General features: G+C 45.4%; 1 pseudogene and 1 gene segment (V, D, J or C); both read right to left on the minus strand.

Moving 5' to 3' along the window:
* Positions 1 to 52,617: 52,617 nt before the first annotated feature.
* On the minus strand, positions 52,618 to 70,387 carry LOC140453855 (Ig heavy chain C region-like; annotated as a pseudogene).
* On the minus strand, positions 70,336 to 118,528 carry LOC140454091 (Ig heavy chain V region-like). The segment is given in 2 exon segments: positions 70,336 to 70,711; positions 118,425 to 118,528. Coding segments are annotated over 2 exon segments (480 nt in total).
* Between the last annotated feature and the right edge of the window lie 25,651 nt (positions 118,529 to 144,179).

A 144,179-nucleotide genomic window follows, 5' to 3' on the forward strand; every position in this document is an offset into this window, starting at 1 on the left:
TGAAACAGTGGGGGGCGAAAACGTACAGGGATGCGGCTGTGTGCTTCCTTTCCTTATGTCGAGACAGGAATCTGATGGAATTCAAATGAAACAAGTAGGAGGCCTGAAGAGCACAGCTAGCCAGGCTGCCTCAGAGGTGGAGAAGTCAACGTCTAACGGGTACCAATTATTCACGATTGTGGCAGTCCTTGAAGGACAGCCTCCTGCCTGGTTACCTAATAATAATGTAAACAGAATCGGCTTTTAAAGCTAGTACTGAAGTAAGAAGAGGCTAAACGGGACAATTTCTCATTTTATGGAAGTTGGGCTCTCCTGAGGCCTTTGTCACTTTCAAAAGATGTATCTGGATAGTTCCCCCTATTGGTCAAAATGATGTTCAGATCGCCGGCAGTTCATAAACAAATTTGACGGTGTCTGACTTCAGTCTCATTCACTGGTTCAGTTGAGATTAAAACCTTGCAGGGAAAGTCTCATTCAGATGAACACTTCAGACTTCAGGCTGTAGGCCAATTCGTGGAAACTGGAAATGAGAATATTTGGAAATTTGATGACTGGCACTGACATAATGTATTATTCTGTGCTGTAAAAGCACGGTTTCACGAACACTCTTTTTTGGAAGGAATTTCTCATCACAGGAAAAGAAAGTTATGCTGTTCAGAGAAGACACAATTGCACATGCCATCCTTCCTGGTCGAATAGTGGTTACGATGTAGCGCTTTCACCGCTGTGGTTTGGGTTAATTTCTTGCTCAGGGAATCAGGATTTATTGTTCCTGATAATGGCAACAACAAAAGTAGAGCATCTCTGACAGGAATCGCATTTCAAACGCGTCCGCATGTGCCTTGCATAATTGTACAGGGCCGCAAGGTAGCTCAGTTGTTATCACTGCTGCCTCACAGCGCCAGAGACATGATTTGCCTACAACTGGGTCGACTGTCAGTACGGTGCCTATTCAGGAGCAAATGAAGAGAAAAAGGGGAAGGAATTGTTCCGTGATGGTTAATCCCTGGAGAATTGGTGTGCATTTGTTGAATCGAATCGCCAGTTTCTGAACTGTAGGCATTCTATGTTCCCTTATTGTGTTGCTTTCGCACAGGGGAGAAAAGTGAGGAAAAACAGTCACGACCCAATCAGTGATTGATCCATTGTGCAACAACCAACGGATTTACTTTTGACTGAACTAGCTCCCATTTTCCCTACATTGATAATGGCCGTATATAACATGAGAGAGGGTTTTCATGTGTTGTTTTGGCCCCAGCATCCTTTCTCAACATGGATTATACTGGGACATAAAGAGATGATAAAAGACATGGATGGCGATGACTGGAATGAAAAGACGTCAGGAAGAATGGACAACGTTTACTTGGAAACAGAGAAATGGGAAGGAAGCCAACGATGCAGTGGGGGATAATGCGATTTGAAAAGACAAAGCGGGGTTTCATGGGATGGTGGAACAGAGAGTAAACAGGAGGGAAATTCCCTCATTCGGATGGATCTATATCTAGAGTATAGAACTTGAAAACCAGCGATGAATCATAAAGAGAAGTTTGGAGCACGCTTGTCTTTTCTTTCTACAGTATTAAACTCGAAAGTGATTACTTTTTCTCAGGAAAGATTATTCAGAAGCTGATTCTAAAATATTTGTAAAGACGTGTGCAGACACACAAGGAGTGAATTTCACCGGGACAGGGAGTCTGGGCGGCCAGGATGGGTAAGCGTTAGGTGCACACTCTCTAATTGGTTAACATTAATTGGAAAGAAACCTCATAACATCTGCAACTGAGCACGACTAAGAATGAGCTGATTGAGAAGAACGGTTCAGCAGCTTGTTCTCCGTAAACTTCTATAAATTGTAAAAGAACTGAACTCTTTGTGTTAGCTCAGCATTAATGGGAAGCCGGTTTTCTCAGTCCGCTGCAGAGATGGTTTATGATAAAAAGTGATGCCAACAGTGTGGCAATAATTTTCGCAATGTCTCAGTATACCGTCAGGATCCTGATCTGCCCACTCAGCTAGTACTTTTGAAGATGGCGACAATCAAAGTGAAACTATACTATCGTGTGTTGGAACTGACTTGCCGATGTAATGTACCTTTGTTCTTTCATCTGTTGCATTGGAGAATTTGGCTGCAATCACAGAGAAGGGAGTGAGTTCACTTGCTGCTCACTCAACTCCCCCAAACATACCTAGTGAAAAGACACGAAAAAATTCATGTCTGAATTCTGTATTCTTCATAGCAGTACTTAAACACATCTTTGTCATTTCTACTGCAGTTTTTCTGATAACAGACAAAATGTCCAATGAGACAAATCTAATAATTTTTGAATTTTTTTGATGGACTGTGCGAGTTTGCAGCAAAATCAGTAATATGAAACGAGCTAAACCTCCTTTCCAGAATTTGACACAGCGCAGGATCAACGACATGAGAAACGTCATCGACTTCAAAAATCACCTCCGTATCTGTACTGAGTGATTGATATTCACTCAGGGAGTCTTTATGGCTTGTCTTCAGTAACTGAGGTCTTTCACAAGGACAGAACACTCCAATACACCATATTTTTTTGAATACATGCTGTTTTACTCAATCTTCCTTTGCAACTTTTAAATATATATGCACACACACACAATTATATATCCTTTTTTGTGTACACATATGTACATACTTATAGTTCGCACATTCGACCGGAAGAACATTCAAATGGCCGACCATCCATTCCAAATATTCTGAATTCACACACACACACATTTTAGATTAGATTACATACAGTGTGGAAGCAGGCCCGTTGGCCCAAAAGTTCCACACCGACCCGCAACCCACCCATTCACGTACATTTACCCCTTTACCTAAAACTACGAGCAATTAAGCATGGCCAATTCACCTGACATGCACATCTTTGGACTGTGGGAGGTAACCGGAGCACCCGGAGGAAATCCACGCAGACACGGGGAGAACGTGCAAACTCCACACAGTCAGTCACCTGAGTGAGGAATTGAACCTGGGTCTCTGGCACTGTAAGGCAGCAGTGCTAACCGTTGTGTGTGTGGGTGTGTGGGTGTGTGTGTGTGTGTGTGTGTATTCAGAATGTTAGGAATGCATGGTCGGCCATTTGAATGTTCTTCCTGTCGAATATGCGAGCTAAGAGTTTTCAGTAATGTCGCTGACATTTGAATCTGGGGGAAGTGCACGCAACTCCATCTGATTGGCAACAGCTTTAGGGAACTGGAGCTGAACATTGGATCTTTCGGGAGTCTGTGGTGAATTGAGAGGAGTTATACAGAGGCAGTTATACTTCAGGTACAAGAAAAAGATCGATGGGTTACAGTCGGGAGACGAAAAGGGAACAGGCAGCCAGTGCATCCATCCGCTTTGGCTGTGCCCATTTGTAACAACCTTACCGTATTTGTAACCTTTTGGGGGGATGACCTACGAGTGGTAAGCCATGGGGTACAGGTCTCTGGCACAGTGTTTGTCTCTGTGACCAGAAAGGTTGGGGAGATGGGAGGAGAGCAATAGTTATTGGGGACTACATATTGAGGGAGACAGATTGCAGTTTCAGTGTGGACAGAAACTGATTGATGTGATACCTCCAAGTTACCAGTTGGAGGCATCAATTCCCTGGAACTCCAAGTTTGTGATGTGTCACAGCGTGTTTTAAGTATCCATAAGGGTGAGGGGGAGCTGCCCGAGGTCATGTTTCACATATGCACTAACAAGATATGTAATAAAAGTGATGTGGATATGTGGCAGAAATTCAGGGATCCAGGTTGACATCTTAGATCTAGATCAAACAGAGTTGCTCTCTCTGAATGGTTACACATGCCACGTTATAGTGAGGGAAAGAATAGGGAGAGAGTAGATGAACACGTGGTTGTAAGGATGGTGCTGCTAATTGTGACTTGGATACCTGGATAGTTGTGGCTCATTCTGGAGTCGGTTGGATATCTACAAACAGGATTGTCTTCACCTGCACTGGAAGAGTACCAATATCCTGAGTGGATAATTTTCTAACTCTCTTCAAGAGGGTTTTAACGAATTCAGCAGCGGAGTGCGAACCTGAATTTTAGCTGCAGTTTGCAGGACGTTGTGAGTGGTTAGGTTATAAATAGGTTTTCGTGTCTGCGAGTGAATGCTGGCAAGGACGAAGGTGGTTTGAAGTGCATCTACTTCACCGCTAGGAGCATCTGGGATAAAGCAGTTGTCATGGATTGTTAACTGGGACTTCAATATGGTAGCCATTTTGGAGACATGAAAGGAGCACTGAAAGGAATAGTTGTACCTGGCACCTCAGTTTCGATTTTTCAGTACGAACAGGAAAGTCGTTACAGAGGGGGAGATGTGGCATTTTCAGTCAAAGACAGTACTATGGTAGCAGAAAGGATACTTGGTGAGGACCCGACTCAATCTGCTGAACTAGAATGGGCTGAGATTAAAATCAGGGAAGTAGAGGTCACCACCAAAATGTTCTAGAGATATGGATGAAAAGATTGCAACGATGATTCCGGATAGGAACGGAAGTAACAGAGTAGTTGTAGTGGGTAAGTTTCACTTTCCAAATATTGATTGGAAATGTTATTGTTTGAGGAGCTCTGGTTGGTCAGTCTTTTTCCAATGTGTGCAGGAGGGTTTCGTCACGCAGCATCTAGACAGGCCAACAAGAACCAAAAACATATTGGATTTGGTACTGCGTAATGAAGCAAGTCAACTGTTCGATTTGGAGGCAAGCGAGCACTTTGGTGATCGTGACCACAATTCGGTATGTTTATTTAGTGATGGATAGGAATATATATATATATATATATCGCAGGACATGAGGTACCGCTGGGAGAAAGGCCAAGTATGATGCGATCAGGCAAGAGTTGGGATGCACCAGATGGGAAAGTAACCGCAGGGGTTTTGCACACCTGCAATAGGTGTCATGTAGGGAATATGAGGTCGAGACAAGGACCCGTCTTTACTCAAAAAGTTGAATTTCCTGTCAAGAGGGAGAAGGAGGTGCATGTAAACATGAGATATGAAGGCTGAGTTAGGGCACTTGAAAATGAAGAGCTAGCAAGGAAGGGCCAAAAGAGAGAGCTATTTAGAGCGAAGAGGGGACATGAGAAGTCTTTAGCTTTCAGGGTAATTGAAACCCTGAAGCTTTTTCTTGTCATTTCAAGATTAAAAGAATATCTAGGATATGATTCGGGCCTGTCAAGAACAGCAGTACGAAGTCGTCAATGGAGTCCAAGGATAGGAGAGGCGACGAATGTATATTTTTCATCATATCTTAAATGAAAAAGACAATGTTATGGAAGAGAATTTTGAGATGCAATCTGTTCGAATAAACGAAATTGATATTCATAAAGATGAGTTGTTAGCAATTCTTCAATGCCTGAAAATAGATTTCTCCCCTGGGCTTGATGGGATGTATCCTAGTATTCCCTGTGTATCGTGGGAGGAGATTGCAGAACTTTTGACTACCAACTTTATTTCGTCAGTGTCAATGTGATTAGTGAGAGAAGGATCGACTTCAGATAATATTGTCCCCTTCTTCACGAAGGGGAGTAGGGAGATCGCTGGTAATTATAGAACAGTCGTCATATTTCCTTGTAGGTGAAGTTTTGGAAAAGATTATGAGAGATATGATTTATGATCATCTAAGAAGGATGAAGTTGATTCGCTACAGTCAACACGATTTTGTGAATAGCAGGTTGTGCCTCACAAACTTTATTGAGTTATTTGAAAAGGTCAACAAACAGGTGGATGAGAGTAAAGTGGTTAACTTGGTAGATATGGTTTTCACGAAGGCACGGTCGGCTGTTGCCTACAATACAGAGACATGGGATTGACGGTGATTTAGCGGTTTAGATCAGTCATTGGCTCGCTGGAAGAACACAGAGTATGGTTGTTAATGGAAAATATTCATCCTGGAGTTCAGTTACCCATGGTGTGCCACAAATTTCCTTTTTGGTTCCACTGTTGTTTGTCACCTTTATAAATGACCTGGGTTCGGGCATGGGGTGATGGATGAATAAATTCGCAGAACCCACTCAGCTCGATGGAATTGTCAACAGTGCCAAAGTCTGCTGCAGGTTCCAGAGGGACATGAATAAACTGCAAATCGGGGCTCAGAGGTTGCATATGGAGGTTAATGTGGAAAAGTGTGAGTTGATTTACTTTGGAATGAGCAACAAGAATAAAAAGTTCTGGGCTAATTGTAATATTCTTGGAAGTTTAGATGAGCAGAGCGATCTCGGCGTCCATGTATATAAAACTCAGAAAGTTAACACACACGTTGATAGACTTGTTTGCAATGAGCACAGTGTGTGAGTTTTTATTGGGAGAGGGATTGAGTTTCAGGGTCAAACGTTCCTTTTGCCGCTCCAGAAATTTCTCTGGTGAGGCCAAACCTGTCGAGTTGCGTGCGGTTCTGGTCGCCATATTATAGGACGCATGTGAAAGCATTGGAAAGGGTGCAGACGAGATTTCCTCGGATGTTGACTTCTGCGACGGTTAGGTCTTACGAGGAAAGGCTGAGGGACTTGAGGCTGTTTTTGATAGAGATAAAAATTTTGAGTGGTGAATTAATAGAGACATAAAAGATGATCAGAGTTTGCCGTAAGGTGGACAGTGAAGGTCTTTTTCTTGAAATGGAAATGGTTGGCATAAGGGCACATCAATTTAACTTGATCGTGATAGATGCCGAGGTAGTTCCTTTCTCAGAGAGTAGTAAGGGTAAATAACGCCTTGCCTTCAACAGTCGTAGACTCACTAACCTTCAAGGCAATTAAATGATCGTTCGATAAACTTACAGCTTATAATGACAAAATGCTGGTCAGATGGACTTCAGATTGATATTACCTGTCGTTGCAACATTAGGGCCAAAAGCACTTTATTGTGGTATAATATTCCGTGTTTGAACTGTTCTTCAGCTTTAACTTGCAATCATCTCTGGTCACTATCAGTAAAACAAACACCTGACGAGAATCCAATGCGCAACTTTGGCAGTTCATGTACTGCCATTCTGTCATGCAAGTACAGCAAGCTAACTAATTGCACCATTGGATCTGCCGTCTATTGATGACGAACGGCTCCTGATCTTACAACTGGGCCGCTCAACCCAATTACTCAATTTTTTTCTGTGTATCTGAAATGAAACGCAGTGCAGAGGTGGGTATTCTGATAATGGATCATCGATTATGAAGCATCAGCTTCAGGAAAATGGCATAGAAAAATGTGGTGAAAATCAGTTTTATTGAGTCCCCCATACATTTACCGTGGCTTCCTGCGTTGATCACAGGCAATGTTATGTGGCCACTCTACTGGGATTTTCCCTGCTATTTGCTTCAATGCATCAGAGAATTCGATTCACTGATATTTCAACAACTTCCTTTAGCATGTTTATATGTCACATCGACCCACACTCCACACAACAACAATGTTCAGCATACTACGTGCACGAGCACGTAGCATGGTTTTTATGCACAGTGAACATTGAATAATGTTTTGCAAGGGCAAATTGAAATTCAGTTTAATTAGTAAAGTCTCAGGAATCCAGAGTAAGATTCAAAATATACGAAGTTCACGTTCACTACCTGGGCCAGAATTCCAGTCCAGCAAAGGGGAAATCAGCCCCTGAATCCCCAGCATCCATGCACTTGCTTGCTCCATGTGTCCACTTGGAAATTTATGTGAAGAAACGTTCAGCCTGAAGGAGAAATTGTGAGAATCCTGCACTGTCTGATCTAAAACTGAAACAAGAGCTCTGTATTCCAGCTGAGAGCGAAAAAAGGTGGAGGTGAGGCCAAAATATTACTTGGCGTTTAATTAATATTGTCCTCAATTGTGATTATTTAAAAACCTGGGCCAGAAAGGGCACAGACACAACGGAACAGAAGGAGGCCATTCTTAACACCGATCCTGCCCCGCCACGTAATTTGATATCATCATGGCTTTGGCTGACACAACAATTTTATGTCTTTTTCCAGCCCATCCACAACATCGTGTTGCCTACTGGCTAACAGATATTTATCGACCTTTATCATAAATAGTCATCGAGAATGCAAATCTGTGAGATGGAAATGTTCCGTTTCGAGATAGTTGGGTTTATGCACGAGTATTGCTGGTTTTGCAGATGAGCAGCCCAGGCTGGTCTGACCACCTTTCAAAACATAAATTAAAACTCCACTCAGATGGGATGTGATCCCACGACTTTCAAATAGCAACCTGAACAGTGAGGGAGAAGGCCAACTTGTTTTCCATTGTGCCAAAGAGCCACGCCAGCTGCCTGCTTTAAGCACACAAGTTTGCCTTTGATGCATTGCGTTCAGGATACCCATCTCGTGTCTCTCTGTCCTCGTCACACGTTCCGGTACCTGGTACTTATCCACGAGTGCTCTGGCTCATCATATGTTCGGCTACAGACTGTTGAAACGTTCTCATGACACTTAGCTTTACCACATGTTCAGATAATGATTTCCAGATAAACAGTACTCTATAGGTGAAAGTATTCTTCCTAAATCTCCTCATCGTCTCCTGTTTTGCATTTATGTCACACTGTTTCTTCCCGATAGAGGCTTATCCCTGTCACACATATCTATCCTCTTCATAACATGAGCATATTATTCGGTTTCTCATTCAGCGTTCTCTGCGCTTCGATAAACATCCCGAGCCGAGCTCGTGTACTTTCAAAATGGGAGTGGTCAAGCTCTTGCCATTCTTTTCATCTCCTATGAAATTCTCCTCCTGCAATCAGACGCTTCCAAAATCTGATGATTAGAATGGAAAAGCAAAGTTCTTAGAAGAAAATCTAAAAGGTTTGAACAAAATCAGCAGCTCCTGTCCATCTCTGGTGAGAAAGGAAAGTTAACGCTTCGAGTCCAATAACACATCTTCGGAACTGATGTGAAGGGCGGGTGGGTGAAGAATGTGTAAGAGGGCGGACGGTTTCTAAAGTGATGAACTCGATGTTGGGTCCTAATGTTTGCATGGTCTGTCGGTAGAAAATTATTTGCCGGTCTTCCAGCTTGTGTTGTGTCTTGAAGGAGCACTGCAGCAGACCAGAGACTGAAATTATGGCCTGGGAACACAGTGTCTCGATTAGAGTGGTGCTGGAAAAGCACAGCAGTTCAGGCCGCATCCGAGGAGCAGGAAAATCGCCGTTTCGGGCAACAGCCCTTCATCAGGAATATAGGCAGAGAGCCTGAAGGGTGGGAACACATTGTAATGTTGAAGTTACAGGAGACTGGAAGATCGGGATAGTTTTTGTTGATTCTGGACGGAATTGAAGTGATCTCAGCTTTGTCACCGACTCTGTTTTCCTCCCTCCATTGGAAAGAAGTCACATTCTGAGCAGGAAATACAGTTGCCTCGATTAAATGAAGTGCAGACAAATCTCTGGAAGCTGTGACTAGAAGCTTCCACAGTAAGGAGAGATATCGGAAACCAGCAGGAAATGTAACTTACAACATCGAACGTTACAATGCAGTACAGGCACTTCGGCCTGGGCTATTGCCGCGACCTGTAAAATAATGTTATGTCCATTTTAATGGAAAATTAACATTTATTTTGAAGCCAATAAACGCACAGGGAAACAAATAAGTAAGTACCTGACTTTGCAGAGGCAAGTGTTGGAGACAGGTAAAAAATATAAAGTTATACCGAAATAATAGCAGACTTACAAGGCCAGTAAACTAGCATATCAACAGTCAAGGAATAAGAAAAAAAACAACTCCGTATTTGGAATGTAACTCGAATGTTTCAGGTCCCTGAACTTGAGGTGTTGATAAGAAGAAGCGAATTCGAGTTTCAAGGGAAAATGTGTTATTTCTGGAAAGTGAGACAGTTACCTTTTTGGTAGTTACAGGAGCAACATATTCAGTCCTTAAATCAAGGCCGTTGAGAGAGTCGATGCATCAGGAGACGTGATACGAGACAGCTTAACCCGCACCCCTATTGTGTGGAAACAGAAATGGTGAAATATTCCAATTCTCGTTACTATTGTTGGAAATCTGTCTTTAAATCAGATGTCTCGCGATCACATTGTGAGATTGGGGTCAGGTTGTGCAGTACCCTGGACAGGCGAGCAGGAAATACAAAAAGAAGATTTATCAGTGCAAGCTGTAATTTACGACTCACGACCCCGATGCATGTCTATGAGTGGCGATTAAGCCAGAGAGCCATAAGTTCCGTGAGCGATTCGCTCGCCCAGCACCGATTTTCTTGCTGGGATATGCTGCACTGCACAGCACACATACACCGTGATGGCCCTTACAAATCATATTAAAAGGATTGTTTGAGGAGATTGGTTAAACCAGAGCAGTTAGTATTGTGCGAAGTTTATTGGAATGATCACAGATGTGCAGTCAGTGTAAACTTATCCAAAGTATCTGTGACGGCAAGTAGACCCTATCCTTTTGAAGTAGAAGACACCTTTCCTCAAGTACTATTAGCGAAGGCATCCATTGACAGGTGGCAGGATTTGGGACCATGGGTACTACAGGCACAAAAACGAAAGATTGCGTCTTCAGTGACGATGTGCGTATCTGCTTCAATGCAGATATAAGGACAGATATGAAGAAACTAAAATGGCTAACTCTGGCAGATAGGGCAGTCCAGGTAACCCCCGCCAAAAGGGTAGCCTGACGTTTTCCTATGGTAGATGTCTCGGATCCAAGATGAAGACGGGTCCCTACTGAGTGCAGGGCAAAAGGGAAACGTGATGTGGGGCTCATACGAAGCTGGTAACCCATAAGAATAGCCCCGAAGTCTGAGTATCGTCCTTGCAGAACTCATGACCCGTTAAAACCCGAGGCTGTCAAATGAATTACTTTGCATCCCTCCTGAAGGCTTGAGTGATAATTTCCTGTGGATAATCACTGGTAAGAGCCCAATTTCTCCGGTCAAAAAGGCAAACATTCCAGTTGAATCAGGGAAACGGAGCTTTGCTAAAGACATGCAGGTAATCAATTACGCTGTTGTTCCGCCCGCCCCAAATATTCCTAATCCTTGTACTATATTAGCTCAAATACCACCTGACAGTAAATGGTTCTCTGCTATGGGTTTAGAAAATGTCTTATTTAGTGTACTGGTACACCCTGAAAGTTACTTCTGGTTCACTTTTCCACTCAAAGGCAAATCGTATATATTCAAGCGACTTTGTCAAGATTACTATGAGTCCCCCACCATAATTAATGAGGCTCGATGCTGGAGTCTGGAGATTCTTGTTTTAACCAAGGGGTCAGCGATTCTGCAGTATGTAGACGAATGCTTAACAGCAGCACCAACAGACGAAAAATGTGAGAAAGATACGCTTGCGTTGCTCTACCACCTAGCCAGGGATGGGCACAAAGCTCGTTTCGCAAAACTGCAATTTGTGCAACATCAGGTGAAGTTCTTAGGTAACTTCTTGTCTGAACAAGGGAAGGCCATTGGTCAAGACAGATTCAAGCAATCCAGCAAATTCCAAAGCCTCACATGAAGAAACAATTGCTATTTTTTTGGTCATGCGCTCCGACTGTAGAATGTTTATCCCACATTACACAACCTTTGAGGCCCCCCGAGTGAAATTTTCCATAGCTAAGAGTTGCAGAACCAGAGACCGTAACAGTTCAATTCAAAATGGCGCTCCAAATGACACCGACACTGGGGATTCCGAATCCAAACAAGCCTCTTGTAAAAACGGTAGATGAGAAGTGTGGCTGCATGACAACTGTGCTGATACAGGATAACCTGGGAAAATTGAGGCAGGTAGCTTACATTTCGTCTAAACTTAGTCCCCGTAGCGGCAGGATTGCATATCTGCCTATGAGTTGTGGCTGCAGTTGAAAAAGTTTGCTATAGCGTCCAGGGACACAGTCGGCCTTGGAGAATTAACCCTACTGTTCCCACATGCTTCCTTACTGTTTTCCGAGCAAGACACAGCACACATGTCGGCTCAGATACAATACTGTGCTATTGGAGATGCCCAGCATTACAATAACGGAATGTAACGTCCGGAATGCTGCTAGCCTTCTCGCCGCAACAGGAGACAGAGACCCACATGACTGTGTCGCTGTAACTAATGAAATTTGCAGCCCAAGACCAGATGTGCAGGATTCACAAACTCAGAATCAGGATATGGCGTTTTGTTGTGGATTGTTCAGCATTCAGGAGCAAACAGACCGGCCAGAATTGTGTTTGGTATGCTGTCGTAACTACCCACGAGGTGGTCAAAGCAGAATCACTCCCTTATCAGCTTAAGCAGCAGAGCTGATTGCCTTGACTGAGGCATGTAAATTGGCTGAGGGAAGGATAGTGAATATTTACACTGACAGCAGATATGCATTCGGGATTGTACATAATTTTGGCACCCTGTGGAAAAACAGGGGCTCCTGGACCGACACTGGAAAACCCAAAATACACCGTGACCTGATTTCTTACCTCCTGGAAGCGGTCCTACCGCCGAAATCATTCGCTGCCTGTAAATGTGAAGCCCACACGAAAATATATGATTCCCTTTCTCAAGGCAATGCGAATGCAAACTCGGTGGGAAGGATGGCAGCCCAGAAGCCGCCAAGTGATCAGCTGACATGTCTATGTGAATAATTTGTAATCCAAAGCAGATTTATGGGAGTTAGAGTCGCAGGCCACGCCGAAAGAGAAAAGTAAATGGACAATATTAGTGTACAGAATGAGGGAATAGGTGTGGTGTGGCCCCATTGGTAAACCCAGTCTACTGCGATCATTATTCCCATTCCATGCCAATTAACAGAAAGCGAGGACCATGTGTCAAAAGGGGGGCGGGGTGGGGTTGTACGACGGTATTTCGGCGCACTGGTGTACGAAAAGATCGACTCATTACTCCTGAAAATATTGTGATTGATGTGTTAGCTGTGCCACTAATAATATGGCGAAGGGAATACAGATGGGTCAGGTAGAACACTCCCAAACTCGAAGACCCTTTGAATATTTACAGATGTATTTTTTTTAACTAATGCCCAGCGAAGGGAAAAGGCATTGCCTGGTAATAGTTGATATGTTTTCCAAATGGGTTCAATCGCTCCCCACGTCTAAACATGATGCCATTGCACGAGCCAAGGCTTTGCTAGCTAAAATAATTCCGAGATGGGGAATTCCTGAATGGCTTAGCAGGAACAATGCGACACCATTTGTCACTATTGCCGTGGAATAGATCAGTGATTATTTGGGAATAAACGTGAGACAAAACTGTGCCTACCATCCAGAAAGCGGTGGCAGTGGAAAGAGAAATGCAACCGTAAAAAGTAAATTGACAAACGTTGTGAGGAACTCGGGGTGGCATGCACAAAGGCACTACTAATTGTGATAAAGTATATGAGATCTAGAAGTAGGGGAACATCCAATCTTTGCCCGTTTTCGATTTTGTTTTGTAGGCCGCCAAATACATGAATTAGCCAAAAGCCTAAGGTAAACCGTTAACAGATCACTGTGAGGATGAGATTACATGCAGTATGGAAACAGTCCCTTCAGCCAAAATGTCCACACCGACCCTCCCAAGAGCAGCCAACCCAGAACAACTCCCCTACATTTACTCCTACGTCACAACACTACGGACAATTTAGCATCGCCAATTCACCGAATCTGCACATTTTTGGGCTGTGGGAGGAAACGGGAGCTCGCGGAGGAAACCCAGGCAGACACGGGCAAAACGTGCAAACTCCAGAAAATGCAGTTGCCCGAGATGGGAACCGAATCTGGGTCTCTGGCAGTGTGAGGTAGCAGTGCGAGGCAGCAGTGCTGACTACCGTACCATCGTGCAACCGCCGGCATTTTCGTTTCAAATACCGAATCAAGTGAAGGCAGCACTACCCAAATCAGCAGAAGCAAAGACGCACGACCTAGAACCTGGAGACTGGATATTGTTGTAAGACTTCAGGAGGAAACGCTGCAAGGTTAAGAAATGGGTGGCACCGTTTGAAGTATTCCTTACAACACAGTCAGCTGTTAAGACCGCCCAGAGTATCACGTTAATACACGCCAGCCATTGCACCGGTGCAGCTGTACTTGAAGAGACATCGGACAACATCGGAACCAAATAAGTGCAAGTAAAGATTATAAGATTCATGCAAACACGGGGCTGCCATGGTCGGACAATTGGTGAAGGCAAGGGCGTCTGGGATACAGCCGCAGATGGTAGTCTTTACCGAGGCTGCTAAGTTGACCTTTACATATGAACCATGGCCGTTTCGTTAGCAGTACGACTATAAATGGGACAATATATATTTATGCAGAGATCCCTATGGCCCTAGTGACTTAGGAGTAGACATAACGGCTGCAGGGACACCTGACACAGGATATAGGTATTCTATTATCAAGGGAGGAGGTACCAATGGCACGGGTAATAATAACCAACACAAAGAAGAGGATTGAGGAAGCCTGGTGGTGTGGAATAGATAGACCGTTCTCCGATATATATGGTGAAAATAGTGGTACAGCCTCCTCCTTCCGCGAGATATATTACAGGAAATGGTAGCACCAGGACACGGCAACCATCCAAACCAAATAATGCACCAAACACCAAGCAGAGCAGAGCGTATTAATGTCACGCCAGAACCTGAAGGGAGTTGGTCAGGGTTCGCGAGCGAGTCTAACTTGGAAGTGGACTTGGCAATTCATAAGATAAATGGCGTACATGCAATGCCAGTAGGTTGGGAGGAGGGAAGGACTATCGCTACCTGTGAAGCGTGTCCATTGGCCCTGATACAACACCGGAGATTACAGGTTGGATACAATTGTTGGATATGTTTGCACACAGCCCGACGATTGACTGCCGAACAAATAACAGAGAGCTCGCAAGAAATGCGATCTGCCTGCTTCCAGGGGCAGTGATTACCCCTGACCCTGATAGGAGATCAGTTAGGGCAAATCCCGCACCACTACCAGACGTTAAGGCTAACTGCAGTCCCAATGCGGACACGCTACCAACCACAGCCTGCCATACAGTGGAAAGCAGGGGAGAAACGTGTATTTGCACACACCAGGGGAGACATTTGGGGATCTCACAGTGTTCTACAAGGCTGTAATTGAACAATGACTCTTGCTCCGCAACCTATGCAAGTCGTACGAGTTTACACATTACTTGATCCTTTATCAATAATCAGACCATAATGGCGGGTATAATATGGGCCTGTGCAGAGAAAGGATGCCACCACGGCCTGGGATTGAACCGGTGCTGCTACCCCACGGTACTGTCCACTAGCACGACAGTGTTCGTCCCAAATGCCAGGAACTGGCGAAACCGAAGTGATATCCCGCGGAATTGGAATGGGTACACACTCGAAGACCCCTGGACTACACCCTAAGCGGATATTGGGTGGTCTGTTCTCTTGTGAGCAGAGACAACGGTGGCAACAAACATGATGAATGGTCTCACATGCAGTGTATTTCTGTCAGCAAATGAGACGGATGAAGGTCTGACAATCATTAATACTGAGTTAACGCCAGTAAGGGACGCAGTGATACGAAATCGATTAGTACTAGACATACTGACGGCTGAGAGAGGGGGCGATTGCAAAATGTTCGGTACCTCAAACTGTTTTAAGATTCCTGATGCGTTCCAGAATATCACTAGTGTAATAGATCATTTGAAGGCGGCAATAAGACTACCTCCACAGCAAGTGACTCCTGGTTCCAAAGGCTTATCTCCCTTTGGGGCGGATGGGGATATTGAACCCTACACGCTCTACTATGTGTAGGACTGGTCTTACACATACTGCTTTGCGTAGGACCCTGCTTGTGTACCTGCCTCCGGCATTTGCTTATGAGTGCAACGGGATACCAGATGGTAAAACTATCAGAGGTCCTACAGCAGGAAGATCCCATTACATGGATTCCACCACACCGTAACATTGAAGTGAGTTACGTGTGAAGTTTGGGCTACGTACAGTGCACAACATAGCAAGTGTTGATAAAACCAGAAAACTGTTTTACAGGTAACTGGTGACCGAAGAAAGGTCTGCTGCTCCCTAAGCCTACTTCTGGATGCATTTGACAGAGACTATACTTTAGGATACCAGTGTTCGCTGTCACAGGAGCAAATGGATGTTCTCCTTGACACTGAACCAGAACACATTCACATGTAAAGCAAATGCCTTCGTCCAGGTCCAGAAAGGATCAATGTCTGGTAACTGTGCCCTTAAAGTGGACGCCTCTCGAGGTATACAAATGGAAGTATATTGTCAACCAGGGAGGAGAGAATTTTGCTTGAGAGTGTGGTGCTGGAAATGCACAGCAGTTCAGGCAGCATCCGAGCATCAGGAGAAACGGCATTTCTAGCAGGAGTGCTTCATCTCCAGTCCTCACTTTATTCGAGGACAGAAGATGAAAAACGTTTCACGCAACAATAACTTGGAATTGAAATTCTTTTCAGCGCAGCGGCAGACATGGGCGAGCAAATTCAAAGCGGGTTTGTTAATGAGATTAACAAGCACGAATGCTCCGTTGCCAACAATTCAAAAACTTCAGCATGTAACAAGGGGACAAACCAAACTCCTGCTTGATTTGAAACGATGACGTATAGTGTGTGACATGAACGGAAAAACGTCGTCACAACCTTGCAACCGTGCCTTCTAACATTCCTCCAGCACTGAAACTGGCAGCCGCTCAATGTACTACCTCGTTGTATCGAGTCGATCGATGTTGTCCGGGGCTTTTAGCATGATCGAAAATGTTTGGAGAGGAAGTAACAAAAGAAAAGCTGAGAATAACGTTGGAAGTCAGGATATATTTAATTAAAAAGTGTGCAGAAAGGCACAGGGAGATGAACATCGAACAAGAAGTGTCACTGGTACCGAGGTCTTAACCCTGTTTTGCTTTCCAATATATTCCCAGACCTGCTGAGATTTGACAGCAATTTCTTTTGTTGGTACAGAAAGAGAAGATGGGAGAGTGATCCTGGACCGATCCACTCTCTCTGCTCTGTGGATATTTGTCTTTCCTGTTCTACCAGATCACTTGTATCCCACAGTGAAACCCTACAATTCTGCCCACTCCCTTTCCTGACAATAAACTGTTAATTACTTAAATTGACATTGGCACACAACAAAATCATTTTCCTTGTGAATTGGAAAACTTCCAGGAAGAGTTCTCTTCGCTTTCCATCAGAAGATTCTGAATGAGATAATTTTGTTTCAGGACCATCTGACATGGAACAATCACTGTCAGTCCCCACAACAAGTGGCCATTCCCATTCATTGCCTCTGAGCACATTGGGTGTTGTACTGCTGGAGTAGAACATCACGTTCTGAAAGTGTCACTGATAGACTTGTCTCTGACACTTCCAGTAAAGTGGAGATGGTTTTCATTTAGAAAGCGACGTGTGATCAAAAACAGGGGAACCGACGTGGCAACATAAGTAGCACTTTCTTGTCATACTGTAAGTGGAATGGAGAGCAAAGATTGTATTAACGAGGAAAAGCGCCCACCGTGGGGAATGACTCCACGATCCTCTAGCCAACCCAGGGGCACAGTGTCTTCGTTTGTAATTTCATACTGATCAATATTCATGTGGCATTGCAATTTGCCAGGGTTCATTCATTCCTCCCAATCACAAATAACATCATTGACACCTTACACTTCTGACTGTTATTCTTTCGACAATTACAATCAACTACAATTTATTTAGCACTTGTAGCGGGATTTAATATTCAATGTTAACACTTTAATATTTTTGACCTTCATGTGTACATCGCCGATGTGATTCCCAGTCACTCTTGCAGATGGCAAATCAATTGGAAAATTACCTAAGGGTACGCAATCATTTCTGATTAGAATGTCGGATACTCAATCTGTCTGACGAGACACAGTCATCACAATCAACACTTCCTTTGTTTTTCCTGCTTCCAACTTGTACCATTTGTCATTACCGAGACAGAAGATTTTATTAAAAGCCTTTCCATGAACAGGAACAATCTTCCACTTTTCTGAAGCTGTTTGCAAACTAGAGTGGTTTTTTTTTACCCCTTTCACACGGGAAGAGGCGTTGTTGAGGAAAGGGTTTTTCTAAGGTGTGTCCCAGGGCTGAGCAGGAAGCCGCTGATTGAAGCTGTAGTGGCCGCTTTCAGCTGGCAGCGAAGGTCTGCAGAGAGTGCGGTCACATTCGACTGCGAGTCCCCGTCTCACTTCATGCGGATTTGGGATGAAGGTTTGCTGATGACAATGTTGGTACGTGATTGATCTCAAGGATATATCTGAAATAATTGAAGCTCTGTATATGGGTGAGCTCGAGCCAACATTTCAGCCAGATGCGCTGACCATTTCACACACAGAACGTGGCAGCAAAATCGGCCCTCTATGTATCCGAAAGCAGGCTTTTCGAATGGATTTGAGGAGGTTTCATACAGAAGGAACACTCACTCTTTTCACAGCCAGTCAATAATTTTCTCGCTTTTATCACCGAAAGGACGAGAGGCCTTCGGTGCTGCAAAAACTGAAATGAACAATATGAGTGCCTGTGTTTGCGGCTCCTATGGCCTCTGGTTATTTCGGTGATAAAAACGAGATAATTACTGATGTGTATGTCATGAACCGATCATACAAATGGCAGAGAGACAATTCCAAACAGTGGTTCCAAACATCCTTGACATTTATCGCATTGCCAAGTCCCAGAAATTGTTCAAGTAACAGAAAACAAAATAAAACAACAAGGAACCATGTAAAGTGAAGATTTTTTAATTCCATTCTTCATTAAATTCGGTCAACAATGGTGCATCCATCTGATCGAGACAGCCAATCACCAGCCTCCCACATCAAGACAGTAATGAAGGAAATTAGAGAAGTAAAACACCATTTTATAACACGATTGTCCGCCGTTTCGCCACAGCAACAAAAAAACAGCGAGCAGATTCAATGCAGGATCTGGCTTCACAGCAGCGGTGAAAGACCGATCTCCATTCACTTTCAAGGAAAACGGTGTCCAACACAAATAGTCTGGAATATGAAAACCCAGCACAGGCTGCTTCGGTCCCGTTAACTGGGGCTGCCGAGACTTCCATATGAAAAGAGTGTGTTTGTGGTTGTCCATATGATAGTGACAGGTGTTGCCCTCGCTCGAACTGCCATCCTTGATATCCTCACCTTGCACGCGGGAGTTGAGGGTTCAATTCTCTGCGGCAGAAAACCATAGAGTTTTGGAGAAGAACGATATGAAGCTCGTGTCCTCAAAGATGTTGTTGGAAATTTCAGTGGAGCTGGGAAAATGTCTTCAAGCCTTTTCCTCCACTTTATCGATGATATTCTCAGCGCTGCATTAGCTCCTGTGAAACGCTGCGGTCATGTGGTGTTATGAATTGAATTAGTTTCAATCCCGCTGCTTCCGATTGTTGGGATTTCAGAACACAAGACCCAATACCCATCAAGTGCAGAACAAACGTATTTGACGAGATTCCACAAAGGGACTACACGAAACAATATATAGGAGAAAGAGGCTGACAAAGTGCGAGCTGCATTCATAAAGTTCATCCAGCATGTAAAGGACACAGAGAGTTGTTCCTTCTATCGATATGCAGGACACTGATTATCTCTGATTCCGGGAGTTAGAACTGGGATTATATGACCGTCTGCAGCACTGGTTACTTCCTTGTGTAAGATAACTCCTGATGGAATACATGTTGCTCAATGAGAAATACATACAAAATATAGCCCAGAGCAGTATTTCTGTTATGTTTCTGGTGCTGCTCTTGACATGCCCTACAACACTGTACTTATTCTGTGCTTCCTGAAGGTTATATGAGTGCTTCTATGACCGTATTGTGGGGAGTAATCTGCGTTTTAACTTGAATAAAGTGCGTGTGAAGCACAGGTACACCAATGTCATTTTTATCTTCCTCTTATTATGTGCAATTGCAGCACAGTATAGAATCGATTAATATTGGAAGATGACATAGAGAGGCATGAAAAATGCCGAGATTTTAGTGATATTTATGCAATGATTAGAAATTGCCTTGATTCAGGAAATAACGTTCTAAAATGTGTTTTGTATCGAGATAAGGAACAGTGAGAAAAGAAGTCAGCAGCAGGTGTAGTTGACAAGCCCCTTCGCACTTACCAACGTGAGAAATATGACGTACAAGAAAAAATACTGTGTGTGAGTGCTAAAAGATGGCAAAAGTCATGCGTGATCTTAATTTCCCCTCTCCCACTCCCGGTTCTATTGTAAAGAATGTTTGGAGAATAATAATCAATGAACAATGTATAGCCCATAGAGCAATTTGTTATCTTCTGAGCGAGCAAAAAAACTCTGCCATTGATGCAGTGGTGTGGGGAGTCCAGCAGAGGGTAGTAATCACAAATCTGAAGAGTCTAGCACTGCTATCTCACAGCACCAGCCCCCCCGGGCTCGTGTCCACCCTCGGCCGATTATCTGTGTGAAGTTTCACATTCTCCCCGTGTCTGCGAGGGTTTCCACCAGATTCTCCTGTTTCCACCCGCAGTCCAGAGGTGCGGATGTTCGGTGAACTAGCCATGCTAAAGTCACAATAGTGCCCAGGGATGTGTAGGTTAGGGGAATTAGTCATGAGTAAACGTAAGATTGCATTTGAACTGGTGGTGGTAGGTTACTCTTCGAAGTGTCAGTGCGGATGTAGTGGGTCGAAGGGCCTGTTTCCACACTGTCGTGATTCTATGAACTCCATGAACAACAGGGACAGACAGAGAGAGAGGCGAGCGAGACTTCGATTCTAATTTCAATCTATTTATTTCAAAAACAATTTTGCACAGAGATGCAGACAGAGGTACACACAAACTGAGATACTGACGCGAACACATAACACATGGACACAGAGATACGCACACAGATTGGGACATTTATATACAAACACCTGAACATAACCCCACATACAGGCACACACTGTCTTTAATACAGAGATATATACGTTTTTATTGAGAAGTTATCAATGATCAGCCGGAGAAGGCAGGAGAATGGGGTAGAGCAATATTTTAGCAGCGATCAAATGTCATGGCAGACAAGATGGGCTGAATGGCCTCATTCTGTTCCAGGGTTCATTGCTCATGTGATCTTGTGGTTCCTGGAATTGTCTTTCGACTAGGTCAGTGGAGGCTGAATTTGGTATGTATTTGGTTTAGGCGAGTTAATGAGAAAGTGGACAGGCATTATGGGCTGAAAGGTCGATACATGTGGTAATAATAATGACGGCAGATGCTGGAAACCAGATTCTGGATTAGTGGTGCTGGAAGAACACAGCAGTTCAGACAGCATCCGAGGACCTTCGAAATCGACGTTTCAGGCAAAAGCCCTTCATCTGGATGAAGGGCTTTTGCCCGAAACGTCGATTTCAAAGCTCCTTGGATACTGCCTGAACTGCTGTGCTGGTCGATATATGTTCCTAATTGTCCACTCCTTATATATCAATGGAGTGGTGATTCATTTGAGGGGAACACATTTTGAGAATAGGTCTGTACGATCTGGGGTGTTCTCATGCCGAAGTAGCAAGGTTAAGTTCCATAGATCTCTGGTGAACAAGTGAATCCATGTTTATTGGGAACTGACAGGAAAGGGATGTTTAGTCACATTCACATCAACAATGCATATTCTGAATGATGCAGCAGGCGCGAGTGGCTGAGTGGCCAGCTGCTGGCCCTAACCCATATGTTGTTCTCTGAACCACTCAGTAATGCTACAGAGGTAAAGAAAGATCCCATTCAGCCAATCAGCATCGTTATACTGAGACAACGGGGGCCCTTCTGCCCTCTAAGGATTTACGCAAAAATAGATTGAAGTCATTCAGCTGGCTAAGTACATTACACAGTGTAGGATGAGGCCATCCTACCTTTCTAGCTTGCTGCCCAGCAACAGGGGAAATCTGGTAAACTATCAGGGAATAAACATTCAGGATAAATGTTTATATTCAGGTTGTAAAATTGTAACTTGGTGGAGTGCCTCAGGGATCAGTGCGACATTAGCAACAATTTATAATCTATACCAATGACTTAGATGAGAGGACTGATTGAATTGAAGCTCAATTCGTTCAATTCGTGAACCCTGAAGTTGAAAGAAAAAAAATGCAATTGTTTTGGAAGCTTTTCACAGATGCTTCACTTTAATCTTTTCTAGAATGAAGGCCTGATAGAATCATAGTATCATACAGCACGGAAACAGACACTTCAGTCCAGCTCATTTGCACCGACCAGATATTCCAATCTGATGTAAACTTATTTGCCAACATTGACCCATAACTCTCTAAACCTTTCTTATTTATATACCCATCCATTGCCTCTTAAATGTTGTAATTGTACCAGCCTCCACCACTTTCACTGCCAGCTCATCCCTTACACGCACTACCTTCTGTGTGAAAACTTTACCTGTCAGGTATCTTTTTAATTTTTCCCTCACTTTAAATCTTTGCCCTCTGGTTTGGGCTCCTCCAGCCTCGGAAAATAAACCGGCTTGGCCGATCCCGCATCCATGGCCCTCATGGTCTGTACAAGGTCAGAGTACTTCAGACCTGAGAATGAGAGCTGTTCATATTGAACCATATAAGACCCCGAGGAGAGTGTATTGGGGCGGAGCTGAGGGATGAGAGAATAAAACTAAGGATTTAATTTTAGAAAACAACATGCTCATTTTAACACAGGTACTATGAACACATGAATATATTGTACAAAAATTATGCAGACACATATAAATATACCTTCAAATAAAAAATTACAAATTATTCCTAAATGGAGCAGTTAACTGGGATGGAGTAATTCAATCAGGAGAATGTTCACCCAGACCTTACCTAGTCCAGGTTGGTGTTTGGGTCACATTATTGCATGTTTCAGATCAGAGAGGGAGCGAATGCAACCCGTTGTTGAAGCATCGGCCATTGCTCTGTCTCTACTTGTACTTCTCTACAGCAACATATGAGAGCTGAAAACCAATCAGACATCTTTAGCACTCTTTGAGGGTTCCTTTTGAGGAATCATTGGAATCTCTCCTCTGCCTGCAGCAAAGGGACTTCAGCCAAATCTAACTGTTCCAGGAAGAAACCCCAGTGCTAGCAGCCTCTGTGAGGCAGAATCACTTCAGAGGCAGAATAACAATTGAAACTCTCTCAATTTTACTTTTATTCTGAAATTAACTGTTATTTGGACAAAGCCCTTTCGCATTAATATTCTGCAGAGTTCCTTTTTTTTCGGTTTGCCTTCAGATGTGCGTGCGTGTGCGTGTGTCTACGTATGCATATTTTTGTGTCTCAGATTTATAGAAAAATAAATGTTGATGTACATATTGTTGATGTTCAAACTGTATATCATTTATGTATCCATCTTAATTCGACTAACTTTGCTTTGGTTTTAGATCAGTTATTTTTACAAATTTAAGAAACCTGTCCGACTTGTTCCTAACACCGAACCTGACCCAGTCTGAGACGGATATCATTTACCATATCACACATTTAGTTACACGGATAATTTGTCGTGACGTCTGGAGGAGTGGGACCAGAAAAAGAAGCAATGACTCTCTAAACTCGGTCGGGACAGGGATAAGGAGAATTTCTCAAAAAGCCACTTGAGTGGGAATTTCTCCTACCCACAGGTTTGTGGTACCTGTGTGTTTGCATTTATTCAAAGATGTATTAGTTAAATATTTAACGGGAAAGTGACACAAGGATAATGAACTGCAGAAAGGAACGTGGGGCTGAGACGACACTCTGATCAGCCACAACCTTAGGGCCTGGTAGGGCATGGACCCACACCTCTTCCTCAGTCCTACTTCGCCCCATTCCATTCGGCCCCTCAACATGCTACACAGGAGCAGTTGGAGACCACTAACTCCTACTACCTGGTGCACAGAAACCGAGGTGACCATTCAGCCCCTGAATACAGTCAAACATGATTTGGTGTTGATCAGAAAACGGACTTGGGAAAAAGAGTTGGTGTTAGTTTGAAACAGTCCCCTCCTGTCTCTTTACAGAAGCTCCCCCGTCTCAATTTATTTGTCACGTTGTTGAGCCAGATTCATAGTGAATAATGACCACATACTGTACCCAGATATTGCTCACAAAATCCTCTGATCTCTTTGACTATAACATTCCTTCACAGGACAGCCAGGAAAATAACAACGATGAACCTTTCAAGAACATGAGAAGCAGGAGGAGGCCATTCAGCTCCAATGGTCTGCCTTTCCCTTCAATAGGATCATGGCTGATCTGTTCTAAGCCCCAACTCCTGGAGTGTCTGCTGTGTCAAACAGCCATCCGTCCCTTCTTCCAATTACCTCAATGATCGATCTCCCCTTCCTCTGTGGAATAGTGACATCCCGACGGTCACACCCCTCTGTGAGAAGGAAACACACCGTGACCCATTGACATCAACAAAATATATAAAAACCAGAAGACTGGCTCTGACAACAAGGCAGTGTTTAACTGAGGATGGTATCAAGTAACTTGAAGAAAATTGAACATAATGGAAATGAAGCATTACCTCGCCACAGGTTGAAGTGAGTCAGTACAAGAAGATGCGTTACTGGAGTAAAGAGAGGTGCTCATTCAGTACCTCAAGCTCACTTCACAGGAATTTGAGGAGGTCATTCTGCCCATCAATGTTATTGGATAAGAATAGGGATAGCATATTCATTCTCTCCTGACTGTCACACAGGAAGGTAACGAGCCCTGTCAAACACATGAGCTGTTAAACAGGAAACACAGTTTGCCCAGTCAGGTTCTTGAGCGTCTCCCATGACATCAGGAGGTGGCCAGCCAGCCGCTCAAGCCCATTATACAGAAATGAGACGATGTTATCTATGACCAAGCAAGACAAAACAATGAAACAGAGACTGCACGGATAGACTGCTCTATGTTGTTCCTATGGCTCCATTGGTAATGGTACACAATAGATACATCAATATGGTTCGCTGACGGGGAGGAGGGTGGACATCTCTGAGAAGGCAGACCAGTATTCCCCGTGGAGGTCGGAAGCTGTTGGGCACAATAAACTATTAGGCATTGCAGCTACTGACAGATTTGTGAAAAATGTGCCTTTCAGTGCAGGGTCACACACCAACTGCACATCGAGGCAATGAGAGTTCATTCAGAGCCTGAAGCCCTCTCCTAATCAACATAGGAGCTTAACAGAGGTACATAAACTAAAAAGAAGCATGTATCATGGGCAAAAAGCAATTTTCCATGCAATCTGTGTCTTTCTTTGGACGTAATGTGTTTTCATCCATAATCTTCAAGGTTCAATGCAGTCAACTCTTATTCTTTCACGGTGCTGCAAATTAAACATCAATTTCCTTCACACGCTCTTCATGTTACCATCATCCCAGAGATTATTCTGATAAAACAGCTTTGCACTGCCTCTGTGACATAGTGATCATTGATTTATAAAGGTCAGAAAGTCTGCCCACAATAGCCCAAATACTGCCTCAACAACACCCCATAACTCCTACATATGACTCATTTTGTAATGAAGGCTGGCATTTCATTTCCTGACCTGATTAATGGATGTCCTGCATGAATTCTTTTTGTGACGCGTGGCCAAGGACATTCCTGTCCTTTTTGCCAAAAGCACTTCCCAACCTCGCACTTTCTAATAAATACAACATGAAAAGGAAAGTATATGTTAACAAAAAAGAACAAAGGAAATTTTCAGCCCAGGAACAGGCACTTCGGCCCTCCAAGCCTGAGCCGATCCAAATGTACCTGTCAGTCAATTCCGAAGCATTTATTACCTTCTGCTCCCCACCTACTCATGCATCTGTCCTGACGTATCTTAAATGAATCTACCATGACTGCCTCTACCACCTCTGGCAACACATTACTAACGCCCACCACCTTCTGTGTGAAGTACATGCCGCGTGTATCCCCCTTAAGCTTTCCACCTCTCACCTTGGAAGCGTGACCTCTCGTTACTGAATCCTTCACCCTGGGAAAAAGCTTGTCTCTATCCACTCTGTCTATACCCTTCATGATTTTGTAAATTTCATCCAGATTCCCCCTCAATCTCCTTTTTCAGAATGAAAATAAACCTAACCTACTCAAACCATCTTCATAGCTAGCACCTTCCATACCAGGCAACATCCTCGTAAACCTTCTCTGCACTCTCTAAAAAGTGCCCCTATCCTGTTGGTAATGTGAAGACCAGAATTGTACACAGTATTCTAAATGCGGCTAAACCAATGTCTTGTACAATGTTAACATGACTTGCCAGCTCTTATACTTAGTACCCCGTCCAATGAAGGCAAGCAAACCATATGCCTTCTTGACCACTCTACCCACCTGTGCAACAATCTTCAGCGTACAGTGGACCTACACTCCCACATCTCTCTGCCCAGCAACTTTTCCCAAGGCTCTTCCGTTCATTGTATAATTCGCTCTAGAATTAGACATGCATCACCTCACATTTGTCTGGATTAAAAACCATCTGCCAATTTTCCGCCCAAATCTCCAGTCTATCTATATCCTCCAGTATTTTCTGAGAGTCCATTATGCTTTCTACTACTCCATAATATTCGTGTCACCTGAAAACTTTCTGATCATACCAACAGTGCCCTCTTCTAGATCATTTATATATATTACAAACAACAGTGGCCCCAACACTGGCCCCTGTGGAACAACACTGGTCACCTTTTTCCATTTCGAGAAACTCCCTTCAATTACTATTCTCTGTCTCCTATTTCTCATACAGTTCTTTAGCTACCTCGCGAGAGCACACTACACACCATATGACTTCAATTTCTCCATTAGTCTACCATGGGGACCCTTATCAAACGCCTCACTCAAGTCCATGTGTATGATATCAACAGCCCTTCCTTCACTGATCAATTGCTCACTTCCTCGAAGAACTCAATTAGGTTGGTAAGGCACGATCTCCCCAGCACAAAACCATGTTGCCTATCACTGATAAACACATTCTTTTATAAATATAAGTAGATCCTATCCCTCAGTAACTTCTCCAGCAACTTTGCCACCACTGACGTCAGGCTCACTGGTCTTTGGTTACCCAGAATATTCCTACTACCCTTCCCTTACAAGGAGACAACATAAGCTACCCTCCAGTCCTCCGGCACCTCACCTGTATTTAAGAATTCCACAAAGATATCTGTCAGGGCCCCAGCTATTTCCTCTCTCGCCTCACTAAGCACCTTGGGATAGATCCCATCCGGTCCTGGGGATTTGTCCAACTTAATAATCTATAGCCTAACCAACACATCTTCGCTACTTATATCAACATGATCCAGTCGAATGAAACTTTTATCTCTAATCTTAACATTCATCATGTTCCAATCCTCAGTGAACACTGATGCAAAGTAATATTGAGAGTCTCACCCATTCGCTCAGGTTCGACACACAGCCTTCCCTAATTATTCTTTACTGGATCAATCCTTTCTCTAGTTCCTCTCTTGCTTCTTATATAAGAATAAAATGCTCTGGGATTCTACTTAATTCTCCTCTCTAAAGCTATTTCATAATCCGTGTAAGCCCGCTTGATTCCTTGTTTAAGACTTGTCTTACTCTTCTGATATTCTTCCAGGGACTGTTCTGTTCTTAGCTGCCTAGACCTTAAGTATGGTTCCCTTTTCCTCTTGGCTAGTCGTCCAATTTCTTCTGTCATCCACGGTTCACGAATGTTGCACTTCTTATCCTTTGCCTTTAACGGGTCATGCCTAACCTGCACTATCTTTAACCTATCTTTGAAAGCCTCCCACATCTCAAATGTGGACTTCCCTTCAAATAGCTGTGTCCATTCCACATTTCTGAGCTCCTGCCTAATTTTAATATAAATGGTCTTGGCTCAGTTTAGTACTCTTCCCTTAGGACCACTCTCTTCTTTAACCACGATAATTCTGAAACTTACAGAATTGTGGTCACTGTTCCCAAAGAAATCCGCCACCGCAACTTCTACCACTGTCCAGGCTTGTTCCCCAGTACCAGGTCCAATATGGCCCCTTCCCTCGTCGGACTATTGACATACTGCAGTAGAAAACTCTCCTGGACATTTATTACAAATTCTACCCCATTCAGACTCTGACGCTAAGCATATCCCAGTCAATGTTGGGAAAATTAAAATCTCCCATCACCACTTCCTATTGCCTCCACATCTTTCCATAATCTGTTTACCTATTTGTTCTTCGACCACATGCTCACAGTTGAGAGGCTTGTAATACAGCCCCAACAGTGTAACTTCATCCATCTAATTTCTCTGCTTCACCCATAATGCCTCACTACCCAAGACCTCCATAGTGTGCTCCTTTAGCACAGCCGTGACATTGTTCTTGACCAGCAATGCAACTCCACCCCTCCTTTTTTCTTCCCTCCTTGTCCTGTCTGAAGCATCTAGATCCTGGAAAGTTTGATTGCCAATCTTCATGCCCTTCCTTCAACCAAGTCTCTGTGTTGGCAATAACGTCATACTACTAGGTAGCAATACAGACCTACGTTTATTTGCCTTACACACTATATTCCTTGCATTCAAGTAGATGCATTTCAGGCTGCCAGTTTGTTTTTGCACTCATCTACTCTCTGCCTACTCTTCCCCTTATGAATGCTATCTTCATAATTCTTACAGTCTCCAATCTCCGCATCACTGCCTACTTATTTTCTCTTCTGGTTCCCAGTCTCCTGCCACATTAGTTTAAATATTGCCAACATGCAGTAGCAAAAACTTCCCCAAGGACATTGATTCCGGTCTGGTTCAGATGTAGACCCTCCATTTTGTAATAGCTCCACAATCCCCAGAACCTGTCCCAATGTCCATCAAATTGAGGCCCTCCCTCCTACACCATCTCTCAAGCCACGTGTTCATCCTGCCTAATTTTTCATTTCTACACTGGCTAGCACTGGTAGTAATCCCAAGCTCACTACATTTGAGGTCCTCCTCTTTAACTTCTCTCCTAGCTCCCCGAATTCTTCTTTGAGGACCTCATCTCGTTTTATACTTATATGATTGGTGCCTAACCAAGACAACTGGCTGTTCACCCTCCCCTTTTAGAACACTCTGAAGCCAATCAGTGACATCCCTGACCTGAGCATCTGGGAGGCAACATGCCATCCAGTAGTCCCGTTTACGGCCACAGAACCACTTATCTACTCCCCTCACAATAGAATCCTCTATGACTATGGCCCTATGAGTCTTATTCCTGCCCTTCTGAACAGCAGTGCCCATCGCCGTGCCATTATCCTGGCAACTGCTGCTCTCCCCTGGTGAGCCATCTCCCCCAACTGTATTCAAAACAGTATACCTGTTTTGGAGGGAGATGACCGCAGGGGACACCTGCACTGCCTTCCTACTCTTTTCCTGCCTTTTGGTCACCCATTCACCGTCACCCTCAGCAACTCTAACTGCGGTGCGACCAGTTCACTAAATCTGCTATGAACGACCTACTCAGAATCGCGGATGCTCCACATTAAGTCCATCTGCAGCTCCAGAGTCGTCATGCAGTTAAACAAGAGCTGCAGCTGGACACACTTCTGGCAAGTGTAAGAGTCAGGAACGTCACCACGTTCCTAAGCTCTCACATCAACAAGACGCACAGGTCACAGGTCTAAGTCAGCCATTGTAGTTTGGCTAAAAGGTTGTCATAGTACAGTGGAAGTTTATAGTATCCATTTGCCTTACAGACACCTTACATTTCAAGATTGTCCCTTATCCATGGTGTGTGTGTGTGTGTGTGTGCGTGTGTGTGTGTGTGTGTGTGTGTGTGTGTGTGTGTGTGTGTGTTTAGAGAGAGAGAGGATGACGAGCACGCTATTGCTGTTTTGGTATTCTCTAATTAGATTCAAGGGCTCAACCTTTTTTACATGAATGTTCGCGTTTACTTTGGTGTTTGTTTGGAATTGAGAATTAACTGGAGTTCTGAATGGTGAGGATAATATAACTTGAGCAGCCATTTGAATCAAATTTGTATCTCCTCAAATTTTCTAAGTATTGACTCACAGTCCATGACTTACGAAGGAATGAATATAAAGCTGACATGACAAAGAAAGGTTAAATAATAACCTCAGCGGACATTGGGGTGCTATAGAGAAATATAGGTAAAGTGAGTAGTCAAAGACCTGACAAATAGAACTTTACGTAGATAACTGTGAAGTTGTCCATTTTGACTGGAAGAAAAGCATTTTTTTAAATAGAGGGAGATTCCATAGTTCTGAGATGCAGTGGAATGAGACTGTAACATTACCTAAATCACAAAGTACATACAGATATAGTATGTAATTAGGAAAGTGAATAAATGTTTTCCTTTTATCGTGGGGGAATTTTAACACAAAAGTAGAGAGCACTTCCAGAAGAGACTAGAATGAAGTACTACTATCTAAATGTCAGTGGTTGTCCATTTAAAACAGATCGAGATTACTTATTCTATCTCAAAACGTCGAAACTCTGACACGTTATTAAAGCAGAGCTATGGAATATTTCAAAGGCCAAGATAAATAGTTTATTGTTGAGAGAGGGGTGGGGAAAGGTTTTCAGGGTAGGCAGGAATGTGGATTTAACATTACAATTAATGAGACATTCTCATGTTGAATATCTAACTCATCCCTGTTTGTATGGGATGTGGCAGGTTGATTAAATTACCAAATTGGAGTTTCAATGTAAAGATTCAACAAACAAGTTTATAATGCTGAAATCCTCCATCTTCAGAGCTTTTTCAATGGTTGAAATTTTCAAGTGTTTGTTTAAAATCACTTAATTTGTGCTGTAACACCAATTGCAGATATGGAAACTGCGACATTTCGAAGGCAGATGAGATTCCAGTAATGAATGCAGTGATCGCAAAGAAAGTTTTAGTCCAATGTGTGACTTAATTACGTTTCATCTAGAACACAACTTTGTGAAAGAAAATTAGTACCACTTCCTGTAAGTTCGATGGAGGGGCTTCTGTCTGAGTACATGCCACAGCAATGCAACAAACACCAGCCTACAGCAGTCACATTAACAAAATTGTTTTAATATGTCTATAATGTTTGCATTTCTCTGAGAGATTCGAGATTTTGTTTGCTTAAAAAATAGTTGCATCGTTGTGGTTCTGGTCGCCGAGCTGGGAATTTGTGTTGCAGACGTTTCGTCCCTTGTCTAGGTGACATCTTCAATGCTTGGTAGCCTCCTGTGAAGCGCTTCTGTGATCTTTTATCCGTCATTCGGAGGAAATGCCGGAGGAAACATCACAGAAGCGCTTCACAGGAGGCTCCCAAGCACTGAGAATGTCACCTAGACAGGCGACGAAACGTCTGCAACACAAATTCCCAGCTCGGCGACCAGAACCACAACAACGAGCACCCGAGCTACAAATCTTCTCCCAAACTTTGAATAGTTGCGTCAATACAAAAGCTTCAAAAGTGGTCAGTGGAAAATTGCTTGCCCATTCAATATTCAGACTCAATTTGTAGTCGAACATTTAGATAGCTGAACTCTGAAGAAAGGATAAAAACATTGAATGATTATGGTTCCTATCTTCTCTGCTTCCCTCATTCTGCCTGTGGTGTCTTTCAAATCCCCGATGAAAGTTTTAAAGACAATGTTTTCCATTGTCCCACTACCTCTGGAAGTTGATCTACTTAATAAATACAGTTGATCAAAGAATATAATACTGAATCCCTGAGCATCCAGCAATTTTATACCAAGCATCAGCCAATTGTTCGTACAAGACCTAGCTTAAAATATCTTCTTTCATGACTAATTTCAGCTGTGTATACTGTAAAGAACCGGAAAATCTAATTTCTCCAGGGACAGTTGCAGAAAATAAGTTTGCTCCATTTTGTTTATAAATGATCCTTGATTAACAATTCAAAGACCTGAAAGGATATTGCTGGAGAACTGTTGTTTAATTGTTCAGGGGCTGCCTCTTGAAAGCATGTGACAGCAGTGCAACAAAGACCTTTGTAAACCAGACCACAGCAATCGCACTGAATTTGCATCTCTCATGCTTGCTTTGTTCCTCCAGATTGAAGCTCTTATTTAACTAGAACAACAGAATCCATCCAAATAAAACCGGAAAGAACTGCGAATGCTGTAAATCAGAAAGAAAAACAGAGTTGCTGGAAATGCCATTCCTTTAAAATATCCAAATCTCTTCAGTGAAATGTTTCCCCTTCATCAGCCCGGTCCTGTACGTTTTACTTCCCATTGACCTCTCTGGTCTATACTGCATGGAAAAATTCCATCTCCCTGACATTCTCTGCCTCTCCCCTTACCTGTGCTCCGACTTCTTGCAAACCAGTTATGTAGATTTGCCAAACAAATCACCAACTCATGCAGTCATCCTTCTGCAGTGTGAGCAGTTTTTTAAAAAGCAGCTGAATAAGCGCTGCAATACTGAATCCAGATCCTTCAGCCATTCCAGCAGCAGTCACACAATTGCATATGCAGGCGAATGCTGATTTCAGTGACTAAACTTGCCTGTTCAATTGCAAGCCTGGTAAACCTGAGAGCCTAAATGGCGATGGAGATTGAAAACCGTGCCTTCCAAATCTAAGGCGGTCGCGAAAAAGTATGTGTGATATGATATGTGACCATGATTTTGCTTCATTCAGAGTACAAGAAAGTGAAAGTACGTTGCTGGTGGGCAGGCAGTTACGTAAGATAACGTACAGACCCATCATGAAAACACCACACAGCAATGCAGAGATTACCATTCCCGACCATAGCAATCACATACTGCCTCTCCATTATCTATTTTGTTCTTTGGGTCGGAGAGAAATTTTTTTTTCAAAACAGACAGCTTTAGGAGAGGACATCAAGGAAGCTTGAATTCATAATTGCTTGCAAATTTGGGTTACTTATCTCTGAAGATTTTAGTCTCTTAAAATGAATATATTCAAGAAATCCGTATCCCATCCCACTCTCACCCTGATCACCAGCTCTAGTGTCCATCAAACCTGTGAAAGGGGTTGAAGAATCAAATCAGTATTGATTGCAGTATCCGTCTGGATTGTAAGAAGTTTATCAAAAGCAGCTGAACTCAAGCTCCACTACTAAATCCAGAGTCTTCGGCCATTCCAGCAGCTGGCACTCAATGATAGCTGGAGGCAAATGCAAACTTAAGGACTTAATTTATCTTGCCTGACCAGTTACAGGCATGGCCAGGATGACAATCCAAACTGCATGGGATATGGAAAATATAGTTCTCCAGGATTGTTTGCAATAACTAGAAAATATGTTTGATATTTTGTGTAATTCGTACTTCATTTGATATTATATTCTCCAAGGCAATTACTGGAGAACAAGCAGTTCCTGTGAAGTAATGTAGATATTTCCTTCTGCATCCAGAAGCCATGCAGCAGGCTCTAGTTACCCAAACTCAGCTTAACCCACAAAATAGGTATTACATCCAGAAGTTGGAAGATGGTGTTCTTTCTTACTCAAGACTTTTGCAGTCATAATTTTATGAATTCTGGTGAAGCCCTGCTGGTTGAACTGAGAGTTGGATTATAACGCGATGGTTGGCAGTGCCAAGGGTGGCATGATACTGACAGTAGCTAATACAGAAGTTGCTGCCTGGTCACAAATCATTATTGAAATGACATGATCACAGGAGCTAACAGCAATAACAGAGTGAAGGCAGAGCAGTGACCTTTCCTTTACTGCCATTAGTGTTGAGTATTGCTGAGCCTGTACTAAATGGATTTGCTGGCCACGGCCCATTGTGGGAGTTGCGGAGCTCTATTGTTCACAACACAGACAGACAGGAGTAGCTCTCAATTTGTGCCTTCACTTGCTCACCACTGACAAGATAATATAGTGGTGCAGAAGGGAGTTGGGCTTTGCTCCTGAACTCCTCTCCACTTGGCCTCACTCATGCGAATCTTGGCAAGGGCTAGCTGACATGGAAAATGCAGCCCTGTATGTCGAGACTGTACCAAAGGTCTTCATTGGAGACATTGGAAAATTGCTCGCCTCGTCTCCATTTGGGCCTGGAGCTGTTGAGTTGAGATATTTTGAGATGTTGCAATAAGTATAAAGTATTGAAGAAATGAATTTGCTGCATCGTGTCTCCCTTTCTTTGCTACCACACTCCAGCCTCATTATCTTGTCTTGCAAACAGCCAATGAGGGTTTTGGGGTGATAAATCCCCATCTACTGTAGTTGTGTCTTGAACTAATTTTACAAAACTAGCAGTCAATGGCTTGAAATACTTACTGAATGTTTCAGGTTTATAATGATGATTTTATTGTGGATGAAGATGTATGCTTAAAATGACTGAATAACACTTTTCTGACTATTTGCAGATCACCTGACAGTCCAATGTACAAGATCAATGGAAAACTGTACACTGCAAAATCTATCGTGAAAAAAGTAAGTTTGAAAATAATATGTGATTAATGTTTTGCTTCATTCAGAGTACACAAAATAGAAAGGAAATTACTTTCTAGGAACTTTTCAGGAAACATCACACAGCAGCGCAGGGAACACCACTCCAGGCAAGAGCATTTGCATTACTGTCTCTCCGTTATCTGCATTAGAACTAGGGCTTTAGAATTTTGATTCAAAAATATTGTATTCGTAGAGGATATCAGTGTAAGTTTGCTTGCATTTTGTTATTTAAGTTTCTAAACTCCGAATACGAATACATTCAAGAACTTGCTATCCCATTTCTGTCTCTAAATGTTATCACCAGCAGCAAAGGATTTGAAGAACAAATACACCATCTATTGTAGTCACCCATCTGGACTGTGGCCAGTTTCACTCAAATGGCTGAATGCAGGATACAGTCCTGAATCCAGAATCTTCAGTCTTTCAAACAGCTGGCACACAATTGTGGGATGGAGGTAAATGCTCATTTAAATAACTTCATTTGTCTTTTATGACTAACTGCAGGCATAGTAAGTGTGACAATCCAAACTGCGATGGAAATGAAACCTATAGTCCATCAGGAACAACTGAAGAAATTAAAGTGTCAGTTTGACCCAAAGTGCAATTTAATTCCTGATTAATATTGTATTTGGAATAAAGGTTATTTCTGGAGAACCAGCAATTCCTGTGAAGTTATGTAGGTATTTCCTTTTGCATACATGCGCGAACAATGTCAAATATACTATTCCAGGCCTTAGTTAGCACATGACGGAAAATGCAGGGCTCTGCCTCCCAAGTCTGTATTTTTCCTGCAAGTTAGATTGTGGTGTTTTTTTTTAAAAAAACAAGCCATTTGCAATAATAATATTGTGAATTGTGGTGGAGCCCTGCTGCTTGGACTGAGAGCTGGAGCCAGCGCTGCTGTGAATGACGGCACCACGAATGTTGACATGCTGCTGATGCGGCCTGATCAAGAATCTGTTGCTTGGTCACTATCCCAAGAATGAAATGGCGCAATCTAAAGAGCTGATGGTTTAATTGGAACAATAGCAGAGTGGCAAACCTTTCTGTGCCACCATTAATGTTCGCAATTGTTGAGCCAATACCCATTGATGAGGAAAAGTCAATCCTGTATGAAGAGCCAATATCCAATTCTCTTAAATGGAGAAATTGGACAGTTAGTTGCCCTTCTATAATTGCCCTAAGCTCTTTATTTGAGACTTTTCTAGACTATGCAACACGTGTTGAAGAAATGGGTTTGTCACATCCTTTATTTCCATGTTCTAGCCTGACTGTCAGTGGCTCGAAAGCCTGACACTCATATTCAAGTTTCTAAAAACGTTTTTATTCTGAGCGTAAATGTTTGCTTAAATTGGCTTAATGGCACTTGACCATTTGCAGCTCTTAAAACATCAACTGCTGAAAGTGCAAGGGAGCTGGGGTTTCTGGTTCTCCAGAAACTAAGAAGGTAATTGAAAAATAAGCTGAATACAATGTGTGACTGTCTACTAACAGCGAGCAGATCTAGCTGCATCTGTGGAGTGAAAACAGAGTTAAATTTTTAGTTGAATGACTAATGTTCAGAACTTCAGATCTCTCTGAAAAAGGGTCACTTGAATCAAGGTGGACTCTGCTTTCTGTCCACAAATGCTGCAAAATATGTTGAGTTTCTCCAGCAAATTCTGCATTTCTTTTAGATTGTCAGATTCCACAGTTTGTTCTTTTACATTAAAGAAATTATTGACTGGCATATAATCTTTGCTCTGTCGTTAGTCTTGTGAAAAGACGTTTTAGGTGGAAGCTTGCAGTGAATGCTGCAAACCTAATGCTGGGACAGAAACCTGGAGTTTTGGCGTATGCTAAGGATGGTATATTGCCAGCAGTGACCAATGAAGAGATTCTTCATTAATGAAGGGCCTTTGCCCGAAACCGCGATTTTCCTGCTCCTCAGATACTGCCTGACCTGCTGTGCTTTTCCAGCTCCATTCTAAACTAAAATGAAGAGATTCTTGCAAGGGTTACTCATCAGTTGACGGTGCAGCTTACTTTCAAGAGCTGCTACTCCAGTAAGAGGGAGGACAGATCAACACATTTATGAGCCCTACTATTCATACTGATCATCGCTGAGACACCAAAAGTGGGCACAATTAGGGAAATGAGGGAGGCAGGCTTGAGAGATCATGGAGAGTCAAGATGTCAAAGAGAACTGGTCTATGTCAGCATGGCCTCGCAATGAAAAGGTGCCAGAGTCCCTACCTGCCATTTTCTAAGTCCTACCACCTCCCAGTTAAAAGCCAGTGAATAATTGAGCATGCATTAACACAAAGTCGTTCAATAATCATTTCCAACCGTTCAATGTTCAGGCCTTCAGTTGTTCACTTCAAAGCACTGGACTGTGCAATGAGGCTAAACGTATTGACAACCCTTTAACTACCTGACTCTCTGCTTCCCAATACTACTACATCGGCGACGTCCCCTCATCCCATCCCTTCAATGGAACAGACCATGGTGTCCTGCAAACCACTGTGAAAGTTGAAAAAAAGTCAACATATATTGCAGTCATAGCTTTTGAAAGTGGCCTTTTTAACAGAATGTAATGTGAACAGGAATTTCTGGACAGCAGGAATTTCTGTAAGATTTTTGCAGGAACTTCCTGTTGACAAAATCACCCAGTGCTACAGCAAACACCACCATTCCAGACTCCAGCCCCTCCCAATATTTGCATTTCCCCTGGTGAGTAAAGTGATTCCTCTTTTTTAAAAAAAAATGTATCAGCTCAATAGAGCCTTTTGATCTTCAGGGTTTCTTTCCAAATGTTTGCAAGTTGTTTTTAGGTGGAGACCTTTTGTTTAATTTGTGCTTCACGATGACTTGTGGCTGGGGACGTTTTGACAGACCAGATTGCCAGGAGGATGGGAATCAAAGTTTGCCAGACATGAGGAAGCAAGTTTGATTTGATCTGATTTTGATGTGATTTAATTATGCTTCATTTGGAATACAACAATGTGAAAAGGGCACGTTGAAGAACCTTTGATTCCTTCAAAATGTTTTGTGCAATGCGACGAATGCCAGTTCAGACAACAGCAGCTACATTAAGGAGACTGATAGACTGCCTCCCAAGGAATTTAACATAAGTGACAGGCTTGTCTTAATTAGTAGTACCACCACCCTAAATGCTGAGATGGGAAATTACTTGCTGATCAATATTGAGGTTCTGTTTCTGGCCATTGGAGCTATAGTGAAAATGCTGAAGAATTGGGTTCCTCTCCTACACCCCACCTCATCATTTCTCTTTGTTTCTCTTTCCTGCTCATCCTCACTTCCCCACCCACCATTCCACACTCCCTCCAAAATCATTGCTATGGTCTCCAGACTTTGGTGACACTTGATGAAATATGGCTATGGATTGGGACCAGCTCCTGGTCTCTTCGCCTTGTCTATCTCCCATGCAATGTCGCTATTGAATGCTTCACACTTTTTATAATTTAAGTTGACCAGAGGCCATGTGTATCCACGGAGTCAGGCACTTTCCCTAGTAATAGTTATTTGTTTGAATAAAGCTTATAAAGTGCTTTCATGGCGAATGCAATACAGACAGCATCACATCCACGCCATTTCACTGATGTCATCAATTAATAGAATCCTAAATGCTGAGGTCATTACACTGCTCTGGGTCAGATACCTGTAATTACTCCTGCGTTTATTATGGTCAGATCTTTCAGTTAACTCCAAATGAATGAAGGAGCAGGAAAGGAAAAGGAATAAAATTCTCTTTTCAACGATACAGTCAATACTGACTAATATGACATGAATCTTCAGTGAATTTGAAAAATGAGAAATTACTATATTCGGATTCTGAATCAAACATTGATTTACTAATTGTGCCTGTAAGGGTTAAATTAGCATTAGTATGTGAAGAGCTTGAGTTTCTTTTTCTAAGATCAGGAAGTTAAACTGAAATCCTTGCATTTGGGATGTTTTCCCTCTGTCTCAGTGCAGAAAGTCTTTATTTGACCTCTTTCCTCCCCAACCACCAGCTCCTGCCCTCACAGCCAAAAGTCTCAATGTTGATAAGAAGTGCCAACTATTAACTTGGTGATCATGCACATATTTAAAATGATCTAACTGGCACTTTATGATGAGTTTCAGCTGTGAAAATGTTGTCACCTCACACTGTGAATAAGCTGGAAACCAAAGTTTGTCAGAAACTAAAGGAAACAAATTGGCAAGTAAGTTTGGTCTAATGTCAGACTTAAATCTGCTATGTTATGGATCCAATAATATGAAAGGGAAGTGCTGGCTGCTGTTGCAAGATTATGTCAGGGTTGCCTCACGAAGACATCCCATGGCAGTGTAGTGAACACTAACAGCGATGAGGACAATCACAGAGAACAACTGCCTGACTGATTCAGAAATGCTTGGCTTTTTTAAAAAGACCAATCTTGAATCAGAATAAAACATCCAAAGTTTTTCAGTGGTCAGTTGAATTTTGCTTATCTTTGAACATGAAGGGTTGCATAGCCTAGAAATGGCTATAAACAATGGTGACACACTAAAGAAATGGTTTTCTCTTCTTTTCACCCTGTACTGTCTCTTCCACACTCCAACGCCAGCATTCCCTCATTGTGGTGTACTGTAGACATCCTGTGGAAGTCTAAAGAACCCCATACTAACACGACCACGATGGTTCTGATGCATCTTGAAAACAAATAACGTCCCAGCAACATTTTTTCGATCATAGGACAGCATTGTCAATATACTCCAGGGGGACGGGTGGTGAAGGCAGCAATAACTAGTTACATTAGCAAGATTACAAGACTGGGATACAAGGTATACTGTTTTGTCATTACCCCCTCATTAACTTCATCATTACAAGGCTAAATTCGGGAGCATTGGAATCTTCACTGCTCACCTGGTAATTGCAACAATAGTCAAGAAGCTCAATATGATCAAGGAGAGCGCAGTTTGATTCACTGGCAAAAGAACTAACGTACCTAATTTCCACTCCCTTCACCATCACTGAGCTAAGATGTTGGGCTACCTAGCACTTACACTCTACGGAATGAACTACAACAACTCATTAGACTTACACTGAAAGGACCTTTCCTGCCTATAATTACAATTTCTGAAGAGAACAACGATCAGCAAAATGTCTGTTACACCTGATTCTGACTTTGCATGGATATCGCTGTTCTTTTCTTATCAATATGGCAAAATAATGCGATTTATTAAAATTGTAGTCATTGACTAACTTAAGAAAACTAGTCGACCAGGCTTGGAATATTGAATATCAAGTCTGCGATTTTTTTTGTTAAATTACTTTGGACTTAATTCTGGATAGGTTTACTGATGTTAAATGACTTAATTAGTGTTCTTTGATGAATTGCAGTTCTGGAAACATTGTCACTGCAAACAGTGCGGAAAATGGGAATGCAGGTTCTCATGGATCAAGTGAAGTAATTGCAAAGTAAGTTTATTTGCAGGCATGACGAAGTTAGTCATTATTTCAGAATATGACAAACCATTAGGAAATGACTGGTGAGCTGCTAGTTTGTGCAATGTTATAGAACGATCGATGGTAACAACTCGGAGGCAATGATTTGATCAGCTCTCAAAAAGAAAATTGCCTATATTCACTCCCAAGTCCTTTTACTATGTGATACTGCAAAACATCTCCTTATGAAAATTGTAGATTCCTTTTGAATACCTCAGTTGAAGCTGTCTCCACCACTACACTATTAGGCAAAACATTCCAGTTTCAGAACTATGCTGCTTCTTTTTTTTAAAAAAGGATTCCTTGTAACCGTTGTTTTTTTTTGCTGATCGTGTTAAATCAGTGTCCTTTTCTTCTTAAGTCTTTTTAAAATATAATCCGTACAGAATGGAAACCGGCCACTTGGCCCAAGTCCACACCAACCCTTCACAGAGTAACCAATCCAGATGCATTCTCCTACCCTTTTACTCTACTCTATCCAAATCCCTCATGATTTTAAACACTTTTAAAATGTCTTCTGCATCTTCTGTTCTCCGTAAAGAGCAGCCCGAGCTTCTTCAAACTATCCACATAGTTGTCCACTTGCTCATCTCTGGTACCATTTTTGTGTACCATTTGTGCACCTTCTCTAATCTCTTCTTGAAGCGTGCTGTATAAATATTAGACATGAGGGAAAAGCAGGAATGTTTATAACTATTTGTCATAATTTCCTTATTTTGCACGCTACGGTCCTATTTATAATGTTCAGAATCCTAATGATATCTTCAATCTCCACTGCCAACTTCATAATTTGTCTGCATACACACAATATGTATAAAACGCATTAAATATTAGACTGGGATCATTTAAGGAAGCATTGATCATTGTATCGAAAGATTTTAGCTTGTGTATAAAATGAGCAAGGAACAATCAAGAATAATTCTGAGTTGGAGGAGGGCTGAGTTCAATGGGGCAAGAGGGCATTTGTGCAAGGTCATTTGAGCACAAATCTGGGCAATGTTCAGCTTCAGTTGTACAGTACAGCTTAACATTTCCACAAGCAGGAACTGGTGGTTAAAACAGTACTCTAATTCCCTGCATGATGTTGCAAAGGACATGGATTATTGTTAACCCCAGTGAGAACAGTGCTAAATATAGATAGTTCACAGGGGAAATAAAGAGAAAGGGAGACTAGCAGCTAACTTTAAAAGGGAATCCAAAAGTCGTCATTAGTCACAAACAGTGAAAGGGTAGCAAAGGAATGAGTGGGGCCAATTATCATAAATCCCCTGTTTAAACCTCATAGGGGCAGGGGCCTGGCTGAGATATTATGAAGAGGATGTTGATGTCCAGTTCATGGTGAAACAAAATGTAGTTGAGACTTGGATGAGATGAAGTTTGACAGAATTTTAGAAAGGCTAAAATAAAACAAAATTGTAGATGCTGGTAATCTGAAACAAAAATGAAACTGCTGGAGAATCCCAGCAGGTCTGGCAGCATCTGTGCCGGGAAAGCAGAGTTTTAGTTTTCGAGTCCTGTGACGCATTGAGCATATCCAGCTCTTTCTTTTTCAATTAGAAAGGCTGATCGTCATTGAATGTTGTAACTGATAACAACTAAATTGGAGACACCTGAGGATACACAGAAAAGTAACATTGAAGCTGCAGTGGGAATATCCTCAACAACGTAATCCTGTTCAAATAGACGCATGGAATCAGAGACAGGAGAATCATAACATTTAAAATAATTTTATTCAAAATTGTCTGGATAAATCCAGCAAACAGATTCATCCTAGTGGTGGGAAAGTTTCTAATGAACTGTAATCTTAGCCTCAAGCAACAATGTTGGGAGATCATATGGACTAACGTTATATGCTGACTAAAAATCTAATGTGTCACCTATTTACCTTAATGAACTGATGAAGGCTGATAATTCTGAATCTTCAGTTTTCTTGGGTATTTAATCCAGTTTAGAAACGTAGAAAATAGGGCAGGAGCAGGCCATGCAATCCTTCGAGCCTGCTCTGCCATTCATCACGATCATGCTGATTGGAGTATGATCTTGCTTCATTAAATTAGTTGATCAAGGCTTTAAATGCAGCATTGTGAAACTTCTGCATTTTTTAAATGTCTGGCAATAAATTATAGAAATTCTGCAAATTTGCCATCCATGTGTGACTAAAAACCAGGTCATCAATGTGTACCACGCAATTGGGGAACGAAGAAATTGCGTCATTGGTTAGTCTTTAAAATGTAGCTGGCACATTCTTCGTACCACATGACATGGCTGTAAACTGTACAGTGCATTTTGGTGTCACAAAAGCCGAAATTGTCTTCACCTTTTTGAATAGAAGTAGCTGAAGGGATCCTTTGAGTAAGTCGTACAGAGAAATATAAATTGCTAGTCCCATCTTCTCAATATGGTCTTCCAAACTTGATTTAGGACATGTATCAGATTTAGTAACTGCATGGATTATGCATAGGTCCACACATAATCATTGGATATTATCTGGCTTTGGTACCACTGATGTCGGTGAGCTCTATTCACTACGACAGATTTTGATTATATTGTCTTTCAGCATGTATTCAGTCTCTTTCTGAACCTGTGCCAACCTTCAAAGGTTAAATCTGTAGGATGTTATTTGATTGGAACAGCATTTCCTCAATCAATATTATGTGTAGTGGGAATGTAATTCCCGGGTTATTCCCACATATCTCCCCATGTGATTATACTATTTATTTTGGGTAATTTCGATTTTCATCTGGAAGGGAACTCAGCAGGTTATCCCAGTTTCCCGTAACTTCCTCATTGTTCAATTTAAGTTGAGGAGACCAATTCACAATAGTCTGAAATTGTTTCATCACTCTGTGTTGTAACCAGGAACACAGTCTCTTTTGTTTTCCTATCAAAATAGCTTTTGAACTAAACACATCTCTTCAAGCCACATAATGGTCACAGAAATAAGTGGACCAGTAAGCCATTCAGCCCCTATAGCATGCACTGCTGTTTAAAATGACGATGGCTGATTATCTAACTCAGTACCCTGTTCCATCATTCTTTCTGTAAGCTTTGATCCCTTTAACCCGAAAAAAACTATTACGTTTTGGACTCAATCAATTTCTATGACAGTGATTTCCAAAGAGTCACCACTATCAGGGTGAAGAAAGGTTTCCTCATCTCAGTCCAAATTGCCCGAGCCAGTATCCTTAGACCGTGAGCCCTGGTTCTGGACTCCCCAGCCGTGGAGAACATCCTTCCTGGTTATCTAATTCTGGACAAAAACGCTGACTTGTGCTGCATCTTGTGATCTTAGCCTGGGTCAATATGGGGAGGGTTGTTCTCAGTATTGCGACACTTTGACAGTGCAAGTTAACCTCTTGCTGATAGCAGGCTGGAAGCAAGGTAGCCATTTGTTGCTAAGGAAGAGATAGGACTGAGTGTTCACTGCCCATATTCAAATGGGAAGAATTACCTATTGAGGAGAGATATGAGAGGACTTTTTGCAGCTGTAACGGTGGGCAGTGATAGAAATTACTGACTCCTGTATAACACACAGGGAATCAGCAAACGTGACCCAAAGTGCTGATTCCTAATTACACATGTTGCACTTTCCAAATGACAACAGTCCATTGGTTAAAGAAGTTTTATTTTATTTAAAATTAAAATGCCCATCGATGTATGATACACTTCTGGAGTAGGTGGGACAGGTAGATAAGCCTACTCAGTCTAACCTGGGTCCTTAAGCTACTGATCTAGGGTAGGGAGATTACCATTCGACGATAAGAGGCCTGTTTGGCATCTCACACCGAATCGATGCAATTGCCCTTAATTGCTTCATTAATCCCTTGGGATGTAAGTAATAAGGCACTTGTCAGAGTGTTGTGTTTTGCTCAGGTGTCACTGAGCAGTGTGCTGATCTTTAAGGCGGAACGTTCAGTGTTCAAGATCTACCCTCGGGGTTAAAATAGACTAATTGATACTGCCACAGCAGTTCTGTCCTGAGATAATCCTACACATCAGACATATATGAGGCATTAAACCAAAGCCACTCTGCCCGCTAAAGGGACCCTTATTATTTTGAACTAACGTGAGGAGATTATACTTGGTGTCCCAGCCAATATTTATTGCTCAATCCCAGTGAGCAGATGATCCAGTCATCATCTCCTTCCTGGTTTTCTCATGGCACACAAATTAAATATCACTTTTCTGACATGTGACTCCATGATCAAGAGTACTTCGGTTGTTGCATAGAATATCTCTGATTGAAAATTGATTTGTCAGAACCTGGATGTATTGTTACTCAACTTTGCTCTTCATTTTTTATTCTCTTCACTCTATGCTGTAAGAAAAAACTCCTTTCCAATTTCCACCAAAGGAGAATGAGACAAAGCTCAGTGCTGCAATATTTCACTTTGTACTAAAAGTGGATGAAAGTAAAATACCATTCAATGCAAATATAAAACGAATTGAACCAGTTTTAAACGTTTAAAACAAATTATATATTTCACCAAAGGAGTGTATTGAAATATTTCAGTAGTTCTCATTGTGTCAAGTACCAGCAAACAGTGGAGTCTGTTCCAATCTATTTTATCTTGTCTCAAGAATAGGCTGAGGAAAAGAGCAGTGCATTATGGGCTCCTTCAATTTGAGAATGAGGAAAGGAGTACAGCGTGGATCAGTGATTAACAGCAAGAAAAGTACTCTCCAGGTTAGAATAGATGTGCAGTGGAATATACTAAAATGATAGAATGAGAGAAGCTGAAGTGGGATATTGTCAGCTGAATGTTTGATAAGCGTGTTCAAATCGGGTCAGTCAGGATCTTATTGAATGGCGGAGCAGGCTCGAAGGGCCAAGTGACCTATCCTCGTTCATTGTTCATACCTCGAAACACATTTTAAACTGTTACATGGGTACATGCAGATATTTCCATCTATGACTCCCTGGGTTTGATAGCATGTAGTTGACAGTGGCCCCAGGGGTTCTGTATTTGTTTCAGAGATCTGGAAATAGATGTATAGGATACTCTGAGATTGCATTAAGATGTTATATAAATACACAACTTTTCTACTTGTATTCCTGCGAGGGTAGAGAGGGTTTTGCTCTTCATCAAACCTGTGCATCATTTGACTTCAATCTGCTTTACTCTTTTGCATTATTGTGTGGAGTTTATTCTCTTAAGTCAAGAGCCTGGGTTTTGCCCAAAGTTTAAGAGGTTTTACTCATATTGGTGAGTTTCTGTATCCCATGAGGCAGATTCATTGCAATCAGTAATGGAAAATATAGCAGATCAAATATGATGTTGTTAACTGTTATTAGGTCATTTAACAGGGATAGCTATGTGCTGTTCGATGTCCCTCAGGATTTAAAAGCCTTTTCAATGGGGCCACTGCTGATTTACCCAATGCGCTATACTGGTGAACTCACTGTTACTGAAACCTCTATAATCTGGGACAATGATGAAATACACACTGACTGGAACCACAACTTATCAGAAAAACTAGGGAGCAGCGAGAGATTGGGGCCGAAGCTGAGAACACAGAGGCACTGTAAACCCAAACACCCATTGACACAGCTTCTCGAGATGAATTATGATGTAGTTCTGCACTATTCGGTTCTGATCTCTGATCAGAACCAATACTTCTCTGTCAAGCCTATGTGGTTTGTGGATAAAAATAATGTCTGCTAGGAGGCAACTACAAAGCTCTCTTGCGATAATGTGACACAGAATCAAGTGAAATTTGGAGTATCTCCTTTTGGGGCTTCTTGAATCCTTTCACGTGGCAGCTGAATTTGGTTATCAGGTATCAGTTACTATCGAATTGGATGAAATCATGTTAGTGTTTCATTTATTTACATTTCCCTATCTCTGAGGTTTGCCCAATTTCTTTATTAAAGAGCCAATGTGTGTGAGATCTCTTTAGTGATGTCCATAGGAGAGCCGTGCTCCTGCCACTGTGCAACTTCATATTGACAACTGCCTTTAAAAACAATCTGAATCTGTGGTCACATTCTGGTGTAGGAACTGAGCGGGGCTCATAATAGAATGAGCACCTCTTCCACTGCTGCAAACCAATGTGGGCTAGATTTTCCAACTGTCATTATCACAAGGGTGTTTTTAGTGCCACATTCACTATTCAGAATAACAATTAGTTTTTCTGCTCGTGCAGAATTTCTCTCTGTTACTTTAAATAATAGTGTGCTGTGCGTATGTGCATGTGGTTTGTTTCTATTTATTTCTGTTCCTCAATGGCTTTGAAATTGCTGCAGTATAGGATCAAAGGCAAAGTAATGTCTCCGTTAGGACATTGTTGCTGGGTTTCCTCTGAGACCAGTGCAGAACTTTACCAGTTCATTGTAGGCCTGATACATTATAGTGAAGTTTCACCTCTGCCAGCTGGTACAACATGAAAATTGGAGTATTGATGAAAATAAAGGTTTTCTTAAAATTTAAGTCTTTCGTATTGTACTTATCAGGATACTCTCAAGAATACCAATGGGAAGGGAGAAAGCATTTAATCTGTCTGGGTAATGAGTGCTGATTGGTAAAGGCATGGAGAATGGACCAGGGGATGGTTGGCAGTTAACTGCCAATGCTTGTTGTGATTCGACTAAATTGGTGATGGTCATTCTCTGATTCATTTGGCAAGGCAATACCTTGACCACTCAGGCAACCTGCCAAATGAAAACTGAACAACGTTTAGCTGTTAACTGTCCATTACCATCTGACCAGTCAATTTCCATTGGGGACATCTCGATCAATCATTGTGCACTTTCCAAAGCATCAGAACTCTTTTCTTGTCCAGTGTAAAATGTTGTTTCCCGTAATATCAAAATCTTTGCAGCTATCCTGCTGTATGCAAGACAAAAAAAATGTCCTATTTTATGGCAATATCCAATTTCTATATTTGCAAACAACCGTTTGAATATGGGTACCTTTTGTTAATGGAGTATCAGGCATCCAGCTAATATGATTAAAATGGAATCTAGGTTTCGAGTTTGTAATGATTTAACTCCCTGACAAGCCCACTTTGTACATGCAGCTCCTCTTTGAACATTGTATCAGTCTGGCTGTTGAAAGTCAGCTTTGGAAAGTTGTTTATTTCTGTTAACTTCTATTTAATGAATTCCTGAAACGGTGGAAAATACATTCTATTGCATTTACAAACTAAGATATCTTGTGAAATCAGGAGGTGTGCACAGTGCAAATAAAAATCCAATTTAATGCTGGCCTGGACAAGACTGGTAACCTTAAACTTGTGCTTCTCGAGAAAGGACTGAGATCAGTCAGAATCATTGGTGACCTTTAAGCGGCAATTGGATAGGTACATGGATAGGTGCTTAAACTAGGACAAATGATCGGCACAACATCGTGGGCCGAAGGGCCTGTTCTGTGCTGTATTGTGCTATGTGCTATGTTCTATCTTAACTGGCTCATTATCATCTAATATATTGAGTGTAAACTTATGTCTATCTCTAAATTCTTCAAGGCCTTGGTCCACGCTGTCTCTTGTACCCTTTATATACACACTCTGTTCTTTGGTTATCTGATTGCTTTATATCTTTTTGTCCAAGAGTTTGGTGAAGTCCTCTGAATTAGATGCACTTTATTGATAAACTCCCTTAGCTGCCCTCTGGTACTCATTCTAACTTTGAAAGCTTGCTTAAAAGCCGGTTTCATGTTTCTGGTCATTGGTCCAAACTCTTCTGATACATGCCAACAACCTTCTCCTGTTTGGCATTCGGTCCATCCTTTTCCAGTTTGAAAGGTCGATCTCGAATGCTGAATATAGGGTTAAAGGCAGGATTCTTGGCAGTGTGGAGGAACAGAGAGATCTGGGTGTGCAAGTACATAGATCCCTCAAAGTTGCCACCCAAGTGGATAGGGTTGTTAACAAAGCATATAGTGTTTAGACTTTCATTTACAGGGGAATCGAGTTTGAGAGCAGCGAGGTTTTGCTACAGCTCTTCACGTCCCTGGTGAGACCACAATTGAAATATTGTGTCCAGTTCTGTTCGCCCTGCTATAAAAATATTTTTCGAGGCTTTGGAGACGGTGCAAAGAAGGTTTACCAGGATTCTGCCTGGACTGGAGGTTTGCTTTATGAAAAAAAGTTTGAATAAGCTCAGACTTTTCTCGCTGGAGAGAAGGAGGAAAAGAGGAGACCTGATTGAGGTATACAAAATAATGAGAGGAATAGATAAAGTCAATAGCGAGAGAATTTTCTGCAGGGCAGAATTGACTGGTACGAGGGGGTCATAGTTTTAAGATATTCGGAGAAAGGTATAGAGAAGGTTCTTTACGCAGAGAGTTGTGAATGCATGGTGTGTCAGATAGATCTCAGACTCAGGGAGGTGTGACGTGCTTCTTTATTTAGTGATGAACTCAGGCGAACATACAATAGTAAGGGAGTAAACCCAAAGGGGTGAAGGAGCAGAGGATCCTCCGTGTGTACGTGCACAAATCAAGGCATGTACCATGACATGTGGACAGAAGAGCAAATAATCCCGACTTCAAGTTGTAGAGAACAAAAGCATAGCAATAATATTAAGCTGATATAAAAGAGTCGCTTGCCTCACTTGGAATATTTCATCCAATTTCAGGTGCCACATTTTTGAAAAAATGCAAAGTTATGAGATTGGGTGCGTGACTGATTCACAACACTATTCCCGGGTTGATACACCTCACCGACTCTAAGAAATTGAGAATGTTCTCCTCTGCTGACAGTTTCCAGACTCTGTGAACAGTTGCTATGATTGGTTCTCAATTCTGTCTTGCGTCATATAGATCCCAAAGGCTGAAAATTTCAAGCACTCATGAGCTCTGCCGTGCCTGATCAACATCGAACTCTGATTTATTATTTTTGAGGGTTGCTGTTCAGTAATATCCCTGTCTCAGATAGATTTCAGTCTCATTTCCTGGGATTTGACAGGTGTGGTGTGTCAAATAGATCCCAGGAATTGTGCTCCATGAGATTTAGGTGTGAGAAAAACTCCAATTCTGAGAATCCGCCCTTGGATTGTGCACGTGTTGTGTCTGAATACCTGACTTAACGTTGACATTTTTGGCTGATGAATATTTCGTTGGGCACTTTAGATGGCGATTTCTGCATTACTAACCTAGGCTGTCCCGACATTGGGAGTACTTTTAGTTTAGACAATATAGAGTAAACTTTCAAACTCCGTTGCCTGGCTTTTATTGGCTTCTGGTGGAGCCTATAAAATTATCATTACGTGACCCGAGGCCGTGACACTTTGTGCATAAGAGGAAATGTTCTCTCATCATTCTGCCTCTGGAGTGTTCCATCAGGCATATCGTGTGAAAGATGTATTTACATTAGTGGGCTGCATGGTAGCGCAGCATTAAACTAAATGACTGGATGAAACACAACCGAACAGAACAAGTGAAAGTATTTGGATGGGAAAGGAGTTGGATGTGGGAAAATGTATTATTACTGACTGGCCATGAAGAAAGAATTAAACAAACTCAAGGTTAGTGCATATCCATTCGAGATTTATTAACCATTTCACAAAGCATTTTTATCCAAAAGGTTGATGTAAAAGTTTGCAGAAGTGAATATAGTGGGTGAATGCCACATTGAGACGAGAACACATGCGCTGTGAGCTGGGAATTTTCTGTACATCAGTAACAGTCACAAGAAAGGGAATACAAAGGCTCACCAGAAAGGGTAGGCAACCATTCTGAGGAAGGAACAAATAAAAACAAAACAAATGAGACTTCAAACAACTGGGAAGCAACAAATTCTTCCAACCACAACCATCTCAAAGATATCAAAGTAAAAAGGAAAATCCATCAATAATTGTCTCAGTTACACGCTGATAAACTGAAGTAATCTCACAGTTAGAGTCAGCAACAGGACAGATTGTAGATTGGGAATTCAGAGACCTTGATAAGCAGATCAGGAAAATCAAAGAGGTCCACAACTCATTCACTTAACCTGGAAAAGAGAAATAAAACAATAATGCAGATATTTATGATCAGGGAATTTCAGACTTAATGTTTATTCAATGGCACACTTAGAGATTTCACACAACCTATTGGGCTGCTTGGCGTGAGAAAGATGTGATTATTCTCACCTTCACCAGAGTGACGGCAGCGCTGGAGAAAATACTCAGGAAGAACAAGGTGATGAACGTGGAAGCAGTTGCCCAGATGTTGCTGTTATCATCCTCATAGTCTTCAATCCAAGTGCGATCTATTGAATCTATGAATATAAAGCCGAGAGAACGCATTTAGATTGTTTATCGATCCAGATCGATCTATCTGCATCCAAGTCATGTAATTAGAGACCATTACATCTTCATAAAGCAGTCAGGTATTTCTCAAATGTGACTGTTATCTGTATCATTTAGTGCATTATTGACTCTTAGCAGGACATTACAAATACTAACTGCACATGTTCTTTGTTCATTGTTCACGTCAGAACGTTTTAAATTATTTTTCTTTTCATTTATTATTTAAGGATATTATTATTTGTGGAATGCTCATTATGAATTAAATCATTATATATTAAATATAGGCTGTGACAGCAAATTAGTTGAAAATTGTGGACATCACTGAATAAAAGTTCACATGTGATTCTCATCCTTATGTATTGGTGACCAATGGCTTGGCAAATCATGAATATAAGTGACATCACAGTCAGGTAATTGGTTCATATTTTTGTTTGTAGGATCTGTATATTTAGGAATAAGTTTTTGTACGTGTGTCCCTTGATTTATTTGATCTACTGCTTGGTGTGTTTGGTTTTCCTTTAATGTTTGTGTATGTCGTTATGAGAGTCTCTTACTTCACTCTTGCCCATGTTGGAGTCCGTGCATGAATAAACATATTCCTGTTCCTTTGCTGCTGGTGTGCTCATGTGTTTGTGCACCTAAATTTTGGTCTTTTCACATTGTGTAAGCATCATCATGCTAATAAGTCACTTCGTTGCTGCCTATGCTTATCTTGTAATGTCTTTGTGAGTGTTCACTTTTCATTAGTGCTATCTAAAATGTGTGTTTATGTGTCTGTTTCAGATCCTACCAACAACTAGGTTATTTTCATGTTTATGCTTAATAAATGTTAGCATGCAATGTAATGTTTTGATGGATGTTTATATTTATATGATTATGTTTGCTTGTGTGGCAATCTTTCCCAAACCATCTCCTGATAAGCTTGTTTGTGTTATTGTTTGTGGATGCTTGTGCCCATTATCCTTATTTAATAAACGCCCCTCTCTTTATGCACTTGTGTGTCTGCATGTGAGACTCTGAATTTGTGTGTACGTGTGATATTGTATGTATGCTAATCAATGTGGTGTAAAAATAACTAATTCAGCTGACCCTGTCATCGTTTATTTGTGATTCTGAAAATGGGAAAATAATGATATTAATAATTATCTCTGTGCACTTACTTGGCTATGTGGGAGGACATATTTCAAAATTTGTATCTGTGTGTTCACGCGTCTATGTCTGTACGCATTTTGCTGTATGAATGTATCTGTATTCATGCCCATTTGTGTGTTACCGTATGTCTATGTTTCTCATGGTTATGTGTGAGTACCCCTGTTCATTTGTGCAAATGATTTTCATTTGGTGTATGTAAGTTTTTGTATGAGCATGAGTGTTTAAGTACCACTTGCCATGTGTGGCTCTGTGCGAGTATGCGTGTGTGACTTAGTATCTATATGCACATTTGAGTGTGCACATAAATATTTGTCTTTAGGTGAGAGCCCGTATATGTGTCATTACGTGTGTATTTGCGATCATCTCTCTGTATCTGTTCTTATGCCAGACTGCAATTTTTGTTATTCTAATTTATTGTTCTTATTTTAATGGATTGTCCATAATTAGACTTGACCTTGCTGTTGTAGGAAACATTTCCCATCGTCGTGGCGAGAAAAGCATTTTATGAGCAACTCTTCTGTTGCAGTGATAGAATTTCTGTCTCTGAGAGAAAAGGCGTGAGTTCAAATCCCAACTGATAACATTTCTGAATATGTTTATTAGAAAATGTCTACTTGTGTTCCGCATGTGAAACAAAATGATATCAGGTATTCGAATACCAGAATTGATCCCATGTGCTCCAGAAAACTGAGACAAAACTATGGAATTCTAACCCGGACGATGCAAACACCAGTTTTGGATTATGGGAATCAATGTTAATCATTTGTTAACAGAGCCAAGCGTGTCCAACATGCTTCCAAGGTATTATTTTGCAAGGAAATGTTAAATCTTTGGACAGTAAGCAAGAAGCTGACTGTTCCTGTTAGTAACTGGGTAACATGACAGAGGACATCTACCATGAAATCTCTGCACAGGGAGCAGGAGGACAGATCATTCAACGTTCCCCTCCCCTCTGCTCCACGACAACTTATCTGTCGATTCTCTTTAGTATGGAAGTGAAGATACATTCTGTCAACTCATGCGCTGGTGCAAGATCCCTGGAAGTTCCCCAGAAACAAAGGTTACATTCAAACTGTTCTGCACTGTTTACGATTGGTATGTTCCAATCAAATTTAGTTTTAATGTGTCTTAAATTTACATTTCCAATTGCTGCAATGTGGCAGTTGAAAACTGACCTGAATTTTATAAGAATGTCCAATCGGGGGAATCAAGAACACCAAGTTCAAAACCCGTGCTATACCCTTGACATAAAATGGTCTTTGTCAGATTTTGTCACAGAGGGATTTAGGATGGATAAGGTACTTGGCGGAATCCTGCAATGAGTGAGCTTTACTCTGTCTCTGACCCAGGGTGTATCTGAGCAGAGAACATTAACTGCACAAGACACTCATCCTAGACCTGTTCATAATCCACTTTAACTACACAGATGCAATGTAAGTCAGAGTGAGAAACAACTAACTCAGTATTTAACTCACAACTGGAGGGAAAAAAAGTTTTATTACTTTTGTTGAATTATTAAATGCAACTTTGAGATTTTTATTGACATGAATTAACAGTGTCCATCAGTGCAAGTGAAATGTTTACGAAACTTGGTTTACCGCTGGATTTATCGACTGTTCTGTTGATGATCTTCAATGGAATCGCTTCATGTCCCACCACAAAGGAGTAAGAAGCACCGCTGGCCCACTCCTCCGTTGTAATGGATAACAGGCTGTACATGAAGAAGGAGGTGTTGTCGCTCTCGGCCATCACCTCAGTGTTCTTGTCGTTACTGGGATTCACCGGCTTGTCATTGTTTGTCCACGTGACGAAGATCTCTCGGGGGGAGAAACCTCTCACTAAACAGGTGAGGGAGAGAAACCTCTTAGCGCAGATTTCTTCTGTTGGTGGCAGGAGGACTGACACTGATGGCTCCAGCGGATTAATCACGGCAGAATATTTGAGACAAATATAAATCAACCAAAAAATCCTGAACCAATATCACAATTTCACTAAATATTAAAATACGCCATGTTTAATTTGGGATTTGGTCACTTCCGTTTACTAAAGGAGCAGAATGGTACACATTCTGTCCAGTTAAAAAAGTAAAGTTTAATGTGAAAGTTGCCTCCATGTTTCCAGCCCACAACAAGGACATTCTGTCCAACTGTCATTGCTGATGGTGACATCAAAACCCTGGCTTCTTCCCACCTTATCTGACTTAATCAGAATACAATATCCTTTTGTCCATCTTTTTCTTCATCAGCTACCTAGCTATCCTGCCTTCAGATGCATCATTAATACTCCCAACAGTGTTTTTTTCATTACCAATCAAAGCCTGCCATTGATGTAACTGGATCTGGATTACACATGGGATCCTTTGTGCATTAATTTCACCGCTCTCCTTTCTCCTTGTGGATGGAGTCTCTCAGTGGAGTCGGTAGATTCTGATGGTACACCACACATTCAAAAGTAAAGCCACTCAGCCAGGCTTCAGTACAAATGTCGAATTTGCTGATCACGCTGTCGGGATTCTGTCCAGGCTGGTCAGCAATCTCTGATCTCAGAGGCTTCTTTTCTTGTTTCCAGGTCACGTTGACTCCAGAAGGAAGATTGGACACAACGCAGGATAACGTTACCGTCGCCTCCAGTAAGACTTGTTCTACTGGCGGTGGGAGGATATTAATGGTGTTCGGCTGGCACTAGGTATCTTCTATGAAACAAATATCAAAGTCAATGAAAAATGCCCCTTTCTGATACAAACAGCCAATCTTCAGATTACTTCTTCACAGGGTGAATACACCACCTTCAAAATGGCAACTCCAACTATTGCTGGAACGATAAAAAGTAAAATCATCGAAGATACCATCATGTGACCCATGTAATGACCTTTCTTTCAGAGTTTGTCTCTCACTTAACACCATCTATTGATACTTGTGACAAGAGTAATCTGAATACAATCAGTTCATTTCCATGTTCATAACCCTTATGTGCAAATGCTGCTGGTCACGCTGACTGCCAAATCACATCCTAAATTTTGGACAAATTATAATAAATAATAATTATTCTCTTTGCAGAGTTCTAAAGTGATACAGGAGCGGTGAACAGCCATGGAAATTCTGTTCATTATATTTAATGATCAAAATTACTTTGCAATATTGGTGTGATGTCATTCTCTAATTTATGTCATTGTTCCTCGTGGGCTGTGTTTGGAGTAGATCTGAAAACAAGACATTGAGTACAGCATTGGATATCGAGAAGGACACCCATCTCCTTAAGTCTTTCCCTCCATTCAGTTAGTTCATGACTGGTCTGTACTTTCACTTTATTTACCAAGCTGCATTTTTTAATTTCTTCATAGAGCAGGGGAGAAAAAAACAAACAAAAGCGTATTAAATTAATCTACAAACGCGATGGAAATGTACACTAGTTTTATCGACATCCACTACTCACGATGTAAACATTGCCACCCCAAACCAGGCTAAATCAGCCTGTACTGGATTAGTGGTGCTGGAAGAGCACAGCAGTTCAGGCAGCATCCAACGAGCAGCCAAATCGACGTTTCGGGCAAAAGCCCTTCATCAGGAATAAAGGCAGTGAGCCTGAAGCATGGAGCCTGTCTCGAGTTCTTAGCTCATTCATCCCTATTGTAGCGTTCTTACCAGAATTTACTCTCCTGCCTCATCCAATAATTACAGAGAGCACCTGAAAGAAGCTCAGTGAGATCACGTTTATCCCAGTTCATCAAATGTGATCCCCACTTGTTCTGTGGCCTGATCCCATAAATGAAGTTAAAGAGCTCAGTACCAGATAAAAATCAATGTCGTACAGTGTCTAAGGCCAACAGGTCATTCCTGAGCAGGGAATAAAGCGTTGAACGCATTTTGATTTATTTTCAAGTAAGGGTCACTGCATATTTAACCACATCATTTTAAGACCACAACATCATAAGATGGAGGATCAGAATAAGGCTGTTCGACCAATCCAGAGTTGAGATCAGAATGATGCTGGAAAAGCACAGCAGGTCAGGCAGCATCCGACGAGCAGGAAAATCGAGGTTTCGGGCTAAAGCCATTCTACTGTCTTCTACCCATTCTAAACAAGAGCCGATCTATCTCTGGCTCGAATACACACAATGGCATGGCCTCCACAGCCCTCTGCAGCAACAAGTTCCACAGCCTCATCACCCTGTGGCTGAAGAGATTCCTCCCCATCTCAGTTCGAAAAGGTGCCCCTTTGACCCTGAGACTGTGCCCTTGGGTCCGAGTCTTGCCTACCAGTCAAAACAATTATTCCACATTCACTCGACCTCAGTCTCTTAGTATTTTCTATGTTTCGATCAGATATCTCTCCAATATCCCCACTCCACCCCCAAACTTATCCTTGAAGCGGCTATCAGGCAAGGATTCAGCACTCTGAATGCCTGTCCCAGCACGGTCAGGCAACAAACTATTTAACAAAGCTCACTGTCTATATATCTATCTTCAACAGAGAGGAAACATGCTTTTCTGACTTGCCAAAATGTTGAATTATGAGCAATGCTAATGTAACACTCAAACTGAAATGAGATACGTGGCATGTTGGGAAATAAGAAGCTGTACCATGCTGTTTATTATGCCTGATAAATTAGTGTGTTTGATTCACATCAGAGTTCAGAGTGATTTGTAGCTCTCTCAGTGTGTGTCTCTTACCCTGGAGTGCGGGTGATGTTTTTACTTTGAATGTTCCCTCCATGAGAGACTTGGAAGGTATAAACTGCGCTGTTGAACCATTCACCATAAGGGACCATTAGCCGACTCGTCACCGAGAAGTTCCCGTTCGCCTCAAACACGGGAGACGTGAAGAAGCCAGAATCCAAGGGTTGGCCATTCTTCAACCAACTCACGGAGATTGACTTCGGATGGAAATCGATGATTGAACAGACGACGGTTGCAAACTTGCTGCTTGCGATTTCTTCACTGGAGCTGACAGTTAGAAGGGTTGGTGGGAGAATACCTAGATCATTAAGAAACACATCGCATAAATTATCTGACGAATTTCAGAACAAATACAATCAGTTCTCATATATCAAGGTTTCTTGTGGTTAATGGATACAAGAATCATAATTGTGCAGAGTGCTGGAGAAGCTGGGATCCACACAGAAAGATCAGCAGGACAATGTGAAAGGCTAATATTATAGGACACAGCAAGGGAGTCAAGGAGGCATAGAAACTATAGGCCAGTAACACCAGAAGGGAGAGAGCAACGTTCGATGGTATTCATTTTAATGACAGAGTCTGATGAACAAGGCAGATGAATTGCCGGCATAAATGAGGAAATGATGCGGTTGCTATCACGGAGACATACTGAGAGCCGGGCAGGAGTGACTATTCAAAACTCTAGGATTTAGTGCCTTCAGGCGAGACAGGGAAAGATGGAAAAGGATGGGGGCGGGGGTGTGGGGTACAGAATGTTGCTTCTGTCCCAATTCTGACAAAAGTATTTTAAGCTGTAAAGAGAAATGAAATCATGGATACCCCTCAAACCAAGGTAAATGGATAGTACTTCTAAACCAAAATACGGCAAACATAACTACAGGGAGAGCACGATAGACCCTACTATAGGTCCAAAAGACCAAGTGCACATACATGGGCAAATTTCAGAGAAATGTAAGTTAAATAGGGGAATGAGAAAAGAGGTTTTGAACTTCCTCAGCACAGGGTTGGATATTCATTTTGTCAAACATTTAGAAGGAGCACAATTCTGAAAATGCCCCCAGGAGAATATTTTCGCAAAGTGTGTGTTTAATACAGAGAATTTCAATCCAGACCTTGCAAGAAAGGGGTGAATCTGAACTTAACTTTAGGGAATGAAGTCGACCCAGTGGGTAAAACCTCAATGGTGGAGCACTTTGAGACAGTGATCGTAAATCAGTTGGATTTCAGATTGTACTGCAAAGGAATAGAAATTGGCCCAAAGTTCTGAAAAGGGGAAGGACAATTTTAGTAAGATCAGGTAATGACTTGACCAGAGTGGACTGGACGCTGACATTTATTGGTAAATCTGAGTCAGAGCAGTGTGACACATTTAAGAAAGAGATAGGAAAATCACAGGGAGGACATTTCCCAGGAAGCCACTGCATGGGACCAAGAATGCAGCGGGCTCTCGACACCAAAGGGCATGGAGGGTGAGATAAAGAGAAAAAAAGGAGGCTTCCGGTCTATACTGAAATCTCAAAACAATTGAAATTATTATCGAGTACAGAACGTGCAAGGGGGAGTTTGAAAGACAAAGGAATGAGAAGAGCAAAAGGGACCATGAGAAAATAATAGCAGTCAAAACAAAGGAAAATATTTTTAAAAGTTACAGTCTCATTCATAATAAAAGAATTATTCGGGAACAGTAAAGCTCATTAAGTGTTATTATTGGAGTGGAGCTGGAGTATTAGGGTGTTGTCAAAACGAATGTGTTGTGTCAGTGTTCACTGGTATGAGGGACAATGTGGGGACAGAAATCATGGAGGGGTGTTGGGATGTACTTTCAGAAATTAGGACACATGACGTGATGTTCTGTGTTGTCTTGCTGAATGAAAAGTGGTTATATTTCCAGGGCAGATGAAAAGGTTTCCTTGGCTTTTCTCTTACATACCAACGATTAAGACTCAAATTTAGGAGGATTAACCAGTGAAATCACAGATAAAATGAAAACTGTCATGTTGGTAAGTCATGAGCATCATAGCTTTAGATTGCAGGAGGATTTAAAAGGGTTGGTTGTATGTAAAGAGAAGTTGCAAATGCAAATTATTCCGGATATATGTAAGGTGATGTAATTCGGCAGATGAATCTGTGAGGTATGACGTTTTGAATGGTGGAACCCTGGAAAGGCCTGAGGATCTTTGGTGCATGTACCCACCGATCCCCTGTAGTTCTGTGTCGTCTTAACAAAGAGGCTAAGAAGGTCAGAGGATATTTTCTTTTCTGAGCCGAGACATTGACAATGAAGAGTAGGGAGATGATACTGGAACTTAATAGAACACTGGTTCGGCCATACTGAAGCGTTGTGTGCATGTTATCGAAGGAATGAGATTACACTGAAGGCAGTATTGATGAGATTTGCCAGGATCTTGCCGGGGTTAGAGGGTTTTAGTTATGAAACTAGTTTAGATAGACAGGAGTTTACCTTGGAGCAGAGGAGAATTAGGGAGAAGATTATCATGATGTCTAGAATTATTTTAGGCATAGACAGGGTCAACTGGATGGAACCTTTCCCCTTGACGGATTGATCAATGCCTCAGGGGCACAGGATGAAGGTAAGGCCAGGAGGTTCCAAGTGGATCTCAGGGGAAAACAAAATCAAACCGAGGGTGGAGTTAGCCTGGAGCTCAGCACCTATAAGTCATGTAGAGACTGAGCCCCTCTAAATAAATATGAGGAATTGAGATGCATCCTTGCAAAGGCAAGTCACACAAAGCAATGGATCATGTGCTGGCACATGAGACTGGAATAGTTAGGTGGCTGTTATTGATAGGCGTGGACTGGATGGATCAAAGGGCCTTTTTCTTGTGCTCTTTCAGGTGATTCTGTGAAAACGGTTATAAATAATGCCTTCTTCATATTAATCCAGTTGCTCTGTTTATCTCAGTTCCCACAACACGTACCTGGACATGGCATTTCTTTGTTCTTGTGTGACCCGCTGTGTTGAACCTCACAGTAGATTTTGCTGGGGCAATCTGACGCTGACCCGGGCAGGGTTAACTGGTTGCTCAGGGTGGAGGTTCCTTTCTTGTTTCTCACTGATGGGTAAGTCTTAAATCCAGTCGTGATTAGCTCCCCACCGTTCTTCCTGGTTACCTTGGTGACGTCAGGGGAATAGTCCATCACCAAACAACCAAAGGTCGCAGAACCTGTGTCATGCTCCTGACAGGAGGAGACCAGGCCATAAAGCATGGGGGGGAGACGGTGTCTCTACAATAGAATGACCAATTGAGCAAGTTAGTTGCTGTTCATTTGACTTTATCAGTTACTCAAATGTATCCTCAGCTGTAAACGTTTGCCAGTATGCTCCCGCTGAAGTCTACAGCATAACTGGAGTTTATTTTTGTTTCCTACCAGTTGCTGATTATGATCATTGGTTTCCTCTTCTTGACAATTACGGTATAATTTAGGAAGAAAAACTTCCAGATCCCACCCCAGTAACTGTTTGAAGATCTCACCAACTGACACTTTCACTGGATTGCTGTGAAGAGCAGAGAGGTTTCACAAAATACAAACCAAGAAAATGCAGGTTCATCGAAATTCTACAGTGTGTGCAAACAGGCCATTTGGCCCAACAAGTCCACACCCACCCTCTGAAAAGTAACCCGTCCAGACCTATTCCCCAACCCTATTATGCGACAGTTAACCCTGACTAATGCACCTTACCTCCCAAATCACTGAACACAACATTTGCAATTCCCCCAGCTTGCGCAACTTTGGACTGTGGGAGGAAACGCACACAGACATGGGGAGAAATTGCCAACTCCACACAGATAGTCACCCGAGGCTGGAATGGAACCCGAGTCCCTCGCACTGTGAGGCAGCAGCGCTAACCATGGAACCAGTGTGCTGCCCCAACATGTACCATGCTGCTGGAAATACCCAACAGCTGGCAGTACCCCCGGAGAGAAATCAGAGTGAATCATAGAACATAGAACATTACAGCGCAGTACAGGCCCTTCGGCCCTCGATGTTGCGCTGCCCTGTCATTCTAATCTGAAGCCCATCCCACTACACTCTTCCATGTACGTCGATATGCCTCGGTGAAATCAATGACTACAGATGCTGGAAACCAGATTCTGGATTAGTGGTGCTGGAAGAGAATAGCAGTTCAGGCAGCATCCAAGCCTGTCCAATGATGACTTAAACTTGGCGAATCTACTACCGTGGCAGCAAAGCATTCCATACCCTTACTACTCAATGAGTGAAGAAACAGCCTATGATATCTGTCTTACACCTATCTCCCCTCACTTTAAAGTTGTGTCCCCTCGTGTTTGCCGTCCCCATACTTGGAAAAGGTCCAGTGATCCTTCCTCACTTATCAATGCAAGGCAGAATGTTCTCTCTGGGAGGAAGGTCACTGCAGCAGCAGCACAGGCAGGAGCTGAGCACTGGGACTGGGAGGAGGGCTGTCACGGCTGAACTCATGCCAATTGTCTGGAAGTTGAAACATCTAATTTACAATTATCTGAATTCTGGAGGCCTCTGAAAAATGGAGGGCCATTAAGGTTCAGAGACTTTGGAGTGTTACAGCTGAGTATTGACGTAAATATGATTTGAGAAATGATCTAGTAATCTTTAACTTTAATAACTATCAAATTGACACGCAGTTCACCACCAAATCTCATCTTTCAGACTAATCACTGCACTTACTCTGTCTAGACCTAAATTTCCACTCACATTGACAAACCCTACCCTGCTATACACCCATTCATGCCCAGAACACACAACACCTATCACACCCAACAAATCCAAGGCAATCCATATTGACAGAGTAGCTGAGCACAGAGATCTCGGTGTCCATGTACATAGATCCCTAAAAATTGCCAGCCAGTTTGATAGAGTTGTTTAGAAGGCATACTTTGTGTTGGCTTTCATCGATAGAGGGACTAAGTTTCAGAACCACGAGGTTAGGCTGCAGCTGTATAAAACTCTGGTGTGGCCGCACTTGGGAGTATTTTGTACTGTTCTGGTCACCACATTATAGAAAGAATGTGGAAGCTTTGGAAGAGTTCAAAGGAGGTTTACCAGGATGTTGTTTGATATGGAGGGAAGGTTTAATGAGGAAAGGATGAGGGTCTTGAGGCTGTTTTTGTTTGAGAGAAGAAGGTTGAGAGGTGACTTAATTGAGACATAAAAGATAAACAGAGGGTGGACAGTGAAAGTATTTTTCCTAGAATAGTGATGGCTGGCAGGAGAGGACATAGATGACCGATGTCAGAGGTTGTTTCTTTACTCAGAGAGTAGTAGGGCCATGGAACCCACTGCCTGCAACAATAGTACACTCGCCAAATTTAAAGGCATTTAAAAGGTCACTGGATAAATATATGGATGAAAATGGAATAGTGTAGTATAGACAGGCTTCAGATTGGTTCCACACGTCAGCGCAACATTGAGGGCTGAAGGGCCTGTACTGCACTGTAATGTTCTCGATTCTACCTTCCAGATGGACATATGATCTCAATTCCTTTCACTCATTTACACTCCTGCCGCCCTGTACCTGGCCCATGGTGAATCTGGCCCTGACTGGACCTGGCACCATCATTTTCACAACCTCTGACAAAAGCCCACTACCCAAGACATGACCTCAGCCCTTGATCACTGACCTCTCATCTTACCCAAGACAACCTGTGCACATTGCATCCTAGCTCCTTTCACATCTATGTTTTACAAACTACCAATTTGCCAGACTCCGAGCTTTGCATTTTGACAACAAGTCCACCTCTCACTTCATGACAGTGACCTTCCACCCCCGAAACATCCTGGCACTCTGCCCACCTCTCTACACTAACCAGCCTGGCATTCTGCCCACCTCTCCATAAACCTGCCTGGCAAAGACAGACCTCCTGCATTTCAGCTCAAACTACCCCTCACCTACCAAGCGCAATTCGAACAAATTATCCTGTGACCATTACCATTTACCTTGATGCCACCTTGCCAGACAGAGTGCATGCAAGCTTACCCAGCAGCCAGCCAGCACCTCACAGCCTACCAGACTAAATGCTCCCACCTGCCCAATCTAGCCCCTCACTTGCTCACCACCTTCCAACTTTGAGCCTACTCCAACATAAAGTCAGAGAGTCATAAAGTCGTACAGCACAGAAACAGTTCCTTTGGTCCAGTTCATCCATGCTGACCAGAGTTCCCAAATTAAACTAATTCCACTTGCCTGCCTTTGGCCCATATCCATCCAGACCTATCCAGTTCCTGTAGCAGTTCAAATGTCTTCTAAATATTGGACCTATCTCTGCATTTACCACTACCTCTGGCAGTTCATTCCAATGTTTTGGACAGTTATAACGTGAAGCCCTAACTCCTGCACTCAGTACTCTGACCAATGAAGGTCCACCTTCAACACACTAGGTACTTGAGACAACGCTTTCAAGAATCTATGAGTCTGAACCCTCAGGGCCCTGTGTTCAACCTCACTACCCAGTGCCCTACCATTAACTCTGTAAGTTGTGACTTGATTTATCTTCTCAAAAAGCAACATGTCGTATTCATTTAAATTAAACTCCATCGGCCACTTTTCAGTCCATTGGCCCAGCTGATCAAGATCTCATTGTACGTTTAGATAACTTTCACTGCCAATTATACCACCAATTTTGGCATTACATGAAAACTTACAAACCTACAAACCATGTCCCTTTCAATGTTTTCATGACTTTCAACCAATTTCAACCAAGCCTGTTTCCCTTTCTCCCACATATCTGGAGCATTTTTTTAAGGATTGAAGGAATCTATCTCCTTATTGAAATCATTTAATGTTTTGTCCTCAATCAATTTCTGTGGTGGAGAATTCCAAAGGTTCATCAGTCTTTTGCTGTAGAGTAAATAATCAGGTTCAATGTTATCGCTGTGTTGGGAAGATTGGTGAGCAGCAAGATTAATGATGATCCCATGAATGGAATAGCCTTCTCGAGGGGCCGAGGTGCCTTTTTCAGCTTCCATTTTGCATGCTGACATGTCCCTTCGGCAGCATGTTCCAAAAATGTGATCCTTGAGGATAAGGGCGCACATGCATGTAAATGCTTCTCCTGAAATCTTTCCTCCAAATTAGACTTCAACTTGACTCTCAACTATTTCTCTGCCCGTTTCCTCTTCCTCAATCACAGCCATGGGACTCACTTCCTAACAGCGCTGTGAATGTGCTAATACCACAAAAACTTCAGCAATTCAAATAAACTGATGATAACTGTTTTCTCAAGACAATGTAAAAAGTCTGACAATTCCACACGTGTCTGGAGATTCAAACAACCACTGGAAGAATTGTTAATTATTTGTGGTACTTGCGTGTCTACACAAGATGACATGGTTTCCTTTTGTGTGAGTTGACTGTGTTTTGTCTGAATGAACAGAGCTATTTCTTAATCATATAATAGGAATCAAGCATCCCTCATTTTTAGCAAGGCTATCACACATTATATTTCTTTATTCCAGGGAAGTATAGTGTTAAATTAATGAAATATGATGATTGGGATGTTTCAATTGGAAATTGTCAGAGATTTAAAGTTTACTTTCATGAACAATTAATTCCAGCCTCATTGTGTCACAGTACTCACAGGAATATCTTTCAGAAATGGTGTCTCCCTTTGTTATGGGCAGTCAAATCAGTAAATCTGGGATAGTTTTTGCTTGTTAATCAAAGGTGTTAAAGAGTTTTAGCCAAAGGTAGACCAGTGCATTTAGCTCACAAATCCTCCATGATCTAAGTAAGTGTTGGAACAGCTCGAGGGGCTTAGTGCCCTCCTCTTGCTCCTATCATTGTGTCGTTCATTAAGCTAGCACTGGCGGTGAACACTTTTTATTAAAATATTTCAACAAATTAATTGTTTCACACATGCTTTAAAAAAAAATTCTGTTGATTATTTGGAACGGGATCATTGACATTCTCTATTTGAGTGATCAAAATAACTTCAACACAATTACAGCAGCCACTGCACTCTCGAGTGTGTTGTCACTTCATAATAGTTTCTTGTGAAATTACAGCTCGAGATCAGGGCGCTCAAATTCAATGATTCTCTGATATTTAATATCTCTGAACATTCGCAATTTGTTCAAATGCATCTTTTCTCTGAAGAACGTGTTTCATCGAACAGAACTTGTCTCAATGAAACAACAAACTTTAAATGCGAGAAAACCAAAACAAAAGACAGAAATTTCTGAAGAAACTCAGAATGTCTAGCAGCTCCTGTGGAGAGAAGGCAAGGTTAACCTTTCCCACCCAGAGAACCCCCCCCCCCCCCCCACTTTACCAAATTGCTTTCATGTTTTTGACACAAGAGCTCAACCTGTTAAGATAAACAGTGATTTACGTTGGCTTGACTCCTGTTGGAAAAAGAATTCTTACCAGAGGTACTGGATGGTCTGAGATAGCAATTGAAGATCAACTGAAAAACTATGTCCATCTGCTGCAAGTGTTGGATTCAGCGGAACCCCCACCGTACTGAATAATCAAATTCAGCGACAGTACTGGTTTAATATAAAGTAAAACAGCCTAGGCATAATCTCATCAAATATGCTTCGAAAATGATTCATTCTGGTTTAGTTATAAATGATATTGTTAGAACAGCAAGTCAAAAGCTGGGATTTCTTTGAGCACTTACTCCATTAACCCCATCTAGTGATGACCAAAAGCTTGTGAACAAATATTGATCTGGAGAAAGCTGCAAAACACCAAATTTCTGTTTAATATCTAAGAGACACAAGTCAGGACAGCAATTGAATAGATTTCACTGGCCTCTGTGACTGGAATTCCAACAAACACCCAAACATCTCAATCTAATTTCTTGCACTGAAGTAACCTGATAAGAGATTGTGTTACATACCTCTCTAACAGGTTGTAAGTGAACACAGGCCACATGGCACAGAATCAGGGACCTTACGACAACATCACAACAGACCTGAACACAATGAGCTCGACACTATCACGGAGAACACAGCCCACCTGTTTTGACAGTACATAAACCATGTTAGTCATTAACACTTTCCAACAACCAGGGATTGTTCCAGAATGTTTGTACAATGAAAGTATCATTTCAACATTTATCCAAGAATTCTTTGACAGCAGCTCTGAATTGCTGAAACTCTATGGGAACGACAGAGGAAGATGCAAAAAATTTCTGATTCTACATTGTGCCACGAAACATGTCCTGCATAACTGAGGCACAAAGAAAATATGCAGCATATTTCCTTCTGCCTAGCTCAATTAAATATCTTTTGTTGCCAACAACCAATTTCAAAACTCTTGCTATCTGCCTTTTGTTCCTGAAACGTTCGTTCTGAATGGAACAACTTAGTCAGGGCTCTCAATTCTGAGGCACCTAATCGAATATTGTATTTCTGTCTGATAAAAGTGGTTTTGAAGCGCGAGACGAAATTGAACTATCTGAGATTCAGGCATCCGAACTGGACAATTTACAAAAAGTCATTTCCGTTAACAAGTTAGTCAGAGATAGCACTGAAACAAACTGTACAACAGACTTAATCCTAGAGACTAATCATTGCTCAACTCCTCATGTCAAATATATTCACTATAATTGAACAATCATCAGAAGAACTAACCAGTGGATTAATGTGAACGAGAATGTGTTCACAATGAACATAAATAACCACTGAGTTAATAAATTAATAAGTCATTGTATTTAACAAAATTATTGAGGTGGGAAATATCGCCAATTAAAGCACAGATCCAGAGGAAATGGATTATTCTCTAAATTATTTTTTCATATTCTTAAAACGTTCCTTGAACTGTAGAGATTTTGCATGCACTGCATAAAGTCAATACTGCATTCCAGTGTGGAAAGCATTTCAGTTGAAGGAAATAGGGCAAGGTCATTTTCTTGTTAACTGCTTTTAATGAACTAAAATGTTTAAAAAGGTATGAATTGAAAACATCCTTCTGTCTGGAGTTGCCCGCTTTAACAAATGTCTAAGTAAATATGGGCACTGCTGCCTCACAGATCCATGTACCCAGGCTCGGTTCCAGCCTTGGGTGACTGCCTATATGGAGTTTACACAATCTCCCCTGTATCTGTGTGGATTTCCTCCCACAATCCAAAGATGTGCATGTCAGGTGAACTGGTCATGCTATATTGTCCATAGTGTTAGGTATATTAGTCAGGGGTAAATATAGAGTAGAAGAATGGGTGTGGGTGGGTTACTCTTCAGAGGGTTGGTGTGGACTTTTTGGGCCAAATGCATACTGCAGGAAATCTAATCTAAATGATTGTCATACTTAAACTAATGTGAGCAGATTCCGTCTGATCGCTACATTGCAATAAATTGGTCAAGTATAAAAATTAAAATAAATATTACTCTATTTTCAGTGTCTGAATAAACAATGTGCTCTGTTATCGTCTCGGTCACATCTTCTGCAAATTTGTGAACTCTGCATACGTCTGAACACATCGATGTAAAATGAATTCTCTGCATTTGCAGCAAGTACTCCCATGGTTTAAAGAGTAGAGTTCCTACAGTATGGAAACAGGCCATTTGGCCCAACAATTCCACAATTCCACACTGACCATCTGAACAGTAAGTAGCCCACACAGACCCATTCCTCCTAATTTATATTTACCCTGACTAATGCGCCCTAACCTATACATCCCTGGGCACTATGTGCAATTTAGCACAGCCAATCACCTGACCTGCACATCTTTTGGACTGTGGTAGGAAACCAGAACGCCCAAAGGAAACCCACGCAGACACAGGGAGAATGTGCAAACTCCACACAGGCAGTCACTCGAGGACGGAATCGAATTTGGGACCCTGGCGCTGTGAGGCAGCAATGCTAACCACTGAGCCATCATGCTGCCCTGCGAGGTCATGATTAGATTATTTCAATTAATTTGAAAGTTGGCCTTGGTCACATAATTCACTATAGCAGTTGTTTCCGAAAAAATTATTCTTAGTTGATATTTTGTTGTAAAATGTAACTATTTATTTAAAATGCACAGATTGGGAACACCTAAAGCACTGTGCAGATTAAATAATTCAGTTAATGTTTCATTTTAATCCTGCAAATCAAGTTTAATCGGGGACATAACAATGAATTAACTCAAGTTACGTGTGAAACAGATCAAAGCAGTGAAACGGATCTGTTCTTCATAGAATTGAGCAGAATTTCCAAATGGTCTTTGCCAATGATCTTTTCCAGCCAGAAAAATATGTATGTAGTGCACAGCGGAATTTAAAGGTATTTCTTGATCAATTATAACACAGTCATGGCACCTTTGCTCAAGAGCAAGAACTATTAGAACATTAGACTTTTGAAATTCTATTTATATTTCTCTATGACTTGTAAACTGTTTAAAGACAGACCTTGTGATTGACCTAGATAGTGGAGTTCTGAATTTGGATTGTAAAGCATGGATTAGATTAATCCTTAATTATTTATTTTAAGTAAAAATGGCGCCCCAAAGTATCTGTTTTCCTTCATTTCTAAAATCTTTGCAATTTGCCTTTCACTTAATAATAGGCTTTATGAAATTTCAATTCGCATGCTGATTGCATTGAATGAGGAACCTGGAGCGGTTCACTGTCACTAACCGTGTTAACATTGCAAAAACAATGTAGAAACCAGAAACGGTTTCCTAAATGTAACACATTTAATGTTACCCAAGAACAGTCCCTCCGCAACAGATCAACGATCACCAGATCACGACACGGTGTGTTTGCAGCAGAACTAGCTCTGCAAACATTTTCAACAGAACCAAGAACATGATGTAACCTCACAAAAAAAACAAATTGAAGTCTAACAAAGCTGCTCAGAATGAAGCAAGCTAATGATTAAATTGAATAGAAATAACAAGTCATAACAGCAACCTTGTTTGTGAGGGGACTTAACACTTAAAGCTGTAACGTTTCTGGCAACAGTTTAACTTATTTCCAACCTGCACACCCTTCTTGATCATGACAATCCTGTGCAGCACACAGTAGAAAGTTGAAGGCATATATTGATTAATCACTTCATGGTCAAAACAAAATTACTGATTGGACAAATATTACCACATTATAATTTTAAGTTAGTTTCAATTACATAATCTGATCAATTCTGCAGTTTCAGATTTTAGTCCTAAATTTTATTTTGTATAAGGCTACTCAAAACAAAATTCAGTTAGTTTAAAATTAGAACTGAGTTCTTTTTTTAAAAAAAGTCAATGCATTAAAAACTTATTTTCTTTTCATTTCTCATACTTCTGGGTTTCTGCCTTAAGTTGGTTTTCAGACCGTTACAAATGGATGTAATGTTTTCAATCAAGCAGAGAACAATGTGTCATATAAGTTTAACAAATGCAGAAATGATTCATGAAAAACAAAATAACTTCACAAATATTGGTAATGAACAGTAATCCAGAGAGTCAATCTCCTCACCAGACAGAAAACACCAATTACAGAAAGCATGAAAACGCAGATCAATTTCACAAACTGAATAAGAATTCAATCAACTCAATTCAACAGAATCAAGGAAAATAAAATCAGAATCCAATCAACTCAAAACAACAGATTTGAATGAAACATAATCAGAATCCAACCACTTCAATTCAACAGAATCAAATAAAACTATTTGAAAAACCAATCAACACAATTCAACAAAACCAAGTAAATACAAAGTCGGAATCTAATCAACACAGTTCAACCGAATCAACTAAAACAAAGCCAAAATCCAAAAACCTGCTGCGCTTTTCCAGCAACACATTTTCAGCTCTGATCTCCAGCAGCTGCAGTCCTCACTTTCTCATCAAAATCCAATCAACTCAATTCAACAGAATCAAGTAAAACAAACTCAGAATCTTATCAACAGAATGAAATTTCGCACCGCAAGAAAATTCTATGACAGTTTCTAAGCTGCTTGTCACCAACTAATTAACAAAATAAATGAGAAAATATAATCATGGTAAGAACATATATTCAAGAAATGAATAATGATATTTTAGCATATATTAATCATGTTTGGTAATATCTCGAACATCTTTGAATTCTTGCGTTTGTTGTTGATCATAAAACTCACAGTCAGGGTGTCACTGACATTAAACATTATTTATAGCTGACTGATTAAGAGGCATTAGGTGTTTCAAGTAACCCAGCCACACAGAATGCCCATCTGATCAAAATAAAAGAGATACACTGAGCAACTGACTCCATCATCACAATTTTAACTATTTGCTGAGCCTTAACTGAAGTCTATAATCAGTGTGCAGAAAAATCAATCCGAACCAAACCAAACTCAGCACAGAATCTGAGTTTCATTTAATTCAGAAATTAGTCACATGAATAGAAAGTTTTTTTTTAAAGTCACGAAGAAAGTTCAAAGTTCTTACCTGAAGTCACTGTCACCATGGTCCCTTGGCCCCAGTAATCAAGATAGTCACAGTGTTACATTCTCCGGACTGGGTCACACAATAACCAGCTCTGCATAAAACAAATCAAAAATCTATCATCATTTTAAATTTTCAGAACCACAGGCAACAAAACATCACGATAAATCGTCATCACATAATTGTGCTAGTGAATTCTGATCATTCTTGATAAACTTTAATACTGTTTTATCCTTCACAGAGTAACACATGAGCTGATTCTCAAAATCCCCAACTGGTGTATCAATAATTACCCAACACTTTTACAAATTAAATAGTGATACTGGCATTAAACCCCACAGAACTAATACTACACTGCAAGTTAAGGCGGTTTGTAGAAGTAATCACTGACTAGTTTCAAACAATGGAGGCTGAATAGGGTTTTGTATTGATCATAATTGCAGTGTCACTCCAGCTATATCACTATGAGACACGTTGTGTCAAATACTATGACAGACTGTAAACTGTAAAATGCAGATAATTTCTTCACTTCCTACAAAGCAGTGATTCTGACTCCTCTAAAAATGATTTGGTGCATTATTTCAGTTTTTACTATTCATTGTATTTTGAAAGCTTGGAACACTTTTCCAGGTTTAGTCTGCATTTAACTTGACAATCAACACGAAGAAGGTAGGAAAAAAAATATATATTTGTACAAATTAGCACTACTGGACTGCGTTTAAATTGCATCTCACATTATTTCTCGCTCCTGCCATGGTAGAAATCACCAATTTGAGATAAACACTTGTCAGTGGTTATTGTATGAGAATGTCACTGTGTACAACACTGTGACCCACTACAGTATCACAATGATGGAGACCAGTACACTCATTCTCTGTTCTTTACTCTAGGTCTCAATTTTCATTTGAAAGAGCCATTCAGTACTGATCATGTTTAGAATGAATGCCATAGTTGACATAACAATTAGAAGTGTTTTTCTGAGCTGTCAGATATATTAAAATTAACATTTTGTCCGAGCATATAATTGATGGAAGTGTTAGCAGTACATATGACATGCCTAAAACATTGTCCCATTGTGTCACCAGTTTGCTAGTTTAAATGGTACATTTCCTCTTTGATAGTTTTGTAAGAGGCAGCCTGAGGTCTGCTTCAGATCGCCGTTGGTATAATTGCATTTAAAACTCGTACTGACCGTCAGTTTATGATGGAATTGATAAAATGTTCCCTCGAGCTGTTTTTGAACGGGTCCAGACCTGGTTCCTCTCGCTGTGATCTCTTGCACAGTAATAGATGGCGGTGTCTTCGATCTTCAGGTTCCCCATGTCCAACGTGAAAATGTTGTTTGAAGTGTCTTTGAACCCAATAAATCGATTCCTAATCGCTGGTGCATAGTTACTGTTGGATGAACTATAGTAGTTAAGCAGCCACTCCAGATCCTGTCCGTGAACCTGTTGGACCCAGTACATGTAGTTGCTACTCAGATCGAAGCCGCTGGTTTTAAAGGTCAGTTTCAGGCTGCCTGCGGGACGGCCAGTCTCTGCCTCTGGCTGAGTCAAACCATCTCCGACTGGACACCTTTAAAAAATAAAACAAATAAACCATGAGCATTAATGCAGATTAAATAATGGCTGAGTCTTTTACATTCCTGCGTTAGACTAACAATTGAGACATTGACAAAGACAGACTTGAAGAAAAAACACTCACATGATAAGAAAGTCAGTAATAAACTGAGAAGAATTGTCGACACAATCATTCTGATAACTTGTGGGAAGCGGTTCTGTCAAGATCTTTCTAAACAGAGCCGACCCAGGAGTGTTGAATTACGGTCTAGTGCCCAGGATTATATGGCCATCGGAAAAGGCAGGTTTACAGCTTCCGCCCGTTGGTTTCCTGCTGGAGGCTCAGACTGGATCCTGGTATCAGCTTGCACAGCCCGAACACATGGGAGCATGTATTTACGAGGTTACGCTTAAACATGGACATATACACATCTTGGGATATTGGTTTTGCTGAATAGCTTCTTTGGGAGTGTTTCTATTTTAATGGTGGAAGTAAAATTGAGTAGCTGTTTCACATGATAGTTGCAAGTTTTTTAAAAAAAATAACAAATTCATTCGGATGTTAGCTCCCTTTATTTCAACATTCATTCACAATCAGATAAAACTAAAATCAAAGTTCAAACATATTTTTAGCTAGTAAAACAATTGAGCTTGTTTTCCCAGGACACTGCCAGTCTCTGTCCCACTACAAAATAACATGTAATTCATACTAAATATTTCAAAATTCAATTTAGACAACTGAACACAGAGCATGTCCAAAGTGATTATATTTAGAATATTCAATTCGAAGTTAACTCCCTTTAATTCTACATTCCACCACAAGCAGATAAAGCTAAAAAGAACTTCAATAATATTATTAACCAACAAAATTAGTGACTTTATTTTTGCTGTCACTCAAAGTCTCTCTCAATTTACAAAATAACATACCATTTCTAATCTGCGTTTCTAAATTCAATTTAGGCAACCTAATATGGAGCATGTCTAAAGTCCTTGTGTTCAGAATGTGAGTGTGTGTCACTAAACAGTTTGGACCCGGAGATTAGAAGCACCTCCTTACATTGCAGAATGTCTCTCCCTGCTTTTTTTTCTCAAATTACTCCGACCCTAAAATGCATAGTAAAGGAAAGCTGTGTGCCTGAGAAACAAAAAGTGAGTTGGCAGTGATACATAACACCTCAGGAAACTTTTGAAAGAGCATCTAATGAACTAGAACACGACAGTCCATACGTTTTTTTTTAAGAAATCCTCAACGTCTAAACCATTGCATGTAACAGTCTGTCGTACATCAGGAATATTTAGTTAAATTAGAGAGTATTACAATAATCATTACCACGAATGTAGGTTATAAACAGTACATGTCTCTGCTGACTGATAGCTCTGACAGGGGCAGTTAACTCATAAAAATCAGCAAAAATTCGCTGTTACACGACACCAGTGTTAACCACTCAGTTTTATTGAGATGCATGAATCAGAGAATGGTGCAACAAGTGATGTGAGTTTGAATCAATTCAAGTTTGTTAATTTACTTTGAGATGATAACAAATGTTACTGCAATATTGGATTTTGGATCCATTAACTTCATATTCAGGAGCTTTAAAGATACTCAGTAAACAGGCTGAACTGATCAGAACGTCATTGCATTCAATGTCCTGTTTTCTGACAGTCACACAGTGAATGCTGTATTTAGTGACTTTCATTTTTAAAGAAGAAATGTCAAGTGAAATGTGTCCATTGTGAGTAAATGGGAAAATATAATTTGTTTTGTAGGATTTTACTTTAGTTGATTCATTGTCCCTTTAATCGGCCAGATACAATAGTTGGCAGCAATTAAACTGACTGCAGAAAAGGTCCTTGAGTTCCCAGTTTCATTTACTGGAAGCAGCTGGACTTTCTGCAGTGGATCAAAGATATTTTGTCTCACGGTTGACCAGTTGGTGGAAAACCAACTGCAAACCATAACTACCGCCTCTACAGAAACAAATCGACTCAGCAACATTGCTGGAGAAAAGTTTATTTTTCAGTTGTGTAACTTGGAGAACTAGTCACTCCTCTCATTGAAGGAAATATTCGCAGAGTCTCAGACACAACCTAAACATCAACAGTTCATTCGAGGATCACTACAGCACTGTTTAATATTGAGAAAAATTGATAAATAATCATAGAGCCATGATACAGCATGGTTACAGACGCTTCGGTCCAACCAGTCCATGCCAGTCCTAATACCAAACTAAAGTAATCCCACCTGTGTGTACTTGGCCCATATCCTTCCAAACATTTGATATTCATTTACTAATCCAAATGTCTTCTAAAGGTTTTAAGTATCCACCACCATATCATCTCACACACAAACCATTCTCTGTGTAAAATGTTGTCTCTGATATTTAAAAAAAAATTCTCCTCTCATTGTAAAAACATGTTCCCTATTGTTGAAATCCCCCACCATAGGGAAAATACGCCAATGTCTTAGTCAAAAATTGAAAACAATCCCAGCTCCAAACATTTACAAAATATCACTATGGATCTTCCTCGAGTTCAAAAAAGATTGTCCCCTTTGATCAATGATTTGTAACATTTACTCGTGTATCTACGGTGATAGACGTTTTCAAACAACTTCTTAAGTGCAAATGGTTCACATCAACCGAATTAAAGTAACATTTCGTGCGCTACCCCACACACACAAAAAAAACAAGTTTGTGAACATTAATTGCTCTTAGGAAGTCTACGATGGATTCTTTTATCAAACAAAATCATTTCCAATGTTCTGAGGGCTCGTCTATCTTCTGTGCAATGGTCTGAATTTTAAATTGTGTCTGACTGCAGATGAAACTGGCTGATCTGGGTAAAAGTATAGTTTGTGCCTTTCACATTGTTAATGAATATTGCTTACTTTAGTTGAATAAAGTGATGTTGTCCCAGGCATCGTCTGGCACCATTAATTAGACCATTAATTTCCACATCACTAGCCGTCGAGTCAGGTGGAGTTTATTGATATGTGATATTTTTTAAACGAAACCTTCGTACATTTCCAGTATGAATCATGTCAATTAGAGCCATTCAGCTTTCCACTCATGGCTTTATAAACTTATATAAGGTCACCCCCCGAACTCTCACCCTCCAGTGAAAAAAGTTCCAGTCTATCTGGATTTCCAACGGTGACTCTGTTCCCTCACATTCTGCTGTTTAAGATCCGCCTGCCATCCCAGGTCCACAGATAGTGTCCCTTGATACTAGTTCAAAGAAATGAAAGGAACTTGTCCCACCATATTGTTCAATTATGGCTTCAAACACCATAAAAATTAAATTTTCATATCATTGCTGATTCATGGGAAAATGCCGTGTACACAGTATCTGCTGAAATACCTGCAGTACCACCCTGTGAATCTGGTTCGCAGGTTCATCTGTTGCTCACAAGCACAACCAGACATCAGGGAATAGTGAACATCGCTCACCCCCAACCCCCCACCCTTCACTTCTGTACTTCCCACTTTGTGAAATCTGTGTTGTCAATAATCAGTTAAAAGAAAGGTTTTTTTTAAACTTTCTTAATTCATGTTGCTGATCTTGGCTGAATAAAGGTATGTTGCTGTCAGCATTTCTTGGGAACATGTCTGCATTTTTTTCATGTCAGTTTACAATGATATTAAAACAAGAATACTCAAAATGTCCTGAGAATCAACTTTAGAAATGGGCCTATTAGCTCCTCAGGGCTGTATGAACGGTTTGAATATTGATACAGTTCTACCCCTACTTTTTCCCCATAAGCCAGGACTTACAGCATTGGAGATCATATCTATGTTGATAATGGATTAGACCCTACACAATGTTACAATGTTTACAGTGCTATCACCTGCAGGGTTATGGACAACATGCGAAAAGGTGGGTGTTGGCTGGAAGGTTCTGTCTTCACGTGATACAGGTGCGATGGGCGAAGTGATCTCTCTCTGTCGTAAACACTTTCTACTACTCGAAATTCATCTTTCCTACTTTGTCTCGTTCAGAGGCTATAATTCACATGATTCATACCGGAAATATCCCAAGCATTTTTTTCAATGAGATCAAAACACTCCACCTTATAGCCTGGCTAGTGATGTGGAAATTAATGGTTTAATTAATGGTGCCAGACGATGCCTGGGACAACATCACTTTATTCAACTAAAGTCAGCAATATACATTAACAATGTAAATGGCATAAACCGTACTTTTACCCAGATCAGCCAGTTTCATCTGCAGTCAGACACAAAATTCAGACCATTGCACAGAAGATAGACGAGCCCTCACAACATTGGAAATGATTTTGTTTGATAAAACAGTCCATCATCGACTTGCTTAGAGCAACTCGTGAATATTGCTTAATTTCTTTTTGTGTGGCGTAATACATGAAATGTTACTGTATTCCGATTGATGGGAACTATTTGCACTTCAAGTTATTTGAAAACGTCTTTCACAACAGATATGTGAGTAAATTTTAGAAATCATTGATCAAAGGGACATTTTTTTTGGATTCCAGGAAGATCCATAGTGATATTTTGTAAATGTTTGGAGCTGTAATTGTTTTAAATTTTTAACTAAGACATTGGCATATAGTGCACAACTTCACAATTTGCTGCAACATGAAACTCCCAACCACTGTGAACCTGGAAGGCGATGGTTGAGAATTTAACAAGGACCTCGCAAGGTTCGTGGAATGGATCAACGAATGATTCATGAAATTTAACAAAGGCATTTCTGAAATGATTAATTTAGCTAGGAAGAATGTAGAGACACAAATTCACATCTCTGTTTGCATTTCAATATACTATAAATTACTTTTCTATGACATCCTGAAATACTTGTGTCTTTGTTCATATTTAATACACTCTATCTTGTTCCGGTGTTAAGATAGTTTCTTTATTTATTTCACTCAAGACTGTATGCTATATGTTTGCCTCAGTATTGACCAAACTCGGTTTGGTGCAGCTTATATCACTTGAGCTGCTTTTTCAGGAAGTGAATCTCTCCACCTGTTATGCCAAAATAATCTGTTCATGCTTAGATCAAAATAAATCCTGTTAATATCATCCCAAATTCAGGCTCAGTTATTTTGTATTTATTCATTGGAAATGAACAGAATATGACCGGCCTGTTCTTGGTGGAGTGGGAGAGGGAGTTAAAGTGTTCAGCCACGGGGCCGTGGGGTTGGTTGGCATGGGTGTCCCAGAGATGTTCTCTGAAATGATCCGCAAGTTAGTGTACTGTCTTCCTGATGTAGAGGAGACCATATCAGGTGGAACAGACACAGTGGATGACATTTGTGGAAGTATAGATAAATTTCTCTGGGATGTGGAAGGATCATTTGGGGCCTTGTCGGAGGTGAGGGGGGAGTTGTGGGCGCAGGTTTTGCACTTCCTGTGGTCGTAAGGGAAGGTGACAGGGTGGGGAGTGGGCTGGTGGAGGGGCATGGACTTGACGAGGGAGTCGCGGAGGGAATGGTGTCTCCAGAATGCAGATAGGGGTAGGGAGGGAAATATACCCTAGTGATGGGGTCTGTTTACAGGTGGAGGAAGCAGTGGAGGATGATATTATGTATGCAAGGTTGGTGCGTTGGAAGTTAAGGACCAGGAGGTCTCCCTGTTGCGATTAGAGGAATGAGGTTCAAGGGCATCGTCGATCACGTGGGAGGGAAAATTGCAGTCTTTGAAAAAGGATGTTATCTGGGATGTTTTATGGTGGAACTGGTCCTCCTGGGAGTAGGTGTGCTGGAGGTAGAGGAATTCACAATAAGGGATGGCATTTTTACAGGAGGTCGGGTGGGAGAAGTGTAGTCCAGGTAGCTGTGGGAATCAGTGGCTTGTAGTAAATGTTTAGTCGGTCACTGGAGATAGAGGTGGAGAGGTCTAGGAAAGGGAGGGAGGTGTCCGAGATGGTCCCTCTGACGTTTAGGTCAGGGTGGAAGGTCTTATTAAAGTTGATGAACGGTTCAACCTCCGAGTGGTAGCATGAGGTGGCGTTGATACAGTCATCAATGTAGCGGTGTTAAAGGTGGGCAATGATACTAGTGTAGCTGTGAAAGATTGACGGTTCCACATATCTGACGAAGAGGCAGGCATAGCTGGGGTCCATACAGGTGTCCATGGCTACCCCTTTGGTTTGGAGGAAGTGGGAGGACTGAAAGGAAATGTAGTTGAGGTTGAGCATATACTGCTTGGCTTGGCGTGACAGGAAGAAATGGAGGGATTCGAGGCCTCCATCATGGTGTTTGGATGTGTACAGGGCCTGGACATTCTGTTCATTCTGGGGCTTTTCAATAGCTTGCAGTTGTTAAGGAACTGCAAGTGCAATGGCTGGGAACTCGGAGAAACCAATGTTTAAGTCTTCTGCTTGAAGCAAATTTTGACCAAAACATTTAAACACCACAAAGCTCACTGTAGGAAATGCTAGTGCTGCAACTTTTAATACTATTTGAAACTTTGTTATAAATAGGGATTTTAGTCATAGTTTCTGAAAAAAATCAAGAAAATACTTAACTGTTAGAACAAGCTCTTTCAAAGAGAGAGGAATTGCAAAGTTTGAAACCATACAATGCTGTGCTTTATTTGAATTCAATGTCGGTCAGAGTTAGATACAGCCAAGGTGATCTCTCCATATATTGATTCTGTTAATCTGACACACCAACATATCTGTCTGTACAAAACTGTATTATTTGTTTAGTTGATCAAAATTTAGGAAATAGATCAAACAGAATGTATTCCGCTGGGAAGGTGATGGATACAGAAGACAGAATCAAAAACTGGGAACATTAAATCTGAAAAGAGAGTAACAAGTAGTACATGATCAAAGACATGAAAAGTGCATGTCGATGTGCTCCAGACGTTAGTGAATCGAATGAGCTTGTTAGATGGTCGAGAGACTCGTCCAATGGTGTCCTGGAATCAGACCATGAAACAGAGATCAAAAGGTCGGTTTGCAAATGTCACTTCAATATGATCGCTTCACACTCTGTGTCCTGATATAGGTCACATTGGTAGATGTTTCTGACAGATTGCATCCCCTGGGTTTATTTTCTGATCAGAAGTGAGATGTGTGGCTTGCTGCTGGCACATAGAAACAGGAAGTTGTGTGCCAGCTGAGAATGATACACCAGGCACTACTTTCCCTATTATCAGCACAAACAGTCTTCCTACCTCTGAGGGTGAATATACACTGAGAGTGTCAAGAATAAACGGACAAATGGCTGTAGGTCACAACATTGTACTCAATTCCATTCCCATTTTCCAGAATGAAACAGAAGAGACACAAGATTAGTTCAGCTAGAGTAAATTATCTGTCAGAGATAAGAAGAGTTATCATCGGGTGAAAGGAGCTAAATGACAATGTGTCGTTTCACTCATAAACCTATGTTAAAAAGTAGAAAGCTTGGGGGATGTTAATAAGTAAATCTAAGAGACAGCATTCATTAAAAGTTGGAATTGTAAGGTTTAAGCAAGAAAAATCAGCATGGCTTTGGTGGAAGTGATATCATATCGGAAGTGGTTGATTCTGTTTTCCGGAGAGGAAATGAGATGTGACATCAGGTGTAAAAAGTGGATGTAATGCGTCTTGACTTCAATCAGGTCTTTGACCAGATCTTGCATCTTAAATATGGTAAGGGTTCATGGGATCTCGTGCAGTAAAGCAAATGTATCGAAGGTTTATTTGTTGGCAGAAGGTAATGGTTGAAGGTAGTCATTGTGAAGACATCTTGTGTCCAGTGCCTCCCTATATGACTTGGTGCTGGATCCTTTGCTGTTTGCAGCGTTTATGAACGATCTAGTGAAGAATATAGCAATTGTGATCAGTAAGTTCAAAGATGAGGTGAAAAACGTTTGGTTTTGCAATTAGTGAGGAGGAAAGCCAGTGTGACATCGATGACCTTGCCTGTTGGAGAGAAGAATTGAAAACAGAGCATTATATCCTAAAGTCTGTGAAGTAAAGTATTTTCGAGACAAACAATTTAAGCGAATATACGATGCATTGTTGGAATCTGCACAATACAAAGGATAAGCAATCTTCTGTTGTGAATATCCACATCATGGAGTGGGGGTTGGAGTTATCGTCTGGAGATATTGTGGCTAGACCATTAGTTCAGGAAACTAGAGTCTGAGCCCACAGTGCTGCCACAACAAGTCGTGAATTAAAGTTGATAAATAAACAACTCATTGAAGGAATAAGCTCCACAGATATTCCCTTGCTCTGCTTTGGAGAGCACAAAACATCAGCACAAAGGTTAAGGCTGAAGCATTCACAGCAATCTTCAGCCAGAAGTGCCAATTGTCTGATCCATCTCGGCATCTTCCATAGATCACCAATATCACAGATACCTGTCAGCAGGGAATTCACTTCGTTCCACGTGATGTCAAGACACTGTTGGGTGAGGGGCACTGGTTACTGCAAATGCTATGGAGGCTGACAAAATTCTGGCAATAATACTGATGACTTGTGCGAGCCAAGCACTCCCGCCCACTCCACCAACCCCATACCACACCACTCCTTCCCCCAAACCCATCCCAAAACTCCCCCTCCCCAACACCATCCAACACCGCCGCCTCCCTAACCCCGTCCAAAAACGCCCCCTCGCCAACCGTGTATCACAACAACCCCTGTCCCAACCCAGTCCCACACCACACCCTTCCCCAACACCGCCGCCTCAAAAACCCCGTCCGACACCTCCCCCCAATCCGGTCCGACACCGCCCCCTCCCACAATGCCGTCCCACACCGCCCCCTCCACGAACCATGTCCAACACCAACCCCTCCACTAACACCGTCCAACATTGCCGCTTCACCAACTCCATCCAACACCACCCAGTCCCCAACCCCGTCCAAAACCACACCCTCCCCAAACCCGTCCAACACCGCACCCTCCCACAGCCCCGTCCAACACTGCCCCCTCCCCAATTCTGTCCACAACTGACCCTCCCCCATCTCCGTCCAACACTGCCCCCATCCCAACCCCGTCCAACACTGCCCCCACCCCAACCCCGTCCAACACTGCCCCATCCCCCATACCCGTCCAACACCGTCCCCACCCCAACTCCATCCAAAACTACCCCCTCCCCCAACCCCGTCCATCACTGCCCCCTCCCAAACACAGTTTAACACTGCCCCTCCCCCAAACCCGGTCCAACACTTCCCCCTCCCCCAACCCCACCAAACACCGCCCCCATCTCCAAAACCGTCCAACACCACACCCTCCCCAACCCCAGCCAACACCGCCCATTCCCCAACCCGTCCAACACCGCCCCATCACCAACACCATCCAACACCGCACACTCTCCCAGCCCCATTCACACTGGCCCCCTCCCCATCCCTGTCCAACTCCGCCCCCTCCCAACCCCTTCCAACACCGCTCACTCCCACAACCCCGACCAACACTGCTACCTCCCCCCTCCCCATCCAAAACCGCCCCCTCCAAAACCCGGTCTAACACTGACCCCTCCCCCAACCCCGTCCAACACAACCCCCTCCCCCAACCCTCTCCAACACCGCCCCCTCCCTCAACTACGTCCAATACCGCCCCCTCCACCAACCCCATCAAACACTGCCCCCATCCACAACACCGTCCAACATCGGCCCCTCCCACACCCCGTCCAACACTGACCCCTCCCAAATCCCATCTAAGACTGCCCCCTCGCCCCAACCGGTCCACATCTGCCCCCTCCCCTATCCCTATCAAACACCGCCCCCATCCACAACACCGTTCAACATCGCCCCTTCCCCAACCCATCCAACACCGCCCCCTCCCCAACCCCGCCCAACAGCGCCCCCTCCCCCAACCCCACTCAACACCGCCCCCTCCACCAACACCATCCAACACCGCCCACTCCCCAAGCCCGGTTCACAACCGCTCCCTACCCAACACCATCGAACTCCGCCCACTCCACCAATACCATCCATCACCGCCCACTCCCGCAGCCCAGTTCAAAATCGCCCCCTCCCCAAAACGGTCTAACACCGGTCCCAACCCAACCCTGTCAAACACTGCTCCCTCACCCCAACCCTGTCCAACACCACCCCCACCCGAACACCGTCCAACACCGCCCACTCCACAACCCCATACCACACCACTCCTTCCTCCAAACCCCTCCCACACCTCCCCCTCCCCAACACCATCCAACACCGCCGCCTCCCTAACCCCGTCCGACACTGCCCCCTCCCCAATCATGTATCACAATACCCCCTCCCCAACCCAGTTCTACCCTCTTCCAACTCTGCCCAACACCGCCACCTCAAAAACCTCGTCCGACACCTCCCCCCAATCCCATCAGACACCGTCCCCTCTCACAATGCTGTCCCACAACGCCCCCTCCCCGAACCATGTCCAACACCAACCTCTCCACTAACACCGTCCAACATCGCTGCTTCACCGACACATTCCAACACCAACCCTCCAAACCCGTCCAAAACCACCCCCTCCCAAAAACCCGTCTAACACTGCACCCTCCCACAGCCCTGTCCAACACTGCCCCCTCCCCAACCCCGTCCAAAACTGCCTCTCCCCATCCCCATCCAACACTGCCCCCACCCAACCCCGTCCAACATTGCCCCCTCCCATGAAGCCCTTCAAACAACACCCCCTCCCAAACCCGTCCATCACCGCCCCCTCGTTCAACCCCGTCCAACACCGCCCCATCGCCAAGCCCGTCCAACACCGTCCCGTCCCCAACCCCATCTAAAACAACCCCCAACCCCAACCCTGTCCAACACTGCCCCCTCCCAAACCCCGTCTAACACTGCCCCACTCCCCCCATGCCGGTACAACACTGCCCCCTCCCCCAACCCCATCAAACACCACCCCCATTCCCAAAACCATCCAACACCGCACCCTCCCCAACACCGTCCAACTCCGCCCCCTCCACCAACACTGTCCAACACCGCCCACTCTCCCAGCCCCGTTCACAACCGCCCCCTCCCAATCCCTGTCCAACTCCGCCCCATCCCCACCCTCGTCAAATATCGCCCACTCCCCGAACCCCGACCAACACCGCCACCTCCCCAACCCCGTCCAAAACCGCCCCCTCCAAAACCCTGTCAAACACTGACCCGTCACCCAACCCCGAACAACACTGTCCCCTCGCCCAACCCCGTCAAACACCGCCCCCATTCCCAACACCAACCAACACCGCTCCCTCCCCCAACCCTGTCTAACACCGCCCCCACCCTCTCCTCCGTCCAAAACCGTCCCCTCCACCAACACCATCCAACACAGCCCACTCCCCCATTCACGATGAAGACCACACCCTCCCCAACCCCATCCAACACTGACCCTTCCCAAATCCCGTCTAACACTGCCCTCTCCCCCCAACCCGGTCCAACACTGCCCCCTCCCCCCAACCTCATCAAATACGGCCCCATCCCCAAAACCGTCCAAACCGCCCCCTCCTCAACCCCGTCCAACACCGCACACTTCCCCAGCCACGTTCACAACCGCCCCCTCCCCAACACCGTCCAACTCCACCCCCTACACCAACACCGTCTAACACCGCCCAATCCCCCAGCCCTGTTCAAAACCACCGCCTCCCCAACCCCGTCCAACACCGCCCCCTCCACCAACAGCATCCAACACCGCACACTTCCCCAGCCCCGTTCACAACCACCGCCTCCCCATCACCGTCCAACACTGCCCCCTCCACCAACTCCGTCCAACACCGCTCCCTCCACCGAAAACATCCAACACCGCCCTCTCCATCAGCACCGTTGAAAATCACCCCATCCCCAACCCCGTCCAACATGGCCCCCTCCCCAACTCCGTCCAAAACCGCCCCCTCCCCAACCCCATCCAACACCAACCGCTTCTCCAACCCCGTCCAACACTGCCCCCATTCACAACAACGTCTAACACTGCCCCATCCCCCCAAACCGGTCAAACACTTCCCCCTCCCCCAACCTCAACAAATGCCGCCCCAACCCCAAAACCATCTAACACCACCCCCTCCCCCAACCCAGTCCAACATTGACCCCTCCCCAGCCGCATCCAACACCCCCCACCCCCAACCCGGTCCAACACCGCCGCCTCCCCAACCCGGTCCAACACCGCCGCCTCCCCAACCCCGTCCAACACCGCCCGTGCCTCAACTCCGTCCAACACAGCCCCCTCCACCAACCCCATCCAACACCGCCCACTACCCCAGCCCCTTTCAAAACCGTACCCTCGCCAACCCCATCCAACACTACCCCCTTCCCAAACCCGTCAAACACGGCCTACTCCCCCAACCCCGTCCAAAACCTCCCCCTCCCCTAACACCGTCCAACACTGTCCCCCCCAGCCCCATCCAACACCACACCCTCCCCCAACCCGGTCCAACACTGCCCCCTCCCCAGCCCCATCCAACACCACCCCCTCCCCAACCAGGTCCAACACTGTCCCTCCCCCCAACCTCCTCCATCACTGCCCCTCCCCAGCCCCATCCAACACCACCCCCTCCCCCAAAACCGTCCAACACAGCCCCCTCCACCAACCCTATCCAACACCGCTCACTCCCCCAGCCCCGTTCAAAACCGTACTCTCGACAACCCCGTCCAACACTGCCCTCTCTGCAAACCCGTCAAACACGGCCTACTCCCCCAACCCCGTCCAAATCCTCCCCCTCCCCAGCCCCATCCAACACCACCCCCTCCCCCAAAACCGTCCAACACCGCCCCAACCACCAACCCCATCCAACACCGCCCAATCTACCAGCCCCGTTCAAAAGCAAACCCTTCCCCAACCCGGTCCAACACTGTCCCCCCCCAGCCCCATCCAATACCACCCCCTCCCCAACCCGGTCCAACACTGCCCCCTCCCAAACCCCGTCTAACAGTGCCACACCCCCCAACCCCCTCCATCACTGTCCCCTTCGCCCAACCCCATCAAACACCACCCCCTCCCCAATCCCGTCCAACACGGCTCCCTCACCCAAATCTGTCCAAAACAGCCTGCTCCCCGAACCCCTTCCAAAACCGCACCCTCCCCCAACACAGTCCAACACTGCCCCCTCCCCAAACCCTGCCCAACACCGCCCCCTCTCTCAACACGTTAGAAAACCGCACCCTCCCGAACCCTGTCCAACACCGCCCCCTCCCCAATCCCGTCCAACACCGCTCCCTCCCTCAAAGCTGTCCAAAACTGCCTTCTCCCACAACCTGTCTAAAACCGCCCGCTCCACCAACCCTGTCCAACACCGACCCCTCCCCCAAGACCATCTAACATTTCCCACTCCTCCAGTCCCGTTCAAAACAGCCCCCTCCCCAACACGGTCTAACACCGCCCCTACCCCAACCCTGTCAAACACTGCTCCCTCACCCCAACCCTGTCCAACACGGCCACCACCCCAACACCGTCCAACACCGCTCTGTCCTCCAACCCCATCCAACACTGCCCACTGCCCCAACTCCGTCCAACACGGCCACCACCCTAACGCCGTCCAACACAGCCCTCTCCCCTAACTCCGTCCAACACCCCCCTCCACCAACCCCATCCAACACCGCCCACTCCCCCGGCCCCGTTCAAATCCGAAACCTCCCCCAACCCCGTCCAACACTGCCCCCTCCCCAGCTCCATCCAACACCACTCCCTCCCCCAAACCGGTCCATCACTGCCCCCTCCCAATCCCCGTCTAACAATGCCCCTCCCCAACCCCCTCCATCACTGCCCCCTTACCCAACGCCATCAAACACCACTCCTCCCCCAAAACCGTCCAACACCTCCGCCATCCAACCCCGTCTGATACCGCCCTCTCCCAAATCCCGTCCAACACCGCTCCCTCACCCAAAGCTGTCCAAAACTGCCCCCTCCCCAACCCTGTCCAACACCGTATCCTCCCTCAACACAGTCCAACACCGCCCCCTCCCCAAACCCGTCTGACACCGCCCCCTCCACAATCCCGTCCAAAACCGCTCCCACCCCAATCCCGTTTAACACTGATCCCTCACCCAAAGCTGTCCAAAACCACCCCCTCCCCAACTCTGTCCAACACCGCCCCTTCTCTCAACATGGTACAAAAACGCCCCCTCTCCAAACTTGTCTGACACCGCCCCCTCCCCAATCCCGTCCAACACCTTCCCCCTCCCCCAACCAGGTCAAAATGCAACTCCCTCCAAAACTGTCCAACACTGCCGCCTCCCCAACCAAGTCCGATAGCACCCCTTCCCCAATACCACCCAACACCGCTCCCTCCCCCAAAGTTGTCCAAAACCGCCCTCTCCCACAACCCTGCCCAAAACCGCCCACTTCCCCAGCCCCGTTCAAAACCGCCCCCTCCCCAACACGGTCCAACACCGCCCCCACGCCAACCCTGTCAAACACTGCTCCCTCACCCCAACCCTGTCCAACACAGCTCCCACCGCAACACCGTCCGACACCGCCCCATCCCCCAACCCCGTCCGACACCCTCCTCCCCAACCGTATCCAACACCGCCTCCTGATACAACTCCATCCATCACCGCCCCCTCCACCAACCCAATCCAACACCGCCCACTGCCACAGCCCCGTTCAAAACGGAACTCTCCCCAACCGCGTCCAACAATGCCCCTCCCCAAATCCGTCAAACACGGCCCCCTCTCCCAACCCCGTCCAACACCGCCCACTCCCCCAACTCCCTCCAACACCGCCCCCTCCACCAACCCCATCCAACACCGTCCACTCCCCCAGCCCCGTTCAAAACCGAACCCTCCCAACCCTGTCCAACACCGCCCCCTCCCCAACCCCATCCAACACTGACCCCTCCCAAACCGCGTCGAACACTGCCCCCTCCCCCAAATCCCTCCCTCACCGCCCCCTTCCCCAAACCCCATCAAACACCACCCCTCTCCCAAAACCGTCCAACACTGTCCCCTCCCCAACCCCATCGGACACCGCCCCCTCCTCAATCCCGTCCAACACCGCCCTCCCAAATCCGTCCATCACCGCCCCTCCCCAACCATGTCCAACACCGCCCCCTCCCCAACACCGTCCAACACCGCCGCCTCACCCACCATGTCTAATTCCATCCCCTCCCCAAACCACTCCCAAACCACCCCCTCTCCAACCCCATACAACACTGCTCCTTCCCCAAACCCATCCAACACTGCCCCCTCCCCAATCCCGTCCAACACTGCCCGCTCCCCAACCCCGTACAACATTTCCCCCTCCCGCGAACCCCTTCAAACATCGACCCTTCCGCAACCCCGTCCCAGACCAATCTCTACCCCAACCCCATCCAACACTGACCCCCCCAACCCCATCCAAAACGACCCCCTCTCCTAACCCCGTCCAACACCGTGACATACCAATCACCGTCCAACACCGCCCCCTCACCAACCCCATCACACACCACTCCCTCCCCAAAACCCGTCCCACACCTCCACCTCCCCCAACACCATCCATCACCGCTGCCTCCCCAACCCCATCCGACACCAAACCATCCCCAACCCTATCCCACATCACCCCCTCCAAAAGCCCATCCCCATCACTCCCTTCTCCAACACCGCCCAACACCGCCGCCTCCCCAATCCCGTCTGACACCGCCCCCTCCCACAATGACGTCTCACTGCACCCTCGCCCTACCATGTCCAACACCGACCCCGCCACCAACACCGTCCAGCACCGCTGCTTGACCAACCACGTCCAACACCAGCCCCTCCCAAATCCGGTCCAAAACCACCCCCTCCTCAAATCCGTCCAACACAGCACTCTCCCACAACCCAGTCCAACACTGCCCCTCCCCATCCCCGTCCAACACTGCCCCCTCCCCAACCCCGTCCAAAATTGCCCCCTCCCATAAGCCCCTTCAAACACCATCCCTTCCCAACCATGTCCAACAACACCCCCTCTCCAACCCCGTCGACCTCCGCTGCCACCCCAACCCCATCCAAAGCTGCCCTTTCCCCCAACACCGTCCAACTCTGCCCGCTCCCTCAAACCCGTCCAACACCGCACCCTCCGAAACCCGATCTAACAATTCCCCACACCCCCCAACCCCGTCCAACACAGCCGCCTCGCCCAACAGCGTCCGACCGTGCCCCCTCTCAAACCACGTCCAACACCACCCTTTCCCAACCCACAAACCCGTCCAACACCTACCCCTCCGCCAACACCATCCATCACAGCCCACTCCCCCAGCCTGTTTCAAAACGGCCCCCTACCCAACACGGTCCAACAACGCCCGCACCCCAACCCCGTCCAACCCCGCCCCCTACACCAATCCCATCCAACACCGCCCTTTGCCCCAACTCCGTCCAACACCGCCCCCTCCCTCAACGCCATGCAACACCACCCACTCCCCTGGCCCCGTTCAAAACCGAATCTTCCAAACCCCGTCCATCACTGCCCTCTCCCCAAACCCGTCAAACACAGCCCCGTCTCCTAACCCCGTGCAACACCTCCCCCTTCCCCAATCCCCACCATCTCTGCCCCCTCCCCGAAATCCCATCAAACACCACCCCCTCCCTCAAAACCGTCCAAAGCCGCCACCTCTCCCAACCTTGTCCAACACCTCCCACTCCCCCAACACGTTCTAACACCGCCCCCCCCGCCAACCCCGTCCGATACCGCCGTCTCTCCAATTCCGTCCAACACCGCTCCCTCCCCTAAAGCTGTCCAATACAGCCCCCTCCCCCAACACTGTCCAACACCGCCCCTTCCCCAACACGGTCCAACATTGCCCACTCCCCAACCTCGTCCGATACCGCCCGCTCACCAATCTCGTCCAAAACCGCCATCCCAACACCGTCCATCACCGCCCCTCTACAGCCCCATACAACACTGCCCCCTCCCGAACCCCGTCCAACACTGCCCCCTCCCCCAACCTTGTCCAACACTGCCCGCTCCCCAACCCCGTCCAACATCAACCCCTCCCCCAAGCCCATCCAACACCGCCCACTCCCCAACCCCGTCCTACACTGCTCCCTCCCTCAAACCCATCCAACACCGCCCCCTCCCCAACCCCATCCAACACCGCCCCCTCCCCAACCCCGTCCCACACCGCCCCCTCCCAAACCCGTCTAACACTGCCCCTTCCCCCCAACCCGATCAACCACCGCCCCATCCAAAACACCGTCCAAGACCGCCCCTCCCCAAACCCATCCAACACTGCCACCTCAACAAACCACTTCCAACACGGCCCATTCCCCCTGCCGCGTTCACAAACGCCCCCACCGGAACTGCAAACATTTCCATTCACTCCATCAACACCATCCAACACCGCCCACTCCCCAAGCCCCGTTCAAAACTGCCCCTTCCCCAACCCTGTCCAACACTGCACCCTCCCCCAACACCATCAAACACTGCCCCATCCCCAACCCCTGTGCAACACCACCCCCTCCACCAACATCATCCAACACCGCCCACTCCCCCAGCCACGTTCACAACCGCCCCCTCCCCAACACCAGCCAACTCTGCCCCCTCCACCAAAACCATCCAACACCTCCCACTCCGCCATCCCATTCAAAACCGCCCCCTCCACCAACACCTTCCAACACTGCACACTCACCCAGCCCCGTTCAAAGCGGACCTCTCCCCAACACGGTCCAACCCGCCCCCACCCCAACCGTGTCAAACACTGCTCCCTCACCCCAACCCTGTCCAACAGCACCCCACCCCCAATACCGTCCAACACCACCCAATCCCCAACCCCATCAAACACCACCCCCATTCTTAACACCGTCCAACACCGCCCCCTCCCCAACCCCATCCAACACCGCCCCTCCCCAATCCCATCCAACAACGGCGCCTCCCCATCCACGTCCAACACTGCTCCCTCCCCAACCCTTTCCAACAATGCCCTATCACGCACACCCCTTCAAACACGACCCCTCCCCAACCTCGTTCAACACCACCCCCTCCCCAACCCCGTCCAACACTGCCCCACACCGGACCCCGTCCAAAACAGCCCCATCCCCCACCCTGTCCCACAACAGCCCCCAAAGCCGTCCCACACCACCCCCTCACCAAACCCGACCCACACCAAATCCTCCCCCAACATCGCCCCCTCCCCCAACCCCGTCCAACACCGTCCCTCCCCCCAAACCCGCCCCACACCTCCCCCTCCCCCAAACCTGTCCAACACTGCCCCCTCCCCAACCCCGTCCAACACCGCCCCTCCCCAACCCCGTCAAACACCGCCCCCTCCACAACCCCATTCAACACTGCCCCCTCCCCAACCCCGTCCAACACTGCTCCAGCCCCAATCCAGTACAACATTGCCCCATCACGCGCACCCCTTCAAACATGACCCCTCCCCAACCTCGTCCAACACCACCCCCTCCCTCAACCCCCCCTGCCCCAACCCCATCCAACACTGCCCACTCCCCCAGTCCTGTTCAAATCCGAGCCCTCCCCAACCCCGTCCAACACTGCCCCCCAAACCCGTCAAACACGGCCTCCTCCCCTAACCCGGTCCAACACCTCCCCCTCCCACAACCCCGTCCAACATCGCCCACTCCCCCAACTCCGTCCAACATCGCACCCTCCACCAACCCCATCCAACACCGCCCATTCCCCCAGCCCCGTTCAAAACTGCCCCCTCCCCAAACCCATATAACACTGCCCCCTCCCCAACTTCGTCCAACACCGCCCCCTCCCTCAACCCCGTCCAACACCACCCCACCCCTAACCCCGTCCAAAACTACCCCCTCCCCCACCCTGTCACACAACACCCCCTCCCCAAACCCGTCCCACACCACCCCCTCCGCCAAAACCGTCCCACACCAACTCCTCCCCCAATACCACCCCCTCCCAAACCCTGTCCAACACCGCACCCTCCCCCAAACCCGTCCAAAACATCCCCTCCCCACCCCCGTCCAAAACCATCCCCTCCCCAAACCCGTCCAACACCGCCCCTCCCCATCCCCGTTCTGCACGGCACCCTCAGCCAACTCCGTCCAACATCGCATCCTCACCAAACCCGTCCAACACTGCCCCCCTCCCAACACCGTCCAATACCGACGCCTCCCCTTCCCCACCAAACACTGGCCCCTCCCCACCACCGTCCGACACCACACACTCTCCCAACACTGTCCAACACCTCCCCCTCCCCAACACCGTCCAACACCGCCCCTCCCAAACCCCGTTTAACAGTGCAATTTCCCCTAACCCTGTCCAACACCGCCCCTCCCATACCCCATTTAACAGCACACCTTCCTCAAACCCGTCCAACACCTCACCATGCCCCAAACCTGTCCAACACCGACCCCTCCCCAACTCCGACAAACACTGCCCCCTTCCCAGCCCCGTCCAACACCTCCCCCTTCCCAACCCTGTCCAACACCGCCCCCTCGCCAACCCCGTCCAACAACGCCACCTCCCCTAACCCGTCCAACACGCCCTCTCCCCAACCCCGTCCAACGCTGCCCCCTCCACAACACCGTTCAACACCGCCCCCTCCCCCAACACCATCAAACACCAAACCCTCCCGAACCCTGTCAAACACCGATCAATACCCAACCCCGTCCAACATGCCCCCTCCCCTAGATGCATCCATCACCGCCCCCTCCCTCCAGCCCCGTCCAAAACTGCCCCCTCCCCAGCCCCGTCAAACACCTCGTCCTCCCCAACCCTGTCCAACACCGCCCCCTCGCCAACCCCGTCCAACAACGCCCCTCCACAACCCCGTCCAACACCGCCCCCTGCCCAACACCGTCCAACACCGCCCACCCAAGCCCGTCCAACACCGCCCCCTCCCCAAACCCATCCAACACGGGCCCCTCACCAAACATGTCAAACACGGCCCCCTCCCCCACCCCCGTCCAACACTGCCCCCTCCCCAGCCCCGTCCAACACATCCCACTCCCCAACCCTGTCTGACACCGCCCCCTTCGCCAACCCTGTCCAACAACGGTCCCTCCACAACCCTGTCAAACACCGACCCTTCCCTAACCCCGCCAAACACCGACCAATACACAACCCCGTCCAACATGCTGCCTCCCCCAGCTCCATCCATCACCGCCCCCTCCCTCCAGCCCCATCCAACACTGCCCCCTCCCAACCCCATCTAAGAACGCCCCTACCACCATATCCTCCATCACTGCGCATCTATCCGCAACGCCCTCCATCACTGCCCCTAACCCCAACCCCGTCCAACACCACCCTCTCCCTAACCCCGTCCAACACCGTCCCTTACCCCCAACCCAGTCCAACACCACTTCCTCCCCCAACCCCGTCCAACACCGCCACCTTCCCCAAACCCGTCCAACACCTCCCGTCCCCAAATCTGTGCAACTCCGCCCCCTTCAAACAACCCCGTCCAACACCACCCCATCCCCACACTCGTGCAGCACCACCCCTTTCCACAGCCCTGTTCAAAACCGACCCTCCACACCTGATCCAAGACCGCCCCCTGCCCAACCCCATCCAACACCGCCCTATCACCAACCCTGCCAAACATCACTCCCTCCCCATCCCCATCCATCACCGACCACTCCCCAAAACCGTCCAATACCACCCCCTCACCAACCCCGTCCAACACTGCCCCATCCCCAACCCCGTCCAAAACTGCTCCCTCCCCAAACCCATCCAACACCGCCCCCTCCCCAACCCCGTGCAACACCGCAGCCTCCCCAACCCTGTCCAACACTGCCCCTCCCTCAACCCTGTCCAACACCGCTCCTTCCCCAACCCCGTCCAACACTGCCCCTCTCCTCCATCCCCGTCCAATACTGCCCCTTCCCCAACCACGTCCGACACCGCCTCTTCCCCCAACCCCATCCAACACTGCCCCTGCTCCCAACCCCGTCCAACACCGCCCCCTCCCTTCACGCCCTTCTTCACTGCACCCTCCCTCCAACCCCGTCCAACACATCCCCTTCCCCAAGACCCCGTCCAACACCACCCCTTCCCCAACCCCTTCCAACACTGCCCCCGCCCCAAACCTGTCCAACTCCGCCTCCTCCCAAACCGCATCAAACACCGCGCCCTTCCCAACCCCATGCAACACCGCCACCTCCCCCAATCCCGTTCAGCACCGCCCTCCCCCAATCCCGTCTAACACCGCCCCCTCCCCATCCCTGTCCAATACCACCCCATTCCCAACGCTTTCGAATACCACCCCTCCCCAAAACGTCCAACACCGCCCCTTCTACCAAACTCGTCCAACACCACCCCCTCCCATCCACATCCAAAACTGCCACCTCTCCCAACCTCGTCTAACACCGCCCCCTCCCCAATCCCGTCTAACAGCGCCCCCTCGCCCATCCCCGTCCAATACCACCACCTCCCCAAACCTGTCCAAAACCACCCCTCTCACAACCCTGTCCAACACTGCCCCCTCCCCAAACCCATCCAACACCGCCCCCTCACCCAAACTCGTCCAGCAACGCCCCCTCCCCAACCCTGTCAAACACCGCCACCTCCCCCAACCCTGTCCAACTCTTGCCCTCCACCAAGCCCGTCCAGTAGCGCCCGCTCCCCATTCCCCGGCCAACACCGCCCCCTCCCCATCCCTGTCAAATACCGCCCCCACCCCAACATTGTCCAACATCGCCCCCTCCGCAACCCGATTCAACACCGATCCCTCCCCAACCCCATCCAACACCACCCCCTCCCCAACCTCGTCCAGCACCACCCCGTCCCCAAACCCGTCCAACACTGTCCCTCCCCCAACCCCATTCAACAGCGCCCATTCCCCATTCCCCAGCCAACACCGCCCCCTCCCCAACCCCGTGCAACACCGCAGCCTCCCCAACCCTGTCCAACACTGCCCCTCCCTCAACCCTGTCCAACACTGCCCCTCCCTCAACCCTGTCCAACACCGCTCCTTCCCCAACCCCGTCCAACACTGACTCTTTCCTCCATCCCCGTCCAATACTGCCCCTTCCCCAACCACGTCCGCCACCGCCTCTTCCCCCAACCCCATCCAACACTCCCCCTTCTCCCATTAACCGGCCAACACCGTCCCCTCCCCAACCCGTCCAACACCGCCCCCTCCCCCATACCCGTCCAAAACCACAACCTCCCCTAACCCCGTCCAACACCGCACCTCCGCCAACCCCATCTAACACCGCCCCCTTCTCCATCCCCATCCAATACCATCCCCTCCCCAACACTGTCCAACACCGCCCCCTTCCCAACACCATCCAACACTTACCCCTCCCCCAAACCCAAACAACACCACCCCCTCGACAACTACGTCCAACACCGCCAACTCCCACAACCCCGTCCAACACCATCCCCTCCCCATCCCCGTCCAATACTGCCCCCTCCCCAACACTGTCCAACACCGCCCCCCATACAACCACTCCCAACACCGCCCCTCCGCCATGCTCATCCAACACCGCCCCCTTCCCGAACCCCGTCCAACCCCGCCCCCTCCTCAACCCTGTCCAACGCCTCCCTCCCCAATCCATCCAATACCGCCCGCTCCCCAACCCCGTCCAACACCGCCCCCTCCCAACCCCGTCCAACACTGCCCCCTCCCCAAACCCCGTTAAACACCGGCCCCTCCCCAACCCAGCCCAATACCGCCCGTATCCCCAACCCCATCCAACACTGCCCCCAACCACAACCCCGTCCAACATCGCCCTCCCAAAACCATCCAACACCGCCCCCCCAATCCCGTCCAACACCGCCACCTCCCCCAACCCCGTCCAACACCGCCACCTCCCTCAACCCCGTCCAACACCGCCCCCTTCCCGATCCCCGTCCAACACCTTCCCCCCACCAACTTCATCAAATACCGCCCCTCCCCTCAATCCTGTCCAACACCACCCCCTCCCCATCCCCGTCCAGCACCATCTACTCCCCCAACCCCGTCCAACACCGCCCCTCCCATCCCCGTCCAACACGGCACCCTCCCCCAAACCCCGTTAAACACCGCCCCCTCCCCAGCCCCGTCCAACACCGCCCCCAAACTCAACTCCCTCCAACATCACCCCCTCCCCCAACACCATCCAACACCATCCCCTCCCAACTCCGTCCAACACCGCCCCTGCACCAAACCCATCCGACATCGCCCCCTCCCCAACCCCGGCGAACACCGCCCCCTCCCCAACCTCATCCAACACATCCCCTCCCCAACCCCATCCAACACCGCCCTTTCCCCATTCCCATCCAACACCGCCCCCTTCCCCAACCCCGTCCAACACCGCCACTTCCCAACCCCTCCCAACACCGCCGCCTCCCCAACCCCCTTCAACACCGCCCCTTCCCAACCCAGTCCTTCACCGCCCCTCCCAACCCCATCCAACTCCACCCCCTCCCCAACCCCATCCAACAACCGCCCCCTCCCTATCCCCGTCCAACACCGCCCCCTCCCCAACCCGTTACAACACCGCCCCCTCCCCAATTTCCATCCAACACCACACGCTCCCCCGATGACATTCAAAACTGTCCCCCTCTCTCTGTACCACTCTTTCTGTTCGCCGCTCGCTCTGTCACCCCCTCTCTCTGCCCCGCACACTCTTTATCCCCTCTCTGTCTCACATTCTCTGTCCCCACTCTTGTTCGCGCCCCTCTACACTTCGATCTCTGCCCCCTCTCTCTGACACCCACTCTGTCCCCTTCTGTGTATCCCTCTCCGTCCCCCCTCTCTCTCTCCCTCTCTCTGCCCCCCTCTCTCTGTCTACCCTCTCTGCCCCGTCCCCATCTCTGTCCTCCCCTCTCTCTGTCCCTCCATCCCCCCTCTCTCTCTGTGCCCATCTCTCTGTTCACTGTCTTTCTGACCTCCTCTCTCTGCTCCCGCTTTCTCTGTCCCTCCTTTCTCTGTCCCCTTTCTCTCTGTCCCCTGTCTCTCTCTGTTGCCCCTCTCTCTCTGCCCCACAAGCCCCCTCTCTGTCGCCCCCTCTGTTCCCCACTCTCTGTCTCCATCTCTCTACCCCGCTCTCTCTGTTCCCCTCTCTCTCAGTTCCCCTTTCTCTGTCGCATTTCTCGCTGTGACCCCCTCTCTCTGTCGCCTGTCTCTATGTCGCCCCTCTCTCTGACGCCTCTCTATCTGTCCCCCCAATCCATGACCTCTTCTATCTCCCCCCGCTCTCTGTTACCCTCTCTCTGTCCTGAGCTCTCTTCCCCGTCTGTTCCCCTCTCTCACTCACCCCTCTCCCTGTTACCCCCCTCACTGTCCACCCATTCTGACCCCTCTCTGTCCCACCTCTCTTCCCCTCTCTCTTCCCCCGTCCTCCCTTTCTGTCCGCCTGTCTCTGTGCCCCTCTCTCTGTCCCACTCTCTCTGCCCCCCGTACCTCCCCTCTCTGTGTTCCCCTCGTCCCCCCCCTCTGTACCCCTCTCTCTGTTCACTCGCTCTCTGTCCCCTCTCGCCGTCCCCCCTCTTTCTGTTCCCCCCTCTGTCCATCCCTTTCTCTGTCACCCCACTCTCTGTCCCCGTCTCTCTCTGTCACTCGTCTTTATGTCCCCACTCCCCCATCGCGCCCTCTATCTCCCCTCTCTGTCCCCATCTCTCTGATCCCCTCTCTCTCTGTTCCCCTATCTGTTGCCCATCTCTATGTCGCCCCTCTCTCTGCCCCTTCTCTCAGTTTCCCCACTTCCTGACCTCTTCTATCTCCCCTCTCTCTGTTCCCATCTCTCTGTCCCCGCTCTCTTTCCTCCTCCTCTGTTCCCTCTCTCTGTCCCCTTCTCTCTGTGCCCCCCTCTCTGTCCACACCTCTCTGTCCACCTCTCTGTCCCGCCTCTCTCTCCTGCTCTCTCTGTCCCCAATCTCTGTCCCCCTTCTCTGTCTCCCCTCTCTCTCCCCGTCTCGTTGGCCCACTCTCTCTCTCCCCTCACTGTTCTCATCCCCATCTCAATGTCCCCCTATCTCTCTCCGCCTTTCTCTGTCCCCCTCTCTGTCCCCCTCTCTCTGTTCTCCAGCGTCCCCCTTTCTCTCTGTACCCCTCTCTCTGTTCACTCTCTCTCTGTTCCCCTCACTCTGTTCCCCTCCCTCTGTTCCACCTCTCTCTGTCTATCCCTTTCTCTGCCCCTGTCTCCGTCCCCCCTCTCTCTGTCCCCTGTCTCTCTGTCGTCCCTCTCTCTCTGTACCCCCGCCCCCTCTCTGTCGCCCCCTCTGCCCCCCTCTCTGTCCCCATCTCTCTGTCGCCCTCCCTCTCCCCTTTCCCGGTTCCCCTCTCTCTCTGTTCCCCTCTCTCTGTCGCCCTTCTCGCTGTTTCCCCCTCTCTGTGTCGCTCGTCTCGATGTCGCCCGTCTCTCTGACCCCCCTCTGTGCCCCCACTCCCTGACCTCTTCTATCTCCCACCTCTCTCTTTTCCCCTCTCTCTGTCCCCCACTCTCTTTCCCAACTCTCTCCCCTCTATCTGTCCTCCCTCTCTCTGTCCCCCTTTATGTCCGCCTCTATATGTCCCCCTCTGTCTGTCCCCCTCTCTCTGTCCCCCTCCCTGTACTCCCTCTCTCTCTGATCCCCCACCCCTCTCTCACTCTGTACCCCTCTCTCTGTCCCCCACTCTCTTTCCCCTCTCTCTCCCCCTCTATCTGTCCACCTCTCTCTGTCCCCTCTGTCTGTCCGTCTTTCTCTCTCCTCCTGTCTCCGTCCCCCTCCCTGTACTCCCTCTCTCTCTGATCCCCCGTCCCCTCGCTCTGTACCCCTCTCTCTGTTCACTCTCTCTCTCTCGCCTTCCTCTGTCCCCCTCTCTTTGTTCCCCTAACTCTCTCTGTCCACCCCTTTCTCTGTCCCTCCTTTCTCTGTCCCCCTCTCTCTGTCCCCTGCCTCTTTCTGTCGCCCCTCTCTCTCTGCGCCCGCCCTCCTCTCCGTCGTCCCCTCTGTCCCCCCTTTCTGTCCCCATCTCTCTTTCCCGCCTCTCTCTCCCCTCTCTCTGTTCTCCTCTCTCTCTCTTTTAACCTGTCTCCGTCGCCCATCTGACTGTGTCCCCCTCTCTCTGTCGCCCGTCTCTATGTTGCCCCTCTCTCTGATCCCCCTCTCTCTGTCCCCCCACTCCCTGAACTCTTCTATCTCCCCCTCTCTCTGTTCCATTCTCTCTTTCCCCCACTCTCTCTCCCCCGTTCTTCTCTCTCTGCCCATCCTCTCTCTGTGCCCCCGTCTCTGTCCCCACCTCTCTGTCCCCCTCTCTGTCCCGCCTCTCTCTCTCCCCCTCGCCCCCTCTCTCTGTCCCCAGTCTCTGTCCCACCTCACTCTGTCTCCCTCTCTCTGTCCCCTATCTCTGTCCTCCACTCTCTGACCCCCTTTTTTCCCCCTCTATCTCTGTCACCCCCTCTCTGTCCCTTCCTTCTCTGTCCCCCGTCCCCCTCCCTCTGCCCCACTCTCTGTCCTGCCTCTATCTGACCCCTCGCTCTCAGACCCCCTCTCTCTCACCCCCTCTGTCGCCCTCTCTGTCCACTCTCTGTCTGCCCACCTCTCTGTGTCCCCCACTCTCTTTCTCCCTCTCTCTCTGTGCCCCCTCTCTCTGATCCCCCTCTCTCTGTCCCTCCACTCCCTGACCTCTTCTATCTCCCCCTCTCTCTGTACCACTCTCTCTTTCCCCCGCTCTCTCTCCCCCCGTTCCCCTCTCTCTCCCCACCCTCTCTCTGTGCCCACGTTCTATCTGTTCCCCCCTCTCTGTCTCTCCTATCTCTCTCCTCTCTCTCTCTCTCCCCCATCCCCACCTCTGTCAGCCTTTCTCTCCTCCCCCCACTATATATCCTCCCACTGTCTGTCCCCCCACTCTCTCACCCCCTCTTTGTCCTCCTCTCTCTGACCACCTCTCTCTGTCACTTTCTATCTCCACCACTCTTTGTCCCCCTCTCTCTGTCCCCCCTCTCTCTTCCCCCTTTTCTCTGTCCACCTCTATCTGTCCCCTGCTCACTCTAACACCTCTCTGTCCCCTCTCTCTTTTCCCCCTCTCTCTTACACCCTTTCTCTTTCCCCCTTTCTCTGCCCCACTCTCTCTGTCCCCCGATCTCTGTTGCCCTCTGTCTGTGCCTCCTCTCTTTGTTCCCCTCTCTCTGTCCCTAATCTCTCTGTCCCCCTCTCCCTGTCTCCCTCCCTCTGTCCCACTCTTTCTGTCCTCCTCTCTCTGTCCCCACTCTCGCTGTCCATCTCTATCTGGCCCCCGCTCTCTGTCCCCCCTCTCTCTGTCCTCCTCTCTCTATCCCCACGCTCTGTCCTCCTCTCTCTCTGTCCTCTGCTCTCTGTCCCGCCCTCTCTCTGACCCCCATCTCTCTGTCCTCCTCTTTCTCTCCCCCGCTATCTCTCCCCCTATCTCTGACTTCCACTCTCTGGCCCTCTCTCTCTGTCCCCCTCTCTCTTTCCCCCTCTATCTCTGTTGCTCCTCTCTCTGTTCCCCTCTCTCTGTCCCCCTCTCTCTGTCCCCGACTCTCTGCCCCCATCTCTCTGTCCCCCGCTCTCTGTTCCTCTCTCTCTGGCCCCCTCTTTCTGACCCCTCTCTCATTATGTTCTCCCCTATTTCCCTCACTCTCCCTCCCTCACCATATCTCTGCCTTGCCTCTGTCTCTCACTCTCTCTCTCTCTCTTTCTCTCCGTCTCTCTCTCTCTCACTCTTGCCCTGCTCCTTAACTCTCTCTCCACCTTCTCTAACTCTCGATTCCCCTATCTCGGTCTCTCTTTCTCCCCACCTTGCTCTGTATCTCTCAGACTAAATCTCTCTCCGTTCTGCCCCTCCCTCTCTCTCTGACACACTCTGTCTCTCTGACGTCTCGCTCGTCCACTAATCCAGATGGGGGTGGGGGATGGGGAAGGTTGGTGCTTTGGCTGCATGTGGTTGGATGGGTGGTTTTGATAAGATAGAGAGATATGGGAGATGGGAGGAGGGGGAAAATGGAGCACAGACGGAATTGCGGGAGGGAGGCAGATTGCAGGAGAGAGTGAGTGCAGGGGAGTGGGAAAGGAAAGAGTGGAGGCAGGTGGAGAAATCAGGGTAAGTGGTGTGTGTGAGAGAGAGGGTGGACGAGGGAGAGTGAAAGGGAGAGGTGGTGAGAAAGAGAGAGTGTGCAGTGAGAGAAATGAGGAGAAAGAGTAGGGGAGAGAAAATGTGGAGGTCAGATTGGAGTGGGTGGACAGATGGAGTTAAATCCAGCTCCTGAGCTAAGGGCGCGGTGCCCTCCCCTTTCCTGAGGACCAGTACTTGAGGCTGGGTCTGTCTCTCTCCAGCTCAGCTTCTCCAACACAAAGACACACAACAACATCAGTCACTCTGCTGCTCGGCACGCTTTAATCAATATTTTTATTGTTTACAAATGGAAGTGATGGATACAGTCAGTGGGATGGTACCTTTTGTCACTGGCCCCTGAGTTGTGAGAAACATTGAAATGTTTCCCTGTAACCCCACTGCGGGATAAGGATGGACAAACCAGCTCTACCCTCAGTCTGTTACCATAGCGACCGGCTGCTCCATCGCTGAAAAACTGAACTGAAATGAGAAAATCCCGGATGGATTGATTCATGAGGGAATTTGATGGATGGATGGATTCGGGTGAAGGGATATTTCAGCACATTCTTCAGCTGCTGCCTGAACTTAGTCTGGGTCACGGCATAAATCGCGGTGTTTGTGCAGCAACTGAGGAGCTGCAGCATGAAGCCCAATTCCTGCACAAAGGCATCGAGATACACAGACCGATACCCAATCCACCACATCCGTACCCATATAGAAAACAGCATTAACGTTGACCATAACAGGATGAAATTGGCAGAGATCACAAACAGTAAAATGATGGATTTTTTTCGGATTCTCATTTCAGTGTCAGACTGAACGTCCCCATTGGTGTGAGCGCGGAGTCTCCTGCGGGCTCTGCTGGTCACTAAAATGTGTCTGACGGTGAGAACATTGAGCAGCAGAATCAGGAGAAAAGGGACACACGGGGTTAGAAGGTTGTGGAGAAACTCGATTGTGACCCAGACACTGGAGGATAAAGCAGCGTCTGTTACAGAACAAAACCAGGGCTGGTTCCACAGCCGATACCGAGCCGTAAGCATAAAATACCAGGAAATGTTCTTTAACCAGCTCAGCACAGTCACTGCTCCCAGAACCACAGCCGCCGTTTTCTCACTGCAATATTTACTTTTCAGCTTCTGGCAACAAATGGCCACAAACCGATCAAAGGTGAAAGTGACGGTGAACCAGACAGAGCAGTCAGTGGCTGCATAAAGCAGGACGGCGTGGATATTACACACGGGGACGGAGTACAGGAAATAAAACTGTTCCTCATAAACAATGGGAATGTGTCTCAGGATCAGGTCGAGGATAATGACCAGGAGATCCGCCGCTGCCATGGCCCCCAGGTAACGTCTGACACATGGAGACAATCCACAATCTTTATAAAGCAGGACGTAGATGGTCACTACGTTAACTGTGAGGAAGGAAAACAAACCCATTATCCATCAGCCTGGAGGCAAAGGGACCCGTTTGATCGGGGACCCAGTGAGATTTTCAAATGTGTCCCTGTATTCAGGGATTTATTAAAATAATTGGAGCTGGAATAACAAATGGGAAGGTCGGAATTACTGACAAAAATGTCAGTTTTGGAATGTTGGGGGCAGATCGTTCCAGGGAATGTCAGTTATAGAATATCGGGGGCAGAACGTTTCAGGATCTCTTTCAACTGTCCATCACCTTTCCCCTCTACCCACTCCACCAACATGATGTACTGTGCACAGGCTGCATATCTGTCCAGCACTGGGAGCTACACTGACCACATCATTGCATAATCGATAAACGTCAACCAGATAGTCTGTTCAGCACAGCGACCTGAACTAATCTGTAAACCAGGAGCAGTTACCCTCCCAGTACGTAGGACTGTGTACACCACACCCCAGTGCATTGATCTGTAAACCAGGAGCAGTTACCCTCCCGGCATGTAGAGCTCTGTACACCAACCCATTGCATTCCTCAGTAACACTGTGTTAGATCCCTGCGCAGTATGGGGAAACTTGCAGCCCATGCTGGAAATGATAGGATGTACAGCTCCCACCAATTTACAGCTCCATCTCTCCATTGTTACCCTGACAAGGGGGTGCTGTGGGTGTGAACATCACTGCCAGAGAGAGATGGCGGGGGAATCAGTTTAAATACCGCCACATGGGAGGGGTTTGGGGTATAGACAGAGAGGGGTAGACTGTGAGACAGTGTCATGGAAGGATGTGTTCCCAGGTTTCAGAATGCTGAAATGTAGACACTTCGATCGCATCCTGTAACATGAACCTGTCTTGACCGGAATGATGGGAAAAGAGGTGTGAGGCCAGATGAGCATTTGTTCTCCATCTTTGTTAGTGCAATTGCTTTGAACCGAATCTATGACTCATTGGGCAGATTCTAACAATAATTTATCTTTGATTCATTTTTCTTGAGTTTGACAGAGGGTACGTCCGCACGAGGCTGAGCTAATTTCCTGGTGCTATCGGATCGGACTCATCTCATTAACTACCCAGCCCACCCCAAGTTGTTCCTGTCATTCAATACCAGCCCGATTCTCCCACCCATCATGACGGGTGGTACTCACCATCGCCCGGATGCCCCGGGATATTCCGTGATCCGTGGCACTGGTGCCACCTTTAAAAGGCCAATGGGCACACGATTGAGCTTTCTCAGTTCGGTGCTGCCCTGCACAGTTTACCCCGAGCATGGCAGATCATGGGCAATTACACAGCGGTTTGTCGACAGGGGCACGGAGGTCCTGGTGGATGAGCCAGTACAGAATGAGACCATTCTCTTTCCAGAGGAGGCCACACCACCAGACCCACCAAGCATGGTCTGTGCTCACCACCCAGCTCAGTGCAGTATCTGCGGTCTGAAGAAATGCCCAGCAATACAGGACAAGCTTCAGTATCCTTCCCCTTCTTTCAAGATAAGTGTCACCGTATTCTCTCTGCTCCCTCACACTCACTGTATATCTATCATAACACCGACCCCCGAACAAGACTAATGCTCCACCGCTCTCACTGCTGCATGCAGCACCTTCGCCCCCCCCCCCCCCCCCACCTTCCCTCTACTTTACCCCATTCCGCGACACTAATAATGCTGCATGCATACAACACTGTTGACTGACTCATTCCGGACACCTCACCATGACACCGTCCCACACCTACACCAGCACTAACAGCAGGGCCACCCAATCCCACCCTCCCTCCTCCCTTTCTCCCATTCCAGGAGAAACAGCCTGGAATAGGACAGAAAGGGCCAAGCCGGGTTGTGGGGTGCCCAATATCCGTTCCCTCACCACCCCCCCCCCCCCCAGCCATGTGGGGAGGACCCTGGTAGAAGCCGGAGAGGACAGGGACGCCTCGTGTGGAGATTCTGAAACATCCACGTCCCACCGACCGAGTAATGAGCCATGTTTAGTGAAGGGCAATTCTCACTTTAAACCCACTGGCAGCTCCGTCTCCCCCCGGCACAACTTAGAAGCCATGGCCCTGATGCCATCTTCCTTTTGTGTCGAGCTGGTACAAATGGAATCCCCACAGTCTCGGTGGGCAGGAGGGTGGGCTCACAACACATCGTCATCACCACCTCCCAGGAAGGGAGCACCGAATTTCCCTCCTACGCCTCCCCCTGTAAACAGCTCAGATACTGAAACTAATCTGTGATAGTAACTGCTCTCCCCACTTGTCCTGACATCTTCAACTATCTGTGCTCATATACACGCAGCGCCCTCTGCTCCTGCACCCCCTATTTAACGGAATGGCCTGTTTTATATGGTCTTTTGTTGTCTTTCCAACCAAAGTGCATCACCTCACACTGCTCTGCATTGATCCCCAGATGCCATACACCTGAACACTACATCAACGTGTGATTGTACTGTTAGAGTTCCACACTCTCCTCCATAGACTTCAGAGTTCTTGCAGGTTTGGTGCCATCTACAAACATTGAGATTGTTATAGCGTCACAGTTCCCATGCAACAACTGAAATTCTGCGACTCTCACTAGTATGAGCAAGTGTAATACCGCTATATTCCCACAGACAGAGTCGAATAATGACATGCTGTCAATGGAGCAACAAAATTCCTGATACAAACCAGATGGAGTAAATGAAATATTGACAAACCATAGAGAAGAGAATTCCAGATTGGCTCCAAATTTCTGTATTGACATCAGGATATTAATGTCATGAAATCGAAAGTGTGTATGTACTTTTAAGAGAGAGGGAAAGCTGTTCTGAACTGAGAGCTTCCAAGCACCTGTGATATGAGAGGATGGCAGACCCATAGTGTGAATTACAACTGAAAATATGTCACATTTGGCTGTGAAATAGATCCCTGAGGTGGTTGCACCTTGGACAACATTTCGAATTTTACCAATCAGTTTAAATTATGCCACAGGATACTAAAACCAAATTAAGTTTGAATATATTGGTTTTCAGAAGTTGAACCAATGAGATGATCCGACGTTGTGCATATTAAAAATGCAGGCATTTAAAAAATTGCAGACAGAGTAAATGCCATCAACACAGATCCAAGAGATTAGGAAACACTCTCTATCAAAGGTACCTCTTCACATGGAACATATTCGCAGTAAAAAGAAAGAAGGTGACCCAGGGAGATCCATGGCCACAAGAAGGCACACAAACAACAGCTGCTGTGTGATTTTGAAATTAAATGAGTGCAATTATAATAAGTGTCATATTGAAACAGTATATCATTTTAGAGTTGGAGTCGGGTAATAAACAGTTAAGAGAAAGGGGATCTCAGATTTCAGAATGCTTGATGTAAAATGTTCACTATCAGAGTTAAAAAATAAATTGATGTTATTATGTAAACAGTGGAATTTGAGAGTTCTCTGTCACTCGTATTTTAACAGTTTACGAGGCAAATTGAGCATTCCTTTATGTTTAGTTTAATTTACCAGATGAGCTTCACGCCGCGCTCTGACAATTCCTGTGTGTGTGTGTATCTGTGTGTCTCTGTGTGGGGCAGATGTGGCAATCTCTGTGGTGCTTAAAGTAATGCAATGCCACCCTCTGCTGGCCTCCTCACCCCACTGCACCGGCATTGGTAGAGTGTGAAAACGAACAGAGATTCATTCAGAGAGGGGGCGGGAGAGGGCAGCTGCTCACAGCACCATCCAAACTGATGTCTTATCCATGGACTGATCTAAATGTCATTCAAACATTGTAACTGTCCCTGCTTTCACCACTTGCTCTGGGAGTTCATTCCACACATAAGGCAGATTCTGACCAAAATAATTACCTCTCAGGACTTCTGTAAATCTTTTTCATCACACCGTAAAATATCCCTCAGTTTTGAATCCCCAACTCACGGGAAAGGACACCAGCCCTTCAGCTTATCTGCACCCATCTTTATTTTAAAAACCTCTGTAAAGTTACCCCTTAATCTCATACTCTCCATTGAACAGAGTCCCAGTCTACCCAGCCTCTTCTTATCGCTCACTCCCTCTATTTCCAACAACATCCAAGTTAATGTCTGCTCAATCCTCTCCAACTTAATAATATCAAGGTCAGTAATATCAAAGTGAATAATCAAGGTATTTTCTATGGGTGGGGAGATCAAAACTAGACGGTACAGGTTTAAGGTGATAGGGGAACATTTAAAAGTGACCTAAGGGGCAGCTTTTTCACCCAGAGGGTGGTGTGCCTGTGGAATGAGCCGGCAGGATGACCAGACTGGACACAGTATTCCAGAAGAGGCCTGACCAATGTCCTGTACAACCTCAACATTACGTCGCAATTCCAATACTCAAAGGTCTGACCAATGCAGACAAGTGTGTTAAACATCTCCTTAACCATTCTATCTATCTGAGATGCACATTTTAAAGAATTATACCTGATGGCTTTGGTCTCTGTACTACAACACTGACAAAGGCCCTACTTTAAATTGTATAGGTCCTGCTCTAGTTTGATTTACCAAATCTAATGCCTCACACTAATTCAAACTAAACTCCATCTGCCAGCCCACAGCCCAGTGTGTGATATTACCACCTCCTCACTCTCCCCCTTTAAAATATCCTCCCCATCTCCAGGATACCTGCACACTCCGGCCTTGAGTTTCACAAAGAACCTGAGCTTGGGTTGCCTTGTGTGGTTTGGGGGAGGAGGGACAGATTGCAGACACAGTCAGTGGGGAGGAGAGGCTGGACAGTAATCAGCGGCCTCGTGTCATTTCATTGTTTTAGGAAGAGGGCAGTTGCACGTTAGAGGTGGGTAATAGTGATCGATGTTTGGGACCAGAAATTATGCTTTTTCGTTGTCTGTGGTGTTCAGTGATAACATCTATTCGAAACCCTTCATTGGGCAGACTGTGACTGCAGGATTTCTTTCCTTCATATTGTAGATTACAGATAATAGCGATTGAAGACGTTCATAGTTAATTTCAGTAGCACAACACGTACACTCAATATCCTACAGTTGAGACAAATATCTTGCATTTATTTAACAATACAAAGTGTTTTGTGTAGTTCAGTAATGGTAAGCTGATTATAATAAATCCACACCGAGCAGAAAGCTGGCACTTAAAATATGACCCAAGTCTGGGTATGGTAGTGTAGTTGGTAGTGTCCCTGGCTCTGAACCAGAACTCTGGATTTGATCTTAATTCCTGAACTTGTGTGGTAGTGTTCCTAGCTCTGGACTAGTAGGACTGCATTCAAGTCCTGCCTGTTGCAGAGGTATGTCACAGCATGTCAGAACAGGCTGATGAACAAACACACAGGAGAATACTGTTACAGCTTTATGGGTATTGCCCAGTGATGCTAGTGTCCCTACCTCCGAGCGCAAAGGTCTCGGTGTAAATCCCACAGAAGTGTTTCATGATATATCTGAACAAACTGATTAAACTGGTTGTAGAATTGTGATCTGATGGAGAAAGAAGTGTCAGAATTGAATTTCAGAATTTAGGCTCAGAATGACTGAAAGCACAGCTATTCGTGTTGATTGGAGTCACATCTTGCAGCAGTAGAGGTTTATAAAATCAGAATGGTCATGGATAGAGTGAGTAGCTCGGGGTTTCCCCCAGGTTAGGGGCGTTCAAAACTAGAGGGCATTGGATGAAAGTGAGAGGGGAAAGGTTTTGAAGAGGCCTAAGAGGAACCTTTTCACGCAGAGGGTGGTGTGCATATGGAATAAGCTGCCAGAGGAAGTGGTGGAGGCTGGTACAACTACAGCATGTAAAAGGCATCTGGGTACTGACAGGCCTGCCGAGGTTTTCCAGCAATTTCTGTATTTCTTAAAATGAATGCATTTTTTAAACACAGGTATTCTAAATAAATTAAATATTTTATTTTTGTAATGACGCAGGGGCATATAAACATATTTTCAAATTGACCAAGACCATTTTCTGCTCAGGGTATGTACGAGATGGCAACAATGATGCATCGACATGGAAAAGGGAATGTGATGGAAACATATTTTGGACATTATACAAGGAGACCTCACATGATCCAGTTTGGGAGAGGATGACATTATTGTGTGATTCAACTCAGAGAGGGAGACAATGTCATCTTCCTGAGAAGGAATGGCCTATCACACGCTCTCTCTCCCTCATTATTCCTCATCACAGCAATGTGTGTGAGCTAAAAAAAAACACCTATACAGTCATTACCATTCTCATTTTTAAAGAATTCGTGCAGTGTGGAAGCAAGCCCTTCGGCCAAACATGTCCATACCAAACAGTAATCTTGCCAGTCCCGTTCCCTGAGATTTAATTCTGACTAATGCACCTAACCTAGAAATCCCTGAATACGACAGACAACTTAGCATGACCAACCCACCTAATGTACACAGTTTGAGCTGTGGGAGGGAACTGGAGCACCTATTAGAAGCTCACGCAGTCAAAGGGAGAATGTACAAACCCCACACAGATAGTCGCCCGAGGCTGGAATAGAACCTCTGTTCCTAGTGCTGTGAGGTAGCAGTGCTAACCACTGAGCCACTGTGCTACCCTTTGGGTGATTACTGACCAGAATTCATTGGAATCTTCTCACTGCCTAATGCAAAGTGAATTCAGCCAAATCCAACTGTCCCAGGATGAAATCCCATTGCTCGCAGCTTGTGTGAGTAGAATATCTTCAGAAGCTGAATCACATTTTGGACAATCTCTCAATTTTTCATTTTGTCATAAGTTACATAAATATTTGGACAAAGTTCTTTCAACTTCAAATTGCAGAGATTATGTGTGTGTGTGTGTCTCAGCATTTTAAACAGGGAAGTTTTGATTATATATTTGCAATACTCAAAAAGTTAGCCATTCATCTTTCCATCATAGTTTGAGTAACATTGCTCTGGATCATAAACGTTCTATTTGAGCAGATTAAAGAAACTAGCCTGACTTGTTCCTAAAACTGACCCTGACCCAGTCTAAGACCTTTATCATCGGCCATATCACCAACCTGGTCACATTTAACATTTGTTGTGAGCAGTGGAGGGGTGGGACAAGAAAAGGAAACAGTGACCTAAAATGTCGGGGAACTATAGATCGGTGAGCCTGATGTCAGTGGTGGGTAAGTTGTTGGAGGGGATTCTGAAGGATAGGATTTACATTCATTTGGGAAGGCAAGGGGCTGATTGGGGTAGACAACGTGGCTTTCTGCATAGGAAATCATGTCCCATTGATTTGGTTGAGTTTTATAAAGAGGGAAAAAAGAAGATTAATGAAGGCAATTTGGTAGACATTGTCTATATGGACTTCAGCAAGGTATTCATAACATTCCAAATTGGTAGACAGATTAAAGGTTCGGTCACATGGGACACAGAAGAAGCTCGTCACAATTGTCTTGAAGGAAGAGGGATATTTTTCAGACTGGAGGCTTGTGACCAGCAGTGTGCTGCAAGAATCAGTGCTCAGTTCACTGCATTTCATCATTTATGAAAAGAACTCAGATGTGGATATCGGGGCCATAGTTAGTAAGTTTACAGATGACATCAGAAATGTGGTATAGTAGATTATCTCAGAGTACAGCGAGACCACAATTAGATGGGACTAAGAGGCAAGGAGTCACAGATGAAGTTTATTTAGATAAATATAAGCTTTTGCATTTTAGGAAGAAATTAAACACTTAATGGCAAGGTGCTAGGGAGTGTTGTGGAACAAAGGGACCGAGGGCTGCAGGTACATTGTTCCTTGAAAGTGGAGTCGCAGGTAGACAGAGTGGTCCTGAACATATTTGGCACATTTGCCTTAATCAGACATAGCATTGAGTATAGGGTTTGTGGTGGCATGTTTCATCTGTCCACCGTGTTGGGAAGGCCATTTTAAGAAAAGTGCATACAACGCGGTTGTCTGCTGAAAAGATTTACACTGATGTCCCAGGGAGAGGTTGATTAGGTTGCGGTGTTTCTCCTTGGAGTGTCAGAGGCTGAAGGGTGACATTATAGATGTTTATAAAATCATCAGGAGAATGGATATTCTGAACAGCCACGTTCTGCTCTTCAGGGTAGAGGAGACCAGATTCAGAGGAATAGGTTGAAGGGGAGAGGGCGAATGATTTAGAAGGGACCTGAAGGTAAATGTTTCACACAGAGAGTGTTGTGTGTACAGAAAGTGCTGTCAGAGGAAGTGCTCAAGGCGGTTACGATCACACATTTAAAACGTATCTGGAAGAGGAGAGATATTGGCCAAATGCTGTCAAATGGGACTGGATCAGATTTGATATCTGATCGGAGTGAAAAAGGTTGGACTAACGGGTCTGTTTCTGTTCTGCATGACACTCTGATTCTCTAAGAGGAACGAGGAAAAATTCTAAAATTACCTTTCAAGTGGGAATGCTCTTCACTGGAAGTTTATCATGCCTCTATGTTCACATTGATTGAAAGCTGCATTACTAAATATTTGACAGGAAAGTAAGTCACGGATATTGGGATACAGACAGGAAAGTAGGGCTGAGTCCACAACTTGATCAGCCACAATCGTAGTTCCTGGTGGAGAAGGCTCAAAGTATCTAATGTTCCACTCCTGCTCCTCAGTCCCATGTTTCTGTGTTCCATTCAGCCCCTCATATCTGCTAGACAGTTGGAGGCCACTCACTCCTATAATCTGGTGCACAGAAACAGAGGAGACCATTCAGCCTCTCAAGACTGTCACACACGCTTTGAAGTGATTTGGGAAATGTAATTGGAAAATCCAGGCACAGGTATGAAAGAGGACCCTCATCTCTCCTCACAGAGCTTCCCCTCTCTGCAACTTGGGCTTCATTTGTTGGTCATGCTGTCGACGCAGACTGACTCTGAATACAGCCCATGTACTCACCAGAGATGGCTCACAAAATCATCTGGTCTCCCTGACCGCAATATTCAGTAATTGCATATTTATGACAATAATACTCACTAACCCTCCAATAACAGAATGTGAGAACATCAGAAACAGGGAAAGGTCGTTCACTCCCTAAGCCTGCCTTGCCCTTCACTAAGATCATGACTGATCTGCTGTTGGTCTCAAATCCTCTTTTATACCCAATTCTTCATCGCCCTCAACTCTCTGTCAGGTCCATACCCATCTACCTCTTCTTCAAATACTTTCAGTCGTCTTGCTCCCTAACATTCTTGAGAAGAGAAACCCTGACATTCAATACCATTTGTTTGTAGAAAACACGTGTTGTTCCTATACCATGGCCTATTGATATGGACAAAAGAAGTTGGCTCAAGGGTTCAGGTAAAAATGACTGGCCCAGATATCAAGGCAGTGGTTGGCTTTTGTTGACATCAAGGAGCTTAACAAAACTGGACTTAATGGGAATCAGAGTAAACTCTCCAGTGTTTGGAGTCAAACATGGCACAAAGGAAGATGTTCACCATCTCAGTCCTGAGTCACCTCTGTGCGAAATCCTCAGGGTAGCTTCCTCTTCACAAACAGCTTCAGCTGCTTCATCAATTTCTTCCCGCCCCCACCCTTCGCAAATTAAGATCAGAAGTGGGGATGGTCACTGAAGATTCCACAATGATCAGAACATTTGTCGCCTGTCAGCTCCTGAACCAGTCTCTGTCCATGTGCAGCAAGACCCAGACACCAGTGAGGTTTGTGCTGTTAAATGGTCTGTAACATTCATGTAACAGCACTGCCTGGCACTGCACATTGCCACAATGAAATAGAGTTCATTCAGCAGCTCACCCTGGTTTCACAGGAATATGTGGAAGTCATTCAGCCCATTGACAGTATTAGAGTAGAACAGGGACAGCACATTCAGTGCCTCCAGCCTATTACTCAGGAAGAGAAGGAGTCTAGAGACGGACCACACCCGAGCCCCTCGAAAATATTTGAAGGCGGTAGCCGAGACTCTAATGTTTTCGTATTTTAAAGGATACATGAACTGTCTGTTCCAGATACAATGTGACAGGTCAAACTACTCCGTGTAAAGCAAACGCCATTTAATTAAACACGGAAGATAAAATGAAACCAAAGAAAGAGGAATCTAGAATAACGTAATTCCATTGGGCAACTTAACAGAATAATAGACCGCGGAGCTATTACTAATGAACTCTTCCAATATAGGAAAATCCCATAAACACAGCCCTTGGCAAAAAGGAATATTCAGACACAGATCGTCACGAACATTTCTCCAATCCAGGAATTAACAACAGCAGCAAGAGAAAATTCAGAGAGAGTAGCAGCCAAGAGATAGTCACTGAAGCATTCAACTCAGTGTAGGCCCGAATATTTTCTGATATTACTGAGAAAACAAAACCCAGAGATCCTAATCTGTGAGAGTTGGCCACACCCATTCAAGCTGCATTAAAATAAACCCAAGGATTCCCTTGCTGTTTACCCAGTGATCTTAACTAGCCAACTCGTTCAATCTCTCTCTTAAAAGAAACCAGGACAAAATAATCTCTTAAAGTTGCAGCAACATCACACTTGTCAGCATATCGAGCTGTCAAACAGGAACCAAGGGTAACTCAATCCGGCCCTTGGCCATGTCCAACCAGACAAGGAAGAAGTCATTCAGTCCTCTGAGTCAATTGCACAGAAACAGAATGAGGCCCTTCAGCACGTTGAGCCACTTATACGGGAACAGGTGGAGGCTATTCAGTCAGTTGAGCCACTTATATAGGAACAGTAGGAGGCCATTCCCACCTCAATGCACTGACACAGGGGCAGAATAGGGTAATTGATGCTGATCCGGATGAATGGCTTATGCACAAAACGTCGACTCTCCTGCTGTGCTTTTCCAGCACACCACTGTCTACTCTGATCTCCAGCATGGGCAGTCCTCACTGTCTCCTAATTGATGCTCTAACATGATGAACAATTGGAGCAGAGGCTGCACAGACAGACTGCTCCACGTTGCACCTCGTGGCGCCATCGCTCATGATACACACATGGGACTTTAACGTGGTTTACTCGCGGTGAGGAAGGAAGCCATATGTCTTGTGTGAAGTCTGATCTGCTGTGCTTTTCCAGCAATCGAGGTTCTACTCTGATCTCCAACATCGGCAGTCTTCAGTGTCTCCAGATTGATGCTCTAATTTGATGAACAAGTGGAGCAGAGGCTGCACAGACAGACTGCTCCACGTTGTTCCTCTTGGCTCCGTTGCTTATGATACACATGTGGGACTTTAGTTTTCTAGTGGTGAGGAGGGAAGCCTTATGTCTTGTGTGAAGTCTCAAGAAGGCATCTTCCATCTCCGAGGCGACAGCCTGGTGTTATCTATGTAGGGCGGAAGCTGGTGAGAATAGCTACCTGTTTCAGATGGAAGGTATTGTGGCTGCTGTTGGGGATTGTGAACAGTTTAACGTTCAGTACGGGTTCACACGCCGATTAGATTAGATCATTTACGGTGTGGAAACAGGCCCTTCGGAGCAACAACGCCACACTGAACCGCCGAAGTGCAACCCACACTGACCCATTCCCTACATTTACCCCTTCACCTACCACTGCGGGCAATTTAACTTGGCCAGTTCATCTAACCTGTACATGTTTGGACTGTGGGAGGAAAGCGGAGCACCTGGAGGAAATTCACGCAGACACGGGGCGAATGTGTCAACTCCACACAGAGAGTCGCTTGAGGCGATAATTGAACCTGCGTCTCGGGCGCTGTGAGGCAGCAGTGCTGACCACTGTGCCACCGTGCAGACTTCGCTTGGGGAGAGTTAATTAAGGCATATAAACTATTAGGAAAGTCACGTTCGTCTGATGAATGGACTCTCTAAGTTCAAAAAATGCTGATCTTATTCATGTTGATCTTGTCCAGTGCTTGTCCTATTCAGTGTAACCTGTGTGCCTTACTCTGTCCAAGTCTATTTCCACCCTATGATCTGTCTGGCCATGCTTACTATGATCTGCCTTCACTGCTCATAAATAAAGTGTTTCCCTGTACTGAGGTACACGTGACAATAAATCAAACCAATCAATCCTGGGTAAAGTATGGAATTTCTCACCCTATCAATGTCTCTTTTTGAAATAAGTGATCGCTGCCACTCCTCATGTTTCAGCATCACCATTTCTTCGTCTCTCACAGCTCGACAGATTAAACACTCAGCCAATGTGCCAAAAGCCTTTTTCACTGCCCTGTCTACCTGTGACTCCACTCTTAAAGAACCGTGCACTGAACACCAAGGTCTCTCTGCCCACTACACACTTTAAGACCCTTCCATTCACCATGAAACTCCTACCTTGATTTGAGTTTCCAACATTCAAGACCTCACACGTCTATATTAAACTCCATTTGACATTTCTCAACTTACATCCCCACCTGATAAAGGTCAAGCGGCAATTTCTGATAAACGACCTTCAGCTGGCATCTGTGGCTGTCCTTTCTATTCAGAAAAACCTGTTCTGTCTTAAAGTGACCGGACATGATTTCGGCTTCATAACACCTCCCCCATTCAGGAAAAAAAAAACATGAAACAGCAGAATGAAAAGATGGCTTCATTTCTTTTCCTCTAATTCTTAATCCCATTATTATGAATTACAAAAGTATTAATCTCGGCTATACCATACATATTAACTCTGCACACATAACTAACATTGCAATAAGTCAAATCTTATCTTAACTTTTTCCTTTAAATCTGCGATAACACAACTGCTATCACATTTTAGGAAACACAGCATGTACATTTTGTAAGTTTAAAGTCGGTAAAATAAGACTCCAATGAAATACTCTCATATTCTGTTTTTTAAATATTCAAAAAAATGCGAGAGGTTTGTCGTTGTCCACGATCATCTCTGACAATTTGTTTATCATATAAACATTAAAATATTGTCAGTCCAGTGCGAAACTTAATCATTCTTTTTCAATAATGTAGATGTTGCATTTTTTTCTGGTGGATATTGAGTTTTTTTCGGCAAGTAGCTAATTGGCCATTCAATTCCATCATCATCTTACTGTATCAATACATCTCCGAGCCCTATATCCCGAGCATCAAATGCAATTTTGAAAGGGTTTGAAAATATTTGGTTCAGCTAAAACTGGTGCGGTGATTAATCCTGCTTTAAAATTCTCATAGCCTCCTGGCATTGTTCTGTCCACCACAATTCTGTGTTCTTCTTTAATAAATCCAGCAGTGGTGCCAATACGCTGCTGAATTTTGGAACAAACTTTCGATAGAATCCACACGGTTCCAAAAATTGAAGCACCTCTTTCTTCGAGGATGGTCGTGGAAATTCCTCAAAGCCCTTCGTCTTTGTGTTCCTTGGGGTCAACCTTCCATGTCCAATGTAATGTCCCAAGAACGTCACCTCTGCCTTCAAGAATTCTGTTTTCTTTAAGTTTATTACCAAGTTTCCTTCTTGTAATCGTTCAACATGGTCTGCCAACTGTAACATGTGAGCTTTCAATCACTTGCTAAAGAACACTACATCATACAGATAAACTACACAATTTGTACGTCTGGCTACAACTCTGTCCTTGAGTCTTAAATGTGTCTGGAGCATTATTCATTCACATGACGTACTCTAACTTTTTTTGTCATCTCCGGTATCTTTACCAGATAGTTGAACTGACTCAACACTTTTTTTTATTTAAAAGGAGCCACTAAACCTGGCTTTGAAGGGATTTCCTACCACTGGTGGCAATACTAACACGTCATCCCCACGGGAAATCGTCAAAGTTTCAGAGTTTTTATCTGCCACCTGCTTCATTCCATGCTATGTCCTCTTCAAGTGCTGTTTAGCTAACTCACCTACTCCATCTAATCTCTCCCCCACCTCAGATACATAATCCTGGTCTGAGATTTCCGATTTCGGTCCTATCAGTTTATAGTTAATTAATTTCAAAGGACCTCTCACTTCATGTACGAATATTAACTCAAAGCAAGTAAAGTGAGTATCTGGGGCATCTCTTTTTTTTTTACAGATATTTTTATAAGAGATTTAACATTTTTACAAGTTTACAAAAATAAACAAAACTCTCAAATACAAACATTGATATACAATTAAATCAAATATACAATAGCCAAAATTTAACAAAAGAAAAAATACCGAAAAAGGAAAAAAACAAAACTCAACTATCTACTAATCTAACCTACAACTAACAAGAGTGTATATTTAAGTCTCTTACATGCTCGGAATGTGTTAACATCAAATGTAACAAAATCCGTATTCGTGCGTGATTCCTCTTCTAAGAGGCCCCGGACCAGCCATGTTTGTATTCTCAATTAAATAAAAGCCCTTGTTAGGATAGCCGAAAGATCTGTATTTAAGTAATTCAGGAAGGGCTGCCATATTTTATAAAATAACTCGGTCTTTCGGTGCACCATATTTGTAAGGATGTCAAGGGGAATACATTTCATTATTAATCTGTGCCAATTTGAAAGTCCAGGGGGGCCTTCAGCCACCCAGTTCACCAAAATATTTTTCCTTGCACAGAAAGAGAGATTAGAAAATCGTCTCTTCCCGTACATGTCCAGGGAGGGAAAGTTCGAAAAGCCCAAAAGGAGAGATACAGGGTTCTCTTTAATTTCCGTTCCCAAAATTTCTGTCAGGGTACTTGCTACTTTAGTCCAATATCTACGCATCTTATGAAAAGTCCATAGGCAATGTACAAGAGTACCCATCTCTATTTTACATTTGGGACACGTTGGAGATGCTCCTGCCTTAAATTTTGCCAATCGAACCAGTGCTATATGGGCCCTATGAAGTATCTTCCACTGGATAGCCTGGGTTCTGTTACAAATAGTCATTCTTCTAGCGTTTTCCCAAATATCATTCCATATTTCAATAGAGATTTCTAGTCCCAAATCCTGATCCCATGTTTTTAGCAGATTATCCATAACTCCCGACACTTCATCATGTAGTAATAGATAAATAGTACTGACGGAAGATACCCCCACTGGTCGTCGGACACTACATTCGCTATCTGATTTATAAAGACTGTCTAATAACGTAGTCTTCTTCTGTATATAATCTCGAATTTGAAAGTATCGAAAGAGGTCTCCATTTGATTATCCGAATTTCTGACGCAGCTGTTCAAAAGACATCAGGACCCCATCTTTAAATAGGTCCCCTATACATGAGATACCCCTGGATCTCCAGAGTTTAAAAGCGGCATCTGTAAACCCCGGTTGGAATTCCCATGCTCCCACTATCGGTGCATAGGGGGATGTTTTATGTGAATTACCCTCATTTTGCCGCATTATATTCCAAGCATTAATTGTGTTTAGTATTATTGGGTTTTTACAGTGATCTGTAATGAATTTCCTCTTGTCTGAAAATAAGAGGTTAATAAGTGGGTATTTTACTTGAGAGGCCTCGATGTCCAACCAGATTGATTGTGGATCAGACAAGACCCAATCGGCTTTGTAACATAATAGGGAACTTAACTGATATTTCCTAAAATCTGGGAAGTCCAATCCTCCCCTTGCCTGTGGAAGCTGTAGCTTCTTCAGCTTAATGAGGGGCCGTCTATGATTCCAGATAAAGGAACCCAGCCAGCCATATAATTTACATAGAGCCAGCCTCGGCAGCATCACCGGAAGCATTCTCATAGGATACAGGAGACGGGGCAGGACATTCATTTTAATTAGTGCTATTCTACCCAACCAGGAAATTGGAAGGTCACCCCATCGCTGGAGGTCATGCCTTATCCTTTCCAGTAAATGCACAAAATTAGCCTTATATAACTGACCAAATACTCGGGTAATAAAAATGCCTAAATATAAGAAGCCCTCCAGGGACCAACGAAAGGGAAAATGGGATCCGTCCACTAAGTGGGGTGTCATAGCAAGGCCACCCATTGGCATAGCCTCCGATTTTGAAAAATTAATTTTATAGCCTGAGAATGCGCTAAATGTATTAATAACTTGGATTAGGCGAGGTAGGGACATCAGAGGATTACTGAGGAATAGAAGAACATCATCCGCATAAAGGGTAATTTTATGTTTACCTGTACCAATCCTCGGGACTGTTATATTAGGATCAGCTCGTATAGCTTCTGCTAGTGATTTAATTATTAACGTAAATAACAATGGCGAGAGAGGACATCCCTGACGGCAGCCCCTACCCATTATGAAGCTATCCGAACCTAATCCATTGGTAACCACACTGCTTTTGGATCACTATACAATGGTGAGAGCCATTTGATAAATACCTGTCCAACGCCAAACCTTTCCAATGTGTAAAACAAATATGACCATTCAACCCTATCAAATGCTTTTTCCGCGTCTAATGAAACTGGTATCTTTCCCTGATGACAGGCTTGAATCATATTCAAAACCCTTCTCATATTACTGGATGATCTACGGCCCTTAATAAACCCCGTTTGATCCTCCTTCATAATATGTGGCAGTACCCTTTCTAGTTTTAATACTAACGTTTTAGAAAGGATTTTAAAATCTACATTTAGCAAGGATATTGGTCTGTATGACGTGCAATCTTCTGAATCCTTTCCGTTTTTAAGGATAAGAGAGATATTTGCCTCTTTCAGCGAAGGCAGGAGACAGCCCTGACAATATGCATAGTTATACATGTCCATAAGTAGACCAGCCAATATTTCTGTGAATTCTTTATAGAATTCAGCTTGAAAACCATCTGGGCCCGGTGCCTTACTGCTCTGAAGTTGCCTAATTGCATCAAGTATTTCTTGGACTGTTAGAGGAGCATTTAGGACCGATACCTGTTTCGGAGTTAGGCCCGGAAAGGTCAAAATTTTTTAAAATGACTGCAGCCTCCTCGTCCTGTCTTCACAATCCTGCGATTTATATAACTCAGAATAAAATTCTCTAAAGATCGCATTAATCTTTTTATGATCTTGAGTCAAAATACCGGTACTTTCCTTGATAGACGTAATAGTCTGAGGGGCCTTTTTTTCCTTTGTGAGAAATGCTAATTATCTACCCGGTTTGTCGCCATATTCATATAACCTTTGTTTTGCAAATACTATTTCCCTCTTAGCCATTTGAGTAAGAGTAGTGTTTAGAGCTGCCTAACAGCCGTAATCATTTGCAATTTAATAATAGAAGGTCTATCAGTGTATGCTGTTTCAGCTGCTTTTAAGCAAGCTTCAAGCAGACGCTGTTGTTCTTCCTTCAATTTTTTCTGGGTCGCTGAATAGGAGATGATCAAACCTCGCATGTAAACTTTGATGGTCTCCCACATCATTGATGAGTTGCTAGCCGTACTTGAATTAATTTCTAAAAAAGTTCTAAATTCTTGAGAGAAGTACTTTGCAAATTTACTATCTTTCATTGGGAAGGGGTTCATACGCCAATGCCGAGGGGATGTCCCATTGTTCCTCGCCCTAGTTTCCATATATACAGCAGTGTGGTCGGAAATTGCTATACTGCCTATTTTACAGGATGATACGGAATTTAAAAAAAATCGAGGGTGCAAAAAACATATCAGTTCTGGTATGACATTAATGTGGATTGTAGTAGAAAGAAAAATCTCTGCCCTGTGGATGAAGACATCTCCATCGTAATTCTCTGTTCAGATCGACCAATTTTCTAGATCTGGGAGATACTTCTGCAGTACTGTTGGGAATCCTATCTATTTCCGGATCCATAATACAATTAAAGTCTCCCCCTATAATTGTATGACGGACACCAAAAGCCATCAATTTTGAAAAGGCTTCCGTTATAAATTTAAAGGGATGTGCCGGGGGGCAGTACAAATTTAAAATCCCATATTCCTCTCCATTTATAAGGGCTTTAATCAAAATATATCGTCCAGGTTCATCTTTTATCTGATTTAGGATTTTGAAAGGGAAATTCTTCCGAACGAGAATAAAAACTCCCCTGCTCTTTCAGCTAAAAGAAGAAAAAAAGGCCTGATCAAATCGACCCTGTCGTAATTTCAAGTGTTCTTTATCCGACAGGTGTGTCTCCTGTAGGAGAGCTATATCAATTCTCTCCTTCTTAAGATTTGATAATATTTTCTTCCTTTTGACTGACGAATTACTCCCCTTGACATTCCCGGAGCACCACTTAAACGACTGATCAGCCATAATCATCCGGGCAAATCCGAGACCCCTCGGGAGGGGAAACCCTATCCAGAACATCCCGAGCATAGAGCATATAAAATTTACAAAAATAGAGGCTCTTTAATACACTCACAACAGTATCCTAAAAAGCTATTTCTAAATAATAAAAAAAATTAAATCATATTTAAGTGGAGATATTCCCCCTTGTGCCCAGGGGGTGTCACTTCCTTTCCAAAAGTCCATCATGTCTTCTCCCAACCAATGCCCCACCGTTGACCCAGGCGCTCCTCAATAAAATGAGGAGAAAAAAGAAAAAAGTGGTTGGAGGGGATATCAACCAAAGCGGGGGGAAAGGCAAACTAACATCCATTATCTCTTACAATTTATCTAAGAGAGTCCAAGAATTCCTTAGCCTTTTCTGGCGATCCGAAGTTATACACGGATCCTTCATTGTTAAAGCACAGCGTCGCTGGGAAGCGTAAGGAGTATTGAATATTTAAGTCCCTTAAACACCTCTTCGCCTCCTCGAATGCCTTCCTCTTTCGGACCAGAGCTGGGGAAAAGTCCTGAAATTACATGATCTTGGATCCTTTATCGGTCATAGCTTGGGGGTCCTTTCCAAGATTTCTAGAAGCCTCTACGAGTATCTGCCTCTCCCTATAGCTCTGCAGCCAGAACATGACCGAGCATGGGCGCTGGTTCGAGCTGGGCCCGCGAATTGCGACCCAGTCGGCCCATTCCACCCTTGCCTGGTCTGATCCAGCTTCAAGATTTAAAAGCTGTGGTAGCCACTGCTCGAGGAATTTGGTAAGCTGGCCTTGCTATTCCCATTCGGGAAGGCCCAGCAAAGGAATATTTTTTCAACGACATCGATTATCGAGGTCGTCAATGTAATTCTGTAATGTCCGGACTCGCTGTTCCAGAGTCCGGACCTGATCCACGGCCGATTGTACTGTAGTTTCGGAGGTCGCGGCCTTTATCTCTGCCCCTCCTATCGATTCGGCGCTCGATTTCCTTAATGTCTTGGTCGTGCTTCTGCAGCGCGGCCGAGAGTGAGTCCCATCGATTTCGGGACTCCTCGCTAAAAGCGTCGATCTTCGCATCCAGCTTGGAGATCATCTCCACAAGGCTTGTCATTGTAGGTAAGTCCCCCAGGGCGGCTGTGGACGCCTCAGCTACAGCTGAGGAGGGTAGGGGAGGGGTTCCTGCTTGCTGAGAGCTGCGGGTCCCTTCCCTTTGGTCATTTTTACTAAATATTAGTCTGTTTAAATGTAATACTTAGCAACTAATTAAATTAAACAGCTATTATGAATGATTTGTTGAGTGTGGTGGGGGTGGGTGACCCACTTTACTCAAGTCTTGGGAAGAGCACTATAGACTCAGACTTGCTGGATCGCCGCCATCTTGGTTCCACCATTTGGGGCATCTCTAATGGAAAACAATATAATGAGACACCTTTATTCCAATCATTCTCTGCACCGTGAGAGTGTCAGTACTGATGGAGTGCTGCCCTGTCAGAGGGTCAGTGCTGCGGGATTGTCACACTGCCAGAGGGTCAATACTGAGGGAGTGCTGCACTGTCAGACGGTCAGCACTGAGGGAGTGCTGCAATGTCAGAGGGTCAGCACTGAGGGAGTGCTGCAATGTCAGAGGGTCAGTACTGAGGGAGTGCTACAGGGCCAGAGGGCCAGTAATGAGGGAGTGCTACACTGCTGGAGGTTCAGCAATGAGGGAGTGCTACACTGTCAGTACTGAGAGAGTGTTGAAATATAAAAGGGTAAGTACTGAAGGAATGCTGCACTGCTAAACGGTCTGTACTGAGGGAGTGCTGCAATGTCACAGGGTCAGCACTGTGGGAGTGCCACACTGTCAGAGGGTCAGTACTGAGATAGTGTTGCTCTGTCAGAGGGGTCATTACTGAGCGAGTGCCACACTGTCAGAGTGTCAGCACTGGGGGAGTGTCACACTGTGAGAGGGTCAGCACTGAGGGAGTGCTGCACTGTCGGAGGGTCACATTGAGGGAGTGCTGCACTCTTAGAGGGTCAGTACTGAGGGAGTGCTGCAATGTCAGCGGTCAATACTGAAGAAGTGTCACACTGTCAGAGTGACAGTATTGAGGGAGTGTTGCACTGTGAGAGAGTCAGAACTGAGGGAATGCTGCACTGTCAGAAGGTCAGTACTGAGGGAGTGTGACACTGTCAGAGGGTCAGTGCTGAGGGAGTGCTACACTGCCAGAGGGTCAGCACTGAGGGAGTGCTGCACTGTCAGAAGGTCAGCACTGAGGGAGTGCTGCGCTGTCAGAGGGTCAGTACTGAGGGAGTGCTGCACTGTCATAAGGTCAGTACTGAGGGAGTGCTGCGCTGTCAGAGGGTCAGTACTGAGGGAGCGTTCCATAATCAGAGGGTCAGTACTGAGGGAATGCTGCAGTGTCTGAGGGTTCAGTACTGAGGGAGTGCTGCACTGTCAGTGGATCAGTATGCAAGGTGTGCAGCATTGTCTGAGGGTCAGGACGGTGGAAGCACTGCAATGTCAGATGGTCAGTACTGAGGGAGTGTTGAAATGTCAGAGAGTCATTACTGAGGGAGTGCCACACTGTCAGAGGGGTCAGTACTGAGGGAATGGCACACTGTCAGAGGGGTCAGTACTGAGGGAGTGCTACAATGTCAGAGGGGTCATTACTGAGGGAGCGCTGCGATGTCAGAGGGTCGGTCCTGAGGGAGTGCTGCAATGTCAGAGGGTCAGTACTGAAGGAGTGCTGCGCTGTCTGGGGGTCAGTACTGAGGGAGTGCTGTGCTGTCAGGGGGTCAGTAATGAAGGATTCCTGCAATGTCAGAGGGTCCATATGGGTGCAGCGTTGCACTGTCAGAGGGTCATTACTGAGGGAGCGCTACACTGTCAGCGCATCAGTCTGTGGGATACCTGCATTGTAAGAGAGTCAGTACTGAGTGAGTGCCACACTATCAGATGGGCTGAAAGACCTAGTTTCTGCTCCCATGTCTTGTGGTCTAAGAGGAATATCTGAAATTGTTCAGTATATTTCTGCCTCTGCTTCCTACATACCCTGCTCAGCAATGATTCCCACGTCCAGATTCCAGAGACTATGTTCAAATAGAATATCTTTAATTGGTTATTGAACCTGAAGAGGTACCACCCTCTTTTCCCAGGGATCGAGTTTTTGTTTTATTCCTCAGTTTCCATGTGCTTATCCCAAATGAATCCCACTGCTCCACACACAGCACAATTGTGTGTTCCTTATTTCTGAGCTTCCCAATGCTAATCCACATCCAGAATGACATCCCACACTCTTCCAAATCGTATCGCAGGCTAATTGCTTGGGAGAGAGGAGTGCTAAGAGGGGAAATAGAATTCTGAAAGTACCTTACAGTGACATTAAGGGTGAATTGCTAATGAGAGAAACACAGTGAGAATTTGTGCATGGACCCAGAGGCTACAGTGAATGGATGCATTTTGTCAATGCTCATTGGGACAGGGTTGATATGAAATCGTGGAGATGCTCTGTGATACAATTAAATGAATTAGCATATATATAGAGAGAGATGGTTCTGAGTGGTCTGGCCTTCTTAAAACCCAATAAATCTCCAAAGACGGTGGAAATCTATCTCAGTTTACCGAATGAGGTGATGGAGGAAGTAGCAGGTACACTTGCAAACATTTTCAAATCCCCTCTGGCCACAGGAGAGGTGTCGTCGGACTGACCATGTGGTACTGTTATTCAAGAAGGAGCATGAGACATACCAGGCAGCTACAGGCCAGTCAGGCTAATATCGTGGGTGGGACGTCTGTTGGAAGCAATTTTGGGAGAGAGAATTAATCAGCATTTAAAGAGACTGGAGTTCATGAAGAACAGTCAGAATGGTTGTGTTAAGGGGAGCTCAGGTCTGACCAATGGGATTGCACTTTTTATGGAGGTGACCAGGTGTGTAAATAAGGGCCATACTTTCCTGTCCCCTGCTTGGATGTCAGTAAGGCTTTTATCAGGATCCATATTGGAAACTGATAGTGAACATAAAAACTCAAGATCCAATGAATTTGGCGCAGAATGCTGAGTGGCAGGAAGCAGACAGTGATGGCCCAATTAGAAATCTCTGTCTGTTCATGTCTCACTGTTGGGGTCTTGCTGACGTGGTTGATAAAAAAGATTTCGATTTGAATGGTGGATGGTTAATCATTGGGTTCATGAATGATATGAAGATTGCTTGGGTGATAAATACTGAGGAGGATAGCCTTAGATTACAGAAGGATGTAGATGGCCTTGTCTGATGGACCGATCAGTGGCAACGGGTGAGGTACCTGAAGACTGGAGGGTGATTAATGATGTGCTATTATTGAAGTAAGGCTGCAAGGAACAGCCATTGAACAATGGAGCTGGGAGCCTGATGGCAGTGGTGGGTAAGCTGTTGGAGGGCATTCTGAGAGACAACTTACATGCATTTGGAAAAGCAAGGATTGATTAGGGATGGTCAGCTTGGCTTTGTTTGGAAATGATGTGTCCAACTTGATAGAGCTTTTGAACGGATGACCAAGGAGACAAATGAGAAGGTTTCACATTGGAGGTTGCTTCGTAAAAGTTAGATGAGTTGGCATCCAAGGAGAGAGGACAGCACAGTGCCTCAGTGGTTTGATTCTAACTCCCGGTGATTGTCTGTGTGGAGTTTACACATTCTCTCTGTATCTGTGCGGGTTTCCTCCGGGTGATACAGTTTCCTCCCACCGCCCAAAGATGCCATGGGAAATGCAGCATTACAGGGACAGAGTAGAGGATGTGAGTCTGGGTGCAAAGCTGTTCAGACAGTAAGTGTGGAGCTAATGGACGGAATGGCTTGCTTCGACACTTTAGGAATTCTAAAATTAATCGAGAGAGACAAGTAATGTTCTGGGGACCTGGGCTTCAATCTTGGACAGGGGTGGATGTGGGTCCTTACAGTCTGAAGGGGTTTGAACGCAATCTGAGGGGGAGCTGGGCTGAGCCCTGAAGTGTTGAGGATGTGAATGTTTTGTGGAGCTACTGTCTAAGGGGCTTTGGGGGTTAAAAACAACAAAGTGATGCTTTCTTCGGTATTGAGGGAGAACTTTCTGAGGTACTGAGGGAGCACTTTCCGAGGTATTTAGGGAGTACTATCTGAGGTACTGAGGGAGCACTATCTGAGGCATTGAGGGAGCACTTTCTGAGGTATTGAGGGAGCAATTTCTGAGGTTTTGAGGGAGCAATATTTGAGATATTGAGGGAGCACTTTCTGAGGTACTGAGGGAGCACTTTCTGAGGTACTGAGGGAGCACTATCTGAGGAATTGAGGGAGCAATATCTGAGGTACTGAGGGAGAACTATCTGAGGTATTGAGGGAGCACTTTCTCAGATATTGAGGGAGCACGATCTGAGGTACTGAGGGAGAACTATCTGAGGTATTGAGGGAGTACTATCTGAGGTATTAAGGGAGCACTTTCTGAGGTATTGAGGGAGAACTATCTGAGGTATTGTGGGAGAACTATCTGAGGTATTGCGGGAGCACTATCTGAGGAACTGAGAGAGAAAAATGTGAGGTACTGAGGGAGCACTTTCTGAGGTATTGAGGGAGCACCATCTGAGGTACTGAGGGAGAACTATCTGAGGTATTGAGGGAGCACTTTCTGAGGTATTGAGGGAGCACTATCTGAGGTACTGAGGGAAAACTATCTGAGGTATTGAGGGAGTACTATCTGAGGTACAGAGGGAGAACTATCTTAGATATTGAGGGAGAACTATCTGAGGTACTGAGCGAGCACTTTCTGAGGTACTGAGGGACCACTATCTGAGGTACTGAGGGAGCACTATATGACGTATTGAGGGAGAACTATCTGGGGTAATCAGGGAGAACTATCTGAGGTATTGAGGGAGCACTGTCTGAGGTACTGGCGGAGCACTATCTCGTGGTACAGAGTGCAGAGGATAGAAAGGAACAGATGCAATTCCCTGATCATTTCGTCACAGTCCCTGAGGCGCTCTGGTGTCGTAATTTGAAATGGAAGCCACTCCCCATTTCAGAAGATTCAGATCATTTTAAATAATCAGTGAAAAATAACAGCAGCATGTGTCTGAAACATGGTTTGGGGGAAAACTTTCATCAATCTATTGTCAATTGTTGCTTGGAGACGTTTTAGAAAAGCAGGCACCCAAACAGACTAACGCTGTCGATGCAAGAGGTGGTGGACAGGAAGATCCAACAAGTCATCTGTAGCTGCTGTCTGTCTCCCTGGAGCAGTCATCATGTGAGATCAGGGTTCAGTCCTCGGAGAAATCATTTCTTCATCAATACCTCAACCATGCCTTTACAGCCGTGTGTGTGTGTGTGTGTGTGTGTGTGTGTGTGTGTGTGTAATACGAGTGAGGGTGTGTGTGAGAGAGTGTGTATGTGTGTGAGAGAGAATGTGTCTGTATGTCTATGTGTGTGTGTGTCTGTGTGTCTATGTGTCTGTGTGTCTTATGTGAGAAATAGTGTGAATGTGTGTGTGAGAGAGTGTGTGTCTGTGTGCATGTGTGTGTGTCAGTGTGTGTGAGAGGGAGAGTGTGTGTCCATGTGTGTATGTGAGAGAGAGTGTGTCTGTGTGTGTTTGAGGGATCGTGTGTCTGCGTGCGTATGTGTGTGTGAGAGAGAGTAACTGTGTATTTATGTGTGAGTGTGAGAGAGTGTGTCTGTGTGTCTGTCTGTGTGTATGTGTGTGAGAGAGAATGTCTATCTGTTTGAGAGACAGAGTGTGTGAGAGAGAGAGAGAGAGTGTGTGCGTGCGAGTGAGTGGGTGTGTGATATAATGAGAGAGTGTGTGTGAGAGTGTGTGTAAATGTGAGAGAGGGTGTCTGTGTGAGAGAGAGTGTATGTCTGTGTGTGCGTGAGAGAGAGAGTTCTGTGTGTGTGAGAGAGACTGTGTCTGTGTGAGAGAGATTGTGTGTCTGTGTGTGCGTGAGAGAGTGTGTCTCTGTGTGTGTACGTGTGTGTGTGAGAGAGAGTGTGTGTCCGTGTGTGTATTTGAGGGAGCGTATGTCTGTGTGTGTATGTGTGTGAGAGATATAGTGTGTGCTTGTGTGTGTATGTGTGTGAGAGAGTTGTGCCTGTATGGATGTGTGTGTGAGAGTGTATCTGTGTTTGTGTTTGAGGGAGTGTGTGTGTGTGTGTGTGTGTGTCTGTGTTTGAGGGAGCGTGTGTCTGTGTGTGAGAGAGCCTGTGTATGGCGGGGTCCTTTGTTTATGTGTGTGTGACAGTGTGTGTTTGAGGGAGTGTGTGTGTGAGCGTGTCTGTGTTTGAGGGAGTGTGTGTGTATGTGTGTGTGATTGTGTCTGTGTGTGTTTGAGGGTGTGTGTGTGTGTGTATGTAAATAACCAATCTTATTGGGTGCTCATGAATATAAAATCCAACTGCTGTTTCGGGTGAATTGGTCCTTGTGTCTCCAAAGACACAAAGGCTGCAAGAGTGAATTAACTGGGGGAAAGAGAGTGCTGTTCATTCCAGTGGGGATTCATCCAGTAAACCTTCCCCACACACTAACATCCCTCTGGCAATGCAGTGACTAGTCCTGCACACTGAGCTCTAGGTACAAACCAATGTAATGTTACCGTAGTCTTACCAGAGCATGGGACAGCTCCTCATTACAGAGCGGTGTCTGGTGTGGGAATTAAACACACGCTATTGGTTTTACTCTGCATTATAGACCAACTGTCCAGCCAACTGAGCTAACTGACTTCACTCCAGGGGCATGCCCTCTATAAACCAATCATAGCCAACCTGCACCTCAATAAGAGCCAGGAGCAAGGCCATTCGGCCCCGACTCTAACCCAGAAGGGAGAGCACGGGAAGCTGATGAAGGAAACAAGCCCCTCCTATGTGGCCTTCTGAAATGGAGCTGGAGGACATGGCAGACCTGGCCTGCTGTTTGCTTCCCTGAGACTGGCCTGCTCCACCTTACAGTGAGAGACTGAGGGGAACCTCAAGGAGATTTCACTTCTCACTGAGAGGCTGCAACTCCAATCCAAATCAGGCTGGTTCCCTCCGAGACTCACGGAAGAGTGCAGCACTCTACAGATCAGGGCCTTGTGGAGTCATAACCTCCAGTGTGGGGGCCAAGAGCTGGGAGGTAGTGTTAAGAATATAAGACCATCCGAAATAGGAACAGGAGCAGACCATTCAGCCCCTCGAGCCTGCTCTACTATTCAATAGGATCGTGGATGATTTAGCATTTGATTTGGGATTGAAACCCGGACAGTAGAGAGACAGAGAATCAAATTATTCTGCTATACGGAATCATCAGGCAGGAGCTGGAACCAGAGAGAGTGAACACACACACACACACACACACACACACACACACACACATTGTGGGATTCAGGCTGTCTGGGAATTTTACCACAAGATGTGAGCTCTACACTGAGGAGAGACAAAGGCACAAAATGCTAGAATGGGCAGCTGCACAGTCTGATCCCACCGATCTCACTGCTTCCCACTCCCATGAGAGCTCTTATGTATATTTCTGTGTTCCCAGCTGTATCTCCCACATTTTCCCTTCAATCCCTATCTCACACCATCCTCCATATCTCTGCCCTGTTGCCATTTCCCTGCAGATTCCCTTCCTCCAACACTCTGCCCCTTTCACACCCCATCTTGTTTTTCAGGAACGTTTCATCATTCAATCTTCCCCAAAACCAACACCTTGCTCATCTCTCTCTGTATCTTTCTCTCAGCTCTGGGGGATCTTGCCGTTCTTGTCTGTAAATCATTCTCATTGCATCACAGCAGCCCCCCCCCCCCGCCACACCCCCCACTCCACTCTCTCAGCTCTATGCTGCTGCTGCTGCAACTCCTCTCTCTCTCGACCCTATATCTCTCCCTGGGTTTTCACTCTTTTGCTGTCTATTTGACCTTCACTCCCTGTCTTTGCCTCCCCTTTTCCCCCTTGTATCTGTCTGACATTGTATTTCTCTTCCTGGGGTTTTACACTCTCTCTCTCGCCCTTTCTCTCTCTGCCTCTCTCCTGCTCTTTTCAGTTCTTCTCACTTTCTCTCCCACCTTCTGCCTGCCCGTCTTTCTCTTATTCTCTCCCTCCCTCTCACTGTCTGTCTACCCATCTCTCTTTCTCTCTTGTAGTTTCTCTCCCTCTGTCTCCCTAGACCTCTGTCCCAGTGACTGGGGAAGGGACATGGGAAGAGTTTGTCTCTGTGTCCTTGGATGCTGTACAGTTAATGCGGGGGATCAACCTTTTCCTGTTCTCTCCCGAACGTTACCCCGACTGTGGGGAGGGGGTTAGTGTAAGGGACATAAAAGTACTTTTCTCATTGAGTCTGAAATGAAGAAAAAGAGAAGGGGAGGGTGACAAAAAGAGAAAGAGAGACATGGAGAGAGTGGGGATGGAGAAATTGAGGAGAGAGAGAGAGATGGACAGTGAGAAACAGGGAGAGGAAGAAGGACACATATGAAGGGAAAAGGACAGTGTGTGTGGCTGGGGAATGGTTGCAGAGTGGGATCTTTCTGTGCATGACAGCAGTCAGTCAAAAGGTGTGTTAGTCTCTGAACCATGTCCTCCAGCCCAGGAGCTGTGGGTCTACATGGGAAGGGGGAGATTGGGAGACAAGGGGGGAGTGGGACAGCCAGAGATGGGAGACTGTTTGATGGGGTTTTGGGGTTGGTGGAGAAAGGAGAGGCTGCTGTGAGAGACAGAGAGATTGAGGGAGGGACAGCATGAGACGCAAAGTCTGAGACAGGATGGAGAAGAGGTGTTCAAAGTTTGTGAGAAGATTTGTAGCTCGGGTGCTCGTTGTTGTGATTCTGTTCACCGAGCTGAGAATTTGTGCTGCAGACGTTTCGTCCCCTGTCTAGGTGACATCCTCAGTGCTTGGGATCCTCCTGTGAAACACTTCTGTGTTGGTCTCTCCGACATTTATAATGGTTTGTCTCTACCGCTTCCGGTTGTCAGTTCCAGCAGTCCGCTGCAGTGGCCGGTATATTGGGTCCAGGTTGATGTGGTCAACAAAGTCAGACTAAGACTGAGGAGTTAAAACATGGACAGACTGAAGGGGTGACACTCGTTATTGTGTTTGTTAACACAGCAGACAGCTGGAACTGACAACCAGAAGCGGCAGAGGCAAATCAGTATAAATGTCGGAGGAAACAGCACAGAAGCGCTTCACAGGAGGCTCCCAAGCACTGAGGATGTCACCTGGACAGGGGACGAAACGTCTGCAACACAAATTCCCAGCTCGGCGAATAGAACCACAACATGGAGAAGAGATCTCCACAGAAAGGATAGTCAGTGAGGCCATTCAGGAGACAATCCTGAGGATCCTGAACAGGACCAGGATCATTTAATGGGGGAGGGGGGAATGGGCAGAAAGGACTCCATCTGTGGTATAAGCCTTCTATAATTCTGGGACTGGGATCTTGCTGTGCATTTAAACAGCGACAGGCCAGTCAGTCTACCCAGACTCATTTACCTGCGTGAGAAAGTGAGGACTGCAGATGCTGGAAAGTCAGAGTTACAAAGCGTGGAGCTGGGGAAGCACAGCGGGTCAGCCAGGAGAGTCGACCGTTCTGGCCTGACCTGCTGGGCTTTTCCAGCTCCACACTTTTCCACTCATTTCCCTCTGCCCCAGGGAGTGGGGCTCACAGCAATGTTGGGGGCAGCAAAATATTTGAGGGGAGCTAATTTGGTGAGGTAATTATTTGGGAGGGAAGATATTTGGGAAAGGGGATAAATTTGGGAGAACAGTGAAAATGAAGGGCATAGTATTTTTGAGGGGGGACAAAATTGGATGAGATCTTTAAGGTGATAAATAGCGAAAAACAGAAAGGGAGGGTGAGAAAAAGAGAGAAATGGAGAGTGGGGATGGAGAAGGGGATGGGAGAAAGATGGGCAGAGGTAGATAGGGAGAGGGAGGGAGTGAGAGAAAGAGTGTGTGTGAGAGAGAGACACGGACAGAAGGACAGAGAGAGGGAGAGGAGGGGAAGTCAGACTATGACTGAGGAGTTAAAACATGGACAAACTGAAGGGATGACACTCGTTATTCCAGTTGGTTCCAACTCTCTCTCTCAATGGATTTTCACATTCCCTCTCTCCCATGCCCCTGGGTTTTGCTTCAGCCTGTCTCTCTCTCTCTCTTTCTCTCTCTCTCTCTCTCTCTCTCTGATTCTGCTTCTGGGTCTGCAAAACTGTTATCTCTCGCCCTCTCTCTCTCTGGATGGTCAGATGGTCTCTGTCTCTTGCCATGCTGGTCTCCTCAGAAGGCCTCCAGAGATTCAGGCAATCAGTCTGCAGATAAACCCTGTTTTTGTTCATTTCTGGATGGTTTTCCGGAACATTCTATGTTGTGGCCAATTAGGAGAATCCGTTAATATTTTGAAGCATTGCCAATCATTTGGATGGCTTGTTGCTGTTAGTTTCTTTGTGTAGCTGGAGCCGGTGCCTTCCTGTCTGGGCCCTCATTTGTTTGGTGGATACGTCTGTCCAGAATAACTGTTGCCTTTTACATTATGCTGTGTTTGCGCTGTGCCTGGTGTTGTGGGTTTTGTGATTTGGGAGATTTCCTTGGCCAATAAAACATGGCTGTCTCTGTGTGTTTTAGCCAGGAGGTTATGACATCTCCCCCAACTCATCCACTTGAATGGAAAGACAAGAAGCTTATGCAATAAATTACAAACCTAATTTTAAAAGCTGGTTATGCTTGTTGTCAGAGTAGCCAGCTGTCTGTGCAAAAGCAATTGTGTACGTTTTCCAAACTGATGGTCTTATAGCTGATAAGTGATATCATAAAATCTTGACAGAACAGAATCAGGCCATTCGGCCCACTGAGTCCACAATGACCCTCTGAAGAGATTCCAACTCAGACCCACTCCCCCAATGATATCCCTGAAACCCTGCATTTCCTATGGCTATTCCAGCTAGCCCGAATATCCCTTGACACCATGGGCAATTTAACATGGCCAATCTGTCGTAATGGCAACTATGGGCAGGAAATCAATACTGGCCCAGCCAGCAACACTCAAACACTGCAAATGAATGAAACTAAGGTGATCACCCGGGGAGTTCCATCTACCTTCCAGCCCCTGGGGGGTGTATCCAGGCATTATTCACCATGATCGTACCAATCTGTTAGAGCCTGCAATCCTAACCACCGGTATCCCGAGATATATCAAGGTGAGTGCGGTTAGGACCACAGCTGATGTGAGAGGAGCCGAATTCTTGGATAACAGACTATGGGAATGTCATAGTATGACCTGGTCCTTCCCATTTACGTAAGTATGGTCCCTGTCAATGTTCCCTCTATCTCCACAATAAGTGGGAGGTAATCATGGTAGCCCATCCAAATACATTTTTGATACAACTCCGATAATTTGGACTTCGTCCGACCTTTGGTCACTTGGGTTAAGTGGAATCCCTCATACCAAGCCCAGGTGTCCCACCGAAGTGTCCTTACAGCTGTTATTAACCCAGCCATTGGTGAGCTGCTGTCACTGATAGTGAGAGACGTTGGTGTGGGTGTTCTCCTGGAACAAATATTTATGCTGTTTGTCAGTAACCCGGGATGGGACTTTCCCTTGGCTGGCCTGCCTGAGCTCCTCCCTCAGCTGTTCCATCATCCCGTTACTGCACAGGGTGTGGTTTCACTGCTCACCATAATCTCTGAATGGGCCGTGGATTATCTGGTTAATCGTGTTGGCGTGACCCTCCAGTTTGGTCACGAAGTGATGGTTAGCCTGATTCTCCACGAGTTGTCCCATGATCTCCTCTGGGTTTTCTGTATTAAGTCTTTCTCAGGCTCATTAGAGAGTTGTTGGGTCAGGATCCTGAGTTTATTCTCCAAATTAGCCAAGTCAGCGTACTGACCAGTAACACTCCTGCCCTGGGGGTGGACTCGTATACTGTGGTTCAATCATTAAGGAGTTCCCTTTTCTTTTGTCTGTTAATTACTTTTCTGGGTTCTGTGTTTTCCCTCAAATATCCCTGTCTTTTGTCCCATTATCCTGTGGGTCAGTTGGGAACATGACTATTTTAATGGGGAAGGACGCCACTCTGATTACTGTATCCCTGATACATTCATTATGATTAGTGTCAGTTTGTGATAAATGTTCGTGAACAAGGAATTCCCTGTGAGTTTAATGCCTAGTCAATTGTGAGAGCCTGGTATGTGTGGGACAAGCTGGGGGAGGAGCCTTCCCTCCTGGTCACAGCCCGTTTTAAATTTTGTTTCTGAGGAATTCTCCCTGGTGGGCTTCCTTGGATATCACTGTCTGAAAGTGACCCCGAGTCCAGGCAGGGTGCTTGGTATCCGACTACCATTCTCAGGCACACCCTACCAATCGCTTCTGATCCCTGAGCTCCTGTCACACAATGTGGAAATCCCTAAAGTCTATTTCGTATTCAGCAATTATTTAGCAGAGAGCCCAAGCCTCATTACGGGCGCGATATTGGGTCGAATCCCAGGTGTCCCTCCTCCTTTCTGAGACATGGGAGACAAAGGGTCTGGCCCTGTTTCTCATCGCTAAGAGAGGTGCAGGTCATAACCCCAAAAATCCAGACAAATTGGACCCAGAGTCTCCGGGTGAAGCTGACCGGGGGAGGGGAGGGGCATTCCCCTGGTTGTTGTTCTGCAGTTATGTAGCGCCTCTGCAGGATATGCCTTATCCTGCCCTCGAGCAGTGAGGATCGCTGCTTTCATCTCATCTTGGATGCCCCTCCCAAGCTATTGGCCCTCAGGGAGGGCTGAATGGCCTGCTGGACTAAGGCACATGGCGATTCATTTGGTTTGTCCCTCAGCGTCCACTCTGTGTATGACAGACTGTCAGTCAATCTCATCCAAACATGTATCTGGGTCAGAGACGGGATCTTTTTTGTGCTGCCCACCAGCTGGGTGGCTGGAATGGCTGTTGTGTACGGAGTGAGACCATAAGCTGCTTTACACTAGGTAACCACATGATTCATGGAATCTGAGTTCAGCTGTGGGTCAGGGCTGGGGACAAAAGGTGCAGTTACCTGGGAGACAGGCAGTTGGAGACCCCATCTGTGAGCAGGTGTGGATGTGTCACTGTGGGGCCTGTCATTATCTCCCTGGGGAGGTAGAACCCCAAAAGCACACATTATCCCATTCTGGGAGGAGTCCTAATTCCCTAGGGATTGTATTTGCTCCTGGCACCTCCTACTAGGGCCTGATGTGTGTTGCTCCATGTTGCAGGTGTACAGGACCCATGCAGCTGCTTGGAGCTCATACACTGTCCTTCCAGTTTGTCAATGTATCCTGAGGCTGCCTCCCCATCCCCAGAGACCCTCCTTTCACTGGATTGGGCTCTGCCCAATTGGAACCGGAGTAGTCCCATGTGGGTGAGATTTTCCTGCACCCTTCTATCCTGCTCATTGTGTAGGAGACCTAGCTCGGTCACAGCCTGTAGTTTTCCCTGGGGTGACCGGATCCCAGCTGCCTTATCCCAGCCAGGGGTCCTCCAGGCTATCAGCAGTGGAGTGAGCTTTCCAGTTTCCTTCCCCAACTCTCTATGGGCATCTCACCACAGCTCCTGTACCAGGAATCCTTCACTGCAAGGCCAGGCTGGCTTCCTGCCAAATTCTGCAGGACTGTTTCACATTTGTACCGGCTCGTGTTCGTGTTGCATTGGCCGCTTCTGGATGATGGGACGCTTAGGTATGTTCATAGAGTTCTACAGCATGGAGACAGGCTCTTTGGCCCAAACTGGTCCATCCACACTAACCCCGTTTCCCTGCACTTGGCCCATATCTTTCCAATACGTTCCTCTCCATGTATTTGTCTAAGTGCATTTTAAATGTTATTAAATGTCTCCTCCTTGACCACTTGCACTGGTAGTTCATTCCGTATGTGTACCACCCTCTGGGTAAAAGCATTGTCCCTCAGGTTCCCTTTTAATTGTTCCCCTTTCAACTTAAACTGATGCCCTTTCATCCTTGATTCCCCAAGCCTTGGATAAAGACTGAGTGCATTCACCCTATCCATGCCTCCCATGACCTTATACACCTCTATAAGGACACCCCCTCAGTCTCCTACACATGAAAGAAAATGACCTTGCTTGTCCAACTTCTCTCTATAACTCTAGTTGAGTTCTGTCAATATCCTTGTAAATTTGTTCTGCACTCTTTCCAGTTTAATAACATCCTTCCTATAGCAAGGTGGGTAAAACTGAACACAATATTCCAAGTGCGGCCTCACCAACATCCTGCCCAAATCCAACAGACCTTCCCACCTTCGATATTCCATGCCCTGACTGGTGAAGGGCTCAATGTGCCAAAAGCCTTCTTCACTGCCCTGTCTCCCTGAGTTCAGAGAGCCGTGCTCCTGGAATCCAAGGTCCCTCTGTTCCACCACACTCCTTCAGGCCCTACCATTCACCATGAAACCCCTGTCTTGATGTGACTTTCCAAAATGCTAGATCTCACACTTGTCTGTATTAAACTCCATTTGCCATTTCTCAGCCCAATTCCCCAGCTGATCAAGGCCCTGTTGCAATTTCTGAGAACCTTCCTCACTTATTTTAGTTTAATCTGCAAACTTACTAATCATGCCTTAAACATCCTCATCCAAATCACTGATATAGATGACAAACAGCAATGGGCCTAGCACTGACCAGCTCAGTGGCACAATGGCTCAGTGGTTAGCACTGCTGCCTCACAGCACCGTGGATCTGGGTTCAATTCCAACCTCACAGGATGGTCTGTGTGGGTTAGATCCTGTTCGGGTTAGATTTCCTACAGTATGGAAACAGGCCATTTGGCCCAACAAACCACACCGACCTGCTGAAAAATAACCCACCCAGATCCATTCTCCCTACCCAACATTTACCCTTAACGAATGCACCTAGCAATATGGGCAATTTAGCCCTGCCAATTCATCTGACCTGCACATTGTTGGAATGTGGAGGAAACCAGAGCACCCAAAGGAAACCCATGCAGACACAGGGAGAATGTGCAAACTCCACACAGTCACCCGAGGCTGGGGTCGAACCCCGGTCCCTGGCGCTGTGAGGCAGCAGTGCCAACCACTGAGCCACCATGCCAGACCAACTGAGTTTGTACGTTCTCCCCATGTCTGTGTGGGTTTCGTCTGGATGCACCGGTTTCCTCCCACAGTCCAAAGCTCTGCAGGTCAAGTAAATTGCCCATGTTCAATTGCCGAGAATGTTCCTGGATGTGTAAGTAAGTTGCATTACTCAGGGGAAAATGTAGAGTAATAAAGTAGGGGAATGGGTTTGGGTGGAATAAATTTCAGAGAGCCAGTGACTTGTTGGGCCGAAGGGCCTGTTTCCACAGAGGGGGGATTCTATGATTCAATGACCGCTGAGGCACACCACGAGTCACAGGCCTCCAGTCTGACTGTTACCCTCTGCTCCCTACCATCAAGCCAATTGTGTACTCAGCTTGCCAACGCCCCCTGGATTCCATGCGATCTAACCTTCCAGAGCAAGGTACCATGTGGAACCTTATCAAAGGTCTTCCTGAAATCTGTAGAGTCTACATGTACTGGCCTGTTCTCGTCAAACTTCCTGATCACTTCAATAAAGAACGCTAACAAATTTGTGAGGTATGGTCTCCCATGCACAAGGCTTTGCTGACTACTCCCAATCAAATGTTGTATTTCCAAATGCATGTCTATCTAATCTCTCAGCATCTTCTCAAGTAACTTACTTACCACGGATGTTAGGTTTACTGATCTATAGTTCCCAGGTTTATCTTTGCAGCCATTCTTGAATAAGGGCGCAACATATACTGTCCTCCAGTCTTCCGGGACCTCACCCGTGGCTAACGGTGAGGCAAAAAGATCAGCAGGGACCCCACAAGTACTTCCCTCGCCTCTTGAGGTGCAGTTCAATATGTTTGGTCAGGTCCAGGAGATTTATTCACCTTCATACATTCTAATGCATTCAACACATCCTCTCCTGTGATATGGTCTGACCACAAGAGATCATCACTAACTTTCCCAAGTTCCCAAGCCTTCATGTCCTTCTCCAAGGTCAACACAGAGGAGAAATAACTCCTGCGATTCTGCACAAACATGTCCACTCTGATCCTTGAAGGGTCCTATTTTCTCTCTAGTTATTCTTTTTTCCTTGGGAGGGGGATATTGCAGTGTTGAGTAGGGATCAGTCAGGGGGGATATTGCAGTGTTGGGTAGGGATCAGTAAGGGAGGGGAGATTGCAGTGTTGGGTAAGGATCAGTCAGGGGGGATATTGCAGTGTTGGGTAGGGATCAGTCAGCGAGGGGAGATTGCAGTGCTGGGTATGGATCAGTCGGGGGGATAGTGCAGTGTTGGGTAGGGATCAGTAAGGGAGGGGAGATTGCAGTGTTGGGTAAGGATCAGTCAGGGGGGATATTGCAGTGTTGGGTAGGGATCAGTCAGCGAGGGGAGATTGCAGTGCTGGGTATGGATCAGTCGGGGGGATAGTGCAGTGTTGGGTAGGGATCAGTCAGGGAGGGGGTGAGTGCAGTGTTGGGTAGGGATCAGTCAGGGAGGGTGTGAGTGCAGTGTTGGGTAGGGATCAGTCAGGGCGGGGAGATTGCAGTGTTGGGTAGGGATCAGTCAGGGAGGGGGAGATTGCAGTGTTGGGTAGGGATCAGTCAGGGAGGGGGAGATTGCAGTGTTGGGTAGGGATCAGTCAGGGAGGGGGAGATTGCAGTGTTGGGTAGGGATCAGTCAGGGAGGGGGTGAGCGCAGTTTTGGGTAGGGATTCCAGAAATGTTCTCGTTCTCACAGTCTCTGGTTAGAGAATTCAAGACTTGACAGATTGCCCTCCTGGTCTCTGTACGTTGAGGTGTTTGTCATGTACAGATGTGTAGATTTAGAGTGCAAATATCACCACAGTGCAAACACTCCCTTGTTGTCACTAAGGGAGTCCTGAATGCTCTGATATACTGCACTTAGTCATAGAGATGTACAGCTTGGAAACAAACCCTTCGGTCCACCTCATTCATGCCAACCAGATATCCTAACCTCATCTAGTCTCTTTTTCCATCACCTGACCTGTATCCCTCTATTCATATACCTGTCCAGAGGCCTTTTAAATGCTGTAATTGTACCAATCTCCACTACTTCCTCTGGTAGCTCATTCCATACACACACCATCCTTTTTGTGAAAAAGTTGTCTCCTTAGGTCCATTTTATATCTTTCCCTCTTACTCTAAGCCTATGCCCTCCAATTTGGGACTCTCTCACCCCAGGGAAAAGACTTTGTCCGATCCATGCCCCTCGTGATTTTATGAAACTTGAGAAGCCTCCGATGCTCCAGGGAAAACAGCCTCAGCCTATTTCAGCCTCTACCTATAGCTCAAATCCTCCACCCTGGCAATATCTTTGGAAATATTTTCTGAACCCTTTCAAGATTCACCACATTCTTCGTTTGGAAAGAGACCATAATTGCACATGGCCTAACCAATGTCCTGTACAGCCACAACATGACCTCCTAATTCCGATACTCAATCATCTGACCAATAAAGGAATGCATGCCAAATGCCTTCTTCACTATCCTATCTGCCTGCAACTCTACTTACAAAGAACTATGAACTTGCACTCCAAGGTCTCTTTGTTCAGCAACGCACCCTTACCATTAAGTAGATATGACGTGCTCTGATTTGCTTTTCCAAAATGCAGTACCTCGTATTTATCTAAACTAAACTCCAACAGCCACTGCTCGGCCCATTGGCCCGTCTGATCAAGATCCCATTGTACTCTGAGGTAACCTTCTTCACTGTCCACTGCACCTCCAATTTTGTTGCCCCCTGCAAACTTGCTAACTATACCTCCTACGTTTGCATCCAAATCATTTATATAAATGATGAAAAGCAGTGGATTCAACACCGATCCTTGTAGCACATCAGTGGGCATAGGCGTCCAGTCTGAAAAGTAACTTTACACCAACACCTCTTGCCTTCGAGCCAATTCAAATGGCTATTTCTCCCTGTATTCCATATGATCTAAGCTTGCTAACCAGTATCCCATGGGAAACCTTGTCAAACACCTTACTGAAGTCCATACAGAACCCGTTCACCGCTCTGCCCTCATCAATCCTCTTTGTTACTTCTTCAAAACAATCAGTCAAGTTCGTGTGACATGATTTTCCACACACAAAACCATTGCTACTTTAAATTTAATCAAACTTTGGTCACTGGCCAGAAAGTATTCCCCCACTGACACCTCAGTCACCTGTCCTCAGTCTGTTATCATTGTGAGAGGCTGCTTCATTGCTGTGAATTTGAATTAAAATGAGAAAAACCTGGACTGACTGGACGCTGCTCCTCCATCAGGTAGCGAGTGGGGCAGGATCACAGGACACCGAATTTATAGTAAATTCTGTGTTCCATGATCTTGCCCCACTAACTACCCAATGAAGCTCTCGAAAGGTAGTATACTTCCAAATAAACCAGTTGGACTATAACCAGGCGTTGTGTGATTTTTAACTTTGGCCAGTCCAACACTGCCACATCTATGTCCTCATAGAATCCCTATAGTGTGGAAACAGGCCGTTCGGCCCAATAAGTACACACCAAATGAATTTGATTGATTCACTCATTGATTAGAGTGAAGGGATGTTTCAGCACCTTCTTCAGATGGTGCCTGAACTTTGTCAGGGTAAGGGCAAAAATACTATGCAGCAACTGAGAAACTGCATCATGAATCCCAATTCCAGCACAATTCATGTTGATTCGTAGACCAATAGCCTATCACAAACATTTGGCTCCATATTGAATACATTGTTAACACTAACAGTAACAAGATGGATTTACTTCAGCATTGCATTTCGGTGTCCCTGTGAGACTCTCCACTGGTCTCCTGTGGGCTCTGCTGGTCATTAACATGTGTCTAGTGATGAAATCATTGAGCAGCAGAATCGGGGAAATTGGAAAATCAGGTTTGAATGTGGTGGAGGAACTCAATTATGACCCAGTCTCAAGAGTAATAAACACCGATTGTTATATCACAAATCCAGGAGGTGTTATCCAGCCAATACCGAGCTGGGAGAATAAAATACCAGAAGATGTTCTTTAAACAGCTCAGCACAGTCGCTGTTCCCAGAACAGTTTTCTAACTGGAATATTTAAATTCAGCTTCTGGCAACAAATGGCCACAAATCAATCGAAGGTGAAAGTGATGGCCAACAAGACAGGACCGTCCGCCCCAATATAAAGCATTACAGCATAGATATTACACATCGGGACGCCCAAGAGGAAACTGTGGTGTTTTCAATCAACAATCAGAATGTGTCTCAGGATCAGATTGAGGATAACGACCAGTCGACCTGCCACTACCATGGCCACCAAGTAATGGGTATCACATCGAGACAATCCACATTCTTTATCAAGCAGCATGAAGATCATCACTACATTAACTGTGAGGAAGGCAAGCAAACAAGTTATACATTAATTTGGAGGTAAGGTTACAGTACCTTAATGGTTAGTCCTACTGCCTCACAGCGCCAGTGACGGGGCCTTGATTCCAGTCTGGGTCAACAGTCTGTGTGGAGTTTGTACATTCTCCCTGTGTCTGCATGGGTTTCTACTCAGTACTCCAGTCCGAAAATGTACATGTTAGATGATTGGCCATGGTGTATTTGTCCTAGAGTGACCAGTATTGTGCAGGTTCATTGGATTAGCTCTGGGAAATGCAGGGACAGGATGGGGTGCTGGGCTTGAGGTCAGTGAAGACTTGAGGGGCAACTTGGCATCTTGTGCACTGTAAGGATTCTATTCTGTAACTCTATGCCTCACAGCACATTGAGAAAAGCAGAAAAATCTCTTCATCTCTTTCGCCAATCAAAGTTGCCTAACTTCAGAGAAAACAACAAGTGCCCTCTAGCTATTGTCACAATTTTAATGTTTCTTGCAAGGAGTCACCCATGAAGGAAGCGTTGCTGTAGCTGTTCCCAGTTTTACTGAGATCGCAGCTGGAAGACTGTATGAGACTGTTTTTATCTCCTTGCCTCAGAAAGAATTTAATTACATGAGAAAGGGTATGGACACAGCTCACTTGGTTGATTCCTGGGATGACGAGTTCATCCCATGCGCAGTTTGGATGTATACCCTTTGAAGTTCAGCAGAAACAGACATGATCATACTGAGATATAACTGACCCTGAGAGGACTTCACAGGCTGGATGCTGAGATGATGCATCCCCACATGAGGTTGTGTCGAACTAGGGGAACTGGAGAATGTTTGAAAATGTAGCCTCTTCCATTTCAGACCGAGATAAGGATGAATCTGATAATGTGTTGCCCAGAGAGCAGTGAAGGCTGAATTTGATAGATATTTGATCAACTAGACAGCCAGTGCTTATGGGGGCCAGGTTTGAGGGGGTTGAATGGTCTATGTCTGTTCTGATTTGTTGTGCATCATGTCACAAATCGGAGGTGACTTGGTCCAAGGACAATCACTTTAAATGTAAGGGTGCTCCCATTTCAGATTGAGATGAGGATGCTCCTTTGTCCTGAGGGATGTGCTAACTGTGGCATTCTCATCTGCAGGGAGCAGTGCAGATATTCAAGGCTGAGCTCAGTAGCTCCTTGATAGTAAAAGGAGCCCGTGGCTATTGGGAACAGAGATGGACAGGGGGTTCAGCCACAGTCAGATCAGCTCTGGTCTGTCTGAATGGTGTATCAGAGACCGAATGGCCAACTGGTGCTCCTACCTCCCGTGTAATGCCACACAACACGTCTCTGACAGAATTCCTCAAGGCTATTACTGAGGCACAGGAATAAACCATTCAGCCCGTCTAAAGAGTTGCATAGTTACTTGTATTCAGCACTTAGAACGTACTGCACAGTGTACCAAGGAGATGATTTAACTATTTTAAACAACTCCTCCTCATCTGACCAGATTCTGTGTATGTTTAGGGCTTGTCCATAGGGTCTGCATGTTTTAATATGTTGTGGGTGGAAGCTGGAGAAGTGTAGCATTGTGAGGTTATCTGTGGGTTTGCGGTAGAGTGAGGTGCCCATCCTTGATGGAGATACATTTGTCCAAGAATGAGACAGTAGAGATTAGTCCATTGTGAGTGTGATGGTGGGATAAAACTTGTTGATATCACTGTGTAGTTTTATCAGTGACTCCTCGCCATGGGTCCAGAGGAAGAAAATGTCATTGATGTACCTGGTGTATAGTGTTGGTTGGAGGTCCTGCGTAGAGAAGAAATCTTGTTCAAACATGTGCCTAAAGATGTTGGTATATTGGGGTGCAAATTTGGTCCCCATGGTTGAACCGTGTGCCTGGATGAAGAACCTGTTGTCAAAGGTGAAGACATTGTAATTGAGGATAAAACGGATGAGTTGTCGGACGGTGCTCGGAAATTGGCAGTTGTTGCTCGTCTTTAAAGAACTCCCAAACCGCAAACAGGTGAAGGGGTAAATGTAGGGGAATTGGTCGGTGTGGACTTGTTGGGCCGAAGGGCCTGTTTCCACACTGTAAGTAATCTAATCTAATCTAAACTATAGAGGAAACAGAGAGTAATGAATAACGAACAGTACAGCACAGGAACAGTCCCTTCAGCCCACCAAGACTGTGCTCACACTTGATGCCTTCCCAAATGAAAACCATTTATCTTTTCATGGTCCATATCACTCGATTCCCTACCTATTCAAGAAATTGCTATTGTATCCACCTCCACCATTACCTTTCAGAAGCACATTTCAGGTAGCAATCACCATCGGTGTAAAAAAGCTGTCTCACATCTCCTTTAAACTTTCCCTTCTTACCTTAAATCTATGTCCCCTTGTAATTGAGATGGGTATCCTGGGATAAAAGGCTCTGACTATCCACAGTAATAGCCTGGGGCTCTGATTGCAAGTGTAGTGATATTATCACAATCCCACTGACTCTCCTGAAGTCAGCACCTTTCAGGGAGAACACACAATATTTCTAGTCAAATTATTTGTGGCAGGAAGAGAATAGGAACCGTTGAATCTGGATAGAACAAAGGTGCAGATGATGGTTTATTCAGCAGCTAGACTGAGACAAAATGGTAGACCTGAGATATTGCGGAGTTGATAGTGAACAGGATTGGTGCAGGAGAGAATATGGAAATAGATATCAGCTTAGAGCCGAAGTACATGTTTGAGTTATACGCAGTTTGATTCCACTTCAGATATTGGCATTAAAATTGTTTGGTTAGGAATAGAGTTTGTGGACAGAAGTCATGGCAACAGCTTCCTTTTTTTCAGTATTTAAATTATGAGGACAGTAAGTTAGTTCAACAAAGTTTATTGAATTCATAGTCAGATAGAAAGACTTACCAGGAATAATAGTGAGGAGAGGATAGAAATCAGCTTGAATCAGCCAAAGCACTCTTAAGGTCCACCCAATCTTGAGGAAGATTGTGAAGACCCAAATGTAAACCCCTGGTCAGTATTGGAACATTCCAGTCTATTGTTCTCATATTCTGGTCCATTGTTGGAACAATCCAGTGCATTGTTCTCAGACTCTGATCTCTTCTCTCCCTCACTCTTGAACTGTTGATCCTGGTTAGTGCTGCAAGTGAAGTTCCTACTGATACTATGTGATAATATTGTAAGACCCCTCCTTATTAATATGAAGTAAACCTTTTCGTGAAATAATTTGATGCATGGAGACTGACATTAACTACAGTCACTGAACGAGCAGGTTCACTTAACCCCATTCAAACCAATTTGTTCTATACCATGGTAAATTAATACATTTGCTCAGTCTGGATGGGATGTCTGAGTGTTTCTGAGGAATGGACACAACAGCAAAGTGATTGATCTTAACTATTTAATGCTCCATAGATAGGGAAGTGTTGTCAGAGGACTGAAGAGTTTTCAATTACCATCTCTTTTCATAAAAGAAGACACAAACCCTGTAATAAAGAATAGCCAATATAATATAATTAAAATATTGAGGAGACTTCTAGAGTCTACCATTTGGGGAGAATAATTTGTTCCTCAGAAATATTGGATTTGCAAGAAGCAACTAGAATAGAGACACAAATAGAAAACACATGTATAGACAAGAAAGGTCAGTTTATTAAGCTAGTATCAGAGCAGATCAATGAAGATGGTCCTGTAAATTTTCTCAACTAAAATATAATCAAGGGTCATTGTCGTGGAAATTAAATCTACTCAACTATTAGCAGGAGCAAAGAAAGGATCCTTATTTTGAATCTTGCATGATTGACTCACTACGCTACGCCAGATGCCTTAATGCAAAGAGCACTGAAACATTGTACAGATGCTTGCCATATAGTGTTCCTTATCACACTCTCAAGGGCAACTCCCTGGTCTTTCAGACATAATGGTTCTTCAGCCTTCGCTGAGTTTTACTATTGCAAGGTCAAGTAGAATGTTTACAGAATTCACACTGAGTTAAGCTGACGGCAACCCTTCATCAAAGCATCGTTTACAAAGATCAGTACAGTGTTGAATTAAAGAAAAGCATTCTCTTTAAATTTCATAGTAAATGGATAATTAATTTCACAGTAAATGGATAATTTCCCATTTCATTTTCCCCCTTTTTGTCATTTTATGACATCAAGCCCAACTACAAAGAAATACAGAGCCATAATAGCTATACATCAAAAAAAGTTTAGGAAACACCAGGCCTTTCCTCAGACACCACCTCCCCGAAACACAGCTTTGTGGTAGTATCTTCCCGTGCTCTGGTGTGCCCTGTACATAGCCCATGTGTGAGCTGCGGCAGCCCCATAACCGTATGAGACTTCTAATCACTACTTGCACTAAATTGGTTCTGGTACTGTCCGATATCTCCTCGGGCCCAGCTACACGCTTGTAATGCCTGGTGTGTACCCACGTGGCTCTTTCTGCGATCTTAACTGCTGTCTGTGTTACAAGGAGCACTTGAAACGGTCCAAGCCACCTGTTCGCCTTCCAGTTGTTCCTCCTGAAGTCTTTCACCACAGTCCAGTCTCCAGGTTCGAGATCATGCAGCTTCCCTCCTGCTATCTGGGGTAGTTCTACTTTCACTTGATTCTGTATTTGAGACAAAAGTGCAGCGAGTTTTATACAGTATCACAACATCTCATCCTCACAGTGGCCTGTTATCTGTCTTACCTTAGGTCTTGGGCCCATTCCTGTGTTGGGCGGTCTACCAAACAAAATCTCAAACGGTCTAGGATTAACTCTTCCTCTCCTCCTCGATCTCATATACATTAGCACAACCGGAAGTGCCTTTGTCCATGTCACCCCTAATTCCTCATAACATTTTGTCCATTTATTTTTTAGGGTAGCGTTTTCACTTTCCACTGCCCCACTACTCACTGGGTGGTAGGCACAGGGTTGTCTCATATATTTTACCAAATAATCACTGATCTGTTGTAAGACATTATTGACAAATGGTGTCCCATTGTCACTATTGATCCTTTCAGGGATGTCCCATCTCAGAATTATCTCAGTTAGCAAAGCCTTGCCTACTGCACTGACATCCTGTTTAGACGTGGGGAATGCTTCCACCCATTTGGAAAACATATCAACTATTACCAGACAATAGCTTTTCACTTCGCTGGGCGTTAGCTCAATGAAATCCGTCTGTAAATGTACTAAAGGTTTTTGGGGTTGGGGGTGTGCTGCATGACTTATCTGTTTTCCCCTTCCCATATTATTAGTGACACAGATAAAACAATATTTCTGGGATTAATAAGTAAATCCCTTAGTGTACCAGTGTGCCAAAATACTGTCGTACGCCCACCCTTTGGACACATGGTCCTTACCGTGTGTCAGTTTGGCATGTAATGGAAATAATGATAGTGGTAGACAGGGTTTCCCATTGGGACCACACCATACTCCTTCCCCCACACTGCATCCTGCTTTCGTCCACTCACGAGTTTCTTCTGGTGTGGCCTGTGACTGTAACTCCCATACATCTGCTGTTGGAGTACAAATTTTTATCATAAACATGTCAATCTGCTCAGTTGGCGGCTGCTGGGCTGCCGTTCTTGCTGCTGAGTCTGCCCTCGCATTGCCTTGGGAAATAAGATCATTATTTTTTGTGTGAGCTTCACACTTACTCACAGCGATTGATTTAGGCAACAGGGCTGCTTCCAGGAGGTCGGAAATCAGGTCGCGGTGTGTGATGGGCTTTCTGGTGGAGGCCAAGAATCCCCTGTGTTTCCACAGGGTTCCAAAATCATGTACAACCCCAAAGGCATATCTGCTATCGGTGTAAATATTCACTGTCCTTCCCTCAGCCAACTTACGCCTCAGTCAAGGCAATCAGCTCTACTGCTGGCCCTGACAGATGAGAAGGGAGTGATCCCACTTTGACTACCTCGTAGATAGTCACTGCATCATACCCAACACAATCCTGGCCTGTCCCCTTGCTCC

This window comes from Chiloscyllium punctatum, chromosome 28 (genome assembly GCF_047496795.1).
Source record: "Chiloscyllium punctatum isolate Juve2018m chromosome 28, sChiPun1.3, whole genome shotgun sequence".
In the NCBI taxonomy this organism is placed as follows: Eukaryota; Metazoa; Chordata; class Chondrichthyes; order Orectolobiformes; family Hemiscylliidae; genus Chiloscyllium; species Chiloscyllium punctatum.